General features: G+C 41.8%; 4 protein-coding genes and 1 long non-coding RNA gene across 18 annotated transcripts in view; 1 reads left to right on the top strand and 4 right to left on the bottom strand.

Moving 5' to 3' along the window:
• Positions 1-25,800: 25,800 nt before the first annotated feature.
• On the bottom strand, positions 25,801-54,698 carry LOC117555227. The gene is made up of 5 exons (XR_004570371.1): positions 54,471-54,698; positions 54,112-54,205; positions 53,780-53,862; positions 52,873-52,923; positions 25,801-26,735 (listed from the first exon to the last, which is right to left on the bottom strand). It is a non-coding gene; the product is annotated as an uncharacterized LOC117555227 (long non-coding RNA).
• A 19,168-nt stretch (positions 54,699-73,866) lies between these two features.
• plpp3 (phospholipid phosphatase 3) lies at positions 73,867-106,191 on the bottom strand. 2 transcript variants are annotated; one of them, XM_034229776.1, is made up of 7 exons: positions 105,610-106,190; positions 90,760-90,917; positions 88,148-88,240; positions 87,520-87,707; positions 87,357-87,414; positions 83,345-83,521; positions 73,867-76,103 (listed from the first exon to the last, which is right to left on the bottom strand). In XM_034229776.1, the coding sequence occupies exons 1-7, from the start codon at positions 105,746-105,748 to the stop codon at positions 75,975-75,977; spliced, it is 942 nt and encodes a 313-aa protein (XP_034085667.1). In that variant the 5' UTR covers positions 105,749-106,190; the 3' UTR covers positions 73,867-75,974. The 2 variants fall into 2 exon arrangements, with proteins under 2 accessions (XP_034085667.1, XP_034085668.1); XM_034229777.1 differs by lacking the exon at positions 90,760-90,917 and adding an exon at positions 91,280-91,434 and having other exon boundaries at positions 75,828-76,103; positions 105,610-106,191.
• A 1,619-nt stretch (positions 106,192-107,810) lies between these two features.
• prkaa2 (protein kinase, AMP-activated, alpha 2 catalytic subunit) lies at positions 107,811-121,870 on the top strand. Its single transcript, XM_034229795.1, has 10 exons — positions 107,811-108,260; positions 109,446-109,587; positions 110,658-110,751; positions 113,302-113,446; positions 114,378-114,465; positions 114,670-114,894; positions 116,696-116,858; positions 117,102-117,440; positions 117,530-117,656; positions 118,585-121,870. The coding sequence occupies exons 1-10, from the start codon at positions 108,161-108,163 to the stop codon at positions 118,830-118,832; spliced, it is 1,671 nt and encodes a 556-aa protein (XP_034085686.1). The 5' UTR covers positions 107,811-108,160; the 3' UTR covers positions 118,833-121,870.
• Positions 121,816-133,379, bottom strand: LOC117555088 (FYN-binding protein 1). Of its 4 annotated transcripts, none has more exons than XM_034229791.1 (20): positions 133,110-133,379; positions 131,446-132,623; positions 131,176-131,306; positions 129,880-130,071; positions 129,511-129,793; positions 129,297-129,424; positions 128,899-128,927; positions 128,729-128,763; positions 128,390-128,552; positions 127,427-127,586; positions 126,304-126,442; positions 126,188-126,222; positions 126,024-126,108; positions 125,829-125,863; positions 124,352-124,421; positions 124,193-124,264; positions 123,971-123,990; positions 123,725-123,758; positions 123,181-123,287; positions 121,816-123,091 (listed from the first exon to the last, which is right to left on the bottom strand). In XM_034229791.1, exons 1-19 carry the CDS (start codon positions 133,116-133,118, stop codon positions 123,200-123,202), a joined length of 2,886 nt encoding a protein of 961 aa, XP_034085682.1. In that variant the 5' UTR covers positions 133,119-133,379; the 3' UTR covers positions 121,816-123,091; positions 123,181-123,199. The 4 variants fall into 4 exon arrangements, with proteins under 4 accessions (XP_034085682.1, XP_034085683.1, XP_034085684.1 ...); XM_034229792.1 differs by having other exon boundaries at positions 121,816-123,088; XM_034229793.1 differs by having other exon boundaries at positions 123,971-123,987.
• Positions 133,380-136,719: 3,340 nt separating this feature from the next.
• Positions 136,720-144,179, bottom strand: part of dab1a (DAB adaptor protein 1a) — a 209,919-nt gene continuing 202,459 nt past the window's right edge. For 3 of the 10 annotated variants that reach the window (XM_034229820.1, XM_034229819.1, XM_034229822.1), the window contains 7 exons: positions 143,923-143,985; positions 143,716-143,818; positions 142,517-142,908; positions 141,737-141,932; positions 141,504-141,652; positions 140,121-140,217; positions 136,722-136,933 (listed from right to left, as the gene is read on the bottom strand). In XM_034229820.1, coding sequence (XP_034085711.1) covers positions 140,137-140,217; positions 141,504-141,652; positions 141,737-141,932; positions 142,517-142,908; positions 143,716-143,818; positions 143,923-143,985 — 984 coding nt within the window. In that variant the 3' untranslated portion in view covers positions 136,722-136,933; positions 140,121-140,136. Of the gene's footprint in view, positions 136,934-140,120; positions 140,218-141,503; positions 141,653-141,736; positions 141,933-142,516; positions 142,909-143,715; positions 143,819-143,922; positions 143,986-144,179 lie in introns of all 10 variants that reach the window. The other 7 variants (XM_034229821.1, XM_034229824.1, XM_034229825.1 and 4 more) reach the window with 5 other exon arrangements.

Here is a 144,179-nt window from a genome sequence, read left to right as displayed (position 1 = left end):
AACACAGCAACATTTTTCAATCCATCTTCATCTCCACAACACTGAAGGGGAACAAACATAGCGCTAATGTGCAGCTAAAGTATGAAGAGGAAGGATGCTGCACAGCGACCGCACAAGGCCACCCAAACTGTCCGGCCTGCGTGCCCCTGTTTTTAGCCAAGGTTAATCCCATTCCCGTTTGTATAACTCTGACTGACAGAGAACTGCTTGATGGTAGGAAACATATGGACAGTAAGACAATAGACAGTGGCAAAAAGACCTTAACAGAAACACAAAACTCACTGTATAGGAAAAAAAGTCATCCCGAGTCCTCTCTATTTCCTCTGTGCCTTTGGTACTACCCCTTTCACTTGTGTAGTCATATAGTATTCTCTATACTGGATACTAGGGGTGTAACGGTTCACATAAGTCACGGTTCGGTTCGTACCTCGGTTTGGAGGTCACGGTTCGGTTCAACAAGAAAAAGCAAAAAAAAGTCCCAAATGCATAATTCCAGGTTTGTTGTTATTTATGTTTGAACAGTAGTGCAAGTTTCAGTTTAAAAATAAGGAACTCTGACATTTTGAATAATTAACTGTATTAAACAGTTCAAAACAAACCACAAACAGTACCACACACACTCAGATGGCCATATTATCTATAATGGCTGATGTCAAACAAAAAGGTTTCATCAAGCTGTAAAACTAAAAAGAATGTCTTGAAAATCATAAATAATAAGAAAGTGTTTCAAGCCGTTGAAAAACATATGCCAAAAGCTTCCGTTATTTATTTTGGTCTCTCGGCTCTCATGTCTATTGGTTTATAAAAACAGCGGGGATCAGCTGTTGAACTGCGGCTGTCTTTTGCCGGGCTCCGGTGATTGGCAAATCTGGGTGATGCCTTCTGATATGATTTAGCATGTTTGGCATGTGTTGCCATTAGCATACCGCACCGCTGTAGAACAACGGCGACACACCGTCCTCGTCCGATCCACCACTCGCACACTTAATCGTTATTGTAGTCCACAGGGAACCCGAAATGTTCCCACACAGCTGATTTAAAAGAAGCAGGTGGGTTCTAGCTCCTGTGTGTTATCTGAAATCGCCATACTAACTTTTCTTCTTCTTGTATTTTGTTCGTTTTGTTGTTGTGTTTCTTCTTGTTCTTCATTTGTTGTTTAAGGGCGGCTGGCAAACATCTTTTAGGCGCAATACCGCCCCCCGGATTATATATAGTGTAATGTATACTGCCCTGAAATACTTTTTTCCCACTCGTAAAAAAAAAGGTGTATTCGTCGTGTGATTGCATGTGCCGAACCGTGACGTCCGAACCGTGACGGTACGGGACGAATACGGATACCGTTACACCCCTACTGGATACGATGGTGTAAAGTAAATATGTAGATTTACTCAAGTACTGTACATTTTGAGGGACTTGTACTTTACTTGAGTATATGACTCGTTTGCTACTTTGTACTTCTACATTTCAGAGTTAAATAGTGTACTTTTACTCCACTACATTTATTGAATACCTTTAGTTACTTTGCAGATTTGGATTAATTATGTGAAATGTAAACTCAAATCAGACTTTAGTTACACCTGGAGTAAATTCACAAGATCATTTTGTACTTTTACTTGAGTGGCATTTTGATTGCAGGACTTTTACTTCTAACAGAGTATTCCTACACTCTGGTACTCCTACTTTACTGTCAGGGTTGAGTGAGGCAAGCAGGACCCAAATGCAGATGAACAGAAAAAATACCTTTATTTCAAGGCTACTGGAACAAACTTCGACAAAACAGTACTCTCACCCCGTGAACAACGTCCAAATACGACAAGGAACTCACAAAGACTAACAGAAAACACAGAACCTAAATACACCCAGGACTAATCAAACAAACAAGAGACCGGTGAGGAGGGAGGAGAAAACACAGCGGCACCAGGTGAACACAATCAGACAACTAGACACACCAGGGAAACTAACGAGTCGACAGGAGGAAAAACACATGACAGGGAGAACAGCAAAACACCCAAAACAAGACATACAAAACGTGACATAACACAATAATCGTAACATTTACTTAAGTACAAGATCTGAGAGTACTTCTTTTCCACCTCTGTATCCTGCTGTTCTTTGCTGCCATCTTTTTTTTTTGTATTGTCTTGTTTCTTCCTGAATCCTTTCTTATATGTAATATTTTCAACATCCCATACTTTGCCTTCACCTGCCTGTCTTATGCTCTGCAGTGTTACTCCCATATTTCTCCTTTAACAGCACCTCTGTCTCCTGTCATGCCTGGTGTGCATGGCACTGTGTATTTATGACTGAGGTTGTTTAAGTTTATCTTTGGATGCCAGATGTCTGAGAGCGTCAGAGTCTAGGTTTACTGTCGGGACCCTCTCTTCCCTGAGCATCTGCAAACCACAGAATATGTGTGTATTAGGTTTCCCTTATTAGTGCTGTCAGATGTTTGTGTTATATTCTTAGGTTTGCAGATGACTGTGGTTATCTGTGTTGATCCGTAAATGCGGCCTGCATACATGTCGCTGTGTGTGTGTGTGTGTGTGTGTGTGTGTGTGTGTGTGTGTGTGTGTGTGTGTGTGTGTGTGTGTGTGTGTGTGTGTGTGTGTGTGTGTGTGTGTGTGTGTGTGTGTGTGTGTGTGTGTGTGTGTGTGTGTGTGTGTGTGTGTGTGTGTGTGTGTGGGTGGGTGGGTATGTTCTGTGAGATGTGCTATTACAGGCGATATGTATAGGCTGCTACATCATACTACATCTTTGATTTCTGACTCAACCACGCTGTTCAGAGCCCTTTGATCAGCATTACAGTTTATACAGAGCTGTGGCATGGGGCAGTGGTTAAGTCATTTATTGTGATAATATTTCAAATATAAAATGTAGTTTATTTTTAGCCATGTAAGCATGTTAGAGTGTGGCTCTATGGATGGCAATGTTAGTGAGTCTGTCAGTCCAGCACTTTGATCCAGACTGAAATATTTAAAAGATTATGAAACCCGATATTTCTTACGGACATTTTCGTTCTCTAGATGACGTATCCAATGTCTCTGATATGTCCGTTACAACAGCTGTGCATTATTTTTGAAGATATTGAGCAAAAAAACACATTTTTATCAAAAGACAAGCTAGTGCATCCCATATAAAAGCAGCAGGTCTTTGTCCAGCCTTAAGGGTGCACATATCAATATTCACATGTTAACAAAGTATCAAGTAAATACATGTAATATAACAACCCATTAATGCAGCTTCAAGCTACTTGCACTTGCAGCAGTACAATAAGCCAGAGATGTATGTTTCTGTAAAAACATTGTTCCCATTTTACAAACACCTGTGGTTGGAGTTCAAGCTTCTTAAATATATTGTATTACTCTCAGTTCTTCAGATAATTTACTTCAGTCCAAACATCCTGTTTCATTCAGCCACAAGTTAAACCATGGACGAAACATTTTTAAGAGATTTTCAAGGCCATTTTGTGGCTACGACCAAAAGTGAGTCCAAAATCATCATTATAACAAAGCATAGTAAAGTGCAGTGCCAAGTCTCTGATGAGGACAATTAGTCCTAGTCAAATGATCACACAATGCAAAAATAAATAGTAGTAAGCAACAAGGGGTAAAAGATTTGATATAAAGTCCCATACTGAACAAAAGACAGTGAACGATTACTGTATCTACTGTATGTCCTCTTGTGTTTATTAAACCAAAGGAATACATATGTACGTCCAACTTTCCTGAGATTTAGCTTCTGCTCCGACCTCACACACTATCCTGTCAAAATGTGTTTATGTTAACAAATGCATGCTGTTAAAACAATGAAGTGATTAATAGTAATGTATCAAGGCATGGAAGTAGCTCCCAGACTTTATCAAACACACTTGATCTGTCTGAGGAGATCCTGCAGATCAGAACTGAAACAGACAGCTCAGTGATTGAGTTCTGCAGCACTGACTTCACAGGCAGTAGGTTACTTGGCATGCACGTCCAGACCCAACACAGACCCAACACAGACGGAAGCCTTTGAAGCGTTCACTGTGGTTTGTAAATCGATGAAAACTTTAATGGCAGCATTGTAGCCAGCACAAAGAAAAACAAATGTGTGACTCATCTTCAAGGGCCCTGGAGTAATGGTTTCAAAATGATCAGACCTCGAGCCAGCAAGCTCAGGTTGAACAGCTTTAGGAGAGGCGAGGTTGCTGTGGAACAAACAAACAAGCATGCAGAAAACGCATGTCTCTGGATCTTCCCTCAATTATTCCACCTTATGGGTGCATTGAAACGTTATTGCATATACGTATATTCCTTTAAGTTTGTTGTTGTGTGTGTGTGCTGTAGTCGAGTGAGTATGAAGCCGCAGCTTTTTAATCAATAACAGGCCAATGTAGCTTGTGGCTATCGAGAAAATGTTTATTTTGATGGATAAGCCAAAAGCGGACAGCTGGTTTGAGTTGGGAACAATAGAGGAGATTCAGCCTGCATATGGTTTTGATCAAGCCCTCCCTTCTCCTCCTCAGATTCACAATCCCCTTTCTCCATCATCCCCTTTTCTCTCTCCACAGGCCACTATTGCCTGTATCTTCATTTCCTGGGATCCTGCTATGCCTCTTTTCCCTTACCTCACAATCTCTGTCTTATTTTTCTGTCCTGTCACCCTTCCTTATTCCCCCTACAAGCCCGTGATGATTGGAGCTGATAAAGTAATAAATGACTCATATAAGTGCATCATGGTATATGGTAAAAGATTAATAGAAGAAAAAAAGTTGGGTAATCCCTGATTTATTGGCCCCTCTAGTCTATTGTGCAGTCTCTGGGAGAGCAGAGGTGCTTTTTGGCATCTGTATTATATCAATCCTGGATTTATCTGTATGGGAATTGGGAATTAATGAAACTGGGAATAAAAAGTACCGGTGCTCTTATGAAGACATTGCATTAATTTAGTTGAAGAGAATATCACAGGCTGCTGTGTTTGATTGTGTCCAACATGCAAGTAAAAGGCATATGTCAGCCAGATGAAACTGTGGATGTGTGCCTGCATGCATGCGTGGACGACGGGAGTGTATGTTTGTGTATTTACATGGGCCACGTTATCCATCTTGTTCTATGATTCTTCTGCCACAGTGATGGTGGCTGCTGGGTGTTTGGTCAGCTCAGCCCTCTCCAGTTTCACCGTGCAGGCTGTGGTGCAGCGCCTCTCACTCTGTGGTCTGTCTGTGGTCAGTGGCCTCTTCACACAGCATCCACTAAAGTGTTTTCCCCCCCTCAGTTTCCTGTTTCAAACCTTCATACACACGGGCACAAACATCTAAACACAAGCCCACATATGGCCATGCATGGATGGATGCACATGGGATGTAAAGCAATGTTGTACTATGATGTGCCCATTAGCTCTATGTGAGACATCAAGGGCTTTGAGGGTTATTTCCATGAAGCATGCAGTCCTCCAACATTTGTACCCTTCCTATTTAGTTTTTATGCTCCAGCCAAAGTCTGCCTTTCCATCACATGGTCAGTCAGTCAATCCATCACTTTGGTTTGGACTGAAACTTTTATATTTCGATGAGACTTTGTACAGACATTCAAGCTCCCCAGAAGCTAAATCCTACTGACTTTGATGACCGATTAACATTGTTGTAGCGCCACCAACAGGTGGATATTTGGGTGGTTTTGAGGGAAATGTCTCGTAAATGTTCAATTGATTAGAATTCAATGTGAAAGAGATAAGCACAAACACATTTTAGTGCTGTTCCTTTGGTGGGAATGTGATCCAACCTTGATCTGACCCAATTGCAATGTGCCGCCTACTTTGGAGGTTTTAACTAAACAGTTCTCGTGACCAGGTGTGCTTTGTTTACTGGGATGCAGATGATCGAAATCAATTAGCAGCTTGTTGGAGAATAAATATGGCAGTCTAACTAGCAACGATGTATGATGGGATTTTGATTTATGGGCAGGAACTTCCTCCTGTGTTTACTGTCTTGCTCCCATGCCAGACACATCCAACTAATGAGTGATATGAACATTACGACATGTTTTGAAAATAAACCAGGGCCATGGGAAGAACAAATCAACTTAAACAGCTCATCCATTGAAGTTGAAATTGTCCTTAGTCTGGAATGGCCAGTTTTCCATTTACTAAACCCTTAACCACCATTAACCTCCTCAGGGTGTGTGGACAGCCACACAATACAGAATGAGTTGCCAGATGCTTATTCTTGTCTGCCAAAGAGGGGCTTCACCTGGGAGGCCATTACGTTTGTGGAAGATATAATACTTTGAATGTTTTTAATTAAATTAAATTCTGGGTCTAAGTGATAAAGTGTAGTCAGACAAACAACCTTGGGTCCTTATGACACCTGCACGCATGAACACACACACAAACACACACACAAGCACGCACCCACGCATGCAAAAAATAAAGTGTAAAATAATAAAAGTAATGCATGTCATGATGCTCAATCTGTGTTGAATTAGGTTAGCATTCATTACTGAATCAAGAGTTGAAATGAAAGTGAGTGAAGGGGGAAGAAAAGGGGGAGGGAGAGGGGAAAGTGCACCTCTTGTAGTGGTGGTGGTCTATTTCGTGAGAACGTATTTAACACCATCAACCCCCCCAACATTTGTTTATGTTCTTGGCTATGTCTTGAAATATTTGTTGAGCCAACTTCAATACTTTGTCCCAACAAAGATAACACACACACACACACACACACACACACACACACACACACACACACACACACACACACACACACACCCAATCCAAACACATGACTAAGTCTATTAATAATCAATGGGATGTCGGTTTGATTCAGTTTCTTGAGGGTTGACAAACAAACAATAGTTTGATTCTGATTGGAACCAGATCCCATGTGGATGTAATTTCTCTGACAAATATCTTCCAACAATGTTTCCCATTCTGTGGTTTTATTACAATACTTCCAATATATCAAAGTGCAGTTTTATAAAACACAACATCTGTGAAACATGCACAGCATTCTCCAAAACAAACATGATGAGAATGAAGCACTAACATGCATGGCTCCTTCAAATAGCTTGTATTCTTTTTATTTCACAGCTGAAACACACTAAAATGGAATAACATTTTTTTATAGCGATACTTAAAAGTTATGTTATTCATTCCCTCATTCCACAAAATACAACAACGCAGCTACTTATGTGTTTTTGTTGTTCTGTGTCACGAGTGCTAATGTGTTTATGTGTTAGTTTAGGCACGAGCATTCATTTAAGCCACTTAGTGGTTCATCCATAAACTGAGTAGTGGGTCCATGCTCGGCCTCGATATGGAGATCACACACAATGTAGGCAGCACAGTAAAACCTCAGCTAAATTAATTCCATCAGTATTATTTACAATAAACATTCTCGCCTTCTTGAAACTTTTCACATTTGGTAATAAAAGAGTGTTTTTCCTCCTGCTTCTTTTTCAGTGTGTTATTCCGGACATGTGGATGTATATGAACATGTGCATCTTTTATAGCCTTTTTGTTCTGATGCTTTATGGAAGAAGTATACGGATAAAACAACTGAGAGTTGTTTTGGACAGATATAAACAGAACATTGTTTTGGGAAAAGGCGTTATTTGTTTCTTACCAAGAGTAACATGAGAAGATCAAGTGCTCTGTCTGAATACATGTTTTTGATTTGACACAATTGTTGTTCTTTTGTCTCTTTTAAAAAAAAAAACTTTTATTTGGGGGAATTTTGTTACTCTGGAATAAATCAAGTTGGCTATTTCCCTGTGCTTGCATTTTTTAAAGCTTAGCTAACTAACTTTCTTAACATACAGACTGGCCTTTAGTTTAGCGTGACCCTGATGTGTTTTAATTTTGTTTTAGAGTCAAAATAAGTTTCATGGCAGACTTGGAAAACCGAAAAATCTTTTTGACAGTCCTGCTTTACCTCATCAGTGATCTCCAAGAAGTGGCTCTGGTTTTAATAATGTAAGGTTTTCACTGACCCTCTCTGTTTTGTTCTCCACTCATCACTTTTGTTCTGCCCTTTTGTCTCGGTCTCCGTTGCGCACACGGGGAAAGTTGAGCTGTCCACTAACAGGACAGAACGTTCCAGAAAGTCCTGCCAACTCTCGTACCGCCTCACACCTCTCTGTGGGGCCACAGTTTGTGATTTGTGAGCCAGAGTATCTTTCTTTAATGTGTGTATGCATTTATATATGGGAGTGGGTGAGTTTATTTTGTCATTACTGAGGTAGACTGCTTGTGATCTGTGTGAGTGTGCACAGCGTTGAGAATTCCTAACGTGTCTAAAGAGGATTTCCAGAAACGCTGCCCAAATCATTCTTGGCCTTTACATCAGCCTGTATTAACCAGTGAAGGGGTTTATTGCTTCAGGGCAAGTACGTTCTTGTGCCAGTGGTCAATCACAGTAACATATACTAAATTGAAAACACAAGTGATTCTTTAAATGCTCAGGGATTCATGATACTGTCAATTGGGCTTAAAACTCCCATTAATAAGGCCAGATGATATTTTGAAAAATGTTGTAGTGCTATTTCAGTGGCTTTCCTGCAGTGTTAGGTAATATACAAATAATGACAACCTATCCAAAACGCTTCATTAATATTACAGCTATTTATTATGGGGGGCGTATGTGAATAAAAATAAATGTGATGTTAAAAACGAACTACAAACTAGGAAAACCTGATGAAATAAGTCAACTTGGGAAGTCAAGTCTGCGGGGAATAAAAAATAAGGACCATATTTTGCCCTGCAGGTTGAGTAAGAAACCCGAGCAGTGTGTACAGTATGAACTTCTAATTCGTCAGCTTGGTAAATGTTCATGGTTAAATTAAATGTAGTGCCTTTGCTGGGGTCTGGATGAAGGGGCTCTGCTGGGGGCCAGAGTAGTGTCAGTTTCATGCAACATTTGGAGGGAATTTCTTTTCACGGTGTCGCAACAAAACAGACGACAAACCCTTGCACTGCCATCCATTAGTTGTTATTTCCGACATGAACAATTTAAAGTCCTTGCTATTGTTTGATCAAATTGGAGACTGAACAAAACGTGATCCGTCTCTTAAATGTGTGTCAACCACAGACCTTATTTCCAGCTATTTTCCAAAATCAAAAATCTAATTGCGATTTTTCGGACAAATATTGCGATTGCGATATTTGTTTTTAAGCGACCCAACGGAAGTTTATTGTAAAATGCGGCCATATCTCCGGCTAGGAAGGTCGCATCAACATGCTCCCATCTCTAGCACTCCCGCAGCCCGAGCTACGAGTGAAAGAACTAAACTTACATGAAACTTCTGTTGGGTTGCTTTAAAGTCCAACTTCAGTTTAAGATTCACCCTGTAATAGATGTAAAACATGTGATGGAGCATTACTAACCTGACTCAGATGGTTTGTTTCACCAAAGCATCTAGGAAAGCTCCATTGGAAGCCATTTGGAAAAGGCAGGCACTTTCAAAAATACTTGGTAGGTGATTGGATCAATCTGTCTATCACCTTCTATCATGGGCCACTTCTGATTGGTTAACAATGGCTGGTACATGTGGAGAACAGCACTTCTGATTGGTGTGGATGACTGACACACAAGAACAAAAAAAAAGTTAAATAAAATCGCAGGCTTTGTGATTTCATAATCGCATCATTTAAAATCGCGATTTCGATTTAAAATCGATTAATCGTTCAGCCCTAGTTCGTATTGACTTTAATATTCAAGAAGAGCTTTACTGTTCTCATACTGCCTGTGCTGCAGCACCTCTTTTCACCCTCTGTCTGAAACCAGAGCCCAGTCTGCTTTGATTGGTTTGCTAGCCGGCTCTGTTGTGATTGGGCAACCGCTTAAGGCCCTGTCACACTGTCCCGAAATTGACACCCGATGGACACACAAATATGGAATTGTGAATTTCGCACGAAGATGGCCCCGAACCACACACGAAAGCAACATTTACATTACATTTAAGACATACAACTGCAATGAAAGTACCAAAAACAATTATGTTACAGTACTATGATACTGTACTGATATCTTCAGACTTTGTTCTTTACTTTATCCGTCGTTATATGTAGAAAATATTACGTTTTCTCCGTAATGTTGTTTCCATAACAACAACAACTTCCTGTCAACTGTCCTTCAAAATAATATATTATATCCTTTTTAGTTTCACAGAACACAAATTGGGTTATTTACATAATATATTTACATGATTTTGTTGTGCAATAAAACAACCCGATGGACACACGATAAAGGAAATGTTCAAATTCGGCTGTGATCGTAGCAACATCGGGCCATTCGTGAGGGCATCTTAAGCCTTCGTATGACCGCCGGTGGAGTTTCTCAGGCTCCGGCAGCAACTTCGTGAGCGGTGGCAAATCTTTGGCATGCCAAAAAATTGCCGAAGGACCTTGCGAAGCTTCATTTTCGTGTTGAATTCGTGTGTAAATGTTGCCCTTCGTAAGGCCATCGTGAGGGCATCTTGTTATCATCGGTGCCATCGGGCATTCGCCACGATCAGAGTGAGGGTGAATGCACCGATGATAACACGAAGATGACACGATTTGACAAGATGTCCTCACGAGTACCTTACGAAGTTGCCGCTCACGAAGTTGCTGCCGGAGCCTGAGAAACTCCACCGGCGGTCATACGATGGCTTAAGATGCCCTCACGAATGGCCCGATGTTGCTACGATCACAGCCGAATTTGAACATTTCCTTTATCGTGTGTCCATCGGGTGTCAATTTCGGGACAGTGTGACAGGGCCTTTAGAGATGTCCCACCCCTTAGCCAATCACGTACAAATGGTTGGACAGCAAGACAATAGGGGGGGAGTGTGTGGGAGAGAAACTTTTGGATTTGAGCCTTTACAGACCATTTAAATAAAAAAACCTGTATAACAAACTACAGTAAAGGTAGAACCCCAAAAAGCATAATAGGGTATTTTTAAGTCTATATATTATGATTTAAAGCCCTACACTACCTAATTTAAAAAATGGTATTTTAACATATATTAAGCAGTGATTTTAATATTGCAATAGTCCGTATCGCGATTATGATACAATTTTGATTAATTGTGCAGCCCTAAATTGAAAAACACTTTGAAATACTCACTTTTCACCACCAAGTTTTGTATTTACTCTTAACATTTTTGTTGTACTACTTTGTGTGAGGTTAACATTTTCCTCCTCTGGTAGCTGCGTCATGCCAACAGTTCCTGTAGCTTTGGGCAGCATTACTGTTTTCTGATCAAAGCCCACTCCTCAGTGATCACACTGGGCCGAGTCCCATTCCCAGTCTCCCAAGGACACAAGCCTGCAGGGAACAATCATCACACTTGTATCTACTCTAAAAAATCAATGAAGAAAATGGCAGAAAGGATGAAACCTAAAACATTTGTATAATGTTTTAAGAGGTAATGTGTGACCCTGTCAGAGTTTATTTTGTACCTCACAACTTGCAGTGACAGCTCTGTGTGTCAACATTTCCCACGAAAGAGTATAGCTTTGTTTGTGAGTCAGAATGGTAATCCAATTTAAGTAAAGCTTGCATTGACAGAAAACAATTAGATAAAACCATGTAAATTCAAAACAGATCACAAAACAAACAATGTCACTGAGTTTACACCGAAAGAAGTCTGATCACAAACAAAAAAGTACTGCTATGCTGCCACCCAGATGCTAGGACACAGCTCATTTCTGGTAAACTAAAGCAGATCCTTGGGTTCCTGCTTAAGATATTGTCAGCTCTAATCAGCTCCACCTTGCATCCTGCAGATTGTTCTGCTTAGTCTTGGATGGTACTGTAATTGTGCCAGGATTAAACCATGACATGACTTTTCATTTCTTTCCCATGGTTCTCAGCTCCTTGGCCCTGAGAGAACCCTCAACACTATTTCTAAACGTTATGTGATCCAAGACCCCTTTCACCTCTTTATTCTCTGCTGAAATTATGTCATCCTCACAAAAAGAAAACTCTTCAAGCCAGCTGACTTTTATCACACATATTTATACATCCTCTCTGCCCGACAAACTCTGTCTTCACGCATGACGCTCACAATGACCCTTTCAAAACTCATTATTTCACTTTTCTTCATCGCCTTCTTCTGTTTTCTCTGTAGCTTTTTTTCACCCTTTGTGATCCACAAAGAGAAGGCTCCACTGGAGGAATAAAATGAAGCTCGTAAACCAGCTGGACCTATTTTATATTGAGCGAGTGTGCCTCACACTCACTGGGACCGTACAAGGCACGCAAGAGTGCAGAGTAATGAATACACTTACTTTGCAGTCACACTCTACTATAAAAGAGACGTATTTCTATTTTTATTACTGGATTACTAAAAGTGGCTACTAAACTAGTCCTTGAAAATGTTTGATTAAATAATTATACAGTCTTAAATAAAAACTATAAATGCATCTTTGCACATCTGTATCAAAAGACAGTTGAACACAAGATAAGTCAAGAAAAGCACTTTGTCAACACTTCTGATAGATATATTAAAAGCAACATTTCAGTCTTGCATTTGACATATTTTGGACGGTTTTGATTAAAGTCAACAATTAAATAACTGAGATATCAAATTGACAGCAAGAAAAACGTTCTCATGGAATAATTTGGGTATTTGAGCCTACTTCCTAAAACTACAAACAGAGTAATCCAGCACCTCAGGCTCAATTAAACAGTTAGATCCTCGTTTGTGTGCTTCTGCTGCTGTGGGAAAAGGGATTTGAAGCAATGAACCGTGGTCTGTGTATAACTGTGTGTGTGACTGTATGTGTGTGTGTTAGAGAGGCAGACAGAGAGTTGTGACTAAAGTGGGTGACAAACACTCATTTTCCGCCCTGATAGCCAGAGTAGTGGGAAGTTCCTGTGGGCAGCTCACTCAGAGAGCCGCTCAGAGCAGGGCGTCACACAAGGCCACTCAGCAGCAGCAACTTATAGCACCTGAAACATATGTATCTGTATTGGATTTATATGTCAGTTAACACAATTATCCTTTTTTGATGTATTGACAAGTACAAGTTGTTATATATAACACTGAATATAATGAGCATTTCACATATAGTATAAAATATGCAAGTCTCTCAAACCTGATAAAAGTTCGAAAATGATTATTGCACAGGTGTGCCTTAGGCTGGCCACAATAAAAGGCCACTCTGAAACGTGCAGTTTTGCTTTATTGGGGGGGGTCTGGGGGGGGTCCGAAAACCAGTCAGTATCTGGTGTGACCACCATTTGCCTCACGCAGTGCAACACATCTCCTTCGCATAGAGTTGATCAGGTTGTTGATTGTGGCCTGTGGAATGTTGGTCCACTCCTCTTCAATGGCTGTGCCAAGTTGCTGGATATTGGCAGGAACTGGAACACGCTGTCGTATACGCCGATCCAGAGCATCCCAAACATGCTCAATGGGTGACATGTCCGGTGAGTATGCTGGCCATGCAAGAACTGGGATGTTTTCAGCCTCCAGGAATTGTGTACAGATCCTTGCAACATGGGGCCGTGCATTATCATGCTGCAACATGAGGTGATGGTCGTGGATGAATGGCACAACAATGGGCCTCAGGATCTCGTCACGGTATCTCTGTGCATTCACAATGCCATCAATAAAATGCACCTGTGTTCGTCGTCCATAACATACCATAACCCCTCCACCACCATGGGCCACTCGATTCACAACATTGACATCAGAAAACCGCTCACCCACACGATGCCACACACGCTGTCTGCCATCTGCCCTGAACAGTGAAAACCGGGATTCATCCGTGAAGAGAACACCTCTCCAACGTGCCAGACGCCATCGAATGTGAGCATTTGCACACTCAAGTCGGTTACGACGACGAACCGGAGTCAGGTCGAGACCCCGATGAGGACGACGAGCATGCAGATGAGCTTCCCTGAGACGGTTTCTGACAGTTTGTGCAGAAATTCTTTGGTTATGCAAACCGATTGTTGCAGCAGCTGTCCGAGTGGCTGGTCTCAGACGATCTTGGAGGTGAACATGCTGGATGTGGAGGTCCTGGGCTGGTGTGGTTACACGTGGTCTGCGGTTGTGAGGCCGGTTGGATGTACTGCCAAATTCTCTGAAACGCCTTTGGAGACGGCTTATGGTAGAGAAATGAACATTCAATTCACGGGCAACAGCTCTGGTGGACATTCCTGCTGTCAGCATGCCAATTGCACGCTCCCTCAAAACTTGCGACATCTGTGGCATTGTGCTGTGTGATAAAACTGAACATTTTAGAGTGGCCTTTTATTGTGGCCAGCCTAAGGCACACCTGTGCAATAATCATGCTGTCTAATCAGCATCTTGATATGCCACACCTGTGAGGTGGGATGGATTATCTCGGCAAAGGAGAAGTGCTCACTATCACAGATTTTTTCAGATTTGTGAACAATATTTGAGAGAAATGGTTATTTTGTGTATATAGAAAATGTTTTAGATCTTTGAGTTCATCTCATGAAAAATGGGAGCAAAAACAAAAGTGTTGCATTTATATTTTTGTTCAGTGTATGACAGAAGACCTGCGTTACATCTAACTGGGGGCATGAGAAGACATTTATTAAGCAGGGAGGGTTGCATTTTGGGCAATGTATTTTTTAAACTTGTCTCCAAAATATATATATATATATATATATAAATCTTCTGAACCAATTTTGAACAGAAAAATGTGTTTCATACAAATACTCCAACTTAATAAAAGTGCAGAACCAAGTCACAGGAGTAACACTGTTAAGCTAAGAAGAAAAGTTGTGGCATTTGAATGGACAGCATTCAGAAAAGTTAAAGACTTAAAAAACTCATTCGCTTAACTTTTTCCTTTCAGACAGAGACAAGTTTCTTACAGTACTTATTTTTATTGATCTAAGACTTGACTTCAACTTGTCCCAAAACAAATAAAAAGTAGAGCTGCTTACAATAGTGTGAAAATGTCTCTTGCTGAGAAGTGCATGATGACAGCTACCAGAGCCTCCTGAGCCCGTGAAAGAAATAGGGTTAAAGGGGCCTGAGTTACGCCATAATGTGTAATTCCCGAAACACTTCTGTCTGAATTGCTGTGGACAGTGTTTTGTAAGCCTGACTGGAGTGAGAGACTGTAAGAGTGCATGGTGCCATTATATCATGAGCTGTCAGAGTGTGTTTGGGCGGATGGTGGTGATGCCATTCTGGGTGTAGACAGGCGGTTGAGAAAGGAGGGTAACTGAACCCTGCTGCGTCAAACTGGGATTACTGTGTCTAATGACACAAATTATATAAAAAAATTAAATAAACCTGGCTCTGATTTGATTTTTTCTGTGACATGAGCTACACAACCACATAGCAGAGTGTAAATCAACGTCAACTGGTGATGACCACCAGCTTCCATGTCGTCCCATATAAGGACTCACTACTGGCTTCTTTATATTCCCCATTGTCTCTCACAGAGTGACTTTCCAGCTCTGTGTTTAGGTGACATCACAGTGGTACACATATAAATGTTGTTGTTGTGAATCCATAGAAACAAAGTAGGAACAGAGTAAGATGCGGGAAAACTCTCCAGCATTACAAAACTTCACACAAATGACTTATGAAAGCTCAAGAAGTTAATGTGTTTCCTGTTTGTGTATGAGTCAATATAAATTAATAAGCAATTCAAATAAAGGGAAGTGATATACAACAGAGTTTAGTGTCCATCAATAGACATGTCAGATTCAAATTATGCCTTTCACATATGGCTGCACTGAAAGTATAGTTCTGAACCTCTGAAGTCGCAAATATGAGAAAATAGAAATATATCACCCAGGTTACACCAATGGCCGCTTCCCAATACTTCCAGCTCCCTCACTTTACTACGCCCATTTTCCAACTCAACCTTCGTTTTCTTTTTACACACCTCTAAAAATGTGTTATACATCTTGCACAGTTTTGTGCATAATCATGGTGACAGAAGTATTCAAAACCTCTGGTCATTGTTCCAGCTACACAAAGTGTTTCCAGGACAAATGGCAATTGGTGGAAATCTCTTTGACTATGTTGCCACCCTAGATCTGATGGGTAGTTTGCCAAGATCATTAACAGTATAAAGTGGTACAAAGCTTGTCAATCAATGATGACAGATGGTCCGCCAACACGGCCAGATGCCATTCCCTCCTACTACAGTAATGGTATGACTGAGGTTGTGAGAGCTTCGTTTTGCCAATGACCAATCAGAAGTCCAGGGGCATGCCGAGTTCACATGTGAAACAGTGCTTTTCGGCTTAGGGTTTTTAATAGCTTTTTGCAGATTTGTGATATGCTATTTTTCAGGTAATATGAACTTTAACCTTACCTCCAAACTACACTAATATAACAGATTAAGTTACACAAGAACAACGCTGATTTGTTTGCTCACTATATGTTGTAATCCTTTATCTTTCAGTCAACATGACAACCTGATGCATTAGTAAATTGCAACACTTAGCATCATGGTATCGAGGTAAGGACTTGATTATTTATTATTTTCAGATGTTGCACAGTCAAGAGCATCAGTCATGCACACGTTCAGCAAAAAAGGATTTCCATGAAGGCTAAGGGAAGAGGTCATTCATCAGCGAGTGGTACAAACATCTGGTAATAATGAGCTTTTTTTCTAATTTGATCTCTTTTTCCCCTTTTCGATGGATTGATTTGTTTTTGATTAACCACAAGATGGTGCTATAATGTGCAAAGCAAACACATGTAACAATACAGGTGACAGACGATGACCTGATGACTGAATGATGTCTCGGCCTTGTGATATATACAATGTATATGAATCGGTTTATTTCAGTTATAATAATTACAATAATTGAATTCATATTAATGTTGTCATTGATATTTTTTAAATAAGTCTAATTAATATTCAGTTGGACGATTATAACATTTTCAAATTATTACTGTATATACAGTATACCTTCATGTTAAAAGCATATTACTTTTTACGTTTTCTTACCGTAATCTACCTTGTAAAAAGATGAAGGATTCACTCAACTACAAGGAAATGGCACTCACTCACAAATCTGTGAACTATCCTAACATAAATCCTGATAAAAAATAGACATGTTAAATACCCAGAGCTTGCCAGAAAGTGGGATAGGTGGAAGTGAAATAGAAAACTGATAGCTGCATGTTTGTGCTGTTTTAGGTTGGAGGGTCAACTTTGTTTTTGTGGGTGGTCGGCCTGGTCCTAAATACTAACATTCCAGTGGATGCTAACTTGACATTTGGTATACAAATATATTCTTCAAGGCAATGGGATGCATATTTAAACATCACCTGCCATTCATCAAGAAGACATATTATGATCATTATCAGGTTCATGTTTGTATTTTGTGCCGATACTTTAACAGGTTTAAATGCTTTAATGTTCAAAAAGTTCTTTATTTTATTCATACTGCTTAGCATATCACGTAAAATGTGTTAGAGCGCTAGCAAATAAAAGCACGGGTGTTAAATAGCGATGTCACTATTAGGGAAGTAAACAAAGGACTACAATCGTGGCGTTTCAGGTAGAGGGGGGGTAGTGGAAGAGAAACCTTTTAGACCATTTACGTGCACACAAACCTACAGTATACTGTGTACACAATACAAGCAAGGGAAACCCCCAAAAGCAAAATAGGGCCTCTTTAAGGTCTGCTATGCCATGGCCATCCCACATTAGCTATTTGTCCCATCTTGGTCAACACATTTCAAATGTCTTGGAGACTGGTATTGTCCAGTCCATTTTTTGTCATGACGACACACAAACACCAACCCACAAGCTGAAAACAATACCAGAGACGTTGTCAGGGCTGATAAACATCAGGTTAAAAAAGAGTTTGGTAATTCTGTGTATTTGCTTTCTTGTCAGAAGCTGCATGGAGTTTTATACCCCTCTATTTCCTGTTTGTCAAAGGCCTACAGCCTAGTTACCAATTAGCTTTGCATAAAGCCTGGGAGAAGGCTGGACTAGCTCGGTTCCAAGGTAACTTTTTGTTTAATCCATTTTACCTTTAAGTTTTATTTTATTTAGAAAAGTATTTTCTTCTATAGATTTCATCCCTCCAGGCCTGTTGCAGCTGAATCACCAGTTGTTCCTCTGGTCCCAGATTCTCCACTCCTCCTCCAGCTCTCTCAGGGGATCTCAGAGGCCTATATATTATACCTGCATCTATATGACTGCGCTGGGAGCCATGTTCCCTTTCCAAACTGTACAGACACTCAGACGCTCCTCTGTCAGACTGGGCTCTGGCTCTTTACTCTGTGTCACTGGGACCAAAGTCTGTGTGTGTGTGTGTGTGTGTGTGTGTGTGTGTGTGTGTGTGTGTGTGTGTGTGTGTGTGTGTGTGTGTGTGTGTGTGTGTGTGTGTGTGTGTGTGTGTGTGTGTGTGTGTGTGTGTGTGCATTCATTGTTATTTAGGCCAAAGTTTCCTACTTTCCATCATCTTAGGCACACACACAAGCATAAAGTAAGGGAAATATATGTTGGACTGAGATGAGTTTTGAAAAGCTAACTGGGACATGGTAAATTCATTATTTGTGTTTTCAAGAGGAGCAGTGTGTGTGTGTTTGTGTTGTTCTCTTACTACGTTGCGGAATGAGTTGCAGGTATTTTCCAGACAGATCCAGCTCTGACTCTTGGAAGGTTTGATGGTCTGATAAAATCCCAGTGACCCATTTAGAAATGACTGATGGCTAACCCCATGTCACTACAGTCCTTGACTCCATGACTACTAAACAGTATGCACACTGTAGCAGCACATTCTTTAAATGCCTATAATGATTATGGCAGGCATCGCTGTCTTGCTCAGTCTAAATGCAAAGTGTCTGATGTCTTGAATTAGCAGTTTTGTAATAAAACCCACCCACTCCTCTAAAGGAGAAGACCACCTGCTGCTAGTTCAACTTGGCTGTCTATTTCTTGCCAAACATGACAGACCTACTTTATTATTGTATATCATTACTACAATGGGAAGAGCTTATGTTTGGCTGAATCCTGTTTTGAAAACACAACTTTATTGTGACTGTATTGTGTGACATTTATGACCAGAAAAATACTGCTATTTTGCTTATTTTAACAGCGCTTGAACACATTATGATTTACAAGCTGGTGTCACTTGTATCCTGCCCCAACATTCCCCCTTTAAAGCCTATATTACAGTAAAAATAATAGTTAGTTTTGCCTGTACTTAGATGAGAAGATCGATACCAAATTCTCCTCCGGAGAGTTAATCTAAGTTTACTGTCTTGTTAACATCGACCAAGAAAGTTAATACACATTTTTCAAGAAATGTCAAACTATTGCCAAAAGATTTTTTCTATCCTTTAAAAAATGAAATACCACTCCTGAAGGAGTAGTGTTATTTATGACTGCCCAATCTTCTCACAATATGGTTGCTTCACTGAGTTGGCCAAGACTTTTTGTTGTCTTTTTTCCCCACAATGCCCTGTTTTTACAACATTTACAGAAAAACAAACCCCCTGCACTGCCGTCTCCTGCTATTTCCCAACATGTCTCTGTGGAGCCTGCACTTCGTCACATTTGACTCTCACATTTACACCCCAAACTATTGCTACGTTGTAGGTTAAAACTGTGGATATGTTTCGCACACAGTAGACTATTACACAGGGTTAAACGAACACATGGCATCTTCTGTTACTTTAACCAATTTGTCCTCCTCAAATCCTCTCCTGTTCTCCAAGTTGGAAGCAAATGGTGTTTGGATTCAATGTCAGTGCAACCAGAGTAAACAGCACCGTTGGCTTGGATATACAATTTCTGGATGTTTGAGGTCTGAGCCAGGGCCATCCTCTGACCATTATATACTGGAGCTGTGTTAATTTGCCAAAAATATTTTTCCTAAATGAATTCTCCAAATAGCATCCTTAAATAGCCAAATGTTATTGACTTATACATTAACCCACTTACACAAATGAGCGCACAAAAAATAACCTGGCCTCCCTTAAGATGAATTCCTGTTTAGTTATCTACTAGGCAATCCAAACAATTTAGACAAAACTACCAGCTCTGTTTTGAAAGCATCAATGTCCAGGGCTGGAGAGAGGAGAGAGCTGTGCAAAAAGCATTACTCATGACCACCCTAGAGTCACAGTGGAGCACTTATAACCTCGCTTAGACATACCTTAGAAAATGTGATTTAGAGTTATTAGTTAATGTGTGTCATGGGACGTTCCAAAATGTGCTTTGAATGTGCTATGCAGTGAGTCAAGCGTGGTTATAAGTAGAAAAATCACATGGAGCAGAGTGTCAGGGAGTTAGGGGAAGTCCAACTCGTTCCCCTCGTCTCTTTTTTCTCAGCCCCCTTCCTCCCTCCCCTCTTTTCTTTTCTTTCAGCATCCACAGCTCAGAGTTACAGCCTGGCAAAATATTTTCAAAGGAGTCAGGAGTTATATATGTGTGTGTGTGTGTGTGTGTGTGTGTGTGTGTGTGTGTGTGTGTGTGTGTGTGTGTGTGTGTGTGTGTGTGTGTGTGTGTGTGTGTGTGTGTGTGTATTGGTGTTACACTGTACAGTTCCCACCTGCGGCCCCAGGAACCCTTTAATGTCCAACTTACTGTAATGTGGCTTTTCCTTACAGAAGAGGAGTGAAGTCATTACATGCGGCTGGAGGTCATTGTGTGAAGTGCAGGGCCTGAGAGGGACTATCAGCACCTTGGTCTCAAACACACACACACACACACACACACACACACACACACACACACACACACACACACACACACACACACACACACACACACACACACACACACACACACACGTATCACACTTAAAAACCTTTGAAGAAATGCAAGTGCGAGCCCCGCAGAGGAAGGTCTCACATCTTATGTGACATTTTATGACCCTCAAAGATTACAGTCAGAGCTTTAGTTGGTCAGCTGTGTGTGTGTGTGTGTGTGTGTGTGTGTGTGTGTGTATGTGTATGTGTGTGTGTGTGTGTGTGTGTGTGTGTGTGTGTGTGTGTGTGTGTGTGTGTGTGTGTGTGTGTGTGTGTGTGTGTGTGTGTGTGTGTGAGAGAAAGAATTGGGAGGATAAACACAGGAGGGGAGATAAAGCTTCAGGGTGTAAGGGAAACCGCTTACTCAGCAGTCTTCCAAACTTCAATCCCACACTCTCATCCTGACCCTCCTTTTATGAGTGATGTTCAGGAAGAGGCATTGGACGTGGATCAACATGCAGTTGTTTTTGTGTATATATTAAATACACACACACACACACACACACACACACACACACACACACACACACACACACACACACACACACACACACACACACACACACACACACATACATATACACACATACACTCAGAGACACTGAGATTCGCAATTCTGGCTAATGGGAAAGATAACAATCCTCATGAGTGAAAAAACAGACTTCTCCCTCTGGCGAAGGGTTGCATAATGGCAACCTGCCGTCTGTGGGATGTGCAATCCACTCAAGAAAATAAATGAAATTGGGGTCAGGACTCAAATAAAAACATCTCTCAGGTATAATGTGGCACTTCAGACATATTTGTGTGTCTCCTCCCTTCATTCTTCTCACAAAGCTCCTATTGGTATTGAGTAATCACTGCTTTCCCGCCGTATTGGGCCCATGTTGCCCAACCACCTCCACCACAACAATCCAACATTATGGAGCCATTAGCCGCTGACCTCTGGCTTTATGGGCAGCCTGGAGCTCTCATAGGCAAGGCTAGCTGAGAGCTCAGAGGATGAGACGAGACAGCACAGTGGGAGCTTTGTGAGATGAAACAAAACGCCGCTTCCAATTAAGATTGAGTCGAGAGCCTGTGCTGCTGTCCCTCCTCGTGTGGCTTTGGTAGTGTGCCAAATCAGTGCCATCCTGCGCTAAGAAACAGCCGGCTTCCCTCTCCTGGGTATTATTAAATCGTTTTGTTGCTGAACTGCTACATTTGTGTGGCACTTTTTTTCTTGCCAACTATGATATTGAGTCCCTTAATTTGCCATATTAGACTTGTTGACAGAATACAAAAGGCCTTCAAAATGATGTGTGTGTGCTTTCAGATAACTGTAATTAAATCTTCAGTCATTGATGACGGTGTACTCTCCATGTCTGTCACTTATATCTGCCCTTGAGGGAAATAAAGCAACCTATTATGCTTGTGGTCTGTCTATGCCGTCACACATAGATAAGAATGTGTCTCGTGGTAAAGATTTAATGCCATGTGCTTGCTCATATGTGCTTCATTTTCACTACGAACTTCCTGACAGTCTCCGATAGGTGAAAGGGCGTTCGGGTCAGAGGTGAAAGGGGGTGAGGTCACAACCTGTGCTATGGGAAACATTGCCATGGGAACATCAGAAGGCCATGGGGCTAAATGACTTCCTGTTGGCATGCGTTTGTCTGAAAACACAGGACAGACAAACATTTCTCATTTTCTATTTCAACTCGCCTGGTGGACACGAGTCTGATGGACCAATTCGCTGGAATCGAGAATATGTGCGTTTATGTCCTCTGTAGACCAGAAGCAGCGTTTATGTGTATCTGGAGGAAACTATATTTTGGACCAGAAGCAGCGTGATCATTAGTCAAAAAAGGATCTACTGTGGCACGAAAAGGAGCTCAAACGATCATCTATCACTCTCACAAACTCCCAGTCTTGTATTTTCCAGGATTTGGATCATAGTGATTTTATGTCAAAAAAGGCCCTTAGTTTCAGATCGGTTTCTGCAGGAAGCCACTTGCTTGGTTGGATATTTGAGAAGCAGTTTGAGAATGAAGTTTTCCAGAACTGATGGGACATTCAGCTTATTCCTGTTTACTTCTTTTGCCTCAAATCCTTGTTAAACTCGTTTTTTTTTCCTGTACCCAGAGGAAACATTGATTGTGAGTGTATGTGTGTATCTGTGTGTGTGTTCCCATGTTTGTGTATGTGTGCGGTATGCCGCTGTCATCACGTCAGGCAGAGCTGCATGCTTCTCTCCTGCTTTGTCAGCATTTACTTCTCACTAGAGGGAATACAAGTGAAGATCTGTCAAGATGCTGATTCAGAATAATTCAGTCATGATTTCTCACCCTGCACATTGATTTTCGTCATTATAATCACGCAGTATTGAAGGGTTGTGAAAGGAAAGTTAATAGAATTATCTATGATGACATGTTTGCCTAAAAATCAGGATTAGTGGTTGGATGTGTTAAATACCCACAGTGCTAAGGGCATTAACATAACCAGTTCAAGTTCTTGTTAAAATAAACTGCACATAAGCAGCGCTGCAAAAACAACAACTTACACTTAAGAGCTGATTGAGCTGCAGCATTGAGTAATGCTGACAATGAACTGAACACCGTAAGCCCTCTCATACTAAAACTGAACATACAGTAAGCAAGTATTCAAGTTCCCTGCTTTGATTTGGTTTATATATTCTGTGTTTTTGTGTTGGGAAATTGAGGGGAATATTTGTTTTTATAGTGTGAGTCACTGGGAAAAAAAGGATAACCAAACACAAAACCTCAGTGAGGAAGTCTTAGGACGCAAATGAGACATTCCAGTGTAGGTTGTTTAATTGCCCGCTCTCATTTCACTGCACTGCTGTTGCCAGATGTTCTGAGATGTTTGGCAACAACGATGATGGATGTCCCTGAGTTTAGAAAGCGGACCTATTGTGAAACTATAGGAAAACTCTCAAGTGTTGTAACAAAAGTCTACAGTACACAAAAATAAAGTCAAATCAATGTATGCACTGTTGGTGGTACTTTTGCCAAGTAATGATGAATGAATTTGTGAATAATAGTGTATTCATTTGACTAATGGTTTAAAGTAAAAACAGTGAATGAGGACAGCCTGCGAATGGAGCTTCACCCAACATGAACTTTTAATATGATTGGTCACAGATTCCAGAAAATTGTGCAGAAATGTTCCCTCCTTTCAGATGTGCCTGCATTTTGTTCCTATCTGCCAAACGATTATTACTTTTGGCAATTCATGTGGGCTCTAAAACCTTCCAAAATATGCTTAATATGAAGAATTACTATTCCTATTTAATTCCTTGATGCCAGATTAAAAAAATATTATAGTTCAAGTTATTAATCAATGAAGTGATACAACTTCTATCTGGGTAACAAAGTCCCAGATCATTTATAAATCCCAATCTCTCTTCTCAATGTCAAAAAACGAAACAGCTGTGCAACAATATTGGTGTCCAATGACCCTGATAAGATGTAAAGAATGTATTGATGCCCTACTGTATATGTAATGTATGTTTAAAAGCCCACTATTTTATTTATGAGGAATCGGATGCAACACAAACTGCTTCCTGCACACACACACACACACACACACACACACACACACACACACACACACACACACACACACACACACACACACACACACACACACACACACACACACACACACACACACACACACACACACACACACACACACACACACACACACACACACACACACACACACACACACACACACACACACACACACACACACACACACACACACACACACACACACACACACACACACACACACACACACACACACACACACACACACACACACACACACACACACACACACACACACACACAGCTGTTGCAGGCTGGCCTACAGCAGTGGATTTCCAGTCAACAGGCGAGTAAATACAGGAGGCATTCTACTCCTCCAAGTCACTCTTGGATCGCTCTCTTCGAGGGTTTGACGCAGTTCAAACCCCATTCTGCTGTAAGTGGGTCATCAAACTCATAAATCCCCCGTCACTTAGGGGGTTCTAGAGTCCATGCATGCGTAATGCAGAGCTTCAGACACACCCATTTCCCTCATCTTTTCCCTCTGTGTAATGAGTGTAATGACAACAATGTGTGCCTGAATAAGAGGAGGGGCGCTGGACTCGGGGTCAGACCCAGAGGAACAGAACTGTTTTAACTCTTCCGTGAGTCACCCCATGAAGAATCTGCCTATGACTGTTTTTACTGACGCATAACAAAAATGTCTTTATAACACACGCCACAAACATTTCAGTGGCTGGTATATTTTAAAATATGGTGTGGCTGGTGTGATATTGCATCCAGGTAGATTGATTGGAAGCGGTAAGCAGAGACAGTAAAGCTCCAGGATAGCCTGGACTCTGCGCGCCAGGCATGCACACCTTCTCCTCTTACTTCTGGGCTAAGGTTCAATCACGCAGGCAATGCTTTGATCCTGGAACACGGTCCCTATAAATGATAGTGACAACGACTCCTCCATATCCTGTAGCCCTTGGCATTGGCTGCTACAAGTGATACCGTATCACTACACACCTGTCTCTCTGCTCATTCACTGAGAGAGGATGTTGTATGTGGTTGCCAGCTGAAGGGCCAAACTTGGTAGGGTCTATTTTTAAGGGGGAGAGGCTGAGGACATGCAAAGGAAAACTGAGAGGTTTGGAATGATAGAATCAGACATGCTGTATGCAGGGTGGCAGACATAGAGAGACATACTGCTATGTGTCTTCTCACTCTATGTCTCAGTATATATGTGTACATGCAGGTAGCAACAGTATGTGATTAATGATGGAGGGACCATACTTCTGTGATGCATATTTGTATGTAGGGAAACATGCAGACTGGCCAAAGTTAACCCAATATTGCATTTATACTTATATGACCCCAATCTAGGTCACTCATTTCAGAGTGTGATGTATGTAGAGCAAATGTCAGAGACAAAGATTGCACAAACTCGTTCCCTAGCATCCTACTCCCGGAAGGTTATAGTTATAAATCCATTTATTTCTGGTAAATGGGAAGAGATACAGTAAACTGATCCAAAGTCTGGATAACATCCATCCTCAGCCCAAGCCAAAGTACAGTATGTGGATCAATTTTCTCCTTAAGAACGTCGTGTTTTGGCAATGGGGAGCTGTTATAAAAGCATGTTTCCACTTAAGCATAATTACAAGCATACATAATATGTAAAGTACAAATACAGGCACCATAAGTGAAGAAATATGCTTCACCACAACGTTTTACCACATAAACATGAACAGGTGAGAAGTTCATGACACAGTTTTCCACAATAAGGAGGGGAGGACAAAGAAGCTTAAGATCTGAGTGAAGCCAAGTGAAAGTAATGCCTAAAGTCCTCCAGCAGTCCAAATCTGAATTCAGCATGTGGATCTATTTCAATTCAGCATCACAGATGTCATCATCTCTGCCATGTGCATTTAAATTGAGCCCATCCATTATTAAACACCCATGCACTTCTCCTGGTCAGGGTCAGCAGTCGAGCTGGAGCCAATCCCAGCATGCATCAGGTGTCGTCCAGTCTATCATAGGATGAAAACATAGACCCATAGGGCTCTTCTTTGCTCCCATCACCTCCCACCAGCAAGTCTAGTGAACTGGAGACTCTAAAATGTCATGTAGGTGTAAAAGTGAGTGTGAAAAGAGCCCCCAAAGTTAAATCTGAAAGTTTAAACCATGTATATTGCTGTTGCCTTTCGGCAAACTTTATATCTTGATCTTATTTTCACAAGCATTACAGCAAGTTTGTCAGCGACGCGGCCTTGGTGAGGGAGTGACTGTGATTCCAGTAAGTGTTTTGAAACCACCTGCTGCTGCCAGATATCCCCTCCAGAGACAGCTGTGTGAATGTGCGTGCACGGGTTTGCCCTCATGTTTGCAAGCAAGCATGTGCACTTGCGTGTTGTGCATGTGTGTGTCAGAGCATCCAGCTCATGCATTCCTCTCAGATGGAGTCAGGGCTTTGGAGGAGACCCTGCTGCCTTGACTATTGAGTGTGTCAGAACTGTGAGGGAAACAAGAGAGGAAAAAGAGAAAGTGAGAGAGGCCAGATTGGAGAGGAACACTTTGTATTTTGCCACACACACACACACACACACACACACACACACACACACACACACACACACACACACACACACACACACACACACACACACACACACACACACACACACACACACACACACACACACACACACACACACACACACACACACACACACACACACACACACACACACACACACACACACACACACACACACACACACACACACACACACACACACACACACACACACACACACACACACACACACACACACAAAGACTTTGCTGGAACCTGAAGGCAATTTCCTCCTGTAGTTCATCCAGAAATCACTCAATAACTCAGGGACACCAGTTGTTTGGCTATGACAAATGTACAGGCGTGCACCCCCACGAGGACCCCCCGTCCTGAGCCCTCGGGACGTCTCTTGGAAGCCTCTTTCAGACCCTGGGTATACAACCAGTGTTGGTCCTCCTATCGTCCAAAAAGCCTCTTCCTGGGAGGCCTGATTACACAGAGGCTCAGTGAAGGATAAAGGAGCTGGATCTCTAATATTTATTTTTTTCATGCGTGTGTACGTGCGTGGGTGCTTACGTTTTAAACATAGGTTTTAAACCACTACACTTGTTTCCATATGCGTTCATAATGAAAGATTCAGGTAATTGTGCAGCCTTTTGTCCGTCGAGATTTTATTATTTTCAGCTGACCTAGAAAGTATATCCATCCAGCTGTATTCATTCAGTTCTGCAGTGAAGCCTAACCAATACTGAATGACCTGATATTGTTTTTTCAAAGTAAAATAAAATATAACGACCTATTGACTGAAGTTTTACTTAAATACTAAAGTACATTTTCAAAATTTGAGAAATGTCAAAATAAATGAAAATGCAGCCCAGAAAACTTTGTTAACTATAATAAATTGACATGTCGGTATATGTCCTCTTCCTGTGTCTCAGTATATTTGTATATATATATATCTACAATTAATGTTTTGAGCAGATGAATGATGAATGAATTGATGGATTTGTGTTGCATATTTAGATTTTAAGGGACAATGCACTATACAAATAACTGGCTGAGGAATCCATTTTATTTCTAGTTAACGACAAGGGATACTAAACAGCTTCTTTTCAATTGTTATTTTAACTCCTACATGCTCTATTGTGTTCACAATTAAGTCATCAATTACTTTTTAATTATTTAAAATGTGTTTTGTTTTTTTATCAAAGTTTCTAGACATTGGAAAACATTCAAGCAGTTGGGCACTACTGGAAAGTTTCTGATCGTGCTCTCTCAAGTGTTTCATGGTGTGTAAGCGGTTGAGAGCCGTGTAGCCGGTTCCTGAACTCAGCATCATTAGCATAATGTTGGACAGCATTTCTGAAAAGTCAACACTGATTTTTCAACATAAAGTGAACTTGTGAACTCTTGTCATCCTTAGTTTGTTCCACAAGATTTTCTCTCCCTCTCTACCTTTAAACACACACACTCACACACATTCTGTCCAAGTCTGGCTTCTTACCTGGCGGTTGACTCTCCCACATTAAACCAAACAGTCTAACCACAGCACAGCAACAAATCCTCCCAGGAGGGTCGCTCTTTGATCTCAATGTTGTCGCAGCTTACGGGTAAAATACACACAGACAGAACCCAGAACAAGATTCTGCTTCATGTTTTTTTACAACCCTGGAGACGTGAGTCTTACAACAGTCTACAGTTCTGCATAATTCTGCTATAAAGCATATGACCATTTCACTCCATGTATTACATCAAAATGTATTCAAGTAAGGTTTGAAAACATCCCTTAGGACCTTCCTAACTGCAGGTATACCTCATGTTGTTTTACAATGTTTTTTCAGATGTAAAGTTGGTGTTCAGACATATCTGCATTGACCCATGTCATTGATTAAATAGAAGCTGTAAATTAGTGGATAATTGGCACACGTTGATTTTTTTACTTTAGCCCTTTGCAGGAACCATTTGACCTTTGACCACAGAGCAGAGCCGAATGGAGGAAGATGAATGGCGTCAAATTATATAGTCCGAATACTTTAAGTGCAGCTTAATGGTTCATGCTTGAGGTTCCTATGTTGAACATTACATCACCTAATTAATGTGAACTAAACTATGCTGCGTGTTCGCTAATGTGACAGCTTGACGACCGTTTTAATGTGTGAGAGCCAAGCAGTGCTGGGTGTGTCGAGTGGAAGGGCTCCGGGCCAATCCACTGCCAGGGTAAAGAGACCCCTTCTAACTTAAACAATGTCATGAAATCTGCAATGGTGCTAATGTTGTTATTCGTATGGGAGAGCAGCTCAAGTATATAGTTTCATCTGAAAATGAAAGAAAAGCACGAGTATTTTAACCCAATAAAGAGAAATAGTGACAGTCACATGGTGGATTTTCACTTCTGATGATTTACAACACACAAATGTTTTATAGAGCTCATCTTAATCTTGCAGTTATATTGAAAACAACTTCCACTTCGATGGAAAACAGACTTCTTGGAAGTGAATTACCGACAACCCCCTTCTCCCCAATATGCCGTTACCCTGTAAAACTACTTCATCTTCTACTCCATGTCCTTTGACTTAAATGTTCCCCCTTTTTTCCCCTCTCTGCACCCCAACAGTCTGTAAAGATTGCCACCATATGTTTCAGAGAGGGATCCTACAGCATGTCTGGCTCCAGGGCCTTTGCCTGAGATACATGTTGGGCCTCTCTCTTGGCTCACCAACCTTGGCAACTCCCACTGCTCGGTACTTTACCTTTACATCAACATGGCACCAGGCCCATATCGCCCGAGGTTCTCTGCTTTCTGTCTCTTCACATCATCCATCCACCCCCCACAGCCCATCGCTGATCCAAGTCTTCCACCCTCAAACATTTTCACCTGAAACCTCCATCTCCATGTCCCAGTTAAAGGAGAGAAAACAATCCTGAGGTAGGCTAGAGTTACAGTTAATACAGTGACATTTGTTCATCTGTGACGAGAGGGGCCTGGTGGTAATGATTAGTGGTTACAGCATCATACAAATGTTCATGGATACAGAAACTGCTGTCTCTCTGAACAACATTGCAGAAAAAGTGGACATTTATTTTTTATTTATACCCTTTTTTAATTGGAGGCGGACCCAACATGATCTAAGTATAAGTCTTATTATGGAAGAAAATAACACACATTCCTCTAAAGTTTTTCATCACTTTTTATGGTATCATATTATAAGAATTGGGTTGTCAATGCGTTCTGTCGTCAGAAACAAATAACATGGAAGAGATACGTCTGCCAGTCATAGTTGTGGTGGTTGCTGCAGCCAAAGCTGAACGTGAGAGACTATTCAACAAACATCAGGATCACAGCACCCAGCACTGGGTACCTAACATTTTCACAATGTTTACCACACAGAAACAAATTGTGCAAGGCAATAATGAACACAGTCATCTGCCAAACAACAACAAAACCAACATCCCTTCAGTACCAAGGGAACTTCAAGCAGTAGGTCTAACTTTTTCAATAAACAAGTTACTTTGACTCTGGCAAACACAGATGCACACACATTTTGTTTTGCTAACTTGTAATTGATGCTAAGTTCAACTCCAAGATAAAGAAGAAAAATCTTGAAGGTACAAGTTTATGTCCAGTTAAATATAAGCTTTTCTTGATGTGTTTGTGAACCAGATGTCATAATATATTGTTTGTTCCATTATTGCAGTAGTTGATTTGCTTGTAGACTGTGAAACCATGCATCCTTGAAGAAAATACTGCCGGCTGGCAAATATATTCTTATTTATATAGGCTACTCATTCATATAGTCGAATTGATAAATACAACGTAAAGCAGGGTGTGATGTAATGGGCTTTTTAATTTGGAGTCTCGGTAAATGCGGGCTCTTGGTTGGCCCCCCCACTTCCCCCTAGAATGCCTGATTATGGGTGGGACCCTTACAGTGGAAAAAAACAAGTGTTTAATAATGACTTTAATAGACTCTGCATGTGGGACACAGAGATACTGTATAAGGTCCATGTGCTGCTGAGTACAATTTGTATTATTTAAACAAAATGTTGTTTATTTCATGATTTAAAAAAGGAGGCTGCAAAACAAAAGAGCTTCATTGTTGAGAGATTTTGAAAGAAAGAAATCACAAATATTGAAATTGTCAGGGAAGTGGCAAAGTCCCTGGATATATGCCATGTCATCCTGTACCGGTTCCATACAAAGAGGCTGAGGTTGGAGAGTCAGGGATCACAAACACCCCCAAGAGTAGGCTACTAGACACCAAAGAAGGTGTTCTCAACAGAGCAGGAGATGCTTTTGAGAGACTACCTGATGGAGGCAGCTGATTTATATTATGGTCTCAGCTCAAAGGAGGTAGGTCCACATAATTAAGGTAGAAGCACCTCTCAGAGAACAGTTTAATCCTTCACAGAGGATGATGCTGTGTGTGTTATCTGTTATCCTGTTCATTGCTCATTATTTGTTGGGGGATGTGTGAAACCCCATTCAAATCTTGTTGCCTTAGAATTTGACAGCTTTCCCTATGTGTTGTCATGCAGTGTGAAAAAGGTAACCGTTATTAACATGTTACAACCGTGCCTGGCATGTGTTACAACTGTCCCTGTACACAAGGACAGTTGTAACAGTTGAGTTAAAAAAATATATATACATTTTCCAACCTGTACTTATTTCATAAAAACATCTTAAATACATTGTTTCAGTAGCTGACATATTGATAATGTATAATATAGCAAAATGGCTATCCTATTGTAAATGGTTTTTTACTTATTGGGGAAAAACCCAAAAAGTGTTGCAACTGTCCCTGGTCTCCCCTACTTCAATGTATTGTAAGTAGTAGGCTAACTAAAACAAAGTCAAACAGTATCAATTTCATTAAGAACTAATGGTAATATTATATTCTTATCATTCATCAAAGATAGCAGAAAAACATGCATTATGGAGGCTACTAATGAGGGGACTTTGACAGAGGATTACTCACAAAGTAGGCTACACAGTAAAAGTACTTTATTTCTGGTAGAAGTCAAACTAGAACCGAGTCCAAGAGTGTCAGTTTCCTTAAGAACTTGTGGTAAAACATATTTGTATCACTCGTCAAATATAGCAGGAATGAAGAGCAGCTGATTTGAAAAAACTCGAGAGGCGGCGGAGTTGACCGCAGTGCAGAATCGCTGTAGCCTAGTTTAAATCTCCTAACAACGTTGTCCATTTTAGACAGAGGCTTATTATATTTACAGCCCTTAATAACATCAATTTTCTGGGCTCAATATGTGTCTTGGCCGTTTTCGTTGTGATCGCTAAATTCATCTTGTTTCCCTTTGTTTATAATATTATCACCGCTTTTGTTTTGAAATCACTTCCGTGAGTTTCGCCCCGCCCCTCGCTCTAATGACCATTAGTAAGGTAAAAAGCAAAAAGCAAAAAGGCCTCTCAAACGCTCTTCCGTTTACGTGTTTAATAAAGAAAAACAATTGGACGGGAGATACACGGATTATACCAACACATGGTCATACGCTTTTATATAGTTTTTCCGTGTAAAACATATTTAACTTTTATTTTTGAGTTTCAATCCGTGTATCTACCGTCCAATTGTTTTTCTTTATTAAACACGGAAACGGAAGAGCGTTTGAGAGGCTTTTTTGATTTTTGCTTTTCACCTTACTAAATGGTCTAATGGTCAGTGCAACGGGGGGCGGGGCGAAACTGACGGAAGTGATTTCAAAACAAAAGCGGTGATAATATTATAAACAAAGGGAAACAAGGTGAATTTAGCGATCACAACGAAAACGGCCAAGACACATATTGAGCCCAGAAAATGGATGTTATTAAGGGCTGTAAATATAATAAGCCTCTGTCTAAAATTTACAACATTGTTAGGAGATTTAAACTACAGCGATTCTGCACTGCGGTCAATTAGCCGCCTCTCGAGTTTGTTTTTTCAAATCAGCTGCTCTTCATTCCTGCTATATTTGACGAGTGATACAAATATGTTTTACCACAAGTTCTTAAGAAAACTGACACTGTTGGACTCGGTTCTAGTTTGACTTCTACCAGAAATAAAATGAAGTACTTTTGCTGTGTACTTTGTGAGTAATCCTCTGTCAGTCCCCTCCTTAGTAGGCTACATAATGCATGTTTTTCTGCTATCTTTGATGAATGATACAAATACTACTTACAATACATTGAAGTACTTTTACTGTGTATTTTTTGAGAAATACTCAAAGTCCCCTGCTGAGAACAAAATCAACCCACTTCTGCTAAGTTTGATGAGGGAATTATTTTTTGTTGCCATTAGTTCTTCGTAAGATTGATCCTGTTGGACTCAGTACTACTGAAACTACCCCCACAAGTAGGCTACTATGAAGTACTTACTGTATACTTTTCCAGTAGGCTACTCCTCTGTCAATGTCCCCTCCTGAGAACAAGCATGCATGTTTCTCTGCTATTTTGAATAAGCGTTAAAAAAAACTTTCTTCATGAGACTGATATTGTTGGATCAGAGTATTTTAAGAGGATGGTAGACTTGATATCAGCAATACTTCCAGTCAGTACTCCGGCAGCAGCATGTGTACCCAGTACTCGAGTTGAGGGGGGATGAGGGGGGATGGCATCCCCCCTGAAATAAAAACGGTCAAAATCATCCCCCTTCTAAAACTGCCATTCCCCCCTTTCCATCCCTTGTGTAATTTTATCAATGAACGTGGCACTGGTATTGCTGCTATTTCAACATACATTTTGCGCATTTTGAGTAAAATACTGTGGGCGAGGGAGCACGCACACATGCAATGACATTTTTACCAAGTCACTGACGCTATACTATGCGAGTGCCCTAGAGCAGTGGTTCCCAAACTTTTTGTGCCCAAAGCACACCAAAGGACAAGTAAAAATCTCAAGGCACACCTATTGTGCAAAATAGCCCTTATAACACGTGTTATCACTCATATCATGTAAAATATCTGTAAATGTGCATAATTATTTACTAATGCCAAATAAAATGTGACAAAGACAACTATATTACTCATGAAATATTTATTAACGAAATATTTCAGAAATTAATTTGAAACTTTATCAAATTAGGTTTCATCAAAGCAGCAACCCACTCATTTAAACCAGACAGGTCACAAAATTAACATTTCAGCAATCAGCATTGAAACATGTGCTATTGTAAATATTTTTGCCATCTTACAAATTAGTGAGATACATGTGCCTGTCGGGGCGTGCAGATTTTTTTTTATCCTTGGTGGCACTGAGGAGAGGGCCACTCGCAAGTCCTGTTCAACAGAGAGCCGTGAGTCCCGTGACCTCCTGTTGTTCTTCATGTAAATCAGAGTAGAGAACGCCAACTCCAGAGATGGGGTCGTTACTAATTTTTAAAAATATATTACATATTACTTTAAAAAAAGTAATATATTACACTACTTCGTTACTATCTACATAAAGTAACTCGTTACTTTACTCGCCGAGCACGTACGAACTTGCGCATGCCTGAGTGGCAATAACTTTCCTTACCAGCAGGCGGCGGTAGTGTGTATTTGTCATTCAAAACAGGCAACAACCGGAAAACAGAGAAGAAGAATAGACGACGTGATATAAACAAACAACGAATAGCGTGTGCGGTAGCTTCACCTTAGCATGTGTTCTTTGCAGGTGTTTGTTGAGGTTTGACGTGGTGTTTCCAGCAGTGGATAACAGCTTCTGGCCTGGACACAGTTTGCACCTCACCGTCACATTCCTGTCTATTCTTCGGACGAACTCAAAAATAATGGGCATACTTCCACCCCTCGAAAGTTATCGCTGACTCAGCCATGTTTATGCAGCACTGCACGCGGAGATGTGGACGCGCAAGTCGCGCAGATTACGTACATATAAACCTACAAAGTACTGATATTATAGTAAATTAAAAAATTATTATTTTTGTGTAGTTGTATATTGCAATAATAACGTATGGTTGTCACAAAATCCCACTTGCCTCACGGCACACCAGTGTGCCGCGGCACGCCGTTTGGGAACCACTGCCCTAGAGGGCGCCAGAGCGCCGTGATGCGCCTGTTTGATCGATGCCAGAAGCGCAGGTAACGGTCATCACAATGGCCAAGCGACCAGGAGGAGAACGCGATCTGAGGGACTTCATATTTAAAAATACTAAAAATAACATTTCAGGTAAGTCAAGAGTCAGTAATCTTAGTCATTACTCACTACTTTAGTCACCAAAGGTGGAATCTATGGACATAAGCAGCAATAACAACTTAGTTTGGAGTTATACGTTTTTCTCTCGTGTTAGCTAGCTGGTAAGACTCAAAACTGTTGATGAAATGATACCACCAGCACCAGAAGAGCTGAAACCCCTCCTTCAAGCAGTGAACACTCTGGTCATCTCCACAGCTGAGTGTGAACGTGGGTTTAGTCTTAGTCAGATGAACATTTTAACCACAACTAGAAGCTCCCTAGAGGTAAAAAGCAAGTCAGCCTTGCTTTTCATCAAGTGTTGGCCCTCCACTGAACAAGTTCAGACCAGAGGTATGTCAAGACTTGGCTTCAAAGCCATTGCTTAGCTAACAATCCGAAAGCAAGAGCCAGAAAAATTGAGACCAAAAAGCATGATTATGAAAATCTTTGGAAACTTCTATGAGATGGGGGAGAGTGGAGCAGGCAGCCATTGACAACATTGGTCCTATTTTGTATTATCTGTATAATCTTTTAATATATTTTCATATTTTGTAAACAATTTCAATTTGCACTTAATGCCCTGTTAAAAAAAGTAACATTGGGAATGTTAACATAAAATATTTGTATTTGAACTGCAATCAAATGATGACGGATCAATATTTTTCAAATGTTTTTCCTCACATTTTTCATGAAGAATTTACATAATGATTTAATTAATTACGATACCAATGTAACCCTTTAGATACCAGTTTTGATCGTCTACCAGTAACTGCTTTTTTGAAAAAATACACTATAATTCAATATTCTAAAAACTATTTTGACTTTATTATTAGTATAATCAGTTGATCCCTCTGAATAATAAATGAGGGACTGTTAACCTACAAGATTTGTACCATAGACTTCCATTATAACCACATTTTTGTATCCCCTCCCCCCCTTTAAATTAAAGTGAAAAAAAGATTTTGCACTAATTGTCCTCTGCATTTGACCCTAAATGTTAGTGGTGCCATGGCAGCCCGGGGACCGACTCTAATTCTGAGGTGCATTGGTCAAGAGCAATGAAAGGAGTATCTGAACATCCATAACATGCATGTTGTTTTAGGAGTATAATAATTATCTTTATGCTGGTTGGTCTCCCACCCTCTGCGGGTTATCAGCACAAATTATGTCCCCATATGATAAAATCCACCATCCCCCCTGATTTTTTTTTACAACTTGAGTACTGTTTGTACCCCTTGGAAAGTCTGGATAGCTGGTCTATCCTTCAGCAAAGTGACACACTCTGTCACTCTTGTTGGCCTCTTATGAAGCTGCTGTCTTTTAAAATATGATTATTTCTCTGCTCCTAGTTCATTCCTCTCAGATTCTTCCTTCAGTCCCAGTCATTGCATGTCAGTCAATTGAGCTTTGAAAAATGTGTCCAATTCAACTAAATGTTTTTTTGTGAGTGAAGGCCAGAGCTAAATTATAGATTGTTTGATTGTGTGAGAGAAAATAAATCCACATCCTCCTATGAAACGTATTTTATTTCCTTTTCCATGTTATACTTATACTACAAACTACATGATATCTTCCCCCAACCTCTGAGCCTCAAGGAAATACATTAAAAATAAATGGATTCATCATTTTAAAAAAATTGATACAAATGTATAAATTAATAATGTTGTGTGCAAACATTTCAAATTTAAATATAAAATGAAAAATAAGTTTACTTTTGATATGATTTCTCACAAAAACCTTTCTAAATTATGGTAAACTATTAAAAAAGGTTTGGTCAATATATGTTTTTCTGCCTAAAATAGTTGAAATTGAACGTAAACTATATCAAACATCACATGCATGGCAATTAACCCATTTTTGCCCGCTATTTAAATTGACTTTGGTTAGTTAATAAAAATATTGATATTATATATATATATATATAATTGATGCAGTCTTTCTGAACACTTTTTTAAAAAAAATACTGCAAATGAAGAATATTTTAAATTTTAACTTGAAAAGATTTGTGAAAGGATAAATTCTTCATGGGCTTCAATGGCTCTAGTAAAGGGTGTGTTATGGTTGCTTGTGTTATCCTCAGATAGTGGTTTGTTTAAATAACTAGTGACATTTTAATAAATATTGCAAAAAAGGGCTCCAAAAAAGGCATATATAACCTGGCCGGCTTAACCAGTGTGTATTTTTTCAAGCACCACAAGAGAGTTTATAAAGTACAATTCTGGGCCATTGATTGTGTCATTTCTCCAACAGTAAAAATGCCTGTTTTGAAGCCTTAAAATGGTGCAGGAAAAGGACTTTACATTGGGTTATACTTAAAGACAGGGCTATTCAGTTAAGAGAAGAGAAAAAGGAAAGCAAATTGTTATAATGGGTGATGTAACATTAATGACATAATATGAGGTCCTTGGCACTGTGTGATCATGGGGCATCACCCTTACAGCATCAGGACAATATCATATGGAGTCAGACACTGGAAGTGTGCTGGAGGCTGATGCGTTGACTAGGACTGATGGAAGGATGAGGCTGATGAGACTGAAGAATCTGTGACGAATTAGCGGCTGAGAAATAATCATATATAAAAGACAGCAGCATCATAAGAGGCCAACAAGAGTGACAGAGTGTGTCATTGTGAAGTCTACCATCCTCTTAAAATACTCTGTCCAACAATATCAGTCTCATGAAGAAAGGTTTTTTAACGCTTATTCAAAATAGCAGAGAAACATGCATTCTTGTACTCAGGAGGGGACATTGACAGAGGATTGTTGGAAAAGTACACAGTAAGTACTTCATAGTACTTGTGGGGGTAGTTTCAGTAGTACTGAGTCCAACAGGATCAATCTCACGAAGAACTAATGGAAAAACAAAAAATAATTCCCTCATCAAACTTAGCAGAAGTGGCTTGATTGTGTTCTCAGCAGGGGATTTTGAGTATTTCTCAAAAAATACACAGTAAAAGTACTTAAATGTATACAAAGTCAAACAGTATCAATTTAATTAAGAACTAATGGTAAAATTATATTTTTATCATTCATCAAAGATATAGCAGAAAAACATGCATTATGTACTATGGAGGGGACTTTGACAGAGGATTACTCACAAAGTACACTGGAAAAGTACTTCATTTTATTTCTGGTAGAAGTCAAACTAGAACCGAGTCCAACAGAGTCAGTTTTCTTAAGAACTTGTGGTAAAACATATTTGTATCACTCGTCAAATATAGCAGGAAAAATGAAGAGCAGCTGATTTGAAAAAACAAACGCGAGAGGCGGAACCGCTGTATAGTTTAAATCTCCTAACAATGTTGTCCATTTTAGACAGAGGCTTATTATATTTACAGCCTTAATAACATTCATTTTCTGGGCTCAATATGTGTCTTGGCCGTTTTCGTTGTGATCGCTAAATTCCCCTTGTTTATAATAATCACCGGTCCTTCAGCAGGATACTGCAGTGATTCAAAGTGTGATTTTAGCAAATGAGTGCTTTTGTTTTGAAATCACTTCCTTGAGTTTCGCCCCGCCCCTCGCTCCAATGACCATTTAGTAGGTAAAAAGCAAAAACGCCTCTCAGACGCTCTTCCGTTTACGTGTTTAATAAAGAAAAACAATTGGACGGTAGATACACGGATTAGTTACACACCGTATGTGGTTTGCACCATTGTTTGTTTTTCTTTGCAACATGATGTAAACTACTGGAAGTACTGGGTATTATTGTGTATTCCCATGTGGGACTCAATGTTTCAATAGTAGCCGACGACCATAGTACGACCCACAAAGTTAAATCACTCATTAATGAATTAATTCATGCAAACAGAGAGGCTAGAACTACATGTAAAAGTGTGTGTAAAGTTATAGTGTGGTTGTGTAGTGTTATAGTGTGGTTGTGTGCGTGTGTGTGTGTTATTTTGAGGTTTTGCAACAACCAGCACGGTTCCAATTAATACTGTATCATAAGGTTAAAGCAGTATTGCCAAAAATATTAAAATAATATAAATAAATAGGAGGTTTATTTCATGGGAAACATAATGTATTACAACCATCCAAAAGGCTTTTATCCCCCCTACAGTCTCACAACCTCCTTAACCCCTGCAGAGATAAAGACTTAACCAAAGCAGATTTAACCAGCAAACGAAGCACAGGCATAATTTGTTCTTCTTTATTCCAGCAGCTTCTCCTGATGTGAACGATTCCACGTCCATTAAACAACACCAGACAGTCATGTGATTGATCAACAGAGAGCTGTGAATCCTGCAGGACCACTCAATGATAGATGTGGGAGTGTTGCGCTGCTTGCTACTCTATGCATCTTGTTCTTTTTGGCAAGAATATGTCGCTATAAATGTATTTGTACGTTTTCGGATGAATGTGCGTGTGTATGCGTGTAAGTGTGTGTGTTTTGTTTCAAGTCCTGGTTCGAATTAGAGACTTCCCAACACAATTGAAATGATATATAGCTCCCAGCCAAAACACGTCTCTGCTCTTGATTTGAACAACACACTAAGACATGCACATGTGCACGCGGCCACGGTACATTGGTTTTATATTTTACAGCTGATTGCAGTTACTTCTTGTAAGTGTGTCCAAAAAGAACAACGTCTTAAAACTGAACTAGAGTACCTAATTTAACAACAGTTTCAACATGTTACCTCTAATGGAGTCCACTCAGGCTTTTTCTCCATTTCCCTGCTTCAAACTGAACGTTATTTGCCAAATATATAAAAGTTGTGAAATTGGGAGGTCATTTGTATCCAATGGTTCAGTCCCAATCCAATAACTTTAGTCCTTACTTGAGATGACTTGCAAATTACATAAATAGAGGCTGTGGTAATGAGCTTTTCACAACAAACAGCAAGCTGGCAGGGCATATTGGAATCTGAAAGACAAGGTAACAACAAACAAGACAAAGAGAACAGGATAATCTAAACTAGTAGTAATGTTACAATAAAGGCCTTAATTTAAGCTGACATCCAGATGATTTGGAAATGAGAAAACATGTTAAGCAAAGAAAACTGTTTTTTTACTTTTGCACTACAAAAGAAGGTAGCCAATTTAGCAGGACAATGGTCACTGATTATTTTGTGTGCAGTGTCAATACAATCAGGTCAGAACACATGTCCGATGCCTTGGTTTATGAGCAAATACTTGCAAACCTCATCAGCCTCAGCTGTTATGTAGTGCTAAATAGCAAATGGGAACAGGTTACAAAAGTGTGAGAAGTAATTAAGGAACGAGTTAGAAAATACTTGATAATTAATTAATTGTTAACAAGTAAAGAAGTTTCTAAATAACTCTGGAAAACTAGGAGATACAGTCACTATGAATCATTAATGTAATGTATGGAAAGAACAGTCACCAAGCTAGTAAAACCAAAACACCACTGTACTGAAGTGTTTGGGCGAAAGTCTTTGATTTAATCATATGGTAGTCAGATACTGGGCATAAGTACTCGACTACATACATCACTGTTTTATCTGTAAAGGCGTTAGCATATTTCCACGGTTGTGTCATACAGAGAAATGCCTTCTCATAATGTTGACTCATTGTGCCGTGGCTATAGCATTCCCAGCTGTTGGCACAAGTGTTCTTACTTTGTAATCACCAGAGGCCACACCAAGGCTGCATTCTCCACTGATGCTCACTTCTCTCCAAGAGGAAGTGGCTTTTTACTATTTGAAATATAGCTCTATTTAAAAAGGTCGACACAAAATAAAAGTATGTTGAGCAACAGATCACCTAGAGCAGTGTTTCCCAACCGGGGGTACGCGTACCCCTAGTGGTACGCGAGGGAACTGTAGGGGGTACGTGGAATTCCAAGGTGACAAGTAAAACAAATAATAATCCCGTCAAAAATGATAGTGCGCGATTTGTTTCCCTAGGGAAACAATAGTCTGTGGCACGCACAACCGCGCCAAAATCCCACAAGAAAAACAGCTGTTTACCTGCGGCCAGAAAAATACTGGTAGATCTGCGCTATGGATAAATGGCTGAAACGTCCGCTTGCTCTGGATTCAGGCCAGAGTTCAGAGGAGCCCGCCGAGAAACGTAAGAAAGAGGCCAAACTGAAACCAAGGCAGTACAGTGAAACATATATATTATTTGGATTCATTTATACTTCTGCGGACCCACCGCAGCCTCAGTGCTTCTTTTGCGGTGAAGTCCTGGCTAATAGTGCGATGAAGCCAGCGCATTTACAGAGACACCAGAGCACCAAACACTCGGGAAGTGTCGATAAAAGGGAATAATTTTACAGACGAAAGCTGTCGGAATTTAAGTCGAGCCAGACAGTAATGATGAAAGCCACGAATGTGTCAATGAAAGCACTCGAGGCATCTTACGCCGTGTCCCTGCTTGTGGCTAAATAAAAAAAAACTCACTCTATTGTTGAGCTCATTCTCCCTGCAGCGACTGCGTTGGCCGAAATTATGATAGACAAGAAAGCAGCCGAAGCACTCAAGAAAGTTCCCCTGTCGAATAACACCGTATCCCCGTCGGAATCGGATCAATGATATGTCTGTGAATATAATTGGACAAGTGGTGAACAAAATAAAACTAGCCGGTCAGTTCGCTTTGCAGCTGGATGAAATGACAGATGTGAGTGGAGAAGCGCAGCTCCTGTCCTTCGTGCGTTACAAAGATGCGTCGGACATAAACTATGGAGGTTATTCCCTATCTTTATTCAAGAGCGTGGTATTTAAATTTGAGAGCATACTTTATGTATTTATTTCCCTCAAACCCTGTCCTCGCACTCCAATAGTGCCTGCTTGCACTTAGATTAGCTCTGCTTCTGCTCAAACTGTACGCTTGCACTCAGATATATTGCTGTTTACAGATTTGTTCTGCTCTCAGATTTATTCTGTGCGCGCTCGAAACTTTTGTGCAACAATCCTGTCAAAATCCCTCAACCAATAGGAGGCCAGGTGTCCTTGCGGGTGCGTTCGCTTTACTTATTACAGCGTCCCGTAAGGGCGGTTACTCTTTGGTTTATAAACTCCCGCCCTCCACGGCTTTATAACATAGCATGTACTGCACTTGTTTGATTTACAACTACCTTACATAATAGCTACGTTCAGTGGCGGACTGCGACTAAAAATCAGCCCGGGAATAAAATAAAATCGTCCCTCCGTTGCCTTCTGCACATAGTGCGAAGTGGTTGCTATGCAACAACAATAACAGATAGCGAATGTCGTCGTTTAGGTGCTTTTTTTCTGGAGATAGGCACTTCTCAATCCACTCCTCCATAGTAAGCCCACCCCGGAGGTCGAAGTTAACCTTAAATGTTTCCATCTTAAGCTTAGTTAGTTAGTTAGTTAGTTTACTATATAAAGTTTAGTTTAGGATTTTATAACGGTTCTCAGACGCGGAGGGATACTGATTTGTGAAAAGTAACAACAACTATTCCCTGGATATAGGCCTACGCTCGTTATATCACGGCTAAGAAACATCAGATTGCTTGATTTGACTTGTCCGTTTTATAAACATATACTAACTGTGCTTAACCCCCCCCCCCCATCCCAAAAAAAAGTTGTAAATGACTGGTGAAAATAAACTGCTAGGCCATACTGATTCTGGATATTATTTTGCTAAGTGTTTTGTTCCTGAATTAAAGTTTAAATGCCTGTTTAAAGGAGACTTATTCAAAGGGGCTCCATGGTTTAAGCCTAAATGTTACAAGATATATATATAGCAAAGATAAGTTGATTATTTTGATTTCATATGTATTTATTTGATTATATTATTTATTTTCAAGGCAACATATTCATTTTTATTGAGTGATTTAAGTTAAAATTAAGAAAATGCCTGAGAATTAGATGTTCAAATTAAGGAGATGAAATAAAGTTATTTTCATTCAATAATCAGTTACGTTCTACTTGTGAAGGATCATCAGCACGTATGAGTGAGGGGGTACTCATGGTATGACAAAAGGCTCAGGGGGTACACAAGACAAAAAAGGTTGGGAACCACTGACCTAGAGAAACGTACTGCGAGAGGGTAAGTTAGTTCTGTGGTGGAGCTTTGCATCATCTGTGGCGACAGCCTGGTTAAGAGTGTACGGCTATAAAAGAGAAATATAACAAGTGCTCTCTCCCTTCGGACGTTTCCAGGAGCACTCTTTCGGGGGCCCAGGTTGACTTATCAAATTCAACATACAGATTTACAGGACACGCTGCTGTGAGGAAAAGTATGCTGCATTTGTGTGCAATACATTCATCACAAGGTGTCCATGTAATCCCTGCCTCGTGCTGTGAGATTAATCTCTAAAAGCTGTGTTTTGGACGAAGTCCCTTTAGAAGACAGTCATGTAGAATGCATATCCGCTGCCACTTTGTCAAACTGCACATCATTAGCAGCTTCGCTTCGCATCATTACCTTTAATCAACCACTCACACACTTCACTACACGCCATCATTTCAAACCCATCCGTTATCACTCTCCATTATCAGTGGCATGTCTTGGGGTTCATCACTATGTGGCCCCCATAAACCTGAGAGATTAGACGGGTGGTTATGACGGCAGCCTTCATCACCTCTGTTTATTCAATCTCCGATCCCCTCTTCGTCCCTCTTTCACCTCTCTTCTTCTCTCCAAGGACTCGATCTTTGACTCCTTTAGGGAGGTCTCCACTTCTAGGAAATCCCCTCTGGACCCAGAAAAAGACACCACAAAAACAGAACGCACGACATCACATGTACACACAGATAACAAACACACATGGGCTGAAGCATGCCAGTCCTCCCAGAGGATTTAGGATGTTTTGGCTGAGCAAACACAAGTGTGTTTATGCTCGGGGTTGGCGGTCGGTCGTTTTTAGACATTCAAAGAACATTTTTGATGTAAAATGATTGATTTTAGTGGAAGTGAAACATAAAACCACAGAAGAATCTGAAAGCCCTCCAAGGTGATTTCTTTTTTCTACTTGAAGTGTCCTTGTCAACATCCTCCAAATCACCCAACACCCTTTTGCAGATTTGCGCAATTCATGGTTTGGAGGCTGATATGGCCCTATCAGGTGCTTGCCAAATGCTCTTTGCTCTGGGGTGCAGAAATATTACCCAAACACCCAAGGAGCCTTCCGCCTTTCAAAATGAGAGCACAGCAAGGCTATAAAAGCAGAGGAAAAAAACAAGGACATGCATTGGAAAAGATCCACAGCACAGAAAGTGAGAGAACGATCTGGGACGAGTTAGAAAGGACATTCCAACAAACAAATGGAGCTGATGCAAGTGAGTGGTCGCTGCATAGGAATTGTGTAAAACAAAAGCAAAGTCAACAACATTCATACAAGGACATAATGCACTTTAGTATACACTCACACCGACTCCCAGATATTTGTATAAATATTGTATATACACTGAGACACTGATATCAAGCAGCAGTAAATCAGCTGGACTATGGTCTGATACTGAGTCACAGTCGTTGGAGCCAGTGAGTCGCTGTCGTTTATCTCCAGTAGATGTATGTTTCTGGTAGTAAACATAAGGACATGCCACTCGCCCACACATTGGCCACCCAGCTCTGTGTCCCCCGTCATGACACTTGAACATGTTAACTGTATGTTAGCATGCACGTCCTTGAGCCTCTGATTGATTTTGTTACCATCAATTGAGCTCAGACAGTTGTTTCTTGGACCTCCATGTCTCAAGACACACACTTTACAGGACTGTATATAAAGACAGTTAGAAGGTTAGCACTGATTGAGATACGACAGGTGACCATTATGTGACCTAATACGCCTATACACCCTCATGGAGACTCTCAGACAGAAATCATGAAGCTCTCTCTCCTCCTGACTGTCTGTCTGTCTGAGGGAAATGGACACTGTTTGTTCTCAGGGCTGGCAGGCCACAAACACACCTGTTCAGGAGTGATTTAATTCATTTTTCCAGCTTCGCTGCTTCAAAAATAGTTCTTTATTTGCACTTCTGGTGTCACAGCCTCTATGGCAAGTACTCAAATGCAAACTATTCTTGAATTATTGACAAATTAAAATGCAGCAAGATAGCAGAACTCTGCTACATGTAGAAAAGTAAAACTTAAGAAACTGTGTTTTAGATAGGCTACTATTATCTTTCACTGATGGTCAAAATGTTCCTTTTGACAGCTTGATAAATATGCGTCCTTATTCCAACACTGAGTACAGGATGTAAGCTGTAAAGAACCACAGTAAATTCACACACACTTTTACACACATGCAGCAAGGCGAAGAGATGTATCCCAGGCAACAAGATGATTTATGTGGCGGCTGTACATGTACCCTAAACACACATATCAAGCATGACTCACAGAACACTTTGACAGGAAAATCTGAAGGAGACATGGGAAGGATGCTGTCGGCCATCAAGGAAGAGGAAGAGGATGTTTCAGCGTCCCCCGACAGTCACCTGGCACAGCCATCAAATGTCTCGCTGTACCAGGAACAGCCTTTATTGGTCATCCCATCGCCATGTCCCCGCTCACTAAAAATAACCCCCTCTATGTCTCTATTGTTCCTGGAAGGCTCTTCACATGCCCCCCCCCCTTCCCACCAACATGAGGGGAAGAACACACTTTCACCCCATTGACTGGTAGAGTGTTTGTGCGCTGGGAGCGACAGCGCGTCTGCACTACAGGTGGGGCGGGAAGTGGATCTGAGAGGAGTTTTAGGAGGTAGTGTGAGACAGGACAGGGGACACAGTCTGGTCCACAGGATGCTTCCACACGGGGTCAGGTGGATGATGTTACACTGTGCAGTTTACAGCACAACTCATAACGTAAAGCCCTGTTACCGGATGCTTGTCATCCTTTTTAAAAGTACATTTTCTTCTAACTCCATCTCACACTCTCTTTTATGATTGCCAAATGTGTACAGCTGAGTTTGCATACTTTGTTTTCCCATTAGTCTTAATGGCAGCTCTTAAGAATCAGGCCGTCCATTAGGTTTTGTTCAGGGTTCCTTAGAAAGAGTACACAGGGAAAGGGTAATGGCTGTTTGCTAGACATTATTGACATTGAATTTCCCCTTGCACTAATTAGTTTCCTTCATCCTGTACAATGCCAGTGGCTCCTGAGTACTGCTTCATGTAATTATAAGTTCTGCCACTAGATGGGGTGTGGTGATCCCCTGGGTCTCTGATGCACTGTGCCCACAGATACTACATCCTCCAGGCTCAATATCAAAACATTGGCAATAACTGGATTTTGATAAATTATAGTGATAAGAGTGTGAAACCTTCTCTTTCAAATTCTCACCAAGCAGACACTGACCCATTCTAAGAAAATAGCTCTTTTCCCTGAAGCTGAAAGTGCTTTGTGGCGCAATGAGCAATCGAAATTACTGCCACATTTATTATAATTCTCCTAAACCACACACTCCTCCCTTTGCCTCTCTCTGTCTGTGTGAACTTCAGAAAACTTTGATTGAGCCCTTTCTCCACTGGTGTTGTTGTTGTTGTATGTAAATGGAGCTCCGGTCCAACAAGAGTCAGGGGTCTTAGAGATTCTTAAACCCTCTTAAGAGCTCCAGCCTGGCTCCTCTTGGAGGCCGGGGACGAGGCTCGCTTCGGGCTGCGGTGTTTGTGGGAGCCAGTATCCTGCCAACAACTATGAGACGTTCCACTGTCAAAAAAACGCAGTGGAAGCTTGTTTGTATGTATACAATCTCAGCATGTGTGTGTATGTGTGGGGGCAGCTATAGCATGTCTGATGTGTAGGCAAAGATATGCGAGAGTCAGGGTATGAGCCTTTAATTTATGCCTGCATGCACATTGTGTGTTCCTATGTGATGCAAGCTTTTGGCTGTGGGTGTATTGTGTTTATAGCATGTGGTTCCCCTTGTCTCAAGTCATCTAAAGTTTGTATACCAACAGTCTTGGAGTCATGAGCCTAGTATTAGCCACCACAATCAAACTGAGGATCCTAACTCACTCTAACACAGAGCTTTGTGATGACTTTAATCTGGCGTCCATCCCACAAAGACCCTGCTCCCCTCACTGCTGGGGCCTCAAATTGGGACCATACAACATGGTGTATCCCAAATATATAATGATGTCATGAGAACAGAGACATCAAATGGGGCAAATCTGAAAAGTGTTTCTGTGTGGGAGGCGTGTGGCGCAGTGGATAGAGCGTTGGTGTTCGGATCAAGGGAGCACAGGTTCAAACCCCAAATTGCTCCTGTCGGGATTGGCCACAGTATTGAGTTTGTAAGTCGCTTTGGATTAAAGTGTCTAACAACAAGTAACATGTAATGTTTCTCACCCCTTTGACATACTACAAGAAAGCTCAGCTGAAACTGGGGTAAACAGATACAGGCTGTAAACACACTTGCTATAGCAACAAGTTACTTATTTACACACCCAAGAAGATACAGAAAAACATTAGCGTTCATATGTAGTCATGATTATTGGTGAATTTAAGTTTGATATTCCCTTTGTCTGCTTGGCAGGTTGTGATTGCATTTCCCTTCAAACAGATTTCTGCAATGAAGTTTTGGACCATAAAGCTAACAAGTTAAAAGATGCTATAAAATCTATGTAGAGCTTACTGACAACCCAAGTTTATAATACAAGTAATTGATTGATCTACACTTAATATAAAATATGGATTATATTTATATACTTTGATATACTTAAACTATGGAGGATGGCTTTGAGGGCTTTTCTTTGAGATACATATTTAAGATTTCATGTAATTTGCCCCAGTGTGACAAACACGCCTTTCAGTGGAATCCATCACTGTTTAGAAACATGGTGCAATACTTGCCACATGTATTTAATGTGCTTGTGAAATCAGCTGATCAAAGTTAGATGGAGTAAGATATTGTTCAACAGCATATTAGTAATATTGTTGCACATTTTATTTGACAGTAAAGGGGAAATCATGAAGGGGAACAGCATCTGTCAGCTTGTATGTGAATTACACTTTGAAGGTGAGAGGTTTCAACATGAAGAAAGTGTTGTCCTTAGTCATGGTTGGTCTCAAATAGTCACAAAAAAGATATAAAGGCTTTTACTAGTCAGTGAGTCAGTGGTGGATTCATATCCTGTCTGATGCCAGTTCACAAATGATTGGCGCCCTGATATCAGCTTGAGGGGGCGATCATGATTACAACTATATTTAAGTGATAACCATATTCCACATCTCTGAAATATAATAAGACACATGTGCGTCTCATTTCCTAGAACACAGGAAAAAGGAAGTCCGGGACGGGAAGATAGCCTGATGGCCTTTCACTTTAAATCTTTGATCCGAAAGCTAAAAGTCAAATGTTAAATTGATGTGAGCAGATCCAAAAATAATATGTGTTTCTCATTTTCTTTTCACATGTGTATTTATCTCAAAGATTGCTTGATAACCAAATTCCAAACCAAAAATAAAATCTAGGACTGAGGAGGAAAAATGTAATCTGTTCCATGTTTAATCCAGTGCTTCCATGACTATCCAATGTCTTTCACCAGGATTTGATTTCAAATGTACTGGGTAAACAGGAAATATGTATCCTATCCCCTCAGGAGGAGATTATCACTCGTATTGTGCAATGCATTATTCCACCTACACACCCTTAGCATGTAGCACTGGCATCTACCCACTTGTGGAATCTAGCAAAATTGGTTCATGTAAATGAAAATCGTATAATCTGCTAAAATCCCACTCACTTTCCTATTTACTACTTGGAAATATTCCTGTCCTTTTTTACTCTTCCACTATATTGCCAAATCCTTCCGCTTTTCTATTATTGTTCACCCGGTGTGAATTGAACCAACACTCCCGAAACGAGTATGAAGTTGTGTTAGTTCAGGGGAGTCTCCCTCTTTTCCTGTGGAAATGGGATCATTTAGTATGAGGAGAGATAAGCTGAGTGTACGGTGTGAGTGATGGCTTTTTTGTGTATGGTCTGACGGCACTGAGCGCTCCATTCCTGACAGCGCCCCTGGACTCACGGAGAGGCGGGGTCACAGGTCGCACTCTGCTATTCTTTTCATTTATCCTCCTGTCCGTCTGTGTTGTCTTTCTCTCTCGCTCAGATAACGTCTGACTACAACATCTGTAATGACATTTCTTTCTGCTTGTGCCAGCAGATAGGCCGCACTCTCACTACCTCTCCCACTCTGACTGATGCCCTTTAGAGCTCTGATGGACTGATATGATGTTCATGATATCACCACAGAGCCTCTATCTGCCTTGTCAATCTCTTCCTCCTCCTTAGCCTATCTTCATCACTTATCTTCTCTTTCATGCCTCCTCTCTCTAGTCTACATCATCTCTATAATTTCCAGGAAGTGCACACAGAACAAATAGTCATACAAAATGTATCTTCAGTCTGAGAGGAAAATGGTTTCTGCGATGACCGAGGATTAATTTCTTCATAAATAATAATAAAGTGAAGTGGAATTTGCAATTTCTCTCAGGCCCATGAATCAGGAGGAGGATGAACTTTGACATCATTCACACATAACCTTTGCCAACTAATTAAAAAGGATAAAAAGGGAGGGTGATGACAACATAATAGGATTTCATAAATTCATGCGGTTTTGAGAGGTTGCTGGCCTCACACCACTGTGAGTATTCCACCCTGTTATGGGTAGCGGAAACATCATCTATTTTCAATGATATTCCTCTCTTGAGCAGCAGGAACATAATGGAATAATTGAACGCTTTGGGAAACTAGCTTAAAACGAATATATGGCAGTGAAGCTACCACCAGCAGTTGGTTAGCTTTGCATATAAACTTAAAACAGGAAGAATACGCTGGACTGGCTCTGCACGACGTCTGTGTGTGACGCTTCAACTTATATATGTATCAGTGACTTCATTCGTGAGGAGATATGTCCAGTTTCCAGCCCTGATTTCACCAGAGCGGTGGGCCTTTGAGGGAATCTGCCAAATAAAATATACACACAGCTCACAATGACACACACACACACACACACACACACACACACACACACACACACACACACACACACACACACACACCACACACACACACACACACACACACAACACACACACACACACACACACACACACACACACACACACCACACAACACACACACACACACACACACACCACACACACACACACACACACACACACACACACACACACACACACACACACACACACACACACACACACACACACACACACACACACACACACACACACAATACCCTTTTGGCTCTAAATATGGGCTACGAATGGGAAAACACAACCACATGCCTTCAGATTTAAACTGATGTATCATATCACCTGTTTATTAGTGAGTGCCTGTCAGTTTTGAGCTTGATTTGTAGTCTTTTGGTTGAATAATGTGTTCTTATGCACAGCATGCCAACCTCATTCTTTCTCCAATGCTGATGCCCACTGGTCTGTATCAAATCACCCGCTCCTTCTCCTCATCTTTGCTTCCCTTTTCCGTCTCCCCTCTCTCTTTATTCACACAGGAATGTGTGATATGTGGATCAGCAGACAGGGTGTATAATATTCCCGCTGAGCTCCAGAGAGAAGGCCGGACGAGGGAGAGGTGGTGAAAAACAACCCCGCTGCCACCTCCACTCAAGCATCCTTCATCACCTCTCTCACTCCCTCAGCGATCCAACAACCATCACACACTCCACCTACTTTAATGGTCTTCCAGCTAAATAATCCACATACGGTATATCTGGCAGGGAATGTGATAACATTTGTATTAAGAAATGTTGCGTGTGATTTTTTGTTTTCCTGCACACATTTTATCCTCTAAATCTTTTTCATATTGTGAAACTGTGTTTAGATTTATAGGAAAATAACTCAAGACAGATTTTGAGGAAAAGAGGGATTTAGAGTGAAATAGAGGAGAATGTCAAGGAGGAGTGTGTGAGTATTGCATAAAGGTCTGTCGTTCGGGTTACTGATGAACACAACAGAAACCGAGTCGTTGAACCTTTTAGGATCTAATGGACTGAAGCAGGAGGGGAGCAGAAACGTTCTCTACTTCGCGAGTGCAAGTAGATCTACCATGCAGGCCTTGCAGTCCCAAAGCAAGAGAGAGAAAGCGTGAAAGGAGGGGGATGAAAGAGGAAGAATGAAAAAATAACTGCAGAGTTTGGCAGCAGTGCAGATAAAGAAGGGAAAGGGCAAAGAGGTGCAAAGGAGTAAATGAGACAAGGAACCAAAAAGTGGAGTGTACAGCTGAACAGCACAGCATGTGTTTCTAATAAATTATCCCTCACCTCTAAAACACACCTCACATATTTTACCCGTACATGGACCAAAAGAGATGGTGTGTGATATGTTTCTGCATATCAAGTGAGAGCAGGAGTTAAAGAAAGGTTCTACATTTTCTTCTCTTGTGAGATGCAAATATTTTTTTACAGTCTTTACTTCCTTTTTATTTAGCCCATGCCAAAATCACACATTTTGTGAAAATTCTCTTTCTTTTCACTATTAATTCTTAAAAAGTACAACAATGCAATTTTCTTTTCTTTTCACTATTAATTCTTAAAAAGGCTCCTCTAAATGTACACAATTTAAAAGGTAGACAGAAGAGGCAAATGTTATCCCTTTAAGCCTTTAGCTATGACCTTTGACCCAAATGAGGTGAAAGGTCACACAGATAAAGAGGTAAACGGAAAGCAGGGTACATTTGTGTAATGAATGGCCGAGCAAACAAAAACAAGCCTTGAGAGTGAGCTGACCGAGACTCATCCAAAACTGTTATTTTATCTCGGAGACTCCCCCTTATCTTGACCATAAACCAGAGAAATGATTTAGACGTAATAACTCATGAATCATGGCCCTGAGGTCTACTCTCAAACTGATAAGCATTTAAATAAACCAAACTCAAGAGTGCAGCTTTAAGGCATTCCACCATCTCCATCGACCCAGGAAACCACAAACCGCTAAATTTGGCTCATTGGAGAAAGAGACACGCACCCCCACAACCTCAACCAGCCATCATCTGACTCTCCTGACTTCAGTAAATGCAGAAAACATGCAGGTGGAAGATGGAGGGATCTTCAACTGACTTAGCAGATGGCATTAGAAGTCTGTTTTTTCTTAAAGGCCTAAAATGATAGCCGTGTGCAAGATGACTGTAGAACAGTTCAGAAAAACTGGGCTCTGAATGATTTCACAGAAAGCCTCTGGTAGTGTGATACTGTTCACCAATGACAAGGTCAGGAAAGGGGCAGGACTCTTTCACCACAATACTTAACACATGAAAATACACCAGAGGTTTATTAGATTAGTGTTACAGTAACTACAGGTCTCTGTTTCGTTTCTGCATTTATGAAGCAAGTGGGTTCAGAGGATTATCATATGAAGAGTTATATGTACTATTGTGCAGTTGTGAAAGTACTTAAAAAAATTAAATAACCCATTACAAGTTAGCGTTCTGCATTCAACATCTTAGTAGAGAAGTAGGAACAGAAAAGGTACTTAGTACAATATATGCAAACATGAAAAGCACTGATAAGGTCTGCTGACCAGCTGCTGCTGATAGTGCCCAAGACCAGGCTCAAAACCCGAGGGCACCGAGCCTTCGCAGCAGCTGGCCCCAGGCTCTGGAACACTCTGCCCCTCCATGTGAGGTCGGCCCAGACACTAGGGTTTTTTTTAAATCCTCACTAAAGACTCACTTCTTCTCCCTGGCCTTCTAGTCAGAGCGGAGTATGACACCTGACTATTCCCTGTGTTTTTGTTTTTTATATTTCTGTTGTAAATTATTGTCTTTTATTGTGATTGTAGTTATGTGTTTTTATTACATGTACAGCACTTTGGCTCGACCAAAAATCGCTTTTAAATGTGCTATATAAATAAAACTTGATTTGATTTGATCTCACATAGCTTTTTATTGTTTTACACTACACAGCAGCCACAACACCCATAGTCTACTCGTAAAAACAAAGCTGCAAGCTACCTTTACTACTAAGAAGCGAGTTTGTTGATGACTCACCTGTCTGAAGTTCTCCACAATCTGCTCCAGATTCCCCTTCACTGCTTGTTCCTTCATAAGTAAAACAATTGAAGAGCTGTGATAAAATAACCTTGTGCAATATTTATATACATCTTTTGTTCTTATCTGCTGCTGAAAACATCTTAGTGACATGGCAGTCGTCGATTGCGTCCGCCCTGCGAACCCTAGCCCTAATGGACAATCCAATGTACAGTGGACAGAAGCATCCCCAACACTCTGAAGACCACCCCAAATTAAGCCCCACCCACCATCAGAGGACACCAGGGTTCTAATTGTGGCAGCCCATGCAGGTCCAGCAGCAGCACCACCTGGGACTCCCTACTCAGCCTGAATGTGTATATAGTTTAAAGGTTGTTTTATTTGTATGTTGTTTTATTTGTATGTTGTTCCATAAAATAAATCATAAGTTTCATATTGCTCATTACTTATTTTATTTATTTATCTGCTAATTTTTCTAGGAGAGAAACAAGCCTATTAAGGTTCTCCCTGCTCTTCTGGGCTCTCCTCTCCTCTGCCTCCCTCTGCAGCTTCATGTCCTCTCTGATGAGGTCCATTAGCCTATCTTTTCTTTTTCTTTTAGGCCGTGATGGCCCTGCCTCAACCTGATCCTCGTCCTCCTGGTCCACTGCTGAACTTGGCCGTGGCGTGTCCTCTGGGATAGAGGATATTAGGACAGGCGGGCAGATGGAGGGCCTTTGTCCTAATATCTCATCCATTTGGATAAACCATGGCCAAGTTGCAGCAGTGGGTTTCCCACCGACTCCCTCTCCTGACCCTGGGTATTTGCAATCCTAAAGGCAGAGTAAAACAATCATGGCAGTACAAAAAAAAACACCAGCAGATAAACAAATGTCAACAAATGTGTTTATTAACTTGTAAAACTCACATCTTTTTTTAAGATTGTCCCACTTCTTCTTAGCTTGCAGCGGAGTTACACTTCCCTGCAGGCCCATATCTTCCAAAACCGTCCTAATCACAGGGAGAATAGTAACAAATCTAGTATTATGAATAAAACAATAACAATGTCACAAGGATGCACACACTTAGGAAGACATCCTTTTTTTTTTGGAATGCTAGCATGATGAGACATCCCTACACAAATACAACAAAGAAAATAAGGTATTGCCCAATATACTAGTTGTCTTATTTGAATGGACTGTATGAAATGAGGGATGATTAAAAAAATAAGAACGATACAAACTGGATATTGTGCCTTACCTCCAAGCAATGTTTGCGGAGAATGTGGCCCCGGTGAAGAGGGATTCATTCTCCCCACGCATTTGTATAAATTGAGCAGTCTGCTCCTTGCTCCCTATCAAAACAAATTGTTGCAGTAAGATTTGTATAACAAAAGCAGTTAAATAAATAAATTCGCTTTATAATGAATCCCAACAATATGAAAACCAAACAGGGTTTACAACCTGTCGTAATATTTTCGCTTCATATTATTTTATGTATGTAATATAAAGAAGACATCTCCAATCGCCTGTATCTTTAAATAAAAAAGTTAATTCGGTTTACTGTTTTATGTCGTTTACTATGTGGGTGAGTTGAAACGGTTGAAACCCTATACTTACATTTAAAAACAAACCCAGCTCCTGCCGAAGCTTCAGCCGTTGCCGGTCATGGATGTATAATAAGAACGTTGCCGGTACGTTAGAAGCCATTTTCTTTTTTTTTAAAAAACGAATTCGTCACCGTCGCCCATTGCATCCTGGGATTTGGTAAACCGTGGAGGATACATCAGATCCTCCAAATCCGGGAAAAGAAGGCTGCATTCGTGGGCCGCATTCGGAGGAGTCTTGTATTTTTTTAAAATTGGGACAGCCTTCGTTCGGCGGAAGTGACGGATGCGGTCTACGAATGCATCCTCAGGAGGATGCGGCCGCTGATGGGTGTTTTTTTTCAAATGAAGTTAAACAAAACAACAACTTGATCTTCAACAGGAATTCTGCTCTATCAAAAACAATCCATGATGACAGATGCACTGCTCTTGGCATTTGCTTCTTTTATCCAAGCGTGCTTATGAACTTTTCTTGAACACTAAAGGGACAAATATGTCTTTTAACCAAACTGGAAAATTCTCTAACCATATCATCAACTGTGCATGGATTGATGCTTTTGCGTGTTAACTTTGTTCAGATTTTTCACAGTCATAACCTTAACCGAGGCTCTTCCAGAAAACTACACAAAACATGGCACCTCTCCTGAGTATACTGGCCTACTTTAGGTCCCAACTGTAAGCCTCGTGTTCACAAGACGACTACTAATGTTGCAGATCCAGGTTCATTCCAGGGTATTATGGCGCGTTTCCACTGCAGGCCTCATTAGGCCCGGCTCACTTTAATGCTGCGCTTCCATTACAGTTTAGGAACTGGGGCAGTTACTATAGTAACGCAGTGTAGGCGGAGCCGTGACATCATCTTCAATGAGAGCCCCAGAAAAACAACACAGCCGTTAGCTGTTAGCACTCAGAGCTCACAGCTCTTCATATCTGTTCAGAAACTAGATAAAAGTTAAACAAGTACAAACCACAGACTGCCTGTGTCATGGCGAATACAGTCGCTGGTTTATTTATGTCTGTATAGGCCGTTGTTGTGAGTGTGGACGGTCGGAGCATATATAACGTTAACTTAGCCAAGCTACATTTAGAAAACACGCATTTTAAAAGGGTTTTTCGCCTGCCGTCTGTCTGCAGACTTGTCAAAGCATTAATTCATGGTTTTTACTAACCGGTATCAGTATGTTGTTACTTCGGCATCATTTTGAAACGTGTATTAGAATTAAATCACGGTCAAATATGTTCATCTTGTTGTAGTTGTAGCCCCCTTGCCAGCGATTCTCTCTCTAGTTTAGCATACTCAGACTGGTTGTTCCTGGCCCTAGAACCACGATTTAGTCGGGCCAGAAAAAATGTGAAAAAGTAGCCCCGGGCCAAAACTAGGCCAAGTGGAAACGCAACCAAAAACGGGCCCCGCACGGCTCGGCACGCTTAAAGTGAGCTACCCGCTGCAGTGGAAACGCGCCATTAGTTTGCCTGTCTGGTCGTCATTAGGATGCACTCGATATGGCCCATACTTTTCATTATACTGTTTAGACAAAACTAGAGTGGCTTTAAGTAAATTGGGAATATCTGACATCTGTATGACTGTGTATGTTGGATAGCGACCAGAAACCCTTCCCTGCCTCCTGACCTAGTCCGCTCTCAGAGGAACCCATCTTCTCTTCATCATTAACAACAGCAGACACTTCCCCGAAACTGGAGAACCGCATTTCTTTCTTTCCCTCTTACTCTCCCATCTCATCTATTCTTTCTCTACCTCGGTTTAACTACGTGAGAGGGCACCTGAATTAAGCTTCAGTGTTTGGAAAGCATGTTTGTGCCAGTTCTAATTCAACACTGAGCGAGCATAGCACTCTCCAAGAGGGATCAGTGAAAAGAGAGAAAATTACAGTGAAAACTTTACATAATACAAAAAGACGTACAGTAAGTGAAGCCAGAGAAACACAGAGGGGTGAACACAAACATGGTTTTCCCAGGCTCTGAGTTCCAGAAGAAATAACCTTCTGGTCTCTCATCCACACAGGCATGCACACTGTACTTTACATACACAGAAACAAACACATAGCTCTAAATGAGCTATGAAGTTATGTTTAATGCTGTAAAATCAATTTGAGTGCATTATGTTCTGCTGAGGGTCGCTGTGCAAATGCCTCCTTATATGGAGCATGTTTGGTCGCTGGGGTAGTGAACTCATGGGGTCTGGAAACAGGGAATAGTCTTAGCCTCAGAGATTTGGTGTCCCACAGAGTGGTTGATGAGAAATGTTTCTGTGTGTTTACCGAAGTATTCTTATCAACAGGAACCATCAAGCACTAATTACAAGAACGCACTGATGCTTCATTTGGAAACTTACAATTTCAAAAAAGCAGACTTACACAACAGACTCACACAGTTAGAGGAATGTGCACTGACAGCTCCTCCTACTATTATAATAAGGCCATAAACAGAAAGATTACCAGACCCAATTAAGAGTAAACCTCAGTCTCTGTCCGCACATTCTCAAGCTGCTCTGTGGCAACCCGCTATTCAGGCAGGAAACACTTAGTGTATGAACACTTACAGCAAAGTGGTTTCATGTGTCAGTCATTGATGGGCACACAAATGAAGACGTAATTATAAAACACTATCTGCAGTGTGAAAAACAATGTATCACAAATATACAAGATCAAACAATTCTGTCAGATTGAGGTTTGACAACTAGTATTATCAATCACTTATGTCATGTTTGGTTCATTGTGTAGATCAGTACATTATGTGTGTATTTGAGGCACTGTAATCATAAGTTTCCCTAGACAAATACTGTCTCCACTTGTGAATTCATCTCATCTTAATGTTTTGTTTGGCAAGTGATAATCCCGATGTTTGCTGAGTATTAGGTAGTAACCCTGGAATTAAAACGTATATGCGCCCATGTGTATCAGCAAGGGTTTTTGTTTACATTTGGCGTTTTACATCTAGTAAGCTTGTAGGTCAGATGGTGGACGTCTCAACTGGGAACATTTCGACGCAGCAAAAGGCGTGTATGTTTTCAAGATGAGTGCCTTTGAATGTTGGTAGTTATTTACAGAGTGAAGGGGGCTTTGAGTCTTGATTGCTTAGTTGTTTTATCTAACTCTTATGTTTGCACCTGCGTTCTCATTTATGGTGTTTTATTGTGATGTTTGTTTTTTGAAAAAAAAAGACAATTTTCTCCTAGAAAATAAAGTAACCGTAAAACCATAAACACTTAAAAGCTTACCGGACTCCGTAAATGGAAAAAGAATAAAGACTTCTCTTTAACAACACATGTGGGCAGCAGCTTCCTTAATCCATTAATTAATTGTAAACTGTGCAGGCACGCGAGTCTTTGAAACAAAATGTTGAACGGGAAGTAAAGAAAAAAGGAAGACTTTTGAGCACATTTTACACACACACACAGAGACAGCTTTACAAAAAAATTCAAAAGAATTTTGCACAGATCGTTTGATTTTGTTATGGTGGCTTTAGTAAAAAGGCAATGATACTGAGATGTGTTAAAAATGAGACTCAACAGGCTCGCTGCAGATCATTCATATTTCACACCCACAGTCATGCTGTATAAATGGTGCTTCTGTAAATCCTAAATATAAAGAAATGTAAAGACATAAATAAACTCACTCTCCTGGGAACCTGGCCTACCTGTAGCCTCTCAGAGTCAGTGGTATATTTGTTGCTCCAAGTCTCTGTCTCTTCATCTGTTTCTCTCTCTTTAGCTATAAGAGACATGGGAGCTCTGCATATAGAAACTGTGTGAATGAAGGATTGTGGGTTTGTGACCCCAGCTGCTGCCAGCAAGGAGAGAAACAGGACGTCACCCAGCTGGACCCGAGCCATAACCTGGACACACACTCTGAATCTTTCCCCTGTCAGAGTCAGCAAATCTCTGGAACTGGATACATACTGTCACGATCACAGGTACAGATCAGAACCCAATAGCACGACTCAGATACAACCAGTGTATAGCAATGTTCAGTTTATTCAGGTCAGGGACAGGCAGGGTCAAAACCAGTAAATCCGTCAGACAGGCAACCAAAACCAGACAGGGAGCAGGCAGGAACTCGAGATCCGTAAACAGGCAGGCAGGGATCAAAAACCGGGCAGGACAAAAACCTAGGCTAGAATACAACACTCACTGGAGAGCTTGGCGGAAACGACAAGACAATCTGGCAAAGGACAAGTGATAGTGAGGTGGTATAAATACTGTGGAGTGATGAGGGAATGAGTAACAGGTGAGAGGAAGGGCTGGGGAGACCAGGTGAGGGAAGTGAGCTGATTACAAGGGCCTGGAGGAAGGCGGGATCTGAAATGACAGGAGAGTTTAGTTGAGCCACCAAACAAACAATAATAGAAGTGTCTAACTTGTGACACATACAACCTGTACTTACCCAAATGCAGATACTGCCATGACTTCAGGGTCAACATAATTTTGTCCACTATTTATCCAGAACCACACTTTAATTGTATTTACATTTTTGACCAGGTAGATCAGGGGTGTCAAACTAAATTTCATCGCGGGCCACATTAACATTATGGTTGCATTCAAAGGGCTAGTTGTAACTTTAAGACTATATAAAAATACATATATAAATATTTAATATAAAATAACGTATTATATTACATTATTGCCTCTGCATTGGATTATTTTCGGATAGGGTAATAACTTTATAATTAACTACGTCTGAAAGAAGAAGTCTAGGGCAAATAATTGCAAGTCTTTGCAGTGAGAATGTCACAAAATGATTTAAAAAGAAAAGCCAAAAAGTGACATTTTGAAAAAAAAGTTACATTTTGAAAAAAAGTAAAATTCTGAGAAAAAGGCGAATACTAAGAAAAAAGGCATGTTTTTGAAGAAAAAAAGTCAAATTTGAGATGCATTGTGGGACATGTAGTTTATGGGCAACGTGCTGTAAATCGGCATGTAACCTTATAATAAACATATTATATTCTTTCTGTTACTGGCCTCAGGCCTAGGGGTACCTGGGCCAGCAGCAGACTCTACCTCTGTATATGACAAACACACGAGGCAGAAATGTTAGCTGTTTGTAGCTCAACTGCAGGGTTTAATCTTCTTATTTGGAAACAATCCACAACAAAAGCATTTATCTATGTTCAGAAGTACCCGTATATTCGCTCACAGAGCATGCGCCCCTTAAGCCCCGCCCCCCGAGCTCCCACTCTCAGATGCGCGTTACTTCATAATGCAAGGACAATAACTCTCAGAATAACGTTAAACTTATTAGCACGTTTTACAACTTGAGGACCGAATGTTTTTAATAAGGGCTATACAAATGTTCATACTGGGTAAATAATAATAATAATAATAGATTTAATTTGTTAGCGCTTTTAACGGTGCTCAAAGACGCTTTACATATATAGTGAAGAGAAAATAAAATAAAATAATAGGGTAGTTTATTTAGTTTAAAAAAAAATATCCAACGATTTACAGACCACTCTTTCCCAATGTAAGCCAATGGGAAAAAGTGTTTCCGGGCCGCGTCTATCGTTTTTCCAACCCAGTTTAGATTGAACCACGCCCACTTCCGCATTACGCAAGGATCGACGTAGCTCTACGCGATAGCGTCATAGACGTCATCTTCGGCAGTTATAGCTGTCGCGTTAAAGCAGGATATTGAATAGTTGTTTTTTGTCTTTCCAAAGGATTTGTTGACTGAAAGTAAACGATCCTGTAATCAAAGCCATATCGAAGAGTCCTGAGATTGTATTACTGGTGTTTTACCATCTATAAATAGCCTGTGTCGCTGTGTGTATCCTCAAATGTCGTTTTCAGGACAAACAAAAGACGTTTTAAATATCAATATCTATATAGTGCAGAATATTGAATATAACCTTGACTATTACTGTGTACTTCATTTATCTGACAGCATTATTTAATGATACCTAGATATATACAGATGTTTGCTAATGTATCCCTCTTATATCCATCAGGAATTAATATGAAATGATGAATTAACATTCCTCAGCACTGCATAAGTGTGATCGTCAGTCATATTGACAAATAAGCACTATTATATTGTATATTGTATATTATGCGGCGTTTAAAAGGACGGTATTTCGCTCGTCAGATTCAGATTTCGCGGGTGTGCCGCGTGAGGCAGTGATGTAACCATAGGGATGTAACGCCAGGTTGATGCTGTGACGTAACGCCGCGTCGATGCTTGCGTAATGCGGAAGTGGGATCCAGTGGCGTAGCTGTGGGTGGGCCCGGGTGGGCCTGGGCCCACCCACATGCACGTCTGGAGCCAATCAGCGCATCATAGCGCAGAGCCGGGAAGCCCAGAAGGAAGTGCCACAAACTGCAGTTCATCTAGTGGCCGACAGGGGATGGATGCAAAAAGGAGCAATTCCCATAGACCCCCATGTTAAAATGCCCAATTTTACAGCAAAAACAAACATGTTTCTAGCCTGGATCCAATAAAACTTATTCTGGATATAGTTAGATTCCACCTTCATGACAATGGAATAGGGAGTGCATTTTTTTACCGTGAGTTTTTATAGTAAGTAAAGTAACTTTTGCCATGAGTGAATGAGCGAGGGGGCGGGGCAGTTTACACACACGCAGCTGCTACATGCAGCAACACACACACACACACACACACACACACACACACACGGAGGAGATGGCGGAGAGAACGCGCTCCGAGGTGTGGTTAAACTATAGCCGTCTCGATGTGGACAATACTCGTTACCAAAAGTGGAATAAGAGTTTAGCATGTAAGGGCGGTAACACGAGCAATTTGTCTAAACATTTAGCAAAAGTGCTCCACATTCAGACGGAGGAATGCACCGGGTTCGACTGTCTTTCTAGTAGCTCTGTAGCCCCGTCCACGAGTAACGTTTCCACGTCAGGTATGTTATGTATGCTAGCAGCAACACACGGAGTTAACTACATTATACAAACATGGGTTAATGATTAGAGCTAACTGAGTTATTTATTTTGTCAAAGTTTCAGCTATTCTGTTTACAGTTCTGTCATCAGATTATTTAATACGATTTGTTAAAACATTGTTGTTTCTTTTGATGTGAAATATTATGTATTTAATTGAAATAAAAAGCAATGTTAGTTTTGTTCACAATTTGTTTAGTTAGTTTACTTTTTTTTTTCTCCAAAAGAACCGATAAAAGTAATGTTAAAGGACCGGATCGATAAGACATAGACATACTTTATTGTCATTTCAACAAGACACAGAGTGTAGGCCTACTATTCAAACGAAATTTCGTTGTACTGGCTTACAGGAACAGGACAATATAAAAACTTGCTAAAATTGTACATATAAATAAATAATAGTGACGTGGTGCTGATAAAATTAAAGACAAAGTGTGTGTTTAAAATATAAAGGCTAAATAAAATAGACATACTATATAGAAAATATGTGCGCTTTACACAGCGTAATGTAATCTCTGTGTCACTGGTCTACTTGCTGTTCAGCAGTCTGATGGCATGGGGGAAAAAGTCATTACAGAATCTGACTGTTCTGCTCTTAATGCTGCAGCACCTCTTGCCGGAGTGCAGCAGGGAGAACAGAGCATGGTGAGGATGAGTGGGGTCTTTAAACATGTTCTGGGCTTTTGTCAGGGAGCGTTTCTGAGCGGTGTCTCTGATGGGAGGGAGAGAAACTCAGATGATCTTCTCTGCTGTCCTGACCACTCTCTGCAGAGACTTCCAGTCTTTGGCGTTGCAGTCTCTCGACCAGATGGAGATGCCGCTGGTCAGCACGCTCTCTATGGTTCCTCTGTAGAACGTGGTGAGGATGGGAGGGGGGAGCTGTGCAGGAAGTGTACGCGCTGCTGTGCCTTCTTAAATAGTGATATCGTGTGAGTGGACCAGGTCAGACTGCTTGTGATATGCACCCACAGGAACTTGGTGCTGTCTGTAGTCTTCACTGCTGTGCCGTTGATGTGGAGTGGTGGGTGACGGTGCTTTTTGTTCCTGAAGTCGACAATGATCTCTTTTGTTTTATCGACATTCAGGATCAGGTTGTTGGTGTTACACCAGTCTGTCAGATGTTTCACCTCCTCCCTGTAGGCCTGTTCGTTGTTGTCCCTGATGAGTCCCACCACTGTTGTAACGTCCGCGTACTTTATGATGTGGTTGGTACTGAACCTGGAGCATAAGCATAAGCGCTATCGATAAAAGTAGTAGTACCGTTGTGTACCCTATGTGGATGTCAGTTTTACACACATTCTGAGGCCGCCGTGCCTATGTTTTTTGTTTTCACTGCTAATTTATGCTTATGTTCTATTAGTGCATTAAAAAATCATTAAAATCATTAATGAAGTTTCAGCTCAGACCCCACGCTTAATATGTCTCCCCCTGGCCCACCTACATTTCTCCAGGCCCACCCACACAATAATTCCTGCCAACGCCACTGGTGGGATCTAAACTGGGTTGGAAAAACGATAGACGCTTCCGGGCCCAGCAGCCCATACAGAAGTGTAGTACCGCCGTTTGGCCACAACGAATATTTTCCTCAGAGTCCGGCGCACTTCCTGGGGGCTTGGTTTCTGCCCTTGCAGGGTTCTAGATCCTCCCGAGTGGTATCGACCTCTAGTGATCACTCACACAGTTACAATGTAATACATTTTAATGACTTCTAAAGAGACATCAACAATACAAAATATGGGGGTCACACTTTTTTAACTTAACTTGTTTTTTTAACAATGAACTGGTTTAACCCTTTACATTTGCAAGCTCTTGTGGGGCCACAGAAAATGAAGTGACGGGCTGGATTTGGCCCCTGGGCCTTGAGTTTGACACCCCTGCTCTAAAGCAGCATCCGGTAAATCTTAACTTTAACTTGACTAGAGTTTACATTAAACAAATGTGCTTTAAGGAGCACACATTGAGGTGAAGAGTGGTTAATGTGAGTTTAAAACGTAGTGCTTAGCTTAATGCCTATATGAGAAAACAAAAATAAGTTTGGATTTTACATTTGTAAACTTAAGTAAGTTTTAAAAAAAATTACGGATTTAATACGTGTACTCTGCTCACAGGTAATGAGGTTTACCATTCAACCAAAAGAGTTGTGAAATGTGTTTTGTGGCTCTGTAAGAGCTTTCCAGAGTTTGGCAAGATATCCCTGATGATGTCATTGTGATTGAATCTGGTTATCTAATCCTGGGTTTAAGATGTACAATTGAACAGAAAGCCTGGTTTACAAATTGGAAGTGTGTTTTGAAGGAAGTTGGACATTAGGAGCAATTGTAAATGGGGGATACAGTTTTATTTTTTGCAGGACTAAAAAGTCTGGAAACTCTGCCTTTTTTGCCTCTTCATTCTGCCAGTCACACAACTTTATGGATATGCATTTTTGCTGTATTCCCTTACCAAGCCCTCACAGTGAATCTAAAACAATGTGGTGAGAAGGCTGGCATCGCCATTGGAAATTAAACCACTGCAGAATAGCATTATTTGGAAAATCCAATGTTTAAGAATGTAATCTGTTCCATTTATACTTAATTTGACATTTATTTTATGATACTGACTGTGATTTGCACCGAACTTCAAAGAGCTAGCAAGTTTAACCCAACACTCAAATACAATATAAACAAAAATCAGTTTGTCAATGGATCTTGAGGACACAAAAAGAGACAAACAAGCTGACAGCCGAGAATAGACAGAGCCCAGAGAGGAGGCGCTGGTCACAGCAGGAAGCCCAGACACACAGATCACCCCAGATAGAAAGATGCCCTTGTCCTCCACAGCAGCAGCCATAAACAAATGTTTTACCTTTCATCCTCCAGTGTTCTATGCTACCTGTTAACCTCTGACCTCTCACACATGATCTCCTGTATCCCGATCGCTGACCTATAACCTCTGGAGGTCATGGTCAGTGTCCTGATGTCTATCACTCAGTATCTGAAGTATTTTCTCTCCTTCATGCTCAGATGGGGTATTCCTTAGAGTTTACTTTGCTTATGAGTTTGTTAAAAAAAAAGCGCCACTAATCCCTAGTCCTTTTCCTGCTAAACCAAATCAGTCATCCAGGATTGCCTGGAAATGAGCAACACAACATGACAAGAAGACAGACGGTTGAGAGGGGGGATTGTTTTTGATGCAGCGCTTACGTCTGTAATCTCAGCTGAGATTGAATCCAGATGTCGGGATGACGAGAAGTGGGAGGCAGGAGGAGAGGAATTAAAGAAGCGGTACTAAAGGTAGATGAGGAGGAGGAGGGGGAAAAAGCAATGTGTAACCCCTGAGTGCCCTGCTTAAAGTCTTGAAAAGTATCCACATCTTTCCTTGAGAGAGATCAGCAACACCTCGTAAATCTGCACATTTTCCTGCTTTAATAACGTTGAAGTTCCACAACATGAAACTTTAGATCCTTTGAAGATGAGATGCCACACCTCCCAGGAGTTTACCTTGTTTTCCTACTTTTTCTTTTCTTCACGCCATCATGTTCCCTTTTTTGCCTTTTCTTCCCCTTCTGAGTCTTGTATCACTCACTTTACACAAGAGAAAATTCATATAAGGGCACCTCAATGTATTCGAGTGAGTGCTGCGACTTAAAGAGACTGCAGATGTGACATTTGCTTGTCCAGAGAGGAATGCGTTCGTGTCAGGGGTTTGATGGCTTGCTTTTCCATGGAAGAAAACAATCAATGAGCAAGTCTTCCAAGGAGGACATAATGCAGAGAGAGGCATTGTACTACAGGATATTCGTACAACTTTTCATGGAAATATCTTGACTGTTGGTCTTCCAGTAAAAGAGATCGTCAAGAGGATAGGTCTTCTCGCCCAAAGCTTGAAACGGGATATTTCTCATCGTAGAATTGTGGAAACCCCGCTGAAAAAGGTCACATGAATAATAGGAATCATCTCAGAATTAAAAAAGACCTCTTTAAAAAGTTTCTCAACGATAAGAGATCATTTAGGATATGTGTCGTGGCTTCCTTTCCTGTTTTTCTATCAAGCCACTAGACGACTTAAACAGACATTTTTAACTTGTTTTCTTTCCTTTACATTACTTACAGTTGAATAGTTGCTTGGCCTCCGATGGTTTGGATGATATTATGCGATGTGTTTGCTCAAAATAAAATAACAAACTTTTACACATGCAACAAAGAGAAGAGGCCTTTACAATAGTCAAAAACAAATAGACAAAACTCAAATAAAATAACAAACAACTTAGGTATTCTTTCTTGTTTTCTTTCTTTGTTAAGTCTTATATAACTTGAACACTTAAAAGGTAATGGAACGGTTAAAAACTGTGCCTCGACGGCCAACAGGTTGCCCATCACTGTCACTTTAGAGCCCAGGCGCCGTGGGAGTTGTAGTCTTTTATAGTGTGTTGACTACAGACATCACAATTAGGTGGCCTTTCTTATCAAAACTAAATACTGGCTCTAACAATGTGTTCATGTCTGTAAACAGCACTGATGTAAATAAGGTACATTTTTGGACAATGTTCTTTTAGCTGCTTTAGTAATCAAATCAAATCAAATCAAATCAAGTTTTATTTATATAGCACATTTATTAAACGATTTTTGGTCGAGCCAAAGTGCTGTACATATAATAAAAATAGCCTACAGTAGAGACACTTTACAGCTAATACAACAGCACAGATTGTTCAGAATATCAGTATGAGAAAAAACGACACCCTCTATCCTTAGACCCTCACATCGTACAAGGAAAACCTTCCAGAGAAAACCCACAGTTTAAGGGGAACATGGGAGAAACCTCAGGGAGAGCAACAGAGGAGGGATCCCTCTCCCAGGACGGACAGACGTGCAATAGATGCCGTGTGTAAATCGAAGAGATAATACATTTTACAGCATATAGACCGAATGTTAGGAAATGCATGTGTCTGTAATAAGAAGATGAATCCACGAGGATGTCAGCTACAATCCTGTGGAAGCCATCAGGGAAGCAGCATGACGAGACCCAAGGCAGGACCGCAGAGACAGGTTCAGCCACGACCCGAAGTCCACGACTTAATCCAGAACTCAGGATAGAGGATCCAAGACACAGGACTACAGCAAGAGGATCAGCCTCGACTCCGGATCCCGGCGTAGATATAGATACAAAACAAGAAAAAAGATTTGGCTGGGTTAATCGGAACAAGAGAATACACAGACACAGACAGAGAGGGAAAAGGTCATTGGATAAAAGTTATTCTTGATAACCCTCTAGAAAGATCTCATAAACTTCCCCACTCAATCTATCAAGACCCGAGCAGTTCTATTAGAAGTCCAAGGTAAAGGCACAGGCCGGCGCATACCGCTCATGTTATTGTTGTTATTGTTATAATGATAAAGTGGTTTTTCACTGTCCCACTGTCATGACTTGCTGGGACAGAACGTGTGTTTAACATCTTAATCCTATTAATAAACAAAAGCAAACTCAAAAAAGAACATTATTCACAGAACATTTTTACAAACCATATAAAGTCATGCTTTACACAACATTTTAAGAGGAAACATACCAAATCAAACACCAAACAAATGCTGCTCTCTCAGGTGTGCAGGAAGTAAGGCCCAGGTGAGATTCCTGCCCAGGGGGAGCTCACTAAGGGTGCTTAATAGGCTGCTATGGCATAACTTATTTTGAAAATAACTCAATAAATAGAGAGAAAGAGAGAGAGGCTGCAGAACGAAAAACAGAGATTGAGACATGCCATTGTTCCAGCACAAACAAAGCAATTAGCAGCATCCTGTTTATGACAGAAATAAATTAGGCTCTCAGTTTGGAAAAAAAAAACTTGAACTACTTTATGGTATTTGGAGTAAATACTGTCTCATTTGTTTATAGCCATGTAAATTCATGTTGTGCATCTTAAATATTAATAGTTGAACACAGGCTAGCATTAGGAAATAATGCTTTCTCAAATAGCTGTTAATGTTATTATTTTCCTAAGTGTCAATGTGTCAGAGCAGCTGACTTTCTTTCCCATTTTGGAATGAGTCTCTTCATCATGTGAATGCAATAAAGACATCATGGACATTGTCTCTCAGAGAGGCTGTAAAACATGTATTGACAGTTATTGTTCACTCTCAAAGGAGACTTTATCTTGTTGCTCTCCAGGCCTCAGAAAGACAACAAACAAGCATCTGGCCACGGACAGTTTACAGCACTGAGCCACACCACAGCATTTCTGTAGCTGTGCTCACTGAAAGTCATCTGTAGATGTATAAAAGGTGGTCTCTGTCTTTTCTCTAAATGTTTGACTCACTTCCTTTCACTATGTGTAGAACACATTAGGGGGTATGGAAAGTGTCTTGTGAGGAGTTGAAATGTTTGTGGTTTGATGCAATTCCTGTTACTCAAACGTGTGAGTTGTGGTTAGATAGTTTTGGAGATTGGTCATAGATTTGAGAAAAACCCACATACAAACACGAACACACACGTACAAGACGAGAGTGTGGGAATGGGCTTCATGGGAACACCAGGGAACATTTAACTGTGGGCCAAGAAGGGACAAGCGTGAAATCTACCATGAAGGACCTTTACCCAGTCTGTATCACTCATCTGCTTCTGTATGTCATCTTTCACACTCACTCCTCTGTCTGTCTGCTCCTTTCTTTTAATTTTCTTTGTTGAAGTCCTCCCCCTATTTGCTTTTAGCTAGCTGGGAATGATGGTCTGTTCATCGTTCTACAACTTTGCTATCTATCTATCTATTTAATGGCATTTTTACCTACATTGAATCACTCAATCTGACAGCTTACTCAACCCTGAGGTGAGGAAAAGCTGCCCCCGCCAATTGTGTGTGTGTGTGTGTGTGTGTGTGTGTGTGTGTGTGTGTGTGTGTGTGTGTGTGTGTGTGTGTGTGTGTGTGTGTGTGTGTGTGTGTGTGTGTGTGTGTGTGTGTGTGTGTGTGTGTGTGTGTGTGTGTGTGTGTGGTGTGTGTGTGTGTGTGTGTGTGTGCATGTGCATACATACTAAAAAACACTTTAAGTCAGAGACATTAGGAGCTGCTTTGAGGACAATGTACTGCATATTAAACTAAGTTTGAATCACATGTGGGGAGAGATGTATCAAGATAATATTTCTACATTTTCCGTAAAAATGTTGAGGATGATTGTTTATACATAAACATGAACGTCGACCAGATTTTAGCTGATGATGTACGGGCTTTGCACACTCCTCCATTCCCCCCTGACTCCCACAAAGACAAGACTGATACCAAAACTTAATCGAGCTCTACACAATCTATAATTCCTACTTTACTGGATATGATCAAAATACAGCTTTCAACCTAAATTTGCACAAATTCCAGTAGATTCCTCTGAGCGAACATCACATCTTTACGAGTCTGATGGATGGGCCAAATGTCTGGAGCAGGTATTCAGCCCGTTGTCAGCGGGGCAGATGCATAGTCCCTAAGTGCTGAGATCACAGTTGGCGCCTTGCAGGATGACACAACAGATACACAAACGCTGCGCAGACACACACTCTCAGGGCTGTCCAGTAAATCAGGCAGCAGCCTCTGGATCACATCCAGAGCGAATGAGCTGAATTCTACTCCCCAAAATCACCCAGTGGCTTTGTTTATGTGTGTGTATGTGGGAGCAATATGTGTTTGGGGGTTTGAGTGCAGTGTTGTGTGAGCAGGTGATCCATGGGGGTTTAATCAGCTTTGGCTGTATGACAGAGATCCCTTTGGCAACCTTGAAGAGAAAGGAAGGCAGAGAACGATGAGGGTGAAAGATGCTTGCCTGGCTCCATTTTGTAAATGTAAAGGATCAAAGAGGCCTGTGGTCGCAGGCGTCTAACACCATTTCCTCCTCACCAGTCATTGCTCTCCCTTAATCCTCTGTCCCCTTTCTTCTCCATCTCCCTCTGCCATCTAAAAGAAGTAGACACCAGTATAAATCTGTACTCTGCATTCACTTAACCTGTCTGAATGCATCAGTGGAGATGATGACTGTGTTTGTGTATGTGTGCATGCACTCCTAAAGGTCGAGATGTCATTACGTATTTTTCCCTTGTGTTTCTGTTTTTACCTTGATGTTTGGTACAATGATCTCTGGGTCAGTACTGAAGAAATGAAAATAACCACCAATAAAAGTTTTTGCATCTGTAACATTTCTAGTAAAAAAGTTCAGAGCAACCATATCCCTGCACTCCTTTGCTTTTTTGTCCATATGGGCCACAAGGGGACTGATGGGAGGGTGATATATTTCCCATACAGGGACTCACAGAAGGAGGGGAAATGTAATGCAGGTTTTATGATGTTCAATTTGTGAAGAAAAGGATGCAGGTTAGTAAATAAAGCTGGATCTTTAAGTGCACACACCTTAACTCTGTTTGTAGAAAAGTTGGTAAATAGGGCTTTGCAAAATGTGAGAAGAAAGAAAGCAAAAGAGTATTATTCACTATTTATGTGAAGATGACATAATCACCTGTTGCCCCCACGAGCAGCCAACATCTGTGAAATGCATTAACTTTCTATCCCTCGCTCTCTTTTTCCATGCAGCTCACCACACATGCACAGACTCCATGTCATACAGGGATAGTATTGCTGCGGGTGAAGTGGGCATTTAGTTTTGATATTCACGCTGTTGTCAAAGTTAAGCAATTTAAGAAAAAGGCTCTCGAATGGAAAAGGTGGGACTGTGTGAACCATGTCTTAGGGCAATCCAGTAGTCAAGGTTTCACCTAAAACCACAAACATGAACCTCATGGCTTCAGAGAGAAAAGTCATGAAATCTCCGAAATCATGACGTTTCATCCTCTGGGAACCATGAATATCTGTGAAGGAGATCTCCAAAGTCTGTGAAATTCATCCTCTATGGACAATAAAAAGTAGGCACAATATTTCATGGCAATCCATCAAATAGTTGTTAAGATATTTCAGTCTAGATCAAAGTTGTGTATAGCCACGCAGATAGAGAACAGTTTTTATACCAACTGTCTGTTACACACAGAAATATGAACTCTTAAAGGGGACCTATCATGCAAAATGCACTTTTGTACGTCTTTTATACATGAATATGTGTCCCCGGTGTATCAGGGAACTCACCAAGTGTCAGAAAACACAACCCTCTCTCTTTTCCTCCATACCAAAATCTCTAAAAACAGGGCTGCAATGGAGCTGATACAGATTTGAATTTTTCTGACGTCAGAAAAGGGGTGCTCCGCCTATATGGGCAACTCTCCACCTATCAGGGGAATGGGGGGTTGGGCCACGGCCATTGCCGCTCGAAAGCGCTGGAGACGCTGTAGTACATATGCCAGGCCTGTAGGTGGCGCTGTAGTCTGCCACAAAAGCAGCGAAGAAGACTTCTCACAGAATCAGCCCTTGCAAAAACAGGGCTGGAAAAGAGCAAATAGAGCTAAATGAGGCATGGCTAAACTGCATGATCTGTTTGGTATTTTGAAAAAAAAACTTCACAGACATGTTTTATATAGGTATGGCCCTACAATATATTATTCAAATATAGCATGATAGGTCCACTTTAAGGTCAGAACACAAGAATTAGGTTAATCCAGTCTGTCAAAACCAACATGAGATTGATGTCTAACACCCCTTTACGCTCACTGGATTTGGATTTGATGTTTCATTCATATAAAAAAGCTCAAAACATCACTCTAGCTCAGACAAAGACCCATTGTTCTCATGCCCGATCATCATCATCAACAACATGAAATTAATCCTTGATCTAAATCCTCCTGCTGCCTACACATGTGCCCATTGAATGAGAGCCACACCCACATGTCCTTATTGTAATCACTCATATGCTTTTAAAACAGTTGATTGACTAAAAACTGCATGGGTTAATAGTGAAATATCCGTCTTCTTTTCATTTATTTGAAAGCTGCTCAGTTTTCACAATGTATCTAAATGAGTAAATGTAAATGAGTTATCCCTTCTGTAAAAATCATTCTGACTCAGCAGTGCGTGGTGTGTAAGCGGTAGAGGCATCTGTTTCTGTTCTTTTTTTACTAATTTAATTTATCCATCTCTTCATTTTAGTCATTGAGTTCAAGATGGAAACCATTTGAATCAGCATTAGTGATGTTGGCACTAAAGCTGAAACTGAAATGTTTCTTTTTCTTTCTTTCTTGCTCACTCGTTTTTGTTTTTTGTCCTGCAGTTGGTTTGTATTATGACTGCACATCTCATGTGTGTTAAAACCATACAAAAAGACACAGTTAACTGCCCATACTGTCTACTCCTTTTCCCCTTCAGGTAGTGCAGAACCTTTTTCAGAGTGCTCTCCTCTCCTCAGGCTCTCCTCTGGCCCAGCTGCCTCTCTGCTCTCTGGCCTGAGCTGCAGAGAAAGACCCTCAGAGCTCCAGGCATCCAGACGGCTCTCCTGGAGGTGCCACCCTCACCACAACCCAGCTCCATCTCTCTCTCCCTAACACACACTCACAACTTTCCAGCCAAACCAGAACCACCCACAGTAGCACTCTTGTTAATCCGTGATGCTTTTTATATCATGTGTGCCAGTGGGCCATTTCACTCAGGGCTTTTTGACTACAAGCACTGCATGGAAAGAAGTCTGTAAGTCGGCCTTGTTTTGGCTCGTCAGCTGAGAGCCACTCTATACACTTTTACACATACTGATTCTACTGCTACTGTGTTGAGTTAAATACAAACTGAAATTACTCTGACCCAATTCTAGCTGCTGCATTCTTGCTTGTGACAAACCTTTTGAAGACATATTCCTTTCAGAGAGTAATATTAACATTCAGTATATGGCATATGCACACATATGTTATCAATTAGTCGGTCTTCTTCTCAGAAAGCAAAGGTTTCCACAGCAATTACACTGGAATCTCTAACAAAGTGCAGTTGAGCAGAACAGGGTTAACTTGCTGTTGACGCTTACCAGCTGTAAAATTACACTTTATTTACATTCAATTGTATCAAAAATGTAGTCTAATTAGCTCACTGTTGCATATCAAATTTATTATTTTTCCATATTTGAAAAAACATTGTTGTGCGAATATGCGGTGGAAATCTCCAAACCTGACTGAGGAAAAACTACATTCTTTTTAATGTGACCACCAGGTATTTTTGAGTTTGTCCAAAGGGGTTTTGAAACAGTTTTATAAAGACCGAGGGTGAGGGAATTCTTCTGCCCTCAGAGGAGGACGTAATCCATCCAACTTGTGTAAAAATGTCAACATCACCATCATCGAAGCTTCAGGGATTTCACATGCCAACAGTAACTAGTATATTTTATAAGAAGTTTGGGCACTGAGATGAAGGAAACATCAGCTTCATTTAAAGGAATACATGAGAGTCAACAGTGCCAGTTGATGTACTGTGCAGTGTGTGATGATGGAGGACACACACCCAGCACACTGAGAGGTGCAGTACGCTGTAATGCCTTGGCCTCGCTGCAGGGCCTCATGCCAGCTCTGCTCTGTCTGCTGCCAAACAAGACCACAACATGGGCCTCTCTCTGCCTCAGCAGCAGGCCCTCCACTATTACAGCCTTGCATGGCTGACCCCAGGCCTACCAGCTGTTCACAGGCACCGTAAATCTCACTTTGGTGCTGTTGGTTTTTTTGTGACTGACCTCAGACCAGCTGAACTGTCACTGTCAATAAAAGACTTAACTTTACAGGACACTATGGGGAAGCTTGCATGCTACTATAATGATAGCATCAGTGTGATTGTCCAAAGAGATTGCCTTTTTACTCATTGAGCTTATAAAGCAAATACCAGTCATTCACTGATCCCAATCAGTTTCTTTTCCTCTTCTTTTTATTGTCACATTGGGAATAAAAATACATCTAATAGTTGTTGCCTGAGCATTTTAGAAGTTAACAATATGTTTATAAAGTGCTATTCTGAACATTGTTATGTGATAGCATATGAGGTGCTGTGCATGATAACAGTGTAGCTTTTGGTTTTTGAGAGGAAACTGATAATCACTTGAGAAGACAGACAGTGTCATTCAGGCTTTTCTCTTCTTGATTCAAACTCTCTGTGGTGGAGAAAATGACACTTCTTGTTTAGTGATAATCACAAACCGTGATGACACACAAACCAGTCTAGTGTCTGCCAGAGTGTGAGATCACACACACATCAGGGCCTTTGTTGTGTGTATTGCATGTGCCATTTTTGACAAGATGAACTACGGACGTGGAGAGGCCGCTGCAAATAAGATATTTTTCAGCTTCCATACTATGTAAAAGTAACTAAATCACAACATATATTTTTTACCATGTCAGAAAACAGACATACATATAAGGAACGTTTTTTTTAAAATTATATGCATAACCAATGCATACATTTCTTATTTGTGCAGTTTTTATATGTTCTTGTGTATGGGAATATAGAGGACTTTCCTCATACACAATAAACAAAGCAAACATTTACAACAACAATCCATAAAGCCAAACAAAACATATTCATATTCAAAACGTGTAGTCGAAGTGTGGGATCAATAGTCAAGACAAACCAAAGTTGTGTTCATATTGAGCTTTTTATTTGAAAGCACATGTATTAGAGCTAAGTACATTTAGCAGAAAAACAGCATTGCAACTATGTCTTTGTACAAAAAACGAGACAATACAAAAATACTAATATTGAATTTTAATACAATTGTGGGTGTATTTTTTGAATGCATATTACAAACATAACTATTACAATCTACAATAGTTGATAATTATCTAGATACAAAAGTCTGTCAATCGATGCTTTTTAAGCAGCATTTTGTAAATAACACAGGTCTGTAATCATAGTGGATATATCTAAACATGTTAAGAAACAATATCTTACAGTTAATTTTAGTGATCTATACATTATTTATATATTTATAAAAAGAGAGTGAAAACGGTTTTGTGAAATAATAGGACGGACTATACGATGAAAAAGATGTGCAACATGGCGGAGTGTGTTGTTGGAGGAGGATCTGAGTAGGCTGTAAATAAAAAGGGTTTCTGTATGTGTACTGTACAACGGTTAGTGATTATACAGGACATGCTAAAAACACACACGGTTAAAGATGCTTCTCAGCAGAGAATACAAATAATAGATCCACAGTTTTTAGAACGCTCACCTGCTCTCTGACACACAGTGGCAAACACATGCACACAGACACACACACAGACACACACTTGGCACAGCTGACAGTGTGTGTTTCATTTGACACACACTTAGTTTATCATGAGGGGGTTTGTTTTCACAGGGCAAATCGCTCATACCTATGTACACACACATTCACACACAAAAGATGTACATGTACAAGCACACCCACACAAACACAAGAGTCTATAGGACACACACATACCCACACACACATCGAGAGACAAACATCCATTGCCAATGAGTGATTGGGTGGGTGAGAGCCCCTCCCTTCCAGCAGAAAGAGCCCAAATCATCCCAAACAATGTGCCAGTTTAGCTGTAATTCATCACCCTCTTCGCATTGGTGACAGCCCGCACCCCTTCACTCTGCACCCATCCCCTTCCTGTTAAGGAAGCCAAACAGATGGCCCCAACACCAGAAAGTGGCATGGCACAGCCACGCCTCTTTTACAGGTGCTGGGAGGCTGTGAGATCTGCCTCCCTCCTTCCACAGAAAATATTCCCCCTTTACTACATCTAACTCTCAAGAAATGCAACATCCCGGGTTTGGGCCGCTCTAAGAGTCCTCTACAAAAAACTTGATGTGCTGATCTTGGGACAGTTGTGTTGGAGGGCTTCAGTTCCTAATGCTAAAACAAAGTTTATTCAGATAAGGATGTCTTGCTTATCAGAAAGATAAAAGGCAGTCAAATAACTGCTTTGAAACCTGTTAAAAAGATCGCTATATGACCCTTGCTATGCTAACTCTATCCTGGCTAAGCATGGTGAAACCACCACGCCGGGCTCTGTTGGATTCTAGGAGTCAATTCCTCAGTTTCATGTGCGTCAGCATCATCAAGTTCTTTTTCTCAGTGAGACATCTCAGGCAGCAAGTGGTGATAATGGACAATGGACTTAAAAACAGTGCTATAAGTTATATTTTTCTATACTGTTAATATTTCTATGCTGCTAGTTATTGCAGTAATATCCTTCCCATAGTTAAGGAAGTTGTTGTCATACGGCGTTCCAAGGCCACAGAGAGTTCAGAGAGGATGCATCACTGGAAATCCCTCTCTCCCTAGGCAGGGGGTTTGTCATTTTTTGTTTGTCTTTACTTCATTTGTTATTCTTCAAAAGTGTTTTCCCTTTATGTGGTTACACTTCCATCAACCCTCCACACCCTCAGCTCTGCCTGTCAATTTCTCAATTAAATGTGTCTTTTAGTCTTCCAAATCTTTTCTGTTTGTGCTCAAAACGATGGGCTCAAATGTTGATTAGTAGTTAACATAATAGTAAATAATGAGTCTGGATAGTGAGAGTGGACTCTGCTGTGCAAATCTCAAATCTGACACCCTTATCCACAAATTGCCTTGCTGGACACTGCAAAAGGGAGGAGGGTGTCGTTTGAGGAGCAGCTACAGTCTCTCATCGCTACATTCTACTGTCCAATGGGAAGAGCAGCGATGTGATTGGCTCCTCAGTAACAGGAAGAAGTCGCGGCCACTCTCACACCATGTTGTGGTGATTGTTCCTCTCAATGATGTCGGACGATTGGAGCAGCTCCTTCTTGATGGGGGAGGGCGGAGGCGTGGCGGGCTTCACTCTGGGCTTAAACAGGTCTGACACGTAGAACACCTGGTGGACACAGAGGGAGACAGGGTGAGGACAGGAAACAGAGACCACATGGGAATCATAACATAAGGAAGGATAAAAGTTTCCTCACTAAATAAAGATGGGATTTCTTAGCCAAAACTAAATATGGAGATTATTTGGCTGGTCATGTATCATTTTGAAGTTCAGTTTTAATGCAAATGTACCACATTGCATGCCAGCAAAGTCATTTAGATAGAACATGTTAAACTAACCTCAGTTGATTTGACTATGCCAGACAGCTGCCATGGCAATGCTACTAGATAACATCAACATGTCTACTTAGCTAATAGCCCTGGCTCAAACAAAAAACAAATCTAATGTAATTGTGCAAGTGAAAATGTGATTGATTTAATAGCAGATCTGGAAGCAGTTTGGAAATAAAACGCGGGTCTGAACAGGGCTAGTGTTAATACACTGTAAGCTGGCGAGAAGCATAAAAGGAAGGGTTGCATTACTTCATGATGCCATGATGAGAAACTCCCTTAACCTCCCTCCTCCACACTTTGAAAAATCCTACTTTAGCTGCACTGAGTAATGTGGCTGAAGGAAGTTATGTTAGTAAAGCTCACCCTAAACTGACATTCAGATATAGTAGCCCAATCTTTTATTAAATTATGCCAGGGGTGAATTTCCCCGTTCACATCATCTCTGAGGTCAGTCTGGCAGCAAAGGATGTAAGAAAAAAAAAAAGGCAGAAAGGAAATCTCTTCCTGAGGTCCTGATGACATCATATGTCAAACAGGAAAATGGGCAAGGGCGTACAGGAAGTGGGACCATGGAAACTACTGTCCACTGTAAGAGTGGATTACCGTTTCCACTCACAAGGGTCTTGGGTCAATCATGAGCAACAGCCGATTAAGCTGCCGATTAAGCCACACACACACACACACACACACACACACACACACACACACACACACACACACACACACACACACACACACACACACACACACACACACACACACACACACACACACACACACACACACACACACACACACACACACACACACACACACACACACACACAATTGGCGGGGGCAGCTTTTCCTTCCGTGCTGCCAGTGGAGTCCGAGCCTGTGCCAGGGAGACAAGGGCCGAGGGGGGAAGCTGCCATTCAACACTAAACTCTGAGAAAGAGTGCCTATCGTGCACACTGGGAAAACAATATGGATAACCGTCATTGGGAAAAAAGAAACTGAGAAAATGCTCTCATATGGGAAATTCATATTTAAGTTTGGCCATGTTTCGACATACAGTCAATTATCTTTTTGTATGACAAAGACCGTCTTATTCCGAGAGGTGGGCTCAACACAAAGACATTCTCTTATTACAGCTTGACATTTACTGACCATAAAATGACCTTCACTGGTGACCTTTGACTGATGGATGACATCACTAACGTATAGATATCTCCATAACACACAGCTGCCTTCAGAGTTAGAGAAAAGGGCTCTTTGTCTGTATGGCCATCAGTTTGCGCAGTGTCTTCAGTGGCATCATTATATGGTATATTATGTATGATAGGGGAGTGTGGAGGGATGTGATGTTATTATCTCTGGGAATAACCCGAGTCGTCATGGGAAACATTTTAGGCTCGTTTCCCATCAGGAGGCTCAGCGTCCAATCACAGCGGGCCTTGTTGTCGTGTCAACCGACCTCCAACCTATCGCCTCTGAACCTGCCATGGTGGAAAGCTTATCACGACTTCACCACTTCCTGCGCCACACACACACACACACACACACACACACACACACACACACACACACACACACACACACACACACACACACACACACACACACACACACACACACACACACACACACACACACACACACACACACACACACACACACACACACACACACACACACACACACACACACACACACACACACACACACACACACACACACATCACACACACACACACACACACACACACACACACACACACACACACACACACACACACACACACACACACACACACACACACACACACACACACACACACACAGAGAGAGAGAGCCTCCGGACCTTTTGTGTTGAAAGCTGCGGACTCAGCAGTTAGGCTCATGATACAGGAAAAAAAGCAGATTCTTTAAAGGCTTGTATATAAATGTATGGATGTGTGTGTGCATGCGTGTTTTTTTTACCTCCAATTGTGTGTCTTTAACCACTATTGAAATGTCAAGCCTGACACATAAAGCTGGTAAATCCCACAGGAAGTGAGTGTACTCATTTACAGGAACTGTGAAAGTCTAAAAAACCACTGCATTACTCACTAGACCCCATCTGCCTCATGTCAAAGGATACAACTGAAATGTTCTGCACGCACATGAAACTATTTATATTTTTGCAGCCATCCCGACAATAAGTCAGTAAATTCATTCAAATTAACAGATGTAAGTTAGAGGATGGTACTGAATAAGATATAATGATGACTATACTTATAATGTGTGCAATAATTGTTCAATTGTGCAATACTTAAATACTTATCAAATTCTAACATTAGTGTAAATTAAGTCTCTTACTATATCCTTGGATAAATAAAAAAATAACTTTGCTAGGGTAGATTAAATTAAATTTAGAAACTTGTGTGTGGAGGGATAAAATATGACTTCCTGCTTCAGTTCAATGACCACTCAGACGCTGCTTTTAATATTTAAGACCCTGAGTATGCAGGGATCACCAACTACATTTGTCCAAGGGCCGAAATGTAACCAATAGACACTATCGCGGGCCAGCGATTTTTATATAGCCCAGAATTTTATAAATAGTATTCAGATTACTTTTGGAATACTTTCTTTTTCCATAACAGATGGGTATGTTTTGGTGAACAGGAGACACTTATTTTACTCTTTGCATGGCTTATCAAGAACACAAACACAACATCTTGGTGTCATTCTGGACAGCTCCCTCATCTGCACCCCACATAAAAAACATCACCCGGACTGCATTCTTTGTACTGTCTTAAAACCTTTCCTTGGAATATGTTATGAATTGTAAGGTGTCCTTGGGTGCTTTGAAAGGCGCCCCTAAATAGAATTAATTATCATTATTATTATTATCTGAAACGATGTAATAACTTTAAAAAACGTTTTCCAGTCACTTGCCCCATGCATTCAGCAGCAGGCCATTCACTTTGATTTCATCCTGTTATTAAATGTCATAATTTCGACAATAAAGAAACGCTACATAAACGTTATCTTGCACATTTTATCTAACCATCTCCGTTTCTAACTTTCAATATATTTTAAGAGATCTCTCTCATCTGCGTGCGGGGGCGGGGCCTCACAGACACACTGCATCTCTCTCTGCAGCGCTGTGCAGTGTGCACACAGTTCTGCCGGTAATGAATATTACATTTTGTGAGGAAACTTTTCCACCAATAATTCCAATAAGTATTCCAAAATGTATTCACTTCAGGTTTACGAAAGTAACTGTAATCAGATTACTCGTTCTTCAAATGTAACGCCAGCTGAATACAGTTAGCCTACTTGATTTTTGTATTCTGATTACGTAACGCCGTTATGTATTCCGTTACAACCCAACCCTGCTTCTAGGCTACTGTCCCGCAGCTCCAGCCTCTCTGTTGGACTCTGTCGCAGCGGGGCTACTGCTGTGGTGCGGAGCGCATTAACCAGACTCTTCACAACGAAGGATCACTTCTTCTTCAAGGGAGGGAAGGTTTCGCAGTACGCAGTCTACTGTCCCGCAGCTGCTGCCTCTCTGTTGAACTCCGGTACTGCACCTTACTCACGAGACGTTGTAAACAAATAAATGGGTGGGGGGTAGGGGTGGGCGATACCACAAAATCTGGATTCGATCCGATACCAAGTATTTCAGGGCCAGTATCGCCGATACCGATACTTTTTTTTAATGAAAAGCGTCTTATGTACTTTCATATAGGGGAGAGCTGCATGACATGATTTTTGAGCTGAAATCATCATAAATAGACTAAATCTGAATTCATTTTCATGAATAAAGACAGGACAGTTTTTATAGACAAATACACGTTTTACTTTTGCTAATTTAAAGTGCAAACATGAAAAATAACAATACAAAGTGGCCAAAGTAGCGAACTGTCTTCTTGCACACATCACAGTTCGCTAAGTTTTAATTGCCAGTTGTGAAATTGCTCCACACAACGCTGCTCTTTCTCTCAGCCATCATGCGCGTGTGTGTGTTGCACTCGCGAGTCGCTGGCTGCTGCTGACTGCCCTGCTGGCTGCTGTCAGTCAGCTTGATAATCGGCGTTCAGGCAGGGAGCCTCGAGGAGAAGAGGACAGCAGTGGAGAGAGAAGAAAAGAGCATATACTTGTGTTCGTCTGCACATAGTTTTTTGAAGAAATTGACGAGTAGAGGAGACGAGAAAAAAAGTATAACAGTATCGATCCTATTGGCTCTAGTATCGATATTTTGAAACGTAACGTAATATCGGAGGTATCGATATTTTGGGATCGATCCGCCCACCCCTAGTGGGGGGCGAACGCAGTAACCACTCCGCCAACGCCACAGTCACCCCCGTCGTGCGGGCCGGATGAGAATGTCTGGCGGGCCGGATGTGGCCCGCGGGCCGCCAGTTGGTGGTCACTGATTTACAGCATGTAAATCAGAGTGATAGCATCCTCCTGACCTGTACTCCTACAATGTCTGACCCAACTCTTCTCCATTGTGATAATGAACCTCGAAAAACGCTGCCTTAGCTTTCTCTCTCACAGCTGCTTCCTGCTGGATTCGGTCCTCTCGACCTTCATTACCACACATGTTGAGAAGTAGGTCACTGCGTCTGATAGGAAGTGCCAGGTAGGACAGACTGACCACTTCCTGTTTTGGTTTCTAATTTTTTGGGATCATGATTTCTGGACCACAGCCCTGAACACATAGTCTGGGCGCGATGGACTACTAACAAACATTTATCTACATATTCTATAAAAATCTTGAGTTCGACCACCCATCTTCAACTATGAGGACAGACAAATGGTTTAAAGCTGCAATTGACTTACAAAGACACAGCCGCCACTACAAATAAATGTGTTCATTCTCACCCCAGGTTTGTTTTGTTCATTTACTGGTACTCAATGGGGGGGCTCTGGGAATAAAGAGGTAACTGTAGTCTAGGGAAACCTTCGAAAGCTAAAACAATTTAGTCCAAGATCAACATGACATTCTAAGTCTCTTGCGAATACAGAAATATATTTGAAAAGGAAGACACTTTTCCACAAGGCCATGTAACCCACCATGTTACATTCGGAACAATTGTTCACAATCACTCACTTGGGACTGACGTGCAGACCCACCAATATGACTACTGTGTTCTTTTGTCTTCCAAATCAGACCTTTCTTTGTATTGAAGTGCACTGTGAGTGAGTGCCCTCTCCATTATATGCACAAACTCAGATCCATGGACCACATTACCCAAGCTGCTACGGGGTTTTTAAATATTAAATGCTTCATAAAAGCATTTCATGAGAGGACAAATTCTCCAAAAACAGAGCTGCTACTGCAACTCATTTGTAAAGTAAATATAGTATATCCAAGCAAAATCATTTAAGACTGTTAGCGCTCTTAACATCTAAGAGACATGACTTTAGAGTGTAAACTCAGTCTTTTATCCTTGCACTTCAAACTTAACGAGAACAAGAATAACGACTGTCCACATGTTAACTTAAGATCTAAGGATGCTAACACTTGAGGACTTTCTGCTGGCTTCTCCAAAGCCCACAGGCTTCATACGTCCTCTGTCTGCCTCCACTCATCTCCTGTCAGCTTCTTTCTGCTCTGCTGCTTATTGAGAGACTGACACAGCCAGGTTTAAGCATTCACAGATGTGTGTTTCTACCAAGACTGGGCAAATGAGACCGGGCGTCAAGGATTGTTAAACTAACCTCAGCGCCTTGATCGGCAGGGGTTTAAAAATGAGTGTGCATGCACATGTGTATTATTAATATATATGTGTATGCAAGTGGATACAAAAAGTGTTTTTGTGTGTTTTAAGATGTCTCTGAGGGTAGTGGGATAGCTAAGTTGGATTAAACCCACGCAAATCCTGAGCCAAGATGTAGACAAGGCTCTTCTCTCATGTCACTGCTCTCCCTACACTCCTCCAGCCAGTTCTGCCCATTTAGAAGTCAAGCTCATATGTTGAGGATATTTATGAAACATTCTTCCCCTTTTTTTTTTTTATCCTTGTCAAAGCTGATGTCATCCAGGAGCGCCTTCCAGCTGGAGGAGTGCTGATTTTGCCAGAGCATTACGTTCTATTGTTACTTGCTGATTTCTGCTTGGGGTTCATTTTGGATCATGGCTTCAAAGGACCCTGGTGTGCTGTGTGTGTGTGTGTGTGTGTGTGTGTGTGTGTGTGTGTGTGTGTGTGTGTGTGTGTGTGTGTGTGTGTGTGTGTGTGTGTGTGTGTGTGTGTGTGTGTGTGTGTGTGTGTGTGTGTGTGTGTGTGTGAGAGATTACATTTTGGCTGTGCCAAGGTCTGCCTAGGCGCCACAACTACAGTCTTGCTGAATTTTATGAACCTAATCCTTTCCACGTTCATGATTTGGATCGTGTAGAAAGGTAAGGCTTGTTTGTGTCTGCATGTGTGCAAGTGTGTGTCAGTGTGTCTTTCCATACGTTTCCCAGAGGCAGCAGAGTTAGGCAGGGACCTGCTGGGCTGATAGAACCAGAGCCGCCAAATAAAAAAAAACAAAATAATTAACAGCCTCATTCCTGTTTCAAAGGCTAATCCTCTCTCTCGCTCTCTTTTTACACTCCCTCTACTTTCCTCTTGACCCAAATTCAATTTTACTTGGCTCCATGTAGCTTAGTGTAATGATGAGGGTTACGAAAATCATCTGGCGACTGCTGTCACGATGTCAGAGGAGTAGTGAAGAGTGTATGGCATTTTTTCACACACACACACACACGCACACACACACACACACACACGCTCGACTCCAAGCAATATGTTATTCATTAAAGGGAATCAGATTCTCCTCACTTCACTGCCTGCAGTGCAGAGAGGAGAAAAGTGAAAAAAGGAGCTTCATGGAGTCAAGGTTTATTTAAAGGTTGGTGCGCCTGCAGGATCCCCAGGCAATTATAGAAAGGATTTAAATTGCAAAAAGATGTAAGCATTCATGCTTTGCACTCATATCATGTTTTCATGCAGTTTGCTGGTTAAGCTAGTGTGTTTCGATTGACATGTGTGCACTCACTATGCAGTAGGCCACCAGGGCTCCCTGCACAAAGCCTGCCAGGACATCGGTCGGGTGGTGCTTGTGGTCGGAGACGCGTGACAGGCCGGTGTAAAAGGCCATCATCAACAGGGTGAACTGCAGCAGGGGGCGGAGGAGACGAGCGCCGCGCCAGGAAAACCTTGAATGGAGATAGAACTGTGAAGAGAGAGAGAGAGAGAGATATTGTTATTTATTTTGTCTTCATACAGAGTTCAATATGCAACATTTTTGTGTAACTTGTACATTTCCTCTCTGCGGGACTAATAAAGGTATTCTGATAACAAGCTCTGACATACAAACCCTTTAACTAAGAGTTCAAAAGATGCAAAGTTCCACATCATGTAACTGATGGTGCTGGGCTGGACACCTGCAGCATGTGTGTTAGTGTATTATTACTGTCTGAGAGGTCTAGACCAAATCCAAGTAGGCAGGCTGGCCAGAACCGCAGAAAAACCCTCTCTTCCACAACACACACACACTTGACTGCCTGAGACCCGGACATGATTCATGGTTTTACATCCCAGCTGTAAAAACAACACAACCACAGAGAGCCACTGGAACACACACACACACACACACACACACACACACACACACACACACACACACACACACACACACACACACACACACACACACACACACACACACACACACACACACACACACACACACACACACACACACACACACACACACACACCACACACACACACACACACACACACACACACACACACACACACACACACACACACACACACACACACACACACACACACACACACACACACACACACAACACACACACACACACACACACACACACACACACACACACACACACACACACACACACACATCACACACACACACACACACACACACCACACACACACCACACACACACACACACCACACTACACACACACACACACACACACACAACCCAACACATCCACACACACACACACACACACACACACACACACACACACACACACACACACACACACACACACACACACACACACACACACACAGTTTGGATGAACTGTCTACCCTCGATGAGAGTAAATAGAAGACAAAGCGGATGCACCTCCAACCCAGCCAGCCGCCATGAACCATCTCCTGGGTCGAGATAAAGACTGAGCAGAGTCAAAACAGGAACAAGTAGGTCCAAGGCCACTTACAGTCACTCCTAAAACTTCAAATACATTCACACCCCCTTTCTCTTTATATCCACATACACGTACAGTGGTGAGATCAGCACAGGTCCCTCAGACATCCTGTGTTTCAACACCACTCATACCCTCAATTACCGGTCCTTTACACCCAGAGACAGAGGGCTTAGGAGGGGCCGGCCTCAGCCAAGGTCTACCCAGACCACACCTCAAAGCCTGTGTTTTATAATCAGCTAAGCTAACAATACCTACAGACAGCCGCAGTGCCTCCCAGCAACCCCAGTCCACTACGAGCCCCTGAAGGTGTGGACGTAAAGCTCCCTCACACTTCCTCTACGACACTATCATTGTTCTTCTCCTTACGGAAGCAGAGGAAGCGATCCCTCCCATCCCTTACAGTTCTCTCCTCCCTGGCAGGGATGTTTAGACTTCAGGCTTCCTTCTCAGCGTTTCTCAGGTAACGGGCAAGGAGTACTGATAAGTACTTTTGTCTGACGTCCTGCAGTCATGAATGCAACATCCGAACAGCCTCCACACAACATCCTAAACCTCTCAGTTTAAGCAAACGTTGGTGGAGGTTGGAGGAGAAGGGCTCAGCCAAAAGAAAGAGTTACAACCTGCGTAATATGGCCATATCTGACTGAAGGGTAAACCCAAACAACCTGTTCATGAGCACATGACGTCATGTTAACCGATACAGACGGTACATGACCTTCTATAATCTTGAAATTGATTATTTTCCCCTCTATAATCTGTCCCAGACAAAAACAGACACCTATGACCCTAGCTGTCTTCCCATAAATTAGTTTTGTGTCTCTCAAATAGTTAGATCTGAGAAAACAACAATAAAACACAACAACAAAACGAGTCCCAGAAGATTCCCATGACAGATGGAGACAAGAGCGACACAAAGTCTGGTGGTTTCTAAAGGAATCCAGCTCATTCCAGTAAGATCTTCTCCCTCTCTCTTTCTCGCGCTGACTCAGTGTTCAATAAAAGAAAACACACAACAAAGTGCGAAAGAATGAGTTTGAGGGCTTGTTTTACACGCCAACCCCCTTCCCATGCCGGTTCACACCAGGCTGTGAGACAAAAGCATAGCTGTGGTTAAGACCACTTCACAAACAAACATATTGGTTGTTTTTTTACAAACAACATGTTATCCGCCTCAGTGACAGTAGGCTCTGAAGGCACAAATAACCCACAGAATGATCCCAGCTATTTGTATCTGGATTGTTTGTGTTCACATTAGACAAAACAAAAGATAGCTCAGTAGGCGAATGAATGCACACATAGGCTTCTTCTCCTTGGCTGTGGTGTATCTGTACAGCGTGCCGTGCTGTCTGCTGCAGTTATCTGTGTGCCGTCTTAGAAATGTAAGCACAAAACCACATCAGTCACACTCGCAGCACTTGGCAGGAAATGAAGTGCTTCAAAATCAAAGAGTGACAATTAGTAGATAACTGGGGGGCTGTGAGAGGGAGAATGAGGGTAAGGTGATAGCCAGTGTGGAAATGACACTTTCACCCAGTGAAAAAACAAGGGCCGATGGGAGGGAAAGCATCACAGAAAAATTATGCTTTTTTCTTTTTAAATCTAGTGCAGAAATTCCGATTTATTTTTAATTTGTCCAATATCTGATTTAGATTGCTGTGTCATTTAAAGTATCAATTTGACATTTTGAGGAATACACACATTTGCATTCATTTAAATGTTCTATGTCATGTATCCTCATCTATCAATTGAACTTGCAGTCATTATTTGTCCTTATATTATATTTATTTGGCTTCAGATTTAGCATCATGTGTTGTTGTGGACACATCACAAACACAAATATACTTTTTTAAGCACATCTCAACAGAGAGGGAGATTCTATAACTGAAAATGTGATGTCACATGACGTTCAGCTTGGAGTAAACAAAAAATGCCACAGTTTCCTTTTTCCACTAGGAATGCCTCAACTGTGGGCTTTGTTTCAGGATGGTTTAGTATTCCAAAACATCCACTACAAACCTAACATCCTCTCTTCTCTCTTTCTGTTGCGCTGTTTGCACCAACTTCCTCTGGCTGTGGTCTTGAGCTTGCCACAGCTGGAACATTGGTCTCTGACTAGTGTGTCACTCTGTGGTCTGGAAGCATCACATGTCCATTCCCTCTCTGCTTTTCCACTTGCTTTTAATTCATTTTTCCCCCTGGTCCAGAGTGCAGCTGTAGGTTCACCAAGAGGCTGGGAAATACCCACAGCAAGCTCTTAGTCCATGACAATACACTACAACACATCAGAACTTCAACTCTCAGCCCACCGTGAGAACCAAGGACACCAAGGTTGAGTCAGCCAGACCCAAAACATTGAATATTTTCCCCTTAGAGGAAGCGGGGGAGGATGATTGGGGCACTATGAGATGGCAATTCTCTGTGTATGTGTAATTAGAAATGCCTCCAGGATGCTAAGCCCTACCAGACACCCACAACAGGTGGAGTGAGAGGGAGAGACTGAGGGAAATGGGAGAGGACAGGAAGTGCAAACGCAGCTGCTCTGAATAAAACAGGTGGAGTGCATCCATCCAACTCTCAGAGGAGAAAAAAAGGAGAATAAAACTCTTTATAAACCCAGTGAGGAGAAGTGGATAAGAACAATGCCTTGCTTTTTCTTCAGGCGTTAAATCCCTAAATCACTGCCCTGCCTTCTTTCCATAACTCCCTCCACAATCTGTAAGCCACTGTTTCTGCTGCTCTAAGCATGTGTGTGCTTGCAAGAATGTGAGTGTGTTGTGATGCATGTGGAATAGATTTGAATAGTTACTTACAGCCAGGTAGAGCATGGTAAACATTGAAAATGAGGCATGTCCTGAGAAGAAGGATTTTCTGTTGAGAGAAAGATATCTTTAGTTAGTTTTTCCAATTCTAGGAGTATTTTTCAATACACAATAAATAATGTATGTTGTGTATGTATTTGGTGTTAACACAAACCTGGCCTCCTGTACATCGCTCTCGTCACCAGTGCAGGTATAGTTGGTGATGTATCCCATAGAACAATCGATGGTGGAGAAATCTGGTTTACAAACATCTAAGAAGTGTGGCCTCATACGGCCCACTGACACCTTGGCAATGTCTGTAAATGACTGGCTGACGGCACATCCAAAGAGAAACACGCCCATCTGCAAGACCGCACAATAATATTAGACAAGATATCAATGTAGCTGTCTATAACTGATTCCGAGCTAAGCCTTGTTGGAAGGACATGTGAGATTGTCTGTTCTTACATGGTACATGTGCAGTTTACTGTGATAGCGGTGGTGTTTACAGCTAGTTTATAATCATTTCTGTACAAATGTGTCCTTGATTTTAGACAGTGGTAGACATGAGCAATTTCAACAGTCAGTGTTGCTTTAATGACAGCTATTGCTAACAAATTCCTGTAAAAAAAACAAAAAACTGTAACAAGCAGGCTAATTAAGCTAATGTTAGCACCTCAAATTGTTTGGAAACTATCTGGCAGATTTGTTCATGCTTCAAGCTTAGACATTTTAACATTGTAAGGTTCAGTAAAAGGTGTTTATTAAAATAGATTTAAAAAGCACAATTCTTCATGGCTGACCTGCTTGTAGAGGGCTGCGACGTAGGGATTTCCGACAAAAGACTTGGTTCCCTCATGAAGTTGGTGAATCCTGAAGCATTCTCCAATAACAATCTAAAAGAAAGGATCGTTTTTAGATAAAAACAAACGGCACAGATCACAAACACAAGAACAATTCTAGGTTTTTTAATGTCTGAATCTTATAGTTTTACAGTAGGTTTACATACTTATCACCATGCATTAAACATGAACAAGTTTGAGTGTTTATTCAGCAGGAAAATCTAATTTCATTCCAGGGTGAAGTCACAGATTGAAGGGATGTGGAAAGGACAGACAGGGAGACAGAATGAGTGATTCACACAAACAAGTAGAATGAGCATGGCCTGCCTTTCCCTCAGGCAGTTTTGATGTGATATGAAAGTATTAATGAGTGGTTATCAATGCTCAATGATATGCTTTTTACGTGGGATATGAAGGATAATGACACAGTGAAGGCAAAGGAAAAGTAAAACATGAAGACTAGACTGGGTTAATATCTCAGTCCGATTGACCTGACTTTGATAAAAAAAAAGAGGATTTATTTCAGGGCAATGGTCTGCTTTAAGGCTTAAGTTGAGTAGGCTAACCTGAATCTTGTGGTATTCAAGCCAGAAGGTTTTAAGTAGTGTTGGGGCCCAAGGTAAGACCTCCTCTACACTGAGGGGGCTTACACCAAGCCAACCCCCAGGGCACGTAGATGTCAATCATATCTGTACCACCTGGGGTATCTGACTGACGGACGGCTGCTCTCCACCGCTAACCACATCTCCCTTTCCTTCTCCTTCCCACACAAGGCTCCAGTCTTCGGCCTACATTCTCTCAGGAAAATATTTACCTGCCTATCTCTAAGCCAGCTGACACTCAGTGCTCTTAATGCAAATAGCATTAAGACTTTTAATGTGTACACATCTGCATGATCAGCCTTTTCCCAGGCACCCTACCAAGTTAATACAGATACATAATGTTTGCGTATTTACATCTATTGTTTGTGTGCTGTTAGGTTTGATAAACACATTTATCCTGCCTATTGGGTGGTCAGCTGGCAGGCTTAGAGCCAGAAGAAACAAACATAGTGTCGCATTAGTGTGTGTGTGTGTGTGTGTGTGTGTGTGTGTGTGTGTGTGTGTGTGTGTGTGTGTGTGTGTGTGTGTGTGCTATTGTCAATGGATTGTTTTTGATCTAAGCTTGAGATTAAAACTACAGGAGGCTGATACAGGACAGAGAAGTTTATTTGGGTTGTCGCCATTTGCATTCAAACCTCTCCGCCCCTTCTTCATCTCCCTGGCTTGGGTTATTGGTATGTGTCGAGTTTATCTTAGTGCAGACAGAGCCTGTCATAAATACTGCAGAACTTTCTGATCAGAGGAGAGGGCTCAATAGACGCCTGGAGGGTATATTTTGTTCGGCGATAGATCTGCTTATTGATCTCTATCTAGCTATAGCTAACTCTGCTTTTCACAGTTGAAACGTGGCCTTTTAGACATTGATATGTCTGACCAGTAGGACTGTTGGGATTTCCCTTGTAGCGAAGATAAACAAGAGACCCAACTGGAATCCGCTACCAATTTATGTATATGTGTGCATATCTGTGTGTGTGCCTGCATGAGTGAGCGTGCATGTGTGGTGAAGGAATGGTGTCGGCATGGCAGTAGACGCCACTAATGAAACACAGCTGTGTGAGACACGCCAGCTTTGCCCACACGTGAACATGTGAGGGAGCTAACTAACACAGTCTCCTGGTTCCAATAAGCAGAACAGCTGAGGTGGTAAAGCGTGTGTGTGTGTGTGTGTGCCCACCAAGCTGATGGCGAAGAGATGGCGAGGAGATGGCGGCACAGCGACGTCTTAGTCTGGGAACTTATGAGGGGGCTGTGCCACAAAGAGGCTGGGGGCTGTAAAGATCATCTAGCCTGACCACGTGGCACTAATTGACGTACACATACCGCACCAAATGTCATTATAACATGTTTCCACTCACCCTGACCCCCCCTCTAATTTGCTGGCACTAGACTAGGGCCATTCCCTCTTTAGAGCAGGAGTCAATGATGGGAATGAGGACTTCATGCTGTTTTCTAACTGGTGAGATGCCTCAGGCCATCAGTGAGGCACTGCAGGCATGGGAGAGAGCACTGACACATTCACCCAGGGTGATGTGCAGGGCAGAAAGGGCATGGTGTCACTGCGCAGGGATACGAGTCGGAGGTTTGGGAATGGACCAAAGGCTAGTAAAATCTCTTTGGTCATTGGCATGCATGTGTCAACCCAAACTTGGGGGGCCTCTCGCCACCACTAACTTGCTTAGAGAAGTCATTAAACAGACCATTACAAATGGTTTGGATGAGGCGAAGCTGATACGGAAGAATAAAGTATGATGAAGAAAACGTAGGATGAAAGGGGTAGGACATATAGAGAACATTTAAAGCAAAAGACTGGAGTTTTTTGGGAAAATGTTGCATGATAGAAATCACTCAAACTTCTCAAATAAGGGGTTATGTTAGTGAGACTAATCTATTGGAGTAAGGTAACCAAGATTTGAAAAGAAGTGACTTTGGAGTACAAGCAGTAAACAAAGGGAGTTGTAAAGGTCGACTTACAGAGAAGATGGCAATAAGAATGCCAACACCACAAAGCACGGCATCGCTAATGGTGTCTCCCTCTTTTCGGGGGAAGCGGATGGACTCGTCCGAACAGTAAAACCCGCGCTGGTACGGCTTTATGGTGCTAGTCTCAATGATCAGGAAAGGCAGGCTAGCTACAAAAGACACATGAAAGAGGGGAGCAAAGAGAGAGAACGACAGAAAGAGAGAGAGAGAGAGAGAGCATAAAAGCACCAGGTCAGTGACACAGACATAAACGGAGGAGAAACAGGGGGGGCACAAGGAGCACACAAAACCGGGGGATCATGGGATAAGGCAAAAAAGGGTGCTGCTTAAGGTTTTCATGTATGGTCATCTGAGAGTGATGAATTTGTAAAATCAGAAGACTGACACCATAAATGATAAGCTATGATTTAAGAGTATTTTTCTTCTCAACCACCACCATGAACCGTCAGCCATCCCCGTTTCTGCCTTCAATGTTCCCCAACACCGAGTGCTCTTTGTGTGTGGGACTTACGGACACCGAGGGCAGTGTCAACCCAACGACAGTGAGCACTGAGGAGGACACGGTGCTCTTCTTGTAGGAGTATCTCAGGCTGGAGTCACTGCAGTAGAAACCCCTCTGGTACGGGCGCACAGAGGTACGATGCAGGACCAGGCTGGGCAGCATAGCTACACATACACACATTAATGAACGGATGTATGAACCCACGCACACAATTAAAACATGGAATCATATGGCCTCATACAGATAACTCCACTTACCTGTAAGCTGAAAAGAAATCCCATTAAAAACACACTTTAACAATCCTTCACAGGTGTCTGGATGCTAACATAATCAGGTTGTTTACTCAGCACACGCCCTCCTGCTGCCTCTGTTGACAGTGTGACACACGGCTATAGAGAATTGAGGGTGATTCTTTAGCATTAGGAGACCCCTCCTGACAGGGCAAATACAGATTGACATTCAAGACTAGGGGTCCATTATTGGACACAAAGGAAACCTTCCAACATGGGTACTTGGTCAATACTACCAGAACTTTAGTGTTATAGATTGCAGGGAAAGAGAGTGCCATTCTAGTTAGAGTGTTGTTGTTGATAGAAACAGCTTAGCATAGAGGCTGACAAAAATATAGCTAGCCTGGTAATAAAATCCAGGTTTGGATGTATGAAAGAAGGAACATTTAATGTTAAAGCAAGATGTTATTACCTTTGGAGTAAGCCAGGCTAGCTGTTTTACCCTGCTTCAAGTCTTGTGCTAAGCTAAGCTAACTGGAGTCGAGCAGTGGCCACATATTTTCCATACAACTAGAGTGATATCAATCTCCTTTTTATTCCCTATAATAAAAAAACATATTTCACAAAATGACAAACAACTACTTTAACAACAGCCTTCATGAGGATCTGAAAGAGCTTGTCCAATGACCTCAACAACAAATACACAACCTGAGAGCAGTGCTAGATGTTCAATGAACTCTAAAATACAAATCTCCAAATTAAAGTACTACAGGCATGCAAACTCTGGTTGACACTGTCCTTTAAAATGTGTGAATACCAAGAAAAACATAACTAAGCCCACCCAACTCTGGAACATTTTTCGCACAAGAGCATGTTTGGTGTGTGTACGTCTGACTGTAGTAGCTCATAAATAGAGTGGGCTGAAGACATGGAGGCGTCCTGAAGACCCACACACAGACACACCAACATATACATTCATCTGCAGACTGCACAGAAACTACTCCCACATGTGGTTTGTGTGGTTAGCTCACATCACAGGGATTTTTTGACATTTGGGTCAAAGTCAGAACTCTACTCATGAATGTTTCTAATGCGGCTGAGAACCGCGGCTCTTGTCTCACTAGTGATGGGAGAAGGAGCTCATGTTACTGGTCTGTCCTGAACAACACAGCAATCATCGGTAACCATTCACACGAGACCTCAAAACACACTTTCTTATGCATGCTACCCACTCGAGGCTCCCACAGGTGTGACATCTGCCCTCACTTGAAATAAGAAAGTGTGGTCTCGGGTGCCAATGAGTCCATGTCTACACCAATATGGCCAAATAGCCATTTTTCTTCATTTTCTCCTTCTTTTTGCATATATGTGGTTTAATATATGTGGTGGTGGTGGTGGTTTTTGACCATAGGCAATTATCATTTTGAAAGCTGTCTCAAAAAAGTGATGCTTTTTTTTGGAGGGTTTGAGGTCAAGAATGAACTTTACAACTCAACTTTTAACACACACAAGGTGTCCTTGAACATAAGTGCCTTCAGATTTGTATGTAATTACAATGTTACATTTCCATGAACACTAAGGTTACTCCAACTGCTGATTCACACGATACATTTAAAGCTCCAGAACAAAGGCTTAATTGACTTTGAGGTGAGAACGTTTTGTCAACTGGTGATTTAAGAATCATCTTAGTAAAAACAACTTGAGAATTTAGAAGCTTCTTTTCATCTGTACTAAACAATACTTCCAAACAGCAGAGAGCCACTTAAAAAGCTTAAAGAGTTTTAAGCATTTTTCTATTGTTTTGAAGTTTCAGTGTAATAGAAACAGACTGTCTCTCTCTCTCTCTCTCCAGGGGTTGGCAGAGGGCAGCAGATGGGCCGGTCACAGAGGCAGACACCTGCACAAACATGGTGCCGTGCCAGGGCTGGACAGGCTGCTGGAGGGCCACACAGGGCCAGGCTCAGTGGTGTCTGAGAACCACACAACAGGCAGGGTTAGCTCTGGGTGAGCCTGTTCACACAGAATTACGTGGGCAACGGGTGTTTTGTCTTTTTGCTTAATGCCCCTGTGAAATTGGGTACAGTCAACACCTTGAAAACCAAGGGAACACCAATGCATTAAGTCCATGTAAAAAATGCTTTCTGTTGGGTAAACACACACTTTTTTTTCTGAAATAGAAAAATGCTTTCTTCCACGTCAATCTCTCTTTCTCTCATTGCTCTGCTTTTCCAATTTGTACTCTTTTTCCTTCCCTCCGTCCCTCCACTCTGTCCTACTTGTGGAGGGGGGATTCACATGCTAATGAGGAGAAGTGAAAGGAGGTCATGGGCTTACAGACATGGGAAACACACACACATACACACACACAAAAACGTGTGCTTAAACCCTAAACCGATCGAAAAACAGCACCTCAACACTATCTATTGAGAGTGAAAGAAAGCCTCTCTGTCCGCACACCGCCCAGCCTTGAAATGCCAAGCTGTTTTGTGCTGCCCCCCCCCATGCAATCTCCCTGAAAACATCCTGGTATGTGGGCATACCACATTTAGCACATGAACATCTCAGCACAAAGTTACCCCAACTCTACAGACCGTCTGAGCCTAGTCTCCTGCAATCAGTGTTGAGAAGAAATATGACCTGTTTAATGGCAATAGGACAAAGAGCGGGTGACCTTCACAGGGTCTGCTGACCCAGAGAGAGAGGAAAGGGAGTGTCAGAAAGATGGAGAGATAAAAAACAGAAAGGGGAGAAGAGAAAGAGGTGGGTTGGGCTCTTGGCAAAGGACTGTGGTGTGTCAGTGAATTAAAAACAACTATTTTACAAGATAAGATCATTCAGTGACACTAAGAAGGGGAAAGCAGCTGCACTTTTGACACAGAACCTAAATTAAACGTTTTATATCCATTGGATCTATCGTCTTCTAACTATTTTCACCAGTTGTTTTGATTGTTTTGTCTTGCTGGAGCGGTAGTGAGTTCTGAGCTTTTAGAGCCAACAAGCCTTATGAGCCTTCAACGCCCTTAGCTGCTTTTCAAAGGCACAAACAGGCATCTGAGAATAATTTAAGGCAAAAGATAAATCAATTTAGAGAAGGAGAGAGGGGGGAGCAATAGAAAGTATGAAGAATGCAACAGGCGGAAAAAACACGTGGGTGGCTTGGCGAGTTTGAGGAACAGTTCTATTTGTCTTATCAGATCCTGTCATGCATTTCTCTCTTTCAGTCTACGAGGAGAACCGTTGCAGACCACTAAACACTACTTACCACAGGTCAGAGAGAGAGAGAGAGAGAGAGAGGGAGAGGGAGAGGAGAGAGGGAGAGAGAGAGAGAGAGAGGGGAGAGGGAGAGGGAGAGAGAGAGAGAGGAGGGGAGAGGGGGAGAGAGAGAGAGAGAGAGGGAGAGGGGGAGAGGGGGAGAGGGGGAGAAGGGGGAGAGGGGAGAGGGGGAGAGAGATAGAGAGAGAGGTATTTATTTGGCTGATGCAGAGGTCATGCCGGTGCTTTATGTGCATGTGCGTGTACTGTACTTATTTTCCATCCGTAAATCCACTTACAACTTCACGCTCCACTGCCTGCTAGAATTTATGGAACAAAAATAATGTTTATATATGGTTTGCTATGCACTGCATATGTATTTACGTTTGATTGTATGTAGCTTGGTATGTATGTATGTATGTATGTATGTATGTATGTATGTATGTATGTATGTATGTATGTATGTGTGAGTGTGCATGCACCAGTTGTTTGTGTGACAGAGATTATCCAGCAAGCACTCGTTTGATTGGCTTAGGAGTTACATTTGGTATTGCGAGTTAGCTAATAGATTAGCAGGGCTAACACCATGAAGTCTGAGTTTTACACTTCACGCAGAAAAACCGTGTGTTTCTTTATCAGCTTTCTATTTCGTAAGAATTTGTTTTTTTAATGCATCTTAACAGAGTTACTTGATATCCGTTTCTTTGTCCTGCGTGGTTAAGGATAATCAATCTATTATTTCCCCTCATCTTAATACCAACTGTACTTCAGAGAATGACACAATGGTTATTCTTAAGGCAGCTTATCTTCTTTGACGTTCAAAAGGTTAATTCCCTTTGACATTGCACTAATTTCTCCATAGAGCTACACCTGCGTATCTGCTGAGACTGTAGTGGCAAGCTTCTCCCATGACTCTCTCTCCTCTCTGGCTCTCTATTGACATTTTAATGGGCTTCATGGCTCTCGGGGACAGAATTAGAAAGATATCGTGATTATGGTGAGTGAGCTGGAGCGTCAGCAGTCAGAGTGAGAGGTGAATGGGAGGCGGAGCGGTGTAGAGGAAGGGGTATTGTAGCCTGCTCTAATGGAGGATTTCCTCCTCCTGTCTCTCAAGCCCCTCATGTGACCCGTCCTAAAGAAGTGGGTCCAAGAATTCAGAGGAAGGTTAGAGAGGGCTGAGGGGGACTTGTCTGCACAGACCGGCAAGTCCATCAATCCGAATGTCTTTTCTTCTATGATTTTTCTCACTGCTCTACAACAATTCAGCTGTAAGAAAATTAATGGCTCAGCTCCGCCCAGAGTATATTCATGTTATTTGTTTTGCAAATCTTCTAGATTGCTTATTCTTTAGTATCAAGTACTAAGAAGTCATATGATAAAGTTAGGATTTTGCCTAATAACATTTGAAACTGTTAACTCCTTTAAAACATTTAGGCTTTCAAAAAAAAAATATTGTAAACTGTGAAGACAATCTTTCCAGTGATCTATTTAGAAAAACCTGCTAAATGACTGATATTGTTGTGAATTGTACATATTCCCTCCTGGGAACCGAGGAAAAAAAGTGTCTTCCAATTTCCTTTTTTTTGTGATTTCCTACCTATTTAGGGTTAAAAAAACATCTTGCAATTTAGACTTTTTTTAAATTTAATTTAATTTTAAAATGTTACAGTATGTCCACTGTAGAGGACGTCGGGACCATATTAGTTTGAAAAGACAGCCAAAATTAACAGATGGACTATGTAACGTATTATGGTTATAGAGTGATATTAATACAATAATACATTCACCTTTATTTAAAACATGAATAAGTAATTGATCTGAACATTGCTGTTTATTTGGTCAATACAAAACTAGTTTGTTTTTTGGTGAATCTTTCCAGATCTTCAAAGACTTTGTAGTCAATGTAGTGGGAAAGTACCTCATTGACTCCAGTCAGCACGGTCTGTAGGGTCATCTTGACTAGTTTGATGGATGTGGTCTCCATTTGACCTGCTCATAGAAACAAAGCTTGCATTCCTGAGGCAATTCTCATTTTTCGTGGCTCCACTTCAAATAAAAACAACAATAAGACATACGTGCTACTCTTGGCCCACAGAGGGCCATGTCTTTCCAGCTCGTCTGTCTCTATGTATCTATCTGTGCGCTCATGGAGCCTCCTGCATCTCCCCCCCCCCCCCCTTCTTCTTGACCCTCTTCTATCCCAGGTGTGAAATCCTCATCTCTCTCATCATCTGAGAGCTCAAAATCTTAATCTTCCTGAACTTTCTGGTACAGAAAATGTCTGCTTCGGTTCCGTCTCCTGCAACAATATTGAGTCATAAAGTCCATGAAGATAGTCCTGACGTCCACTAGAATGGACATTTATAAAAGGGCTGTTATTTGAAAACTTGAATTATTTAATTGCTTTCAGAACTAATTATATAGTTCCTCACATGTTAATAAACAATAATATATATGATTTTCATGGTAAAAATTACAATTATTCAACAATATTTGACTTCTCCTCCTGCTTCTATACAATTTTGTTTTTCGTATGCCAGTCATTTTGGATGAAAAGAAAGAGGAACTTCCCAGCATGCAATGTTAACCAATGACATATCACTGGAAAGACCAGGATGTCCTCTGTACAGTACATCAGGGATTGATAGAGTACCTCAAAAGAGTAAAAGGATATGCATGTTAACAAAATGTCCACTACAGTGGACATTTTCAATGGGCTGGGTCCCAGGAGGTTTGGTTTGGGATTGTTTAGAAAACAAACTATTTTAAGACACCCCCATTGGGCTCTGGATGATTGTTAGGGGCATTACTTACTTTTTCTGACATCAGTTGCAGTTCTTAACTTGATGAACTACTTAAATACAAACAAGAAACATTTCTTACCTTCTTTATCATAACAATTTATCTTAAGGAACCAATATTTCTACTAAGAAACTAGATGTGTTTGTGTCTTGTTATGAAAGAGAAACCTGATTTATGTGTACAGATCAATTACCTTCACAGGTGTATTTCATCCCAATCCCCGTCTCTGAAGAAATCTTTTGACATTCACTCAGTTGAAGCTCCACAGGTACACACACCCTGCAACATAACCTGTCGCAAAAGGACACTCCTAAGTAGATAATATGTTGTTGTTATGTAATGTGTGTGACTCTCTCAGTGTCTAGAGAGTGAACGACAGAGAGTGTGTCTTTATTGAATTAGGTGAATTAGCACAGCCCTCTTCTCCATTAATTTGGATAAAGGCCCTCTCCCACCGTGTAATTGCAGTGTGTGTTTGCATGTGGGAGGAGATTAGCATTGAGTGTGCGAACAGTGAGAGCGTGTGTGCTGTTTAGTGTATCTGATAAGAACAAGGGATCAGAGAGAATGTGGCTCAGTGCCAGGTATATTATTTTATTAGACATTATTATAGCAAATGAAGGCAGGTGAGCAGGAAGCTGGCTCCCTCAGTGGCAGTTGAAATGAATTTGTTTTAATGGAGACTTGGTACATACGCTTTATGTTTAACAAATTAAATTTGAAGAACACACAAACGCTTATTAGTATCAAACTATAACGCTGCCGTGACCTCGGTTTTAAATACGGCCTGCAAAGCAGATGCCTTGGATGTTGTGAAATCTGTCACACATCCACCACTACACAGTGCCGTTAGCCCTCACAGTTCCCCCTCTCTGTATGTCACTGAAGCCGGGAGTATGTGTGGCCTTCCAGACATTTGGGAACAGAGTGCATAGGTTGGCTGAGGTTCACGACCAGCCCTGGAAGTATCCACAGGGCCAAGGGTCAAAGGTGAGGGATGTGACATATATCTAGGATTATACTGCAGCGTAGAGCAGCCCATTTAAAACGGCCTATTAAATCTAAGAGTGTGTGCCTGTGTGTGGCTATGTGGGTGTTAAAGTGGATTACTGTGGTTCCACTGGCAACTTAAGCAAAGCCTTTCTCAAACATGTTTGAGTTGTCAGCCACAAAAGGCTTTAATAATGCTTGCTCAATGCAAATAAACAAACTCGGCTCCATAAAAACCACCCAGGTTTTTTTCTTTACGCCTAATCACTGTTTAGGAAAATATACATTTAGAATATGCACACATGTAAACAGATGTTTGGCCCTAGATATCAGTTCCTTTGTTTCCACAAGCTGCTGATGAGTTGCACACATATACAAAGCTCACAAATACACAGACACAGACACTCACACACACATTTGAGTGGCTGAGGTCAGCAGAGTGGTGCAGAGTGAATCCCTGTCCCTCTGTGTGAATGCTGCAGGGACCGGGGGGCCGCTGGCTGAAGCATGTGCTTACTCAGAGAGATTTTATTCACAGGAATAAATGCCCCTTTACACACAGGCATCTGTGGGACACTCTCTAGGGGACTTTGACCAGCAGGCACCTGCGAGGGCAGCCTCTGAATGCTGCTGCTGGCCTGTAGGTACATTTGAAGAGATGTTGGATTCAACACTGTTTTGTAGAAAATCAACTCTGGTCCACATTAGCGACTAGAGGATATTTATAATGCATTTTGAAAATATCAGTTACAACTCATCAAGATATTCCTAATGCTTGGCCGCACTGTCAGTTGAGAGAGGACAAACGCACAGCTGCTCCAGTGAAGGGAAACCTGAGCAGTGCCCAGAGGCCAGATCAGGCTGTTTGGCTGGATGGTTGGCTGGCTGGGCGTTTCTCTCTTGTTGCCATAATGGCATTATTACCCCTGGGACAAAAGCCTGGCTGCGAAGAAGAGGGCCGTGGAGTCTTTGAAACCTGACGCCACTGTCTGGATAATGCTACCCTAAACCTAATTCAATACATTCCTCATGTTCTTGCCCTCCCTCCCCTCACCTGCTCCTTGATTTCCTGCAAATCTCTGAGCACATCTTTGGCTTTCTTTATCTGAAGACTTCAGGTGTTGAATTGACCCAACAGTGTGAATGTTCCGTATACATTCCGTAATGTTAAGTATTGAAGGGAGCTTCTTCTCTGTATGTAAACAGGATAGAGCTCAGTGGCTACAGCACAGATAAGGCATGCGTCAATAAAGATGCTGCTGAGCTGATTACTGTGCAGCGCTGGCCACAGCTGAGCAGATAAGTACTACACAACACAGTCAACAATGCGTCTGGAAGCAACAGCAGCACCCATAAACCACTGATAGATAATTAAGTGGCCTTGAGTGTGCAGCAAGAGGAGTCTCTCACTCTCATCTCTACCTCATTCACTTTTTTCCCTCCCTCCATGTCATCCTCCTTCTGTCTGCCACTGGCATATTGGCCCTCGTTAACGACACAAAGAGCACTGAGATGCATCAAAAGGGGTATTGTTCTCAGTGAAACAGTGAAATCTCCCTGACCCCCAACCCCCAATCTCTGGATGCGCACAGCATGTTCACACACACACAAATACAGAGGATTGTAGTGGGCCATGCAGTAAGAGAAAGTGACAGACAGGGCCCTGTGTAGCAGCAGGGAGGAGGCCCAGGCCAGGACAGTGTGGCGAAACAGAGAGCTTTCAGCCTGTTGGCTATGACGAAGCACGGCTGTATTAGATCATGCTGCCTCTGCTCTCATTTACATTCAACCTAGTTGTGTTGATGTTAATGTTTTTTACAATGCTGATCCTATGTTAATAAGTAGAATGGCCATGTTGAGTGATTCCTCCTTCATATGATCCTAAAAAAACAGTTGTGTGCAAATTGAAAAACTTCAATGAAATGGAAAAATAAAAGCTTATCAATGAGCTCATTCGCAACACATACAACTTCACAAGATATTCATTTCCGACGTCCACTGAAAAACTCAAACACAAGCTTAAACATATGCAAGATTGACTGCTAACAAAAGTTTATGGTAGGGAACAGCCCAGCAATCCTGCTTTATCTAAATAAGCAGTTTGAGGGTGTTTACTGAAGAGGGATATAATCAGGGATGAGAGTGGAGTGAGACAGGACAAGAGTAAACTACAAGCTGTTGCTCATCTCTTTTGTCAAAGTTTTGTCTTTGATTGTGTAATTCAATTGTTTGACCGGATGGAGACGTTGGAAAGAGTATAAATAGATGAATGTGTCTGGTTTGTGTACCAACATAAAGAGAAACAGTCACATCCGTCAACATGATCCCTCTGGCTTGCCCACGGGAAACGCATGCGATACACACATACACACATAAAGCCACAGATGCCTCACACATGCTACCCACACATGCATTGCAGACTTGAGCGTGCACGTATATACACACTCTTTCACCCTTGAGGCCATACAGTCCATCTAATGACAGCTCTGGGCGCTCATTCTACCTCATAAACCCCATGGGACACACACACACACACACACCCACACAGACCTCTAATCGCAGCCCTGCGCAGACATAAACCCCAGGGGTTTGTCCTTTAACTGATGCACCAGCACCAGCAGTCACATTTCACAACAACTGGCTGAAAATGTCTGGCCGCAATGCCAACACTACAAAATATATTTCAACACAAAAATGCACACTTAAAATTGCATACATTCTTCAAGGACTAGTAGCCTTGAGGCTTGACTGTTGTAATAAACATCAGCTGATCTATATCCGATTACATAATCCAATGATGGTCTTCTGCCAGAGGACCCTCCTCACCTTCTTAAGAGCCCTAACCTCGCCTCGTCCTGCAGCCACAACATTAAAACACACCACAACGCACCACAGGCCGCCCCTAAAGCCACAGATAACACAGAGGCATGCATACAGTGATGTAATCACACAGTAAATACCATACCATATATCGACTATAGTCAGAACTGATTCTGATGTCACATTTTCTTCTACGCCGTTAAATGCATGCATCGAGCCCATGGCTGTGTGTGATCAATCAGCCTCTTTTCTGCCTGACCTTTGACCTAATAGAAGAATAGACAAGACAACATTGGCATGCAAACAACTTCCAAAACATCTCTTCAATCTATACACGTGGTCGTTCTTGGAACCTATAGCAAACAAGTTAATGGCTACGATTTGTTGATTACAACAACAACAACAACAAATGAGTGCTGCTTGGCTCGCGCACTTCATGTAGATTTGGTACACTGTCATGTTTTCCCCCCCACATAATTCCACCTCTCTTTTCCTCTGTGCCAAGCTAGATATTCATCAAGAGCACTTTTGTGCATTATTTCTCAGACTGCTCTTACTGACGGAAAAGACTCAAGCAGAACTCTTGAAAATGTTTACCCTGACAATAAGGTTAGCCGTTTTGGACTTACTTTGTTTATAGGGACATCCTAATAGGTGTTGGATTACTACTCAGTGGGTTGTCAGGCGACTTTTTTAACGCATTTACTTTACTATATATTTCTGATTGTGTTTAAGTATATGGTGATCAAAGATCTTTCATGCCATTTTTCGTCATTAGTGCCAAGCCATTTAAGAAGACGGAAGACAAGCTCAAGTGGAGAGGGAGCAGAGAGGGAAGGAAGGGGGGGGGGGAAAGAAAGGGAATGGGCTGCGAGGCCAAAAAAAAAGGACAGGATTTCATTTCACAACCACACCTACCTCTGACCGACACTACCTTTCCGTTTCCCACCCTTTCCTGAGCACTATGTATGCACATACACACACATCGTGCCCCCTGGTTCACTCACTCCCAAAATTGCACCAGATGTCACTTCAAGAGTCTTTGGCCAGGGCACTACAGCCAGATGAAGAATTTGAGAAATTCTGGAAAATATTTGTAGAGCGGCTCAGGATTGAAGTGGCTGAGGCCTGGAGAGGTAGAGGTTAAACCTCTCCAGCTTTAATGAGGGGCTGTGTGCCTGACTGCTGTCATGCTATAGCAGCTAATGGAGAGGTAAGAGTTGGGTTTGAGCCATAAAGGGTTAATTCTCCAGGGCCAGTTATGAAGCTGATTCCCCAGGCCAAAAGGTTACACTCCTCTCCGCTACCAATAACAATCTAAACGTCTGTCACGCGTGGAGAATCACGTCACTGAACACCTGACCGTAAAGCAGATCAGAGCGGATAACAGGACATTTGAGAAGCCGATGGAAAAAAGGCAATCTTGTGGCTAATATATTTGAGTGGTTAGTCACTATAGCAACACCCTGACAGATCTTGTGGAGCTTTAAAATAAACCACAGGAGTGAAAGTCAATGGAGCCAGTCCGGGGTGAATCCATGTATATATTCTGCAGAAAAGGCCCAGCAGCTCAAACTCTTGAGTGGCTTCCAAACCCAGACGCACTAATGTGTGCCAAGCAAACACACAATGTATAATCTCCTTTGCATTGTGTCAAACTTAATCTGAGTTTAGGTGAGGCTACTTTCAGAGAGGTTTTCACAATAAACATCCACTCTCAACCGGATGATAATAGGCTACCTGACAGCATGCAGCCATGTTGAGGACAGCGAATAAAATGAAGAAGTCATTTCAGTCTGCGGCGGAGGTTGTGTATTTATAGTGAGTGTATGGCGTTTGTGTGTGTTCTCCTTATAGCGACGCTACATCAACTCTGCTGCTCAGTAAGAGTGGAACCCGAGCCGAGGTGAATTCAGCAGATGATCTTGGGCTCAGCTGCCAAAATCACATGCTAACTCTGGTCTCAGCAGTTGAGCACTGGGTGGGTGTGTGTGTGTGTGTGTGTGTGTGTGTGTGTGTGTGTGTGTGTGTGTGTGTGTGATCCTGCTGTGTTTGCATCATTAGCCTTAATAAGCAGAAGCAACATAAGGAGGTAACCATTCTTTAGTTTGTGCACATGTGTGTGAGTACAGATGGCCTCAGATGTCCTTTATGCAAATAGGAGTGCTACCCATGCCTGAGGGTGTGTGTGTCATGTAGATGGACAACATACACAAAGGTGTCCCTGCACAGTGTGTGTGTAGCACCAGCTGGCAGATAGGAACTAATTAAAAGGTAATGTTAGGATATCTATGCATAGCTGTATAGTGTACACCACCCTGCTCTGATGCCACACAAAGCATTCATCTGAGCCCTACACACCCTCATTCAGGACCCTCTGATAACCCCCCTTCTCTCCGGGGCTTTCTCCTTTTTTATTTTAACTCCCCTGTCCCTCCACCCTCTGAAAACCCCATGTGTGATCCCCCCTAAACCACTAAAGTGGGCCAACCAATCCCCACTGAGCAGCCAGATTGTGTTTAGCATGACAAAAGAGAATCTGTGTGACCATTCGTGTCTGTGTGTTGTTTACATGCATTGTGTGTGTGTGTGTGTGTGTGTGTGTGTGTGTGTGTGTGTGTGTGTGTGTGTGTGTGTGTGTGTGTGTGTGTGTCTGACATGGCAAAGACAAGCTTTTACCAGTGAAGGAAGTTGGTTTAAGCAGGAAATTCACTCCACATGCGCTCAAAGCACATCTACATTTATATGCGTGCAGATGAAACAGCGTATCGTTGTCTGAGGTTCTTTAATAAGCTAACCAATATAAGCCCACTGGAAAACTTTGCATCTGTTAAGCAGATCTGCTTCAACAAATATGGAGTTAATTTGTACCATTTGTAACATCCTGGGGGATAAAATCCTGTTTCTTTGTGACAATGTTGCAATTGTGTTATTACCGTTGATGCCTCAGTTTCTCCATATAAAGCTGTGGCTCACACCTGCCCTTCTTATGCCTGGTCAGCCACGCGTCCCACCTCTCCATCTCTCTGTTAGATTGGAGAGGCATTCCCCTGCCACAACACATGCTTAAGCAATTATTCCACACAGTCCCATGGACAGAGAGGGAGGAAGAGGGCTAGAAAGGGGAGAGCCAGGGAGAGAGAGAAAGAAATTTGAAGTGGAGTGATCAGGGGCAGCTGGCCAGGGATTTGCAGGGTTCTGGGAGAGAATGTGTAGAAGTTAGAACTCCCATAATCCTTTTCTAAAAGAGAGAAAGGAGAGACGGAGGGATTGAAAACAAAGAGAAGAGAAAGGGGGGGGGGGGCACTGAGCCAGAAACTAAAAGGACTACAGTGACAACGGCCAAAAACAAACTAGCTATGAAAGCAACACAAACGCTGAATCTGGACGGGACGCCAGCTGAATAACAAGTTAGGACTAACAGACAAACTTTACATTACAAACAAGTTGGCGCAGTAAAGGCCATTGGCATCGCCTCGGCTTCAGTGACAGTTCGATCAGCTATGAATCCATTTTCAACTTTGTTACATCGATTTTAGTGTCAGTCAAATTTCATCTCTACTTTTGGACAGCTCTAGCTAGAATGGCACCTCTGGAGGATTAGGGTCAGATGAACAGGGTTCTGAGGGCACAGGAGGGGTGTCAAGGGCTACTTAAAAAGGGCAGGTTACAACACTTCAAAACACTCATGCCCCGGGTGTTGGCAGGCAGCAAGAGGACACTCTGATAGATCCCATGATGCTCTGTGGACTTTAAAATGATCAATATATGATGTGTTGACAACATGTTCATCTTGCTGTCACAGCAGAGTAACCATACGCGTGTCAGTCGATCAGCAGAATGTCAACGTCTTATATTGATTAATAAACAAGGTTTGAAGGTTGTTTGTATTGTGAGATTGTTAAAAATACACAATTTCTAGCAAACAATGTGAACGCCTGTATAATGATGCATGTTTTTGCCGCTTCTCCGGCATGGGGTGGTGTGTTGGAACTGCATGATAAGGGGATGTTGCAGATGAAGTAGTCTTGTTGTGACAGATAACGGGGAATACTTTTAAAACGATAAGGCTTTTACTGCCAACTATTAGAAAGTGAGTTCCGCTTTTAATCTATGTATTTGTTCATGCTTTTGTGAATGCAGAGTTTAAAGCAGCTGACTCAAATCAGCTGATGTGAGGCGAAAACGTAAACAATTCAAATTATAACAGAGACGGGAACACACAAAACTGTTTCAAACACTTACCAAGTAGAAGACAGAAGACGTCGAGCGCTATTAGCAGCTTCTTCTTGCTGTTGTCAACACCATTGTTGTTATTTAATGTAGAGGTTCCTCCGTTTCTTGTCTCTTGGGCCATTGCTTTCTCATACATGTACTTTTGCATTTGAATGTCCCCGTTTCAGCTCAAAATCCCACACCACGCGGTAGGTGAAGAAAGTCTGTCAGTGTCTCAAGTCCTTCAAAAAAATGTCATGCAAAGCTCGGAGGTCTCGTAAAGTTTAAAATCTGCGGATGACACGTTGTCTCGTGTTTCAATTTCTCTATAAAAAGGTTAAAATATATGAGTACTATCTGGTGAACGGACCCGCGCCACGGACTCAAGAAAGAAAAGTTGCCTGCGCTCGCAATGAATGGAAAGCCCGCTCCCCTTTATCTGTCTTGGTTCAAAGACTTGGAGTGAGTGGAATTGCGCTGCGCATCGACAGCCGCTCTTGTTATATCAATCCTTCTTCTCCTCCTCCTCCCCCTGCTCTCTTCAAGTTCCCCCAGCAGCTTCAAGGCTCAGCCCTCTTCCCTCTGCTAGCGGTGGGTAATCACCTCCATCCCTGCATGGAAAACTTTCTCAGACTGACCGAGAGGGAGAGGAGCGCGCGGACACAGCGCCCCCAGCGGTAGAGCGGCACGTGACAGACGCACTTCAGTGAAGCGGTTACCATAGTGGGAAATACTTCACTCATCTTCGTAGGAAAACATGGAATTACTCAATTTTAGAATAAAATAGAATGAACTGTATATAGACACAGAGAAGTTAAAGTCAAAACGTGCACATTGTACTACAATACATATATTACAATGAATACAGTAGAGTAAATAATATTAATAATGATATGCTTAATGGAATCTATTGTCAGGTCATGGCTGAAACCCTATGCTATTGGAGATGGGAATATATATTCTTTTGTTATCCTTAAAAAATTATAAAAGAAAAAAACGTATTCAACGATAAATATTCTAACAGTTTGTTTCACAAGTTAAGGTTGCAAGATTTATGCTGAGTAATGAGTAATGATGAAATAAAATAGAAACATGAAACATTGTAGAGATATGTTAAAAATGTGTTTTCGTCAATGCATCTTTAACATGACGCTGATAAAGATGGGAGATTTTTCGAAAACGATTAGGAAATTCTAGATTTTATAGATTCTGCCAGTACAATTACACAAATACTTTTTTATGATTCAATCTTTTTCCTTTTCATTATTCGTTTTTCTGAGGAAAAGTGGAACAGGGACTTTTGATTGGTGTGGCCAGATCACTTTGACAGAGAGTGCTCAACAGAGCAGCAGAAGTCCCAAGAGTTATACTGATTATAAATTTGACTTACACTGCCATCTAGCGGTCAAACATTAACATGTCTTTCATTTTTGTTAGTAACCCATCTTCGATATAGCCCTCCTGTTGTCTTCGGGTCAAATCTGACCGATTTACTACTTTCATCAATCATAACTTTTTTGTTTTACATTCGATTGCATTAAGGCAATCCTTCACAGTAGACATTTGAACATATACAATTGCTGATCACCACTTTTGTTGAATACAATATTTACAGTTTGAAAGGGTGTTAAATGAAATTTCGTGATGATTAATGGTTTTTGTGTTAATGTATTAGCAGTTAAAACCGGACCAGTCAAATTTGACCGCGAACACCAAAGTAAGGGGGGGGGGGGGGGGGGGGGGGGACGAAGGCAATAGGAGGGTTAACTTTATTTCCCTTGATATCTTCACAAACACCATCTGTTGTAAAAAATTAATGAAAGGTTAGCATCATATTAACGCTTTAAATGAAACTGGGGTCTTAGTTTTTTACAAAAAACAAGTTTACATATTGCACTCTGTGTGGACTAATCACAGCGAGGACGTAAACTACATCAAAAAGCACTTATTTGTAAGAATAACAATGAATATGTCCCTGTCATTACACATTGATATGCCATAGAGATGGAAACTTGACACTGCTCTGGTTATGGACATTGGATGAAAAACCAAAACAAACAGCAGAATTACAATCATGCATTGCACTCCCGTAAACATCTCCTGCCACTGTATGCAAATGTTGGGATTTTAATCTTTTCATGACAATTTATATAACACGTATCCTATTATTTACAACTCAAAACATCAGTAAATGTTTGGGTGTGTCTTGAATAATGATGGGCTGCCGTTGTGAATCAGATTAGTCGTGTGAACTGTCTATATATCAGGGAAGGAAATTAACCGGGATGCAAAATTCGACACCACACCGTGAGAAACGCACACCGAACAGCCGTTTGGCTATTGGGGTCATAATCCCGGTTGTGACTCACAAGCGGTGTTTTACCATAGCATATGGGATCCAGAAAGACAGTTACCTATTTCAACTACAATATTGACCAAAAAGCGGACAGTGCGCTTAACGGGGCAGAGTCTCCTGTGCTTCCTCCCGTTACTGAGGTGCCCCGCCCCTCCGCGCACACCACAGGCAGCCGGGCAGCACACCCTCCACACCGAGCGAGCCCAGCCGTCGGTAACGGAGAAGATGGCAGAGAGGCAACAACAGAAACACGAAGGCAGGGTACAAATCGGCCATTACATCCTCGGCAACACGCTCGGAGTGGGAACCTTCGGGAAAGTGAAGAGTTAAGTCGTGCTTTTGTGAATGTGTGCGTTTGTGTGTGAAGTAAACATGAAGTAGTCACCTAGCTTTCCCCCTGAACGGACCGTGTTGAACTTGCTGGTCACTGAGCAGTTAGCGTAGCTCGAAGGTTACCAGCTGTGACAGAAGGGATTTAAAGCGTAAATGTGCTTCGAGAATCCGCCAGCTTGAAAGTCAAATTCTTTCACGAAGCCCCCGCTGTGGCTACTCTTTACAGCTATGGCAGGTGAAATTACCTGTACGTCAGCAGCTAACGGAAGATGCACAGTCATTATCTTATAATAATGTAAGAAGTTTGTGTTGTGGTTTTCTGCCCCGTGTTGCATCAAAACACGGTTTACAGCTTGCCCGAAACCCACCGTGTGAGCATGATGTTGTTAACTGTCACTGACTAGATGTTTATAAACGCTGTAGGTTGTCCGCTATATGATCCCATTGCAAACATGTGTTGGCCTGCTAATGCCCACTAAGTCGAGACAACCTTTTACAGACCTTACGTACTGGAGGGCTATCTATAGGATTTAATTTCACTTTTTGCGTGACCTTGTGAGCTTTAACAAGCATGTTTCTTGTGTGCGTAGTTAAGGGATGTATTAGTTTAGCTGGGGACAACCCTCCTCATGTCTTGGCTACATCATAATCCCCTTATTATATTTGTTTGCAATCTAGCAAGCATCAAAACTATTACAAAAATCCTATCTAAATTGACATCAGTTTAAAACCTATTTACATATTACAAAACACGTTTTTAGTTGCATAGACTACTTAATACTGCCTTCAATCCAAATAATGAAAAAATACACAAGATAGAAATAAAAATGTAAAAACAAACAATGATAAACTGAGAAAAACTAACCCATCAATTGACTGCAATCCAATACATACAAACATCAAGCATGAAAAAACAGCTTAAAAAACAAAGATTTAGTCAGGCCGATAGCTCCAACTCCCTAAACAAGGACTTGGCCAGCAGATAAGGAATAAGAGAGCAAAACATTGTTTGCATAATTGTAATAACAACAGTAATATACTGTCATGTTGAAGCCCACGGTGCTTCAGATAATCCAAATCAAACCTAACATATATCTTTCCTCTCTCTTGTGAGTCCCTATGTGTTTTTTTATCTGCCTGCTGCATCTGCTTCATATCTGTATTCTGTTGTTTTCAGTTGGCGAGCATCAGTTGACGGGTCATAAAGTGGCTGTAAAGATCCTAAACAGACAGAAGCTCCGCAGCCTCGATGTCGTCGGGAAGATTAAAAGAGAGATCCAGAACCTCAAACTGTTCAGACACCCACACATTATCAAGCTGTAAGTGCAGACAGATGACACATCCTGCTCAAAGTGCTGACAGTGACAGAGAGATAACAGATATTTGAAAATAAGGGGCTTATGTAATGTGGCCCTTTTGCTATGTTGTGTTCTCTCTGTTGTGGCATGTTTTGCATGTTCCTGTTTGTTTACTACAGCTGCTTGTGCAGTACTGAGCATGCCCACAGGGCTCCCAGGAGGTAGAACACAGAAATGCCAATACAAAATCAATGCACACACACTTCTGGTTAGCTCAGAAATCCAGAATTGGCTATTATCTCTTCATGACTAAATCCTTGTCCTCTCCCAGATGTCTTGGGCTTTTGTGTTTTTGTTTCTTTGACCTTGTGTTCCCTGTTTCTCTTTCCTTCATTCTCACTGACCTCTTTCTCCTTGTCAGTCCATGTCTTTCTGTCTCTCTCCAAACAATCTGTGTTATTTTTAGGTAAGGGTTAGTCCACTGACACACTGTAAGCTAGTGCAGATATATGAGCTTGAGTGCTGTGGAACACTGTCACAAACATTTACATTCACAAACACACATATATTTTAGGCTCAGAAGCTTGCATGGACACTCGCCTCTTTGTTTGCTATATTGGCCCTTTTTGTTGGAACCAGCATGAAAGGAAACTAATAAGAATAAGTGTCCTAATGTATTACAGACAAAGAGAGAAATTGTGATTTGGTTTGTGCATTTCCGCCCAAGGTGCCGGCTGTGTTATGCTACACTCGTCTAAACAGGAATAAAGCAGATTGTGATGAAGTACAGAATCTCCTGAGAGCAACCACTCATGAGATTGGGCCTGCATTGTATTAAGCCTGACCTTTATGAAATAATGCCTACCCTTAGCAGTCATACATCACAGCGTAGCCTCGCTTTCTCTGCATTTGTTTCTTTATATTTCTTCCTTTTGTGTTTTGAAGCAAATACATTTTCTCTAGACATGATATAATAGCCTATTGACATGTTTATAGTTATATTACATGTAGGGATAGGATGTTAAAGAGGCAGAAGTGTTCATTAACTTACAGTATGTAGATGTCAATACAAGCATATGTTTGTGTTTTAGGTACCAGGTGATAAGTACACCCACAGACTTCTTCATGGTCATGGAGTATGTTTCTGGCGGTGAGCTGTTTGACTACATCTGCAAACATGGACGGGTAAGATATTGCATTTATTAGTTGTTGTGCTCAAGCTGTCTGTATTTGCAGTTTAAATGTTGATTTCTAATAATGTTTCTGTCTGTATGTGTTTTAAAAATGTGTGTAAAGGTTACTATAGGGCCCCCTCAAAATCAGTTGCTACATCTCAATGTGTTTTCCCTTCAATAAATTCAAGTTATCCTCATCGACTAGGTCCCAGGGGACACTGCATTACAGAAATAGTTAGTCCTGTAGTAACAGCTCGAGTTGTATACACAGTAATGGCGTTGGAAAGCAGTGTCTGAGGTGATGTGACCTTTTTTTAACAACACTTACAGGATTTGTTTTATTTGGCAGGTGTTCTAAACAAGTAATACTTGTATCAGTGTTTCATTGAGGGTCATAAACACTGCTAAATGCAACTTTCTTTTGACTATAGAGATATAGTTATTTAGGATAAGTTGTATTAGCATTTTTTTTAGAACTATGAATGTTTTCCTACTCTGCAGAGACAGCTAAATACTGTCTAAATTACAGCTAGCTTACTTTTCCTTTCACTATTCGTGTGACCTTCCAAGTAATATGATTTATAGTTTATGAGTCATGAACACTTGATTGACAACAATTTTATTTTTCTGTCAATACGAATTTTAATATTTACTTCACTCACATTTAACTTTCTTTGAGATTTAAACTTAGAGTAAAGCATGGTATTCCACAATCACACACACATACAGTGGGGCAAAAAAGTATTTAGTCAGCCACCAATTGTGCAAGTTCTCCCACTTAAAAAGATGAGAGAGGCCTATACTGTAATTGTCATCCTAGGTATACCTCAACTATGACAGACACAATGAGAACAACAAATCCAGAAAATCCCATTGTCTGATTTTTAAAGAATTTATTTGCAAATTATGGTGGGAAATAAGTATTTGGTCAATAACAAAAGTTCATCTCAATACTTTGTTATATACCCTGTGTTGGCAATGACAGAGGTCAAATGTTTTCTGTAAATCTTCACAAGGTTTTCACACACTGTTGCTGGTATTTTGGCCCATTCCTCCATGCAGATCTCCTCTAGAGCAGTGATGTTTTGGGGCTATCGCTGGGCAACACGGACTTTCAACTCCCTCCAAAGATTTTCTTTGGGGTTGAGATCTGGAGACTGGCTAGGTCACTCCAGGACCTTGAAATGCTTCTTACGAAGCCACTCCTTCGTTGCCCGGGCGGTGTGTTTGGGATCATTGTCATGCTGAAAGACCCAGCCACGTTTCATCTTCAATGCCCTTGCTGATGGAAGGAGGTTGTCACTCAAAATCTCACGATACATGGCCCCATTCATTCTTTCCTTTACACGAATCAGTCGTCCTGGTCCCTTTGCAGAAAAACAGCCCCAAAGCATGATGTTTCCACCCCCATGTTTCACAGTAGGTATGGTGTTCTTTGGATGCAACTCAGCATTCTTTGTCCTCCAAACACATCTAGTTGAGTTTTTACCAACAAGTTCTATTTTGGTTTCATCTGACCATATGACATTCTCCCAATCCTCTTCTGGATCATCTAAATGCTCTCTAGCAAACTTCAGACGGGCCTGGACATGTACTGGCTTAAGCAGGGGGACACGTCTGGCACTGCAGGATTTGAGTCCCTGGCGGCGTAGTGTGTTACTGATGGTAGCCTTTGTTACTTTGGTCCCAGCTCTCTGCAGGTCATTGACTAGGTCCCCCCGTGTGGTTCTGGGATTTTTGCTCACCGTTCTTGTGATCATTTTGACCCCACGGGGTGAGATCTTGCGTGGAGCCCCAGATCGAGGGAGAGTATCAGTGGTCTTGTATGTCTTCCATTTTCTAATAATTGCTCCCACAGTTGATTTCTTCACACCAAGCTGCTTACCTATTGCAGATGCAGTCTTCCCAGCCTGGTGCAGGTCTACAATTTTGTTTCTGGTGTCCTTTGACAGCTCTTTGGTCTTGGCCATAGTGGAGTTTGGAGTGTGTTTGAGGTTGTGGACAGGTATCTTTTATACTGATAACGAGTTCAAACAGGTGCCATTAATACAGTTAACAAGTGGAGGACAGAGGAGGCTCTTAAAGAAGAAGCTACAGGTCTGTGAGAGCCAGAAATCTCGTTTGTTTGTAGGTGACCAAATACTTATTTTACCGAGGAATTTACCAATTAATTCATTAAAAATCCTACAATGTGATTTCCTGGATTCTTTCCCCCCATTCTGTCTCTCATAGTTGAAGTGTACCTAGGATGAAAATTACAGGCCTCATCTTTTTAAGTGGGAGAACTTGCACAATTGGTGGCTGACTAAATACCTTTTTGCCCCACTGTATAAACAAGCACACGTAAGACATCTACGTAAAGACAATCTCTTCTTGGGACTGTCTTTATTTTTAAAAGAATAATCCTATTTGGACCTGGGCCATGAGCCATAACAACCTCATGACCAGCCCTGAACATGATACATTTGCTCAAAACAACACGTCTTATCCAACGTTCTTACCAAACAATCAGAAAAACACTCACGGTTCGATCATGTGGATTTCATATTGTGTCTTTCAGGTGGAGGACACAGAAGCTCGGCGTCTTTTCCAGCAGATTATCTCAGCTGTGGACTACTGCCACAGACACATGGTGGTCCACAGAGACCTCAAACCTGAGAACGTCCTGCTGGATGCCAGCAAGAACGCCAAGATAGCTGACTTTGGTAGGAACCCTAGAGACTTACAGTTAAAAGGAGAGACAAAAGGATTGGTATAGCAGAATAATTGTTAGGGAATTTAAGAAGAGAGAAAGCACAACAAAATATTTTCATGGGGGAAAAAAGAAACACGAAGAGGCAGAGTTGTGGCAGAGCAATTGGAAAGTTGATTAGAGGCAAGAGAACATTGGTTGCAGTTATATAAGTCATACACTTAATTATACACTCATACAAAAGTGTGAAATCACCATCTTGCACCTGTTAACCTCATAAGTAAATGAACATTTATTTCTCACTGAGCACAGTTTCTCATCGGTTATGGCATGATTTTTCTGGCTGATTTGTTAAGAGACTGTACCCGAGGCAATAAGACCATGAAAGAGAGAAATATTTTCACAAACACACTAAGGCCCATGTGCACAGCAGGGTGTGTGGGCTGCAGAGAGGTCCCCTAGCAACGGCCAGGTCTCATATCATGTCTGGCAGGAAGCCTTGAGGCCCAGTGTCATCTGATAGGGAAGGAATCGTGGGGGCTTACAGCAAGTGTTTTGGCTGAGGGCAACAGACACTGGAGAGCAGGGAGAGGGAGTGTTAAAGGAACCGGGCTAAAAGATAAAGAGAAGGTCAGCACTTCACAGACTGTCTGGTGTTTAGCGTTTGACAGAGGCCCTGGCAGGCAGAGACAGGCTCATCCAATTAGATGAGCTTTGTGCTTAGAGCTCAGAGTCTTGGCGGGTAAATGAGGATAAAGATATCAGCCGTGCCCTCAACGTAAAACTCTGCCCTCCCTGTCAGGGGGCCATGTTCATTTAACCAAAGGATCAATAGCAATAATATGATGATAGAGGATTGTTTCATTAGTCTGTGTTATTGTCAGAGTAAACACTGAAGGGTGTTAATATGCATCTGATATATTTATCCCGCGTTTGGCCAACAGGTCTGTCGAACATGATGTCAGATGGGGAGTTCCTACGGACGAGCTGTGGCTCACCCAACTACGCTGCTCCAGAGGTCATCTCAGGAAGGTGTGTGTGTGTGTGTGTGTGTGTGTGTGTGTCCTAACCCACATGGGATTGAAGAGAGAAAAATGAGAAGACTCACAAACAGAACTCGAACTAATTCATTGGTGTCGTAAAAGCATAAATAAAACCCTTAACAAAATCTTATATTAATATTACTATATAAAATGTTTGTTGATTACCTGTCACGTCTTCTCATGGCTCTGTCAGGCTCTATGCCGGCCCAGAGGTGGACATCTGGAGCTGTGGGGTGATCCTGTACGCCCTGCTGTGCGGCACGCTGCCCTTCGATGATGACCATGTCCCCACGCTGTTCAAGAAGATCAGAGGAGGGGTCTTCTACATGCCAGAGTACCTGACTCGCCCGGTGGCCTCGCTGCTCACACTCATGCTGCAGGTGGACCCTCTGAAGAGAGCCACCATCAAAGACATAAGGTGCTCCCCCCACTCTGTGTGCCGCATTTATCTTCTCTTGATTCCTGCCATGGTCACACAGGTTAAATCATTGTTAAGAGCTGCATTGGCTTTAGTCTCTGCACTCTGCTGAGGATTGATTAACATTTGTCATTCAGCTTTTTTCACCACATTGCCTAGAACCCAGCATTTTCAGTCATCAGATTTTATTTCTCAAAGCAGTGGGAAAATTGAAGTTAACATCAAACAGAAGTGTATTTTCTCTTATCTTAGTGCTTGGCCTATAATGGTAAAGGTCCCCCATCTGAAGTGCGATTACTAGGGATGTAACGATACCAAAAACTCACGGTATGATAATATCGCGATAACAAGTCCACGGTACGGTATTTATCGTGATATTGAATAATAAAGGAAAAAAAAAAGGAAAATGTTTCTTTATTACATAATAAATCTCATTTGTACAGCATTTTAGTAGGATAGCAGTATTTTAAAGTGTCAAAAACAAAGTGACAGTAACAGACTGGAACAAGAAAACCAGTGTTTTTGTACCTATAGTACTACCAAACAAAGTAGGCATTTTCTTTGTGCCACTGCATCTCACAAATAAACATTTAATAATCAGACCCTGCAATAAAATAAATCAAGTTTCACTTTAGTTTTTCAAGTAACTCAACTCAAACTCACTAGTCACTCACTCAGCATCATCAGACAGGTTTTTAGGAATATGAGAATGTCCACATTTCCAGGTATTTATAAGCTGGGATGTTTGGGCATTTACAATATCCCCTGCTCTGGAAAAAACTCTCTCGCTTGGTACTGATGTTGCTGGGACAGCAGTGGTCGCGTTAACCGAATATTTTATTTAACAATGACGGAAAAATCTGAAAGCAGTCTGTCATTTTGACAGATTAGAACAAACTCGGAACAGCGCCAACGTTTCCCCGCAGCGTGGCTCTGGTGTTATGCCGTGTTATGCATGCCCTTCAAAAGGAAATTATATAGTTTCCAAACCATACTTTGCCGTACAGATCAATACATGTCTGGGAGGTTTTGCTTTACGCTGTGTGCGCTCCCGCGAGGTGCATGCACATACGGCATAACACCGCCCCCCCCCGTTGACAGTTCACGAGCATGCTCTCTCTCTCTCTGTTCAGACCCGACCCGGTAATAAGGGATTATGACGGATATTTTACGATCCTGTCTGTCAAAATGACGGACAGCGAAAAAGTCTAACGCCACCTCAGTGGGACGGAGAGATATGCTTTGGCCATGGGTGACAGCAGTGGGTCAAACTGTGCATTGTCTCTCCACCACTTCAAAAACAATACAGTTTTTGCCAAGAAGGTGAGGCTTATTGACAGGGCGAGATATAAATATACTGTTGGTACTTATCAATGTCTCTAGGTGTGTAAATGTAGCCCTGTAAATATGATGTCCTTTTGTGTTCTGTTGTTTTATGTTCATGTTGTAACCTACTTGCTGCCATGTTGGACAGGTCTCTCTTGAAAAAGAGATTGATGATCTCAATGGGACCACCTGGTTAAATAAAGGTTAAAAACAAAAAAAGTGTTTAAAAAAACAATTTCTTTGTAAAAAATTAATTTAAAAAAAAATCGCGGTAGATTTTGTCAGTCTCACGACGGTATTGGGACGTTTATTTACCGCGATATTCGGTATATCGTTACATCCCTAGTGATTACAAAAACAGCCTGATGTGTTTAACAACAGTTTGAGCTCATGAAAGCTTAAATGTCATACTGTGACATTTTGAGATGACATTAGGTTGGGTTTTCTGATAACTGACGGTTATTCTCTCTGTTAGGGAACACGAGTGGTTCAAGCAGGACCTGCCGTGCTACCTGTTCCCCGAGGACCCCTTGTACGATTCGTCAGTGCTGGATGAGGAGGCCGTCAGGGAAGTATGCGAGAAGTTTGAATGCACCGAGACAGAGTTTGTGTCCAGCCTTTACAGCGGGGATCCACAGGTACACAAGACACTTTTTAAAGAAATAAATTGGCCTTTTCTCTGTTTACTAAACTGTGACTGCTTTAGTGAAGCCATATATTTGGTGTCATGATCTTGGCAGTGAAACAATGTGTTATAAGATATTTGACGCTAAAGTTGGGAGTTATTTACTTTACTTTAGCCAACATCAACGTCTGCCTTTGGTTTCAATGAATGATCTCTTTAGTCTTTAAATGACTGTGCTTCCTCCCTGTCTATGCAGGATCATCTGTCCGTAGCTTATCACCTGATAATAGACAACCGTCGCATCATGACCCAGGCCAGCGAGTTCTACCTGGCCTCCAGTCCTCCCCAGGGCTCCTTCATAGAAGAGGGCATGCCACTGCCCCCCGGGGTTAAAGCCCACCCAGAAAGGATGCCTCCCCTCCTGGCCGACAGCCCAAAGGCTCGTTGTTCTCTGGATGCTCTCAACACCACCCGGCCCAAACCCCTAGCAGTGAAGAAGGCCAAGTGGCACCTCGGCATCAGGAGTCAGAGCAGACCCTACGACATCATGGCTGAAGTGTACAGGGCTATGAGAACCCTCAGCTTTGATTGGAAGGTAAGAGGACGTGTCTTACACATAACGTATACATACAGTATTTACAAAGGCGTATATATGAATTACATGGTCTGTTTTATGTTCTGAAGGTGGTGAACCCATATCACCTGCGGGTGCGGAGGAAGAATCCAGTGACAGGAAACTTGGTGAAAATGAGCCTGCAGCTGTACCAGGTGGACAGCAGATCTTACCTCCTCGACTTCAAAAGCATCGATGGTTAGTGACAGACAAAACACCTATCATTTGGAATAATGCATACCTAAATGAAAGAACATTTGCATCATAAAGAATTTTTTCTTCTCTGATAGCAAATGCATTCACAATGTTGCTACACTGCAACTCAATTTGTCTGCCCTAATTTCACGGCTCTAAAATCTGCTTTAGCTGAGTGTTTATGCAGGGTGCACTTCTGGTACTTGTTTAAGCATCAATTTGCACTTACGATGCAGCCTACGCAGGCCACCTCTTTTACAAACGCAAGCACAAAAGGCATCTTTTCATTCGTCATGTATATATGCCGTGCTTTCCTATGCGTTAGATTATTCTACACACATAAACAATTGTAAAAATATTTACCACCAATTATCCTGAGTAGATCGTGACCGTCCTCTACCTCTGCCTTATTCTCATCTTCTCTTTTTAAGATTGAATTTGCCTTGTTTAAAGGGGACCTATCCTGCAAAATGCACTTTTTGATGTCTTTTATACATAAATATGTGTCCCCGTTGCGTCGGGGAACTCCCGCAGCGTCTGAAAATACCCAAATCGTTTAAAAACAGGGGTACAACGAGCGGATACAGATTTGCTGCCGATATGACGTCAAATCATATAAATGTCAAACTTCACAGACATGTTTTGTATAGGTATGGTCCTACAATATATTTTTCCAATATAGCACAATAGGTCCACTTTAAAGGCTAAATTCCAAATTCAATTTAATCATTTTTCTTTAGAGTACTTGAATTTATTTTAACATGAGAGTAATTGGTTGTGATTTATAATTAATCCAGTAATTGCATTATGGATGCACGTTAAACATTTGAATTCAACAGACAAAAAACGTTTCCTATATCATTTTAGAATCGCTATACAAACACATTGACCTCATTACCTCTCTGATCATCTGATTCTCTCATCACCCCAGATGACATCATCGAGGCGGCAGGTAAATCAGGGTCGTCCACTCCCCAGAGGTCGGGCTCCACGGCCGGACTGCACAGACCCAGACTGAGCATCGACTCGGCGACCCCGGCGCTGGACATGCAGCTGCTCAGCTCCTCCCTGCCGGGGTCATTGTTTGGCCCCTCCCCCCTGCTCACCTCACGCCAGGGATCACACACCATGGACTTCTTTGAAATGTGTGCCAGTTTGATCACTACGCTCGCACGCTGAGACCTCCTCACCTCGCTGCCACCTGGGTGTCAGTGGGGATTTAAAGCCAAATGCTGATCTGGGATGTAGGGAGTGTAGAGGTTCGGAGTGACTTCCTCTTTCTGTCTCCTCGCCATCTCAGCTCCAGTGGTACTGGACTGGAAGGGTGAATGGCTGTCACCTCAGATCAAGGAGACATAGAGAGGAAGCCTTTCTCAGAGAGGCAGATAATTAGTTTTCTTTTTTCTTGTTTTGACACAGTCATGGGGTCAGAGTCTTAGAGTTTAAACATCCAGCCACAGCTAATGAAAACTGATCCTGGGAGTGGAGTCTGTGAACTGGTCGGCATAGAGAGAGGCATTAGGGCACAGCTCAGTCGGGTTGCAGTCTGCAAAGGTCAAGTTTAATGTCACTACTCCCACAAACACCTTCAATCTGTTATTAACTGCTGTCATCAGCCCAAAATACACTGATCCTGCTGAGTTTGCCCCAGCCACTGATCAGAGGTCAGTTTTAATATTTGTCTTATATAGTGATCAAGACACTGGTTGATAAACTTTACATTGAATCTGTGTTCTGAGGGAAAGTTAAAACATATAAAATCTTATTTCAGATTTTATATTATATGGTTTGTAAACTGCTTTTGTTCTTCATGTAAAAAATATATTTATAATGCAATCGTATAACGTGGGTGGAAAGGTTGGCCAAGGTATACCAAATAACAGACTTTATACAACATAAAATAGATTATTATTTAGATATCAGATCCATATTTATTTTTGAAAGATTGTTATCTAGGCACTATTATAGTATTTAAGCACAGAATCTACGTAGAGGTTTATCCTGATTTTGAATAGATTGTAGAAGATTAATGAACCTGGAGAGACAGCCGGATAGTCGGGCGATAATACTCTGCATAACACTGATCAGTGTTGAAGCACAGATACACACCATCTCACAGGAGTTTACACAACCACCCCATAATCTGACTATTGTTGTGAAGCAACGGACTGTGCATAGGTATGATATTCTCTGATATTCCAAAGAAAAGACACACACACTCTACACTTAATTTAAGTGAATGAATGCGTTAATGTTGCGTAGTCATGCATGTACAGAATATAACTGAAAAACATGGCAGTCAGTCAGATAAGCAGTGAGCTAAGAAAGAAGCCATGTGCTAGGCTACAATTAATAACAATCAAAAACAAAGTATTCCCCTTAGGCCTTTTAAAAGGAGAAATAATTCCATCAACAATAAGCGCCTAATGTGAGGTCTAGAATAGATTTTCTCTGTGCATATTAATATTTACTTCATAAATTACTACAAAAGTCAATCAATTTTCAAAATGGCTACTAATCATTCTAGAAGTAATAAAGTTAATTAGCCGTGTGTACGAATAGATAATGAGGTGATGATGACAATCGATGAGAAGAAGATGATAAATCCATGTGAGCTGGTGTGTATCTGCTGCAGGACGAGCCACAGAAACCTTTTTCCAGCTGCCTTAAAGAATGCAACACAGTCATTCTGTGCATGTGTTTATGGAGAGTGTGTGCATGAGCCAGTGTGTGTGTAGAGGAGATCAGATGAGTGTGTCACATGACTTTCTTGTTCTTTGTCTGGAGGATCTTTGCAGTGACTTTAAAGTTGGTAGAAAGTCGTGTCAAAATGTGATGTCTGTGTGTTGGGGCTGTCCTCTGTGTGTTCCTACTGTTGAGCTGTCTGTTCGTCTGCACTTTAAAACTCATTTGCAGATTTAGTGTTGTATTGCATCACAGCCTTGTTGTGGATACATAAGCTTTACTGTACCTGTTGTTTCTTGTCCTATGTTTTCAGACTGCATGTTAAGTGAAAGTTGATGCTGCTCAGATAAATCCTCCTGTCCGTCTTTCTCTCGGTTTCTTTCCTTGGTTTTAGAGCAGCGTATTTGTTTTCATAGAGGTGTTGCCTTTCTACTGTTCTCAGTCAAATATGTAGGGGGTTAGTAAGCACTCTACTTAAGACAGGTGTAACACAACTCCAAAATGGCCAATATATAATATATTACACACCCTCGTAATGTGTTATACCTTTTTATCCATCATTATATTCACAGGCTTTGGGGTAGCAGGCAGGGGTTTATTTTTTTCAAGTTAAAAAGGAGATTAACGGGAAAACATTTCAGAAACTTTGGGCACGTTGGAGGTTTACACACATCGCTGACTATTCAACCAGTTAGTGTTTTATAACTTTATTGGACTTAATTTGATGTAGGACGAGTTGGTTACTCTACTTGTTGATTGGAGTGATTATTGTCTGCATCAAACTCAAAATGGAGTCAAATTGCCTTATGAGAGCACTGTGAAGGCTTTTGGTTGAAACAGTGAAAGCCACATTCTTGTTCCTCTGCTAAATCCCTTTATTACATTATCCTGTTTCTACGTCCTGTGTGGTTGCCTTTCCTGTCTGTGGCGTCACATACACTGAATATACTCCGATGTGCTCCCGCTGCCAGACACATGCCACTGCACACAGCTTTTAAACAACAATGGATGTCAAACCTCTATATTAAACTCCAGTGCTGCTGTGTCTAATGACTTCTGTTTAGTGAGCGACTCGGTTCACATCAGGATCACATCTGGCCCATTATGCATCTGATTCTGCATTGGAGAGGTCATGGGTATTTTTCCTGATATAACCAGTATTTACTGTCAGATGCAGCACTGTACATTACAACTGTATGCAACTACCAGTGGCATGTTAGTAGTTAGACTCTAATCTGTGTTTAAAGCTGGGAAACAGACGGGGCCGAATCAAATACTCTTATCTGTGGTGGGTTTTTATGATAAGTAACTTAAATACACCTGTGTATGTTGTACGCGCATGTGTGTGTGTGTGCGCGCACTGGTTATTGGGAAAGAAAATGTATAAGCCTGTGTTTGTCACAGCTTCTCTTCCTGTCTCTGTCTGATTGGGGTTTGGATTTCTCTTGTTACGCACTGCATGAAATTGCTGTTATAATTTGAACTTGAAGAGTATTTATTGAAAAACAATAAAGCAACATATAAAAGGAAAATGTTTTTGTCCTAAATCATCACACCATCACAGAGGATTATATAGGTGTTTTTTCCAGACAAAAATGCACCCTTAGATGTTGACAAACAACATTTTACTCACAAAAATGACCTCAGGTGATCATCACACCACTTTGTCTTTCTATAACACTTGGTATTCATCAGCTTCAGGGAAAGTCGTAGAAGAAAGGCGGTAAGATAAAAGTGACACCTGCTACACATCCGCTCCATAAAAATTAAAGAAAGAAAATAAAGTGTATGGATTGTGCTTCCCTCCAGAATGTGCAACTGTGAACAATACATAGCAACTGGTCTTTGTTTTAGATTTCCCTCCATGGTTATTGGTGCCATTAAAGATAATTATACATAATATCTTTAAAGCTCAGCATTTAAATACTATGACATGAGTTACATATGCACTTCTATAATCCATAATGATATTTAACAACACTAACAGGGGTACATAGAAGTAGAAAAGATACTCATGTACAAAAAAACAACAATAATACAAAAACACATGGAAGAACTGACTAGCCCAGTATTAAGTAAAAAAAGAACTATGTAAGTTTATATATGTAATTTATTCATTTGTATGTCTACAAGCTATACTTCCATTTACTCCTTTGCTACCAACACTGTAAACTGGTAACAAGTGTATTGGACACTAACTAACTAGATTATCCTGAGGAATAACCTGACTAGTGATTTCTCGGAATGTGAATGAAAATGAGAAGTAAACTAATCTGCCTGTTCTCACTGCCTATGTCTGCTGTCACACTGTTTTCTTAAACTGGTCTGAGAATAATCTACATTTTCCATCGTCTTCCCCTTATTTAGGTTATTTGCACATGACGTGTGAACATTTTCGAACGCATGAGGTGTGTTTGAAAAATGTTGTACTTCTTTTTCCTGGGATCAGCAGCTCATAATGGTCCAATTTTTCAAAGTCATACAGAGCCACCAGGTCCCTCTGCTTTCACACGGAGAGCTTACAAAACAGTTTGAGGAGACGGTGTATCGCTTGTTGAGAAATCTCCTTATCTCGATGCTCTTCATCATCATACTGATCCATAAATGCCGTCACCAGGTAAACGAGGTCACAGTCAGGAAGATGAAGACACTGTCACAGTATTGGGTGACTGACACGGGTCACAGTGTGCACAATAACAGTATGGACACATGTTTGTTTTTGTTTTTCCTCTGCCTGGCTGCTCTTTGTCCTGCTGTTACAAACAGAAAAACAATGTGTCAGTAAGTGAAGTGCACAGTGATGTCATGTAGTGACGAGAGAGTACAGGCGATTTATTCTTACCTTGTTTACAGTATGAGAATTACTCCACTGTCAGATCAGCATACATGTCAGGAGGAGGTAAAATGATCATGTCAGGATGATCAAAATCTAATGTAGTAACTTCAGGCCTGTAAGAAAAACACATTTTTAATTATTCAACATGCCCAAACACAACCCAGAAACTTACAGTTCAGTATGAGGTGCTGCAATGTGGGTTATTGTGCCAGCAGGAAAAAAGGAGGGTAACATCAGTATGACTATGAATATAACTCCTTGTAAAAAGTCCAGTACATGGAATCAACTCATTATCCTACCAGACACAAGATAACTACTGTCAACAAAACAACAAACAAAGAATGTCATGCTCAGCAGAATAATACAAAGGGCAAAAAGGAAGGAAACTTTTCTGTCTACAGGTTGCACAACCTTAGCTTTGTCCTTTGTGCACGAGTGTGTGTGTGTGTGTGTGTGTGTGTGTGTGTGTGTGTGTGTGTGTGTGTGTGTGTGTGTGTGTGTGTGTGTGTGTGTGTGTGTGTGTGTGTGTGTGTTTTATAACTCTACTTACAGGGAATCTTCTTCCTCCTCCACTAGCACAGGACCTGTGATGGAAACACATTCAGTCAAATCTAATGCTTTTTAAATGGTATAGATGGATAAACTGATTTTTATTTAAAAAACCAATACTATAGGTATTCACAATAAACTTTATAAAATGAAATTATCATGTTGGACATTATTATACAAACACATAGTCATTTTACTTTATAATGTTTCTATATTTAACAATCAGGGATGTTCAGACATCACTTACTTGTCTCTGATTCAATGCTGCTGTAAAAAATAAGGAAAAGCAACAATTAAAACACAGTTTGTGTGTGTGTGTGTGTGTGTGTGTGTGTGTGTGTGTGGTGTGTGTGTGTGTGTGTGTGTGTGTGTGTGTGTGTGTGTGTGTGTGTGTGTGTGTGTGTGTGTGTGTGTTTGTGTGTGTGCGCGTGTGCGTACAGCGGATGTGCAGTTCGTGCTTCATGCCTACCTTGGAGCAGGTTCGGCAGGTTTTGGTGCATGGAAAAATGTGGCCAATTTCTGAAGTGCTTCATGTCTTGCTCTAATGAAAAATGAATAATAAAAGAGTCAAATACTATTCTATATACAATGAAGTATATATGTGTAAGAGAGAATCAGGTAAACTCACTTGTCATGTGTGCCCTCTCCGCTGATGTCACTTTGACTGTGTTGGTGGTTTATGCTTAGATCTCTGTTTCCTAATAAAATGAAAAAGACAAATACAGGCGAGAACTTTACAACACAGACCTATTGCATTAATTATATCATAAGCACACAGGTACTGAAGACACTAAACCTTGGAGTCATTGTAACACACTTGAATTACTAATATCTTCCTGTGAACTCAAACAACCTGCTCCTCTGCTAATGAGACTTCTGTGAGTCTTTCAATGATGATTAGTACAGAAGGGAGTGGGATTCCAGTAGCTTGACAAAAAGTCCTGATGACATGACATCGCTTCTCTATTGTATCTGCACACTTATATCAAGATAGGAGATACAACAAGTGTCGACACCAGATTTTAGCTTGCCCCCCCCCCAAATGCAGACACTCACTATGACTTGCACGTGCACGGTTGTGGCATGACCACCAAAACAGAAAGATATGGACACAAGATGTGTGCAACTGTATTTAGTTTCCTATCCATTTGATAATGATTTAAATGGGGGGGGGACCACCTCCTCTAGGGGGGTCCGGGGGCATGCACCCCCGGATTTTTTAATATTGAAGTTAAAAGCATCAATCTGGTGCATATGAGAGCAACATTAAGAGATCTATGGATACATCTCTCAACACCCATATGAAACAGAACTGTAAGCAGATTTTCTTTTTCTTCATGGATATTTTACAAATCACTCCCCTTTCAAACTGTATTGTTGTTTATTAATAACAACTTTTTTGTACTGTCATATACTATTTTATACCTGTTTTTCACCTATTCTCTTATTTTTTTTATAACTATAATGATCATATAAAGGTGTGCCTTTACCTCACTGAGCTGAGGTTATCAGAGCCGCTCAGTCTTTCAGGAGAGAGCTCTCTAAAGCTCTCCCCCCCCGCGGCCGCTTACGATGTAAATTCCAATGTTAATAAAAGCACACAGAAGCTGTGTACGTTTTTTGGGAGTTTGATGTATTTAAAATGAACACAAATACAAAATTAAAACCTATAATTGCACACTAAAACCATTATTTCAAAAAAAGAACAATTCCACATAAACCGGCTGGGGCAGTTCAACTTGATTTTGGGGGGGGGGGGTGTGTGCCATAGTTTATGGGCGCTGTACGCAATATAGGCGTAGTTCTGTTAGTATAAGATAATAAGATGTACTTTGTTGATCCAAAATCGGGAATTTTTATTTTTTTATTTATAACTTTTTTAATTGTTGGCGCCCCCTATGGGTTGATGCGCCCTTAGCATTCTCCTATACTGCCTATGCCGAGGGCCGGCCCTGGTCGACACCATATGAGAAACACAAGTGTCACACTGTGTGGTACATAACACAACCAGTCACACATTGCCTTACATCATCACTAATTGTTAAGTATAAACAGTAAGCTAGGAACACAATGTGTTGAAGAAAGTCCTGTTTTAAATGTCTTACCCATATCTGGCATTGAGAGTGTCCTGTTGTGGCCCCTGCAGAGGAAACAGATTGACAAGACAAGGCATTGATAATAAGAAACTGAACGTGTAGCCAGCGATGACTTATCAGAGATCAGTGTCAATGGTGCTGATAGGTCTCTATCTCAAGATGTAATATCAATCAAAAGCATAATGTAGATCTATCCTGACTTACATTGGAGTCAGTGGATCTGCGGTATCAGGAGGAGGGGAGGTGGGTTCTTCTTCGTCACCGGTCCACTCCTCACTGTCATCTGTGACTGCACACAACATCAACATCAGACTGATGCAGAATAAGATCAACACAGTTTTCATGAATAAGAACAGCAAGATACTTACAGCTCTCCGCTGACAATGGATAGTGGTTTGAGGCCCTGAGAAAAAGAGAGAAATACAGCTATAAATAATCTTCCAACAGTGTGAGGAAGAATGATTGAGGGAGTGTGCCCTCCTACCTGGTCCCCGAGCTGGTAACCTCCTCCTCTGAGACCACAATGTTGTTGTTGTTGCCCCTGCGAGAGATGGCCGCCTTCTTTCCGAGCTCCAGCATCTCTTTGATGTCCAGCTCCACATGATCCACGGCAACATATCCGTCTGTAACAAACACACACAGGGTCAGTGCCGTGATACACAATCAAGGAATGTGATTGTTTGTTTGTTGATCATTTCTGTGTGTGCATTTTCATTTGATCAATATAAATCAGGGGTGTCAAACTCAAATACACAGTGGGTCAAAATAAAAAAATCTGTACTAGTCAAGGGCCGGACTGGTTCAATGTTTATTGCAGAACTTATTGAAATTAACTTATTGCACATATTAAACCTGGAACTAACAAAGCTTAAATTATTGCCTATAAAAACAACATTAAACATTAAATAATCAGTCACATTCATTTCTTATGCCTCTATCTGCAGCTTTTCCGGAGTCATTTCTTATGATTACATTTTTCCACAGGCCAACAACAGCTTCAAAAAATCAATTTCCCTCAAAGAAAACACCAAACATGCCCTGTTGTCACAAGAACAAAAGTGCAGAAGGAAACATCCATTAAACTCAGTGTGCTGCTCTGTGATGCTAGCTCAGATACTTGGCATCTCATCTTGGATGCTAGTTCATCAATGTTTGGGCTCAGACTCTGAGCTGAAGAAACCCTCAGGATTGAGTGAAGGTGTGCGTGCAATATACCGGCGGGCCAGATCTAATAGTAATTAAAAATGATCCTGCGGGCCGAAATTAAATCCACCAAGGGCCTGATTTGGCCCCCGGGCCTTGAGTTTGACACATGTGACCCAAATCGACAGAATTAGCTGTGCTTGGTTTGTTTTAAATCATTTTCATTCGATTTTAATTATGTAGCATATAGCCCCGGAGCATTGAATCTAATTTTCTACATGGGCCTGCCTAGTGTAATCTATTGGTTTAATCCCACAATTACAGTATTTCAAGTTTTCAGTGCGAACACTTTTGTAAAGTTATTATGTTATTCTCTGACTTTCCATTAATCCATTTGTTCCTCCTTTTACCCTTTAGCTGAACAAAATGCTGATGATAACACATGGCTTTAATTAAAAACTCACAGTTGTTGCTGCTGTCCCTGGCCAGCCATTTCCCTTTGGGACAGTTGGTTGTACTGATGATGCTGATGATGTCCCCGCTGTTGGCGGACAGATCATTTTTACGTCCCTTGGTCGCCACGGTTACAGTTGCTTCGTAGATGGCGTCCTCCTGTCCTGTGATCTAACAAATACAGCGGCAGGTTAACACCTCACATATATGTGTATATGCAAACAAACTACAGAGACTTTCTACAGAGAATGTAAACAAAATCAAACTTTTTAATGGATCTTTTTCACAGCAGATATATTGACATGATCCAGAAGGAAAAGCACAGGTGTAATTATTATTATTAACATGAACGGTTTCCCACTTAGAGGGACTGACTTAATGGTGCACTGAGCCATAGTTAATGTTTCCAATTCCACCTGTGCTTTTCCTGTTATCACAAGTCAAAGTGTTTGCAGTAAAAAATAAAGGGTTTGAATTTAAACCTGCAATAACTGTTTTTTTTGTTCAATATTTGCTCTTATTTTAACTTTGTTTTCATAGGCAAATATCTGGTCCATTAGCTGCTCAATGATCCACTATGTAACTATAGTAACATTCAAGAACGAGTTGGATAGTTTCTCTCTGTACTGCTAGTTCTAACTCAAATGTATCCATTTGTCTTTGTCTGGTCAGAACCATTTGTTTCAAAGCTTTCGAACGTATGCAGGACCCACTAGATCCTGAAGAAAGTTATTGTGTGAATATGGTAACAGTACATTGCATAATAAAGAACAGACTATATATTGTCTGTCGTAAAAAAACAATGAAACAATGTTTAGACATTCCATTTGAGCCTGCTCATGGTGCTCAGCACGGCTCTTCCACCAGGAGGAATGAATCCCGACAGGTTTGTATGCCAAGACACATACCCCACCCTCCCCCACCGCTCGTACACCTGCCATACCTCCCTGCTCCGTCAAAACAACAGCACTCACTTTGAATTTCTTCTTCATCTCATTCTCCTTCTTTTCCTTTTCTTTCTGCTCTTTCTTTTCCTTTTCTTGTTTCTCCTTTAGCTCCTTCTTCTCCTTCTCCAGTCGCTGCTTTTCTTTCTTTTTCAGCTCTTTCTCATCCGGCCCTTCAGCTTTCTTTTCGTTCCTGCAGAGGAGAGAATGAGTTATATCAGTGTGTTTGAAAGGGACTCCTTGCAGGATATTTAAATGGCAGAGGAGATTATGAGGGAAACAAAGGCAGATCGAATTCTTATTTCTAACATCGTCTGGGGGGAAATCGAGATGGAAAATGAACTGGGTCAAAAAAGCATATGGCCTTACCTGCCGAACCTGCCCGTCTTGATTTTCTCTACATTCTGTAAACAACAACAAAGAGTTAAGGCTTTATTTAACTTGCATTGAATCTCCAACAGCATGACTTATCTCACGTCTTTTTTATTTTAAAAGTGACTTCAGACGGAGGCAAGCAAATTCTCACAAAAGCTACTTACTATTTCTTGTTGAGCCTCAGCATATGGATCTGTGATAAATAAAGAGGTTCATAATTCTTTAAGTCAACTTTGATAACAAGCAATGAGCTGGTCTATTTTTAAGATAAAATCACACTTCTTTTTGGTATTTATTTAAGAAATGTTGGTATAGTGTTGGTATTTGTCATTTAAATGAATGGATGAATGCTAATACTCCATCTTTAGAATAGGAGGATTTAGTTACAGTAAATGTCACACTTCATGCATGCAGGCATCATATAGCAAAACATATGAACTTTCAGTCTATGTTTATTTGATAAAGGGAATTATATGTCGTATCAAAGTTATATGACCGATGCAATTATATCTGGTGTTCCAAATATCTTATTACTAATATGATAACTGAAAAGACTGCTCACTCTTTGGGGGTCCTTTGCGTTTCTTTCCACCGTCACTCTTTGCTTTATTTTTGCCCGAAGACGTAGTGATGTCCTCGTAGACATTTTCTGTGCTCTCATACACATCGTTGTGACCTTCAGCAGAAATCCTGAAAAGAGAAAGGATGACATCTAAGTTCTCAGAGACAAACAAGTATTTTGAAACAGAGAGCACGGGGTCACTCATGTGTCTTACCCTGGAGCTTCCTGAAGGACTGGGAAGGAAAATCCTGATAGTCGATCATCTGGATGATCGTCTACAAACGTTGGAGATGCATGCACCTCAGCTTCAGGTGGAGTCGCCCCGTTACTGTAAAACTCCGGCAAGTTCTGTTGATCTGGAGTCTCTGGACCGGTGTAATCCCCATCCCCCCACTCTGGCACCTGCAGCTCTGGAGGATAAGCATCTGAGGTCACATCATCAAACTCTGGGATGTCTGTGGGGTCAGCCTCGGAGAATTCAGGAGGAGCAGGGATCTCTGTAGATAAGATGATATAATCAACTTGTTAGGCGTGGTGTATGAGTTTGATTTCACAATGTAAGGGTAACAATGCTGACCATTACCTTCCAGAGGAGGAGGAGGGATGAATTCCCTCAGGTTGACAGAGGGAGGTCTGTGGGGTTTCTCTGGAGCAACTCCCAGAGACTCGGGGTCTGGGAGGAGCCGTTTGGGGGGAGGAGGGGGAACCACCAATAGCTCTGGGACAGGGTCCGACCCCTCCTCAGTGATACCTTCCAATGCTGGAGAGGCTTGCCCTGCAAAGAACATGACCCCATGTTAATACATGATCACGATTATTAATGTACCATGTATGACTCATTTGTCAGAAATTTCTGGGTTTCCCAAAGTATTGTATTAAAATGGTATCTGCATTTCAGGATCAGCATTTAAAAACAATGAATTGAAAGGGTGAAATATTTCAGCTGAAAGGCAAGAGAAAGTGGAGTAACTTATGTTGTTGTTAGGAGAAAAAACCAGTTAAACACTTCACAGAAGTCATTGAACTAGGCCAGAGCAGAGCTAATGAAAAAACACATAGCAGACCTTAAAAATCTCTGTGTAACTTTACCTTTTAAGAAACATAATTTATTTTAAACACATTTCTTTAAATCCAAAGAACTTAGTATGGCACTAGTCCTAGAAAGGTGCAATTGTATTTAATTTAACCATTTCTTCTCATTATAATGCAACATTTTCCTTAAAATGTTATCACTTTGTATTACAAATAGGTGTTTTGATAATAAAAAGGCAATCATTTAGACTCAAAAAGCTTTTTCCACTGAGAGTTAGCATAGATATACAAGTGTATTACTTTACTATAAGTGACAACAGATAGGGAAATAGTTAACAGCATGAGATTTTTTTAATTGATACATGCAGCGACATGCACAATGAATACGCTCTGTGTTAATGAAGCCACTGTGAACACAGCAGCAGACTCCTCATTATGCACTGCCAGTTCAACTCTGTCACAATGATGGACTCCTGACATCGCTCCTCCTCACCTTCATAGCTGACATACCTGTGTGCTCTGCCCTGCCTGCTGCTCAGTTGTCACTGACGCAATGGAGGAATGTTCTTTCTGTGTGTGTGTGTGTGTGTGTGTGTGTGTGTGTGTGTTTGAATTTTGAAAGTTACTTCTCCAAAGGTATCCTAAAGCATAAATCATACTATACATACCAGCTTTTCTGTATAGCTGAGACACTACACTAAGTAAAGATGTCATGTAGTTGACAGTACTCCCTGATGATTAGATATGCTTCTGTGTCATTCATTTACAGTTTAAAACTCAAAGAAACACTCCATAAGAAAATAATACAAAGAGGAAAACAACTCTACAGTAAATTGTGTAGACTTACTGTGGTCCAAGCTGTTGAGCTTTCCCTCATAATCAATGGGTGGTATATCTGGGAGGGAAATGGTGGGACTTGGTGGACGCTCTTCAGAAGGTGTGGTGATGGAGTAGGATGTGGTGGGGTTCGTCGGTTGGCTAGAATCAGATGTACACATTAGAAAACCACTAAATAGCATGAATCAGCTGAACAGTTGGTCATACCCTCCATCACTTGAACAATGTTTCAAAAGTTGTTTTAATTATGTTTCGGCACAGAGAAAGTTGTTTTGTTTACCCAATCTTCTTGCGTGCCTTCTCCAGCGCATTGAAGATCCTCTGGTCAACCGGAGACATCTTTCTCGCTGGGCTCATATCCTCCGCCCTGGAGAGGGCAGAGAGGGCCGAGATGGGTCGCTCAGCTTTGGGAGACGACGGAATGGATGGAGGGTCTGTTCCAGGAGGAGGAGGAGGCGGCGTCTCCACTGCAGATATATTTACAGCCTCTACACAAGCCTCAGCAGCAATCTCAGGCTCAGGAAGGGATGGAGGAGGAGTGGGGGCCACTGGAGAAGGAATAGAGATGGCAAGACTGGGTGGGGGGGTTGGGGAATCGCTGGGTGGATTGGGAATGACTTCATTCTGACTAGCAGTCCTGGAAATGTGCACTGCAGGAGTCTCCATCTCAAGAGGAGTTTCAATCTCCAAGGTTGGCACTTGGAGATCTGGGATATCAGGAACAAAGGTAGGAGGGGGGGTCAATTCGGGAGAGGCAGGGATAGTGGAGGGCGGGGTTATTTCCATTACAGCAGCTGAGTCCGGTAAGATGGGGATGTTTGGTAGAAGGGCCCTTGGGGCAGAAATATCAGGTGCTACAACACCATAGTCAACATGTACTGGGATAAGTGGCGCTGGTCCAGTAATGCCTAAGGTGGGAGAGTCTAAGATCTGATCTTCAGGGACCTCCGCTGAATTTCTTTTTGTTGACTTCATGAAATCCAGGATGCCCCTCTTCTTTGACACTGTGCCTGTAGGTGGGGGTGCGGCTGGCACCAGCTCAGCCGTTTTCCCCTTAGATGCTCCAGGGAGCTGCGGGAGCTTCTTCACTTTCTTCGGTTTCAGATCCTCTGAAATCTCTTCAAGCTTCTCTTTGCTTCCTTTCATTGTCTTGTCTTTCGCTTTTTTCAGCTTCACTTCAGTCTTGTCTTTGCCCTTAGAGATGAGAGGCGTTTTGCTCTGCTTCTTATCCTCTTTGAAGACCACTTTGGGGGCATTAACTGTTTTCCCATCGAGGGTCTGGTTGATGGAGGTCAGAAGGGAGGGGCGTGCTCCTGCAGGGAGGAAGTGAGAGGGACTCGTGGGAGGGGGGACACTTTTAGGTTTGTCTGGGAGGGCAGGTCTGCTCTTCAGTTGCTTCAGAATAAGTTCTTCCTCCTGAAACATGGCCATCAGGCCCTTAAAGTCCAGCGTGTCCTCCTGGGGAAAGGACCAAACAATGTAAAGCTGATGTACAATACTACGCTCAGGCAAATACAGAAAGTATATGTTTACTTGTTATCACAAAAAATATGTCACTTGTTATGAAAGATAGTGTGGTGCTTAGCTAAGATGAAGATTGAAATCATGGCCATGTTTTACCCTTCACATAACAATGATTGCTTCTTTTGTTTTACTCATTAGCATATCTACAAGTATTTCCGACCTGATAGTGATCTGCCTGTATGGGGGTTTCAACAAACACATAGGAGGCCCGTATTTATATAATAAATAGCTGCCAGACAATTAGTCTGCTGTACTAACACTAACTCAGTCAAAGCTTATATATGTCATTATGACAGGAAGAAAGATTACACATATTTACACAATATAAGTTATAATAGTATTGCAAATAGTATCATTATGATAACATAAAGCAAAGTTAAACACACTTTGCGTAATGTTTGATATTAAAGGGCCACATACCTGATCCATTGTTTCTAAATGTCCACCGAAACGTCACAATTCTTTCTTAGTCGAGTAAGTTAACTCCAGTGAGTTCCTTCATCAGCTTCTCATTATATGCGCAAAGAAATCACACAGTTAACCGTTTTAACGCTTTATAAATCCTGTGCCAACTCAGTGCGTCTCTGCTCCGTGCTGATCGAGACTGGTGTGCGTCCCTTGCGCACAGGAGATGGTTTCGGGGCAGGAATGAGGTTGAGTAGGAATACTGACACTCATCTTCACAAAACAGCCCGTCTCGTCAAACGGGTCTTAGCCCCGGTTGAGCATTTAGAGCAGCGCAGTGACTCTCAATAGCTAGGATTGTTGTTTTTTATCCTTCAGGAATGTTGCATGGCTGGCACGGTGTTACGCGCAAATGTGAGTCACTGTCATGAAACCTCGCACCTGGAGTTGTTTTCTTAAAACTGTTAAATATCCACTGTGATTTTGCCACAGTCCTGAATCCTAACAATATAGGTGTGTTTGCTCCTGTGGGAAGATGTTGTCCATCGGTGATCTAGCATTAGATGCATGTTGTCTGCAGCTGAAGTTTAATCTTAAACATAAAGAAAAAAGGAAGCAAAAGAGGCTTGTCAACATTCCAGGTTTATTATTACATAGTATTTAGGTAGGCATTTGTAATATGACATAAAAACGGCCTCAGAGCTTTCATAACACAGTTTAAAGGATATTACTGCCAACCTGAGCTTTCACTGACAGGTGTGCAGGGACTCAGCAGCCCAAGAGCTTAGACCTCATGTAAAAACATTGTTGTCGTTGTATTACTGTCTGTGTAGAAACAATCTTAAAAACTATAGATACTGCAGATTAGACGAACCTTAAAAGGGGCAGATCACCCAATAACCAATACACATTTCCACTTACCCTTGGTTGTATCCAGTTATGCAGATGTTTCCAATTGTAGCAATCTGCTAATGTTTTAATCCAATACAAAATGTTGCCAACACAATAAGACAATGGCGTGAACGGAAACTCATGTGTTGACAGCTTTCATAGAATAAATGTTTACAAAGAAAACAGCCGACAGTGAGATATGTGGATTATCCATTAACTGGGACAAGGTATTTGGAAGACATTGTTGTCATTCTAATTTTTGTGTAGAAAAATATCAGATAAGTGTCTTTAGTGTCTTCTAGTTTGAATTTCTCCTGAATACAATTATTGAATCAACGAGTGTGTTAAAGTTGTCTTGATGTGTTTTCCCCCTTTCCACAGGGAGGAGGGTAGAGGCAAAATAAGAGGAAGAGGTCTTTGTTCTGTAGTGGCTTGCTAATAAAGCTTATGACAGCTTGCATTAGAGGCTGCCAGTGTAGCAGAATGTGACAGGCCATTAAAGCCGTGTTAAATTACAGCAAAATACTGTGGAACTTGCTTTACACTATAGCTAAAGACTCACTGGGGTCACCTCTGCCAGGCACACACCATTAGGCTCACTTTCTCTTTCAAACGCACACACAACCACACATTACAACAGAGACACATACATAGACATATCAGTCATTTGGGATGTGTTTATTTGTAACAGTAATACATGGTGGAATACATAAATCAAGAGAGAACCAAAAAATCATCTAAAAACCCACTGTAGAATGTCATATTCATAAAGATAAAAATAATGTGTCAATTTACATTAAGAAACTGTTAGCTGAGGTAAAGTTAAAATAGGTCTAGAAATGTTATGTACTCAAACAGCAACGTTTCCCTTTTTATTCAACTTCTCTGCTCATCTTCTAGTTGTCAAATTTGAAAGTTAATCAACATCATAGTCCAAAAGAGTTCTCAGTGACATGGGGACTCTGGCCATAAAATAGGGAGTCATTGGCATCAAAGTTGATGTAGTTGTAGCAGAGGAAGCTGCCGTCCACACACAGACGCTGGGACAGCAGCAGTTTGGCACCTGACCAGCAGACAGACAGATGGGCGGAGCATCACCGTATCTCAAAGACTATAGAGGGGGAATGGGATGGAGGAGCAGACCACGTTACAGTGAGTGACACTATGTCCTCTGCAACATAGAGAGTGTGAGGTACAGAAACACATACATAGGCCATTGGTGACATAAACTGCAGAAGCTGATCGGCTATCAATGTGAGGTGGTGGGACTCGAAAAGACAGAAATGAGCAGGGTTTGCAGCTGGAAACAGGATTAGTAAGTGAGGTTAAGACAAAGACCAACAACATCCATGCACAAAATCAAAACAACATTAGAGGATTACAAAACATAGTGGGAAAACAGGAAAAGAAAACATATGTTGGTATTGCTTGGGTTAACGTCGAGAGTTTGCATAACTGAAGCCTTCCTATTTTATGGCACAGAAGTCCATTGGACAAAATGGTTGTTGTTATCGTTATTTACAAAATGAGTTTGGCAAACCAACGATCCGATGCCTTAAAGCCATGTATAACTCCTATAGAGCTGACCCCAGCGGCTTGATTGACTTATAAAATAAAAATTCAATTTTTTAATTTCTTCTTTTTTTTTAATCAGTATTGTACAAAAGCTATAGAGAATGAACAGTTCGATCACAGAATCTGTTGCAACACTTCCTTCTCAGCGTCCATTCCTCAGTTTGTCCGGTCCTCTGGCCTCAGTGTGAGTCTGTCTGTGAGGACAGACGTTTGGCAAATGACTGTGTATGTTAGAGAGGGTGAGAGATGACTGCATGTGTGTGTGTGTGTGTGTGTGTGTGTGTGTGTGTGTGTGTGTGTGTGTGTGTGTGTGTGATAGGAGTATATGTAAGCTGATTGTTGTGTGTGTATTTGGGTGTGAGTAGCTCCCAGAGAGTCTGTTTCTGCATAGTGATCCAGCAGACACTCACAAGAATTGGGAGACATTGCCCAAACCAACGATCCAATCAGAAGCAGTGATCCTAGTAACAGGCCTCTGTGATAGGCTCATTAGAGTCCAGCTCCTCCTGCAGGATCCACTCGCTTCAGGTGCACATTCTGTCCATTAAATGAAAGATGATCATTCTAATCCTGATGAGCGAGCGTGTGTGTGTGTGAGACAGCGAGGCACTGCTTGATTCAGTCTCTCCTTGACAGCACAGTCTCTGGCCAGACACAGGAGGCAGAGGGAGGAGTGTATGAGCAAACACAGAGAAGAGGAGGGAGGGAAGGAAGGAAGAAGGGAGCTAGGGGAGGAGCAGGTTATGTCTGTAAGGCTGTGTGTGAGTCGCCACAGGGAGGGGAGAGGAGAGGAGAAGACAGTGCAGTGGAGGGAGAACTGGATCCGTCTCGGTGATTGATATCCCTCCTGCCTGGAGTGAATGACCAAGAGGGCTCACTCCTCTCAGGAGGAGGAGGAGGAGGAGCACAGCGGGAGCGTGGAGGCTCCATACTGGGAGGCTGTTAGCCGAGGAAGAGAAGAAGAAGAAGGGCTTGGCCAGGCTGGGAGATATGCCAGTCACACACACACACACACACACACACACACACACACACCACACACACACACACACCACACACACACACACACACACACACACACACACACACACACCACACACACACACACACACACACAGCACACACACACACCACACACACACACACAACACACACACACACACACACACACACACACACACACACACACACACACACACACACACACACACACACACACACACACACACACACACACACACACACACACACACACACACACACACAGTGAGGGTTCTCCCCCTGTTCTCTCAGTGCTGCTCAGGTCCGTCTTCCTGCGTGTCTCTTTATTTCTTCCCTTTGTTGATCTGGGCGTAGAGAGGGTCCTTCCCCTTCTGTGCAGGAGAGAGGAAAAACATCAGGATTTCAAACCGCTTTTACTTTCACAATTCAAATCTAGTTGGACTCGTAAGGATTTGCCTCAGCAGGTCTGAATGTTACATAATTAAAAGGGAGGACCCGAGTTTCAGATGATTAATTCTCTGCATCAACTAAACCTACGGGTATCACCTACAAGCCCGACAAGTACATCCAGACCTGCAGAGGCTTGTTACTTCCTGTACCTAACATGGCCACCAGGTGGCAGTAACACGCTTCTGTGGGGGAGACATCCAATCATTTCTCTTCTCTGGCCATTCAGAGCTCTCACTATAAAATTCACCTCTCGCTCTCAAAACCTTTTCATGCCTCTGTGTGTGTGTCTGAGTTTTCTTCCCGAGTGTGTCATTGGGCGCGCACATGCTTATTCTTTCCCAATTCTCTTATTTACCAGTATGAATCAGAGGTATAAACTAGCGCCTTGAAAGACCAGTTATGAGTCATCGTGTCAGTATTTCTCCATATCTGAGCCTGAAGACAACAGGTTGATGGAACACCCTGCAGTCAGAGCTCCACCCTGCTGTAGTCACTCACAATGGGCCCGTTATTATCGTACACATAATTACAGCCAGCCACTCAATATGCCATGCAGACAGCTTGATTGGAGACTGCTGGATGGCCTATTGTGTTTTTGAAGACTTCTCTCACTGTGCAGTTTGGGGGCTACCAGTAGCTGCCACACAAGGATATGGAAGCCAATGTTCATAGAATTGAATGAAAACTGAGAAAAGGGACAGAAATGTCTCTTAAGGGCAGAAATACATTTTTCCAATTCTCATCAGATAAAATTGCTTCTGCTGCAAATGATTGCTGCCCTTCAGTTCAGTTATACTAGATGAAAAGGCAAGATAATGTTACAAACTAAAGCAAAGACACATCTACGTGTGGATGTTTGACTTGAGAACAAACCCTCGCTATTTATCAAACATCAAGTAATTTAATAATGAATGATAATGAAAAAAAAATCCTATAAAAATTACAATTAAACACAAACTATAAAAATAAGTATAGGTTCAAATGTGCACTACTCAAGGATTTGATTGTTTTGATTTGATGTTGCAGCTTACTCATGAGCTTCAGTCTCATTTGGGAGAGAAAAGACTTACAAAAATCTTATTCATGCTAAAAAATCTCACCGAAAAACCTGTTGCGTAATCCAAATGGGCTTTCATCTGAACAGAAAAGTGGGGTTAAAGTTGGGAGGAATGCTTTAGCTGAGTGTTGGGGCTCTGGGATACAGAGCTGTAACTCCGGCCAAAGGCAGACAGTCAGCAGAAAGTCTCTGCCAGCGGCCCGAAGAGAGGTGACAGAGAGGCTGAGACGAGCAGTGACAGCCAGCACACATCGCTCAGCCCTCAGCAGAGCCACAGCCCGGCATGATCCTGCATTATGTGACCAGCGCCGCCAAGCACGGCCGCTTCAGCCTCATAAACCTCAGGCTGGGAGAGGGAGGGGGAATGGGTGGAGGTATGAGCGATGTTGCCGGTGTGGCACTAGCCTGAAGGCCAATATATCTGGCCTGGCTGGTACACGTGTGGACATTTATGTGCGTGTGTGAGTGGAAGGCCCTGGGCAGGGGCAGCTATGTGAGATTGTTCAGTGAACCGTGGAAGCAGGCCATTTCACGGCTGGGACTCGGGAGCGTTCGCTGGACATGTTGAGATCAACCCAGAAAAAAAACACTTACACTCCCAATAGCCTGAACACATGTCTGTCCAACCACACACAGTGGGAGGACAAGACAGATGGCTATGCCCAGCAGCAAACACACACATATGTTTGGCTTTGATATGAGCACAGGTGGTGACAGTATCGATCACAGGTGTGCTTGTCTGGGGAATAAGTGGCCGATTGCTCAGGTGTGTGTGTGAGGGGGTGTTTGGGGAGTTGTCTAAAGTCGATGAGATTGAGCAAGTAAACACCATATGGGAGCAGCTTCATTAGACCAGGACCAAAGCAGTCCACCAGTCAGTTCTCCACAATCCGTCCTCCCACTTAGGGCTCACATCCACCTGCTGCCCCTTTCAGAGCGTCTGAAGGAGAGGACGATGGCCAACGGGGGGGGGGGGGGTTCTTGGGTTTTAATTAATGCCAATTATACCCGGGCAGCCATTAATCTTGGCACCCTAGTATTAGCTGATGAAAACAAAACCATTACATTTTCACCGTGTGAGTGCCAGGAGTTATCATTAAGGGGCCACACTCTGGAGTTGTGTGGGCGAGGGAACCGGGTGGGGGGGCAGGGATCAGAATGTCTCTCTTCTTTGGTGTTTGTGGTTGTGTGTGTGTGTTTGTCTGTTTCCTTGTGTAGGCAAACAGCATGTTGACATATAGTTATAAGAAATCTTCAGCCTAGGTAGGTTTTCTGGGAGTTGCATTGATGTGCAAAAAGTGAGCAAACACACACACATCATAATTTTCTTGAGTTTAAATAGTAGCTGCTGGTCTTTCTCAGTTTGATCCTCTTGCAGTAATGCACATACTATTAGTAACATTACATCATGTAACATACATAATGCATAAAAATAACAGCACAAATAATTTTTTTAATTAACCTAAACATCCGAGATCAGCATATTGCACACAACATTGGCAAATCCCAGATGACGTCCTGTGCACTGAAGTGTACCGTTTCTGATTGGCTGTCACACACTATTGCCTTTTGCAAGTGAGACGTGCGCTATTTAGGGAACTGGGCTTGATTTAGGGACACGTCACATAGACACAATGAGGGCACAGTGCACTATGGCCAAAGTGATGATACGGGATGAGATCTTCACACAATAATAAAAAAAAATCATGTTATCACACCATTATAGATATATACATACAACATTACAGGTGAGGTCACAGCGAAAATTACCGACACACCAAATGAAACACAAGCAAATGTACTCATACATGCACAATCACACAACAAATAACCAGAACACATGCGTTCCTTCGAGCATGCCTACACGAGGGAAACAGTGTGAAATTGAAACCAAAGACACAACAGAAGGAGAAAATTAGAAAAAGGTGCAGCACACGGAGAGATCAGCCTGAATAATGTCAGTGGGAGGTACAATGGTCAGCCAGAAGAACAGATAATGGCATGGAGATGAAGAGGAGGAGTTGGGGGGCAGGAGAGGGACTGATACCTACCCTGCCCTGCTGCTATCTAGCTCCCAGCCTCTGGACTGGCCTGGTCTGGGCTCGGCTCTGCTGTCTCACTGGGGCAGGGCGACCCAGAGCCACATGCCTAGAGAGGGGGAGGAAGGGAGAGAACCGATGGGAAGAAAGGGTAGATGGAGGAGAAGAGGAGAAGGAAATAAAGGGGATTAGAAAGTAGACATAGAAGAATACATCTGAAAGAAGGGTCGCAGTTTGGCAAAAACTCCCAGAGTAGAGTAGTAAACAGGAAGCAAAAGAGAAAAAGGTGTCAATACTCTAAAGAAGGAATAAGGACAGAGAGAAGCCCCAGCCCACACTGTCTCTTTCAGAAACACAATCATACTAACACAATCACACCCGAGCACTAATTTACTGTTCTCTTTTATTAAAAACCTTAGTTCTGTCGATGCGCTGCTTTTTTCCAAATACACTTTAGTTTTTTTCCCACCTCGCCTTCGCTCCATCTTCCTGTCGTATTTTGTAACCTTTGCACGAAACTCACTCACTCACTGTGTGCCGCCACCAATGCACATTTCTCTGGATACTGTAACGCTTTTGTGTGTTATTTGGGGCCTGGTGACATTTTCAGCAGTGTGAAGGTCTATTTTTTTCAAAAGAATTGCTGGATTGAAGGCGTAAAACTAATGATCCATGTCTGGGGAGTGGAGACGAAAAGAAAGAAAGAAGCAAGCATTAAAGAAACACACAAAGAGAGAGGGAGACAGGAAGAAAAATGGCAGGGGAATCACTACAAAAGTCTTGTTTCTTGGAAGGTCACTTAATCTACAAGGGCTTTGGTCAAAGGCAAAGGGAGTTTTTCCCCCCTCGCTAAAAACCTATTTATCTTCTCAGCTCTTCTTAATTTCTTTCACTTTCTCACTTAAATCGAGGTGCTGCTGGTAAAATAAATATTAATTGCCCCTAGAAGAAGAAGAATTGGAGCATTATCGTAGAAGTAGTGATGTATGGACGCTACCTGGCTGATATTAATAACAGCTTAATGATGTCTCTGACAATTCCTCCAGCTAATTTAACGCTGTGTTGACCATGCACACACGCACGCACGCACACACTTATGCAGGAACGCTACTGCTCATGTTCACACAGAAACACACACTTCATGTGCACGTTCACAAACACACCGACACACACGCTCACACTAAAGGACACAACAGCATTGGCCCCCTAATCAGCCAGAGTGATTACCTGGCCCGCCAACATTGCTACAGAGGCTATTTATCAGCAGATCTCCACACACCGCGCAGGTTATAACAGCATAAGGAGTGAGTTATTAAAGACACACACACACACACACACGACTTACTCCACTTCTACTATCCTCACACACACATAAACACAACTACACACACTTACAGCATCTTCCTCTCCACTGCGACTTGGACTGCCCTCTACTTCCCCAAATGAGTCGTCTGTGGGAGGGTCTGTGGCGTCAGTGGGGGGGTCACTGACATGCGAGGCGGAGGATTTCGAGGGTGAGCTCTGCCTGGGAGCTGGGGTGGGTGCTGCAGAGGAGGAGAAGCTGAGTCAGACGTAGCTACAGAGAAAGTGCGTTACTAAGAGAACAGACTGACCGACAGAGTTCTTACGTGAGTTGGTGGATGGTGTTGTGGAGGTGACTGGTGTCAGATTCATTTGAGAAATGTCAAAATCGTCACAGTCATCCGTGTCCTGGGCTTGGCCCACACGGCTGAAGTAAGAGCTGAATGCATCTGAGGTTGCTGCTAAGTTGGGCTGTTCCCCCTTCTTCAAGGGCATGGCAGGGGGCTTCGCCAGCTGAAAGTCCTGTGGAGGGAGGCAAATATTGGTCAGGAACACAACCATTAGTACTGGGCAATGTGACTTCAACATTTTTGACTCACTGTATGGGCAATCAATATCTATTATTTATGTGCTTTTATTTATTATGTTTTTTTTAACGTTGTTTCTGTCATCCTGAAGCTTTGACTGAAAGAACTCCACAGAGGCTCATAATAAATCAATTAGATTTGTGCCCAGCCCCCGCAAAACACTAACAAGGCCAAGTTACAGCGCCTACCATGTCCACAACGTCCCATAAGAATGTCGGGGATCTCAGCATATTTTTTCCGATCTCTTTCCTCACTCCCTCATCTTTCTAGTGCGTACCAACCAATAAAAGCCTATGATTCACCAAAACACCACAGAAAAAACACTAAATACTATTCCTGGTTTCTCCGGCTGGCCTTTTTTTCTCTTCTTCTGTATCATGAATATCAATTTTTTAATTTTATTAAATTAATTAAATAATAAAGTAAGTCTTCTTCTTATGACTACCCTTTCTAAAAAAAATACGCTACAAAATAGAGTTCTAATTGTTCTATTTCTAATATCATCAGACTTCTACCCACCTTGAACATCTCCTTTCCCATCATCCTCGCCCTGTCCCCGTGCTGCGGACTCGACGAAGCTGAGGCGCCGGCTCCAGCCCCTAAATGGCTCTCGCCGGCGGGAGTCAAAGACGTGACGGGGGTGAGAGTCTGGAACATGGCGGCAGGCAGAGTGCCCATAGATTGGGCAGGGAGGTAGGCTGTGGGGGAGAAGGCTCCAGCTGCCATGGCTGCCCACTGCTGCTGGGTGGCAGGGAAGAGGTTGGCCTGGCCCCAGATGAGAGGCTGGCCGCCTGGCAGCACCTGGGCGACGGCACCCAGAGGAGACTGGACCCCGAAGGCCAGCGGCGTCTGGGCAGCAAACGCCTGCTGGGACCAGTGGCCAGGGGGAACCGCTCCCATTGTCACATAACCTGGAGGGGAGGAGAACAAAAAGAAAATGTAGATCTTTTCTGTATCTTTATGAGGTAAAATGAAGTGATCTAAATATAGAGTGTACATGCTCACCACTGCTTTTCTTCTACACTCAAACACACACAGAGGATAACCCATGCATCACCAGAGAGTGCTGCCCTACTTCTGCCTGCAGCTAATGTGGTGTCTCTTGATGGTCATGGTGGACTATCATAATTACCTCCAGAATGAGAGAGAGTCATTATGAAAAGGAAGAGCCCCACACACTCATTAAAATCATTCAAACTCATCAGCAGAAGCTCACTCTCTAGTCTCCGGTTTCTGGCTGCTACCTACAGCAGGAAGAGCTCACATGTTATCTGGTAACACATAGACAGAGAGAGGAGGAAGGGAGACTGAAAGGGAGTAAAGAAGGACAATTGTGAGGCATACACACACGTCTAATTCACAGAGCCTGTGCGTGCCGAGGACTCTTCCCTACAATCATCTCAGCATGCTTTATTACTTTCCTCTGACCACCGTTCTTCAGCCACAGGTACATTAGCAGCATCTGAGGCAGCAAGGTAATGATGCATTTCATATTCAACACACAACCAAAACCACCTTTCTCCTCTTTCCACTCCCCTCATCTACATTTCAATTCTATTCTGTCCCCCTCTATTTATTTCAGCACCCCCCCCTTCTCTCTCCTCTGACTCTCGAGCTCCCCTTCATCTCCTTTCCCGACGCCCTCTCTCCCGCTGCGTTTGTTTTCCCCTCCGCTTGTAGCAGTGGTGTATGTAAGCAGAAAATGAACAAGGTCCTACCTGAGGGCACAGACGGATTGAAGGGAGAAAACAGTTCCGCGGGATGCTGCAGACCCTGCAGACCCTGCAACGGGTCCAGGATGTTGGCTGGAGAGGCGGGGGTCTGTGCAGGATGTGATTTATTGTAGGGTTGAGCAAAAACACATCATTGGAAACATGGATTATGTGAGATGTGAATCACAGACCGTGTGCACGACAGTTACTCACCGATGGAGAAGTGATGTCAGGAGGCGTGGACATGTCTCCAAAAATCTCTAATTGGTTGATATTCTGAGAACAAGAGAAAGTGTACTCCCAGTCAGATACAAAAACACAGCTTTCACTATATATATATATTATCTGGGTCAGTTTACATTCCAGTGCAACATGCGACACCTATTGCATGCAGCACGACACTTAGCTTGGTATACTTGTGGTACCTACCTGAGCACTGTGGCAGCAACACAGACGAGGTAACAGAGGGT

The sequence above is a fragment of the Gymnodraco acuticeps genome, unplaced genomic scaffold (genome assembly GCF_902827175.1).
Source record: "Gymnodraco acuticeps unplaced genomic scaffold, fGymAcu1.1, whole genome shotgun sequence".
Classification (NCBI taxonomy): domain Eukaryota; kingdom Metazoa; phylum Chordata; class Actinopteri; order Perciformes; family Bathydraconidae; genus Gymnodraco; species Gymnodraco acuticeps.
This window is presented reverse-complemented; position numbering and strand designations above follow the sequence as displayed.

What these genes read in the sequence shown, in the direction of transcription:
- plpp3 (XM_034229776.1), bottom strand. Translation starts at nt 105,748, where the DNA reads ATGCAAAAGTACATGTATGAGAAAGCAATGGCCCAAGAGACAAGAAAC. An exon ending in AGCGATGTACAGGAGGCCAG is followed by an intron (nt 87,415 to 87,519) that starts GTTTGTGTTAAC and finishes TTCTCTCAACAG; the next exon opens with AAAATCCTTCTTCTCAGGAC. An exon ending in TTACCATGCTCTACCTGGCT is followed by an intron (nt 83,522 to 87,356) that starts GTAAGTAACTAT and finishes CTCTCTTCACAG; the next exon opens with TTCTATCTCCATTCAAGGTT.
- prkaa2 (XM_034229795.1), top strand. Translation starts at nt 108,161, where the DNA reads ATGGCAGAGAGGCAACAACAGAAACACGAAGGCAGGGTACAAATCGGC. An exon ending in ACATCTGCAAACATGGACGG is followed by an intron (nt 110,752 to 113,301) that starts GTAAGATATTGC and finishes TGTGTCTTTCAG; the next exon opens with GTGGAGGACACAGAAGCTCG. An exon ending in CCAGAGGTCATCTCAGGAAG is followed by an intron (nt 114,466 to 114,669) that starts GTGTGTGTGTGT and finishes TGGCTCTGTCAG; the next exon opens with GCTCTATGCCGGCCCAGAGG.
- LOC117555088 (XM_034229791.1), bottom strand. An exon ending in AAGGCACGCAAGAAGATTGG is followed by an intron (nt 131,307 to 131,445) that starts GTAAACAAAACA and finishes ATCTGATTCTAG; the next exon opens with CCAACCGACGAACCCCACCA. An exon ending in GTCCTTCAGGAAGCTCCAGG is followed by an intron (nt 129,425 to 129,510) that starts GTAAGACACATG and finishes TTCTCTTTTCAG; the next exon opens with GATTTCTGCTGAAGGTCACA.